Raw genomic sequence first — 144,179 nt, 5'->3', positions numbered from 1 at the left:
AAAAGGAAAAGCATTCCATAAAGCTGTAGAACAACTTAAGAATTTGTCAATATATTGGCTTTTATGCCTTCATCACACTCTCCATTATTTCTGCAGGACACTGCTTACAATAAGATTTAGAAGACATCTACTCCTTTGAAAAAACTGAAAGTAGCAAAAATAGTTTCATTTGGTAAGCTTGCCATTCCTGTCCTGAAGAACATGTTTTCAGTGGAAACTTTTCCTGCTGCACAATGTAAAAGTACAAAATAAATAAAAATCAGTAGTCTTTTGCTTCTCAACAGAGCAATAAATAACTCAATTAATAATCTTTCAACTGTACTAATAAACATGTCACAGAAAAGGTTGATGCTCCTCTCACTTGAGTAGATTAGTAACAGCTATACCATAGTCATTGAACAGAAATATTGTGTGAGAAGATAATCAGAATCATAAATTTAATACTCCTGATTAAAAATCTGTCATTATTTACATTGCCACACACTTGTATTTAGGGCATACAAAAGCGTACATTTTTACAAACAAAATTATCTGGAAAATTAACATAATGATTAATTCCTGAGGAAGATAAATAGCTGATAGGTTGTTAAATTTATTACATATTTTAGTAGATAGATTTTTGCTAAATTAAGGGACAAGGTAAAATTTCTTGAATAACAGTATAAATAAGAAAAAAAAATTTAGCCATAACAATACTAAAAAGCATCTAATTACATATTGGCAGCAACATCATATACTTCAGCAACTGATCACAGATTACTGATTTTAATAATCATCAATGATTCTAACCTATTTAATGAATTGCTTAGTAGTAGATCTAACAGAAGTTTAATCCATGTTGCAACTACTTGAAAAATAAACCCAACAGTACTATAATTTGATATGACAGTCAGGACTGCAAGTGTAAGATCATTAACACTTCACAGGTTATACCCTGAAGTAAATCTTACAAGAAGTTCACATAAATAAGGACAGATTTACACAATTATGTAGTTATGAGTATCACTGCATTTCTAACATAAGTGAATTCTTCTCAATTTGCTATTCATTTGACTTTGATATGCATAAAAACCGCAATCCAACAGAAAACAAGTCAACTCATTTTTCCTTTTTTCTTATTTGGTTTCAGGACATTTATATATCAGGTAGAGGTATATGAACCCAGACAGTTTCATCTAAGAGAATTTTTGCTTGTGAAAGAATTCAGAAAAGTTTCATTTGTTCCACTTAGGTTTGCATTTTTGTCTATTGTTTGACTGGAATGCTACAAAAGATTTATAAGGAGTTAAAGAAAAGTTAAATTTGGCAAATACAAGACTCCTCTCTGGAAAAAAAAAAAAAAAAAAAAAAAGTGCTGAGAATAATGATAACAAAAAATTAACATAACCTCTGTGGTGGCAACATCAATATTTTGGAACTCTTTTAAAATAAAACATGCAAAGACAAGGGAGCTCTCTACTTTGTAAGGGAGCTCCTCATTGGTATTTGAATCTGTACAACTCAAAAATTATACTTTAGCACACCACACTGAATAAACACATTAGCCTGTAAAATTTCTCACCTCTATGGAGCCACTGATGACATTGTTTGTTTTTTATCTGATAGGGAGAAAAGCAGGATTGAGAATGTATTATTTCAGGAGATTATAAATAACTCTACATTAAAGATCTATAGCCTTGAAAGACGGGTTTAATTTTTCTTTTTAGGAACCTAGCAGGTATTAATTTTTGTAGATAAAGAATTTTTAGATTGCAATAAACACAATATATCTGTCAGTCAGTCTGTGTTGTCTGGTTCTAAAATACTCCCAGATGACTAACGTTACTGTTGGTATGGAGGTTCTGTGTTCCTCTGACACTTAATGACACTGACCTGGGTAACTCCACCTAGAATGAGAGATGCTGCTAAAATTAACATTTAAATTAAAAAAAAAAAAAAAAAAAAAAAAAAAGGTGACCATTTGTTAACAGCAGCTCTGCTGGTTAGTTACAGTCAAGTTAAATCTTGGATAAGCAGAATGGACTTTGTGCTTGATTTTAAAATGTGACCAGTGGGCATACTTATATAAAAACCTATGTATTTATATATGTGAGAAATTGGTCTTTGCTTATGATAGCAAGAGAAAATGGTCAACACTTTGCAACATCTCTGAGAGAAAGAATTTCTCAGTATTTTGTAAAAAATACAACTAACCTTTTTTCAAAGAGATGCCTTTTAAATAACCGTTCTATCAAACATGGAGATTAAGTCAGTCATTGGGCAAAGGTCCAATGCAGTGAAAATGTCAGAGCAGTTTTTACTGCTGAGTGGCTATTGAGACCCTCCAGTGTAACTTTTGTCCTTCAGTAACCTCAGAGAGCTTCAGAACCACTGAATGTTTGCTTAGTATGCCAGAGAGGTACTTTTAACATTGGATATTACTACTCTGTTTTAGTGACAAGACAAGCAAACCTACCCTCTTCAATCTCAGTAATTAACCATCCTCTCTGATGAACGTACTCATTCACTCTGGAAAATACCTGATGACTCACTATTAAGTCCTAGGTAGATGTGTCTAAATGCAGGAATCTTACATTTTGTGGAAGTTTAGAAAAAGCACAAAATTCTGAAGAGTGTTGAGTTTATGATGAGAATCAAGAAATTTCATTGCTTCAGTAAAATTACTCAGCTTTTTATAATATCAGGTTCTTTAAATTTGTAGTTTTGCTAAATCTTATTACTGGCAGTCAATTGGTGAAAATGTTCCAGTAGTTCTACCCTCATAATCAAGTTTTCCAGTTCCAGAAATTAAATCTTCAAATCTTTGAATCAACTCCATGAACATGTAGAGGAAAAGGTTCAACCCACAACATTTTAAATAATGAATATTGGATAAATCACTGTATTATTTTTTTAAAAGGTTCACAGTGTTATTGACTTAGTCACAAGCACTTTGAGAATTAGTAGATTTCTTCTCATTTTCTTCTAAATACATACATACAAATAGCATTTTACATAAGTGTTTTAATATTTGTGGTTATCACCATTCTGAACTATTTGACCTTACCATTTTTTAACACAGCTCTTTCTTATGAAATATTAGAGAAATTAATTGCTCAGAACTATTACATGTGAAACTGTGAGAGGGTACATCCTTTGCAAAGCGTGTTTGGTTAACATGTCTCTGCTTGAAAACTGAATTCTTTATGACAATCTGAATTAATATCCTTAATTCTAAAGGTAATTTTCCACAAATATTAATTTCATTGATGAATAATTCCCACTATCTTTTCAATATTCTTCTTCAAATCCACCTGAACATCTACAGTAAATTATCTGGACAATATTTCAAGGTCTTAAAAAGCTTTCTACCATCAAAGATTATTTTTTTTTTAAATTAGAATTGGAAGTTATTTATTTTTTATACTCTACTTTTAGACAGCTCACATTTAGTGAAATCTGGTACAATACACGAAACTATTTAAATATTGCTTTCAACTTTTTTGAGCCTTTTGTTTTACCAGACTTCTGTGTTACTTCACTATGCAATTTAGTGAAGGCTAGTAATTATTAGGACATGTGGTAGGCGTTTATCACCAGTAACATCACACAACCCACTCTATGATCAAGATACAATAGGGCAAATGGTACAATTAAAGGCACATTCTTTGGTGCATAACAATAGAAGCCTTGTGACATGGCAAGATTAAGAAAAGACTCAAACATCTTTAAAACTACTCATTACCACCAGTTAAAATGTGAGTGTCTGACCTTTATGGTAATCAGTAGTACTCCACTTGTGCACTATACAGCTAAATAAGCTTTATTTTAGACACACAGAATTCTTCGCAGTGACCTGCAGTTAACTTAGCTGATCTCAGAGCTGATGCTCACAATGAATCAACCCATCAGTGGTCATAATGATAGGCCATCATCTTTATCAACCAGTTTATGATGACAGGCAGAAAACAGTACTGCAGATTTTCCTGCCAAGTGGAGTAGTATTTAAATGTTGACTGCTACATACATCAGATTAACAAGGTTGCAAAGTTACTGAGAATCCCATTCCCTGAGGTGCAGATTCACCCTGTGGTGCTATTATACCACGAGGTATATCAAAGATAATTGCTTAGTTTATTATCCTGTTGTCTTTTATGTCAGGCCCTAATTGTGAATTCAGAAGCCTCTTGATCTCCCAGTTCCTTACGGACCTTTTATTAACCCCATTCGTTTTAATTAGGATTTATTACTATTTTTATTATTAAAGTGAAGAATTTTTAAAAATAGATGTTTTCAAATAACCCACAGTTCCTTCATATGACTTCAGTAAAAGGGAGATTGACAGTATATTCAGTCAGCATTGTAAACACAGGTCTCTCAAGCTCCTTTTCCATCCTCTGACAAAATAAAGCATATCAATATTCAGAATTTTTTACCCAGAGATACTTTAATATTCAGTTAAAGAGCATGTAAACATACAAAGATTTATGCGGTAAAAACTAGATCATTATAGTTCTGTATGATTTTATAGAACCACGCCAACAAGAAAGTGCAAGGTGGCTATGTCACAGCTGCTATCTTCCACACAGGCCTGAAGTATGATGGTCAAGCTTTCAGAGTTCTTGTGCTGCACTTGCAGAGAACAATTTAAGCACATTCCTGCACATTCCACATGAAACCTACAGAACCTAGAAACAGTTAAAAAACTATGGCCTGGCTAGTACAGATAAGTAGTCATTCATAATTCTTCCTAATGTATACAATATTAATCTGTATGTACCTAGAAAATCTGACTACTTCCTATACTTCAAAGTCACTGCCTTTGCTACGAGACCTAGAAAGTGCTTCAGGATTCATTATGACATGTGGAATATATAAGCAATAAGGCATGACAGGGAGTGTGGTTATCATAAGATAATCACACCCCTGGGTCATTACAAAGCATGAGGTGCAGCCGAGCACCTCTCATTCCCCCTGGGGTGTGATTATATCATGATAAGCACACTTCATGCAGTTACCTTATTGCTTTTATAAAAAGTCTTTGTTGGGAAGAAAAACTGTATTTTTTACTTAAAGATGATAAAGTTGGCAGTTTACAATGTTGAGCAGTACTTTCTGCTAAGCTCGGTGGTTTATATGTATTAATCTACTCTTTTAGAATGTGCATCTGCCAAAGCCGATCCGAACTCATCAATCAAAGGGGGTTTCCATAATTCAGCATGTGTTCAAATGATCCATCTCGAAAAGAATGTGTATATGTCCCAAACAATCCCGTAGCCATTGACTGCTCACTGGACACCTATTTTTTTCACAAAAAATTAAAAAATAAAATAATAATAAAAAAAAAGACAACAAACTACGTTGCTTAACTAAAAGTTAAAATGATTTAAACACATACATTTCAAGTAAAATGTAAGCTTCAGTGACTGGAAAAGAATTCAACCTGCAAAACAAGAAAAAGTTTCTAACTTAGTTTTGCCCCTGGTAGATGTTCTCCCACAAATTAAGGGTGACAACTTAATTTAGGGTCCTAGATAAACTACAAAATCCCACTGCTGTCATTCAGATTGTAGCCTAAGGGGTCTAATGTGATCTTTTGGATTTACAAACACCTGCCTTGGATTATGCCATATGTCTTCCTAGTGGCTCCAGGGGTGTATACTCTGTCCAGTATTAGCTCATTTTGTGCTTTAAGAATGCATAACTGCACACAGGATATGAAGGTTTATATCCATTTACAATTTATCAAGTGTGATGGCCATGTTCTGATTTCAGAGGCATTCAATGGTCTGGAAAGGGGCATATGTATGGGCTGAATTTGGCCCTGGGCCATTTATGAATATAGGTAACACTTTTCACCTAACATGAACAAGTCACAGATCCAATTGTTTAATTTAAATAAGTCCTTGTCACCATATCTTCCAGACTTAAGAGGCAGGGTTAGGAACACTGTCAGTATCCTGGATGAAAAGGAAAAATTCCACTAGCCTTCTATCTTCCAATATTTGGTTTGACACAGTGCTCTTGCTACAAAAAAATGCATAAAATTTTGCTTCTTCCAACAACAATTTGAACTCCACCATTTTGTATTTATATTTTAATCATATGTAGGCACAAGGTTTTTATATATTTATTTGATTTTTTCTATCAAATTTGCCAGTTGCTCTTTCAACTGCAGATTTGTTTCTGAATACAGACTATGTTAAAATTATTATATATAATACGTATAAATATTTTATATAAATATATGTATGTAACACATTTTAAAAGTATTTACAAAAATTGAAATTATAAGATATATTTCTGATGCTTTTCCTTAGAAGTCTATAGATTTATGACAAAGTGTCTGGTCTTTCAAATAACAATGCTACTAATTACAAGTTAATTTAATAATTATAACAGAAAGCAATTGAGAAATAACAAGTAAGAATGTAACAAAAGAATATTAAGCTAGTGATTTTTGGCCAATTTTACTTTTTTTTTTCAGATGACACATTTTTATCTAATAAATTTGTTGTTTGAAGTGATTCACAAATAGCTTTGGAAATGGATTCCTTATATAGAAGAGATGGGTTGAAATTGAGAGTTGTGGTTATTCACTTCCTTACAATTAAACTGAAACAGCAGACATTAAAACAGTAAAGGAGAAGTAAACTTCCTTGGGTCTTAAAGTTTTATTTTTAAAATTGCAGCTGGTAATATTACTATCTGATGGTTTCTAAAAGCATTCCTAGTATTTTACAGCTCTAGAGTTACTAACATACAGATATAGACCTCTGCTAATATATCTGTGTTCAGAAAATTAAATTTTGCTCTCAAAATTACTCCAAATTCTAGATGAATCCTTCATTATTTAAATGAGAGCCTGAGTATGCAAGGAATGCCAACCTGAACCAGACTAATTTGGAGCAATACTGTTTAGACTTTTTTCCGGTTTATCTGAAACTATACAAAAGGTGATATGATGCTTGTGTATGTAGTCAACCTTAATTCTGCTACTATCCAATTTGAGCGTTTTACTTATGGCTTATCAAACTTTTAATATAGAACTATTGTGTATGGTACAAAATATCTTGGTTCCAGACCACAGTTAATTATTCATAACAGTATCATGAAGCACTTGTTGATGAACTACAGGGTAGAAAGAATGGAATGGAGGAGGAAAATCGGGAAGTGGGAATTTGGGAAGAAATATGGTTTGTGTTAATGAAGTGCTATGTAAAATAAATGCAGTACAAGTGAAATTTATTTATTAATACACTTCTACATATTCAATTTCTTCAAGTCCTGATCTGAAGTGAGGACTTTCCAAAGAGGAATGAAAATACCATTATCACATAGCCCAAGTGGAGGTACCTGTGAGTAATTCTCTATGGATAGGTGACTACTTGCTTGGAAAAACTGGGCATTAGGATGCATTTGCCCAACCGATTTCCAGTACTTTCTTCATAAAGGCATCAGTGGGTATCAGCATATTTAAAATCTGTTCATTCCCTGGACTGGTAACCATGGCTACAGTAGTCCGGATTTTCTCTCCTCCTCTGCAGTTAGAGCCCAAAACAGCAGGGGTAAGTAGTCTTAGAAGTGGCTGGTAATGGCTAGCCAGGGCAGCCTTACTCCAAGGAGTCTAGGGAAGCCTTGTCAGCTAGAAAGAATTTAGCAGGAACACAGGAAATGTCTTACTAGATAATAGCTTGCTGAACAATTCCCTTCATTTACTGCACCAATTGCTATCTGACACTAGTCAATACTACATGCCTCCTCAGAAAGTAGGGAAAGAAACTCCAGTTTAGTCAGAAAGCAGACCATCTGTCCTCAGGAAAATGGCCTCTCTATTCCTAGTACTTAAAGATCAGTACAAAGTCTGAATCTGAATGTTTCCTATCCTTTCCTAGACCATATTTTTTCTGATTTGGGTTTTGAGTTGGTTTTTATTTTTTTTCTTCTTTCAGGATTAACTGGTATAATTCTGGATACACCTGTTATTCAGATAAATTTCCATTCCCTACTGGACTGCTGTTAAACTTATGATCTCCCTGACATGAAGGGGAAAATCAGTTCCTCAGCTCAATCTGTGTGTGAAGACATATTTCCATTTACTAGATTTGAATTTACTGCCCTTCAGTTTTGAGCATCCTCTGCTTTGCAAGACAAGAACAGACCATTCCCATCTACCTTTGGTGTTTTATCTGATTCTAAATTGTTCTTATTCTCTTCTCTAAAACAAATAACACTAAATTCCCACTGCACATTTTTAAGATGCCCCTCCTGTTTCTCAGTGACTTTTCCCACATAACAATGACCCTACACAGTATTTTGAAGTCATACCCTCATTTCCTATCACGGCACTAGAAAGTTTTCTATTTCTTCTCCAAATGATTATTTGCTTTCCTTTTTAACAAAAATCATACACTGAGGCAACAACTTCTCTCAACTGTCCATAAAGTTTTCAAGGTTTCTTGAATTTATAATGTTTACTGAGTTCTGTCTGCCATGCTGTTTCCTATCACCTACTTTAAATAGATCCTCTTGAAATTTCTCACAAGCTTTACTAATTTTCTGCAGTTTGCTTCCTTGCTTTACACTGCCCCTGAGGCAATCACACCCTGATTCTATAGCAATCTTCTGTTCATTTAGAATATATTTTAAAATGTCATTTATTAATAACTATATTACATAATACAGGACCACTCTAATCCATGAATCCCTTGCTAACCTTTCTTATGGAAAAAAATAATCTCTTCCTATTTCTTTTCCATGTCTTGTAGACATTTTTAGTAAAACAATTCTTGCCTGTCATCCAACAACTACTTAGAGACTTTAACAGCCTACCTCAAGGAAGGATGGTAAAAGCGTTTTAAAATACAGAATTTAAAATATAAAAATTTGTTCTCTTCCTGAAATATCATAAAATAATTCTAACAGATTACTGAAACTTTTGCTTTGTAAAGCTTGCCCTATTAAAACCCTTTTACTATCTTCTAGTGACTTTTTGTAACTCTTTTCTAAATGATGTCAACCAGTTAGGCTCATGAAACTTTTACTGGCCTTTAATTCTCCTTTTAAACACAAATATAACATTTTATGTATTTCAAATTTTAGTCCCATAACTGTTTCCTAATGAGAATAGGAGACAATATATTTGCTAGTCATTTGGCCAGTTCATTTTTAAACTATTCAGATTTTTAAAGGATTCCTCCAAATACATGGCATTCTCACATATTCTGGTACAACTTCAGGTCTACAAGATATTTACAGGTGTTGCACTTTCTATAAGGAGAGATACCTGCTTCCGCATTAGGAATTAAAGTAGTAGGAATAAAATGGCTAGATTTAATAAATACTTATCTAGTAAACAAATACAAGATTCATGAACTAAGAAACTATTAAATAATAAAACTATAAATACATTTATTTTACTAGTTTGAATCAAAACTGTATGGTCATAGCCCACTATTGCTCCCAGGTACAGAGTCTAGAGTCACTGACTCAACAGCAATGTGTCTGAGAGGAAACATTTTTTTTTCTTCTCTTAGGCACAGTGCTGCTGACATATAAAATATATTCAGATTGGAGCAGAATTGTAATTAGGATAAATATTTGATGTCCAAAGTGCTATCACACTAATATAGATGGGGAAGACAGATTTGTACGTAGGTTGTGTATTGTTGTTGGTCTGCTTAAACTTCTGGTATATTTTTAAATATAAAAAAATAAGAAAGATGGACTGATGCAGGTAATATCAAAACAGCTTTCCTTGAGCTGAGTTGTTAAGGGAGCCTTTCAGAAAATGGAAGTAGTAAAGCAAATAGTTACACCTACGGAATGATACAGTATTCCAGTGGATCAGTAATCATGGAATTAGGCTCAGCAGAACCAAGTTCCTACTTTTTTACTGAGATCTGATCTAACTGGAACATCTAGGCTGATTATAGGACATGATGTAAAAAACATAAAGGGCCATGAAAGATCCTGTAATGCTGGGGCTAATTTTATGTATCTTGCTTTAGTTGCAAAAACCAAGCCCTATTTCTCTCTCAATACTGGTTCGGTCTGGCATCCCTTATGCAGTCAAAATTCCCTCTTTAGCTTCACCTAAATGCAAAGCAAAGGTTTAGTAAACAAGGGAAGATTATTTTTTTTTCCTGAATATAGATATATTAGAAAAAACATATATTTGTGCCTTAGCATGTCCATAATTATAAAATCTTAATAATGATTATATAAAACAAAATTACAGAAGTGTCATTAGTGGCAATTTTAAAGGCAAAACCCTGCAAAATAAAAGGGTATAGATTTCTTTTTACAGGGATTTACAGTACTCATCAACTTGTATAGTTCACATTAGCATCCAGTGACATTGCTTTGTCTGTATATATTTCTAGCTGTCAACAGAATGTCCTGAGGCAATCGCATCCTGATTCTATAGCTATCTTCTTTTATAATACACAAGGGTCTAATTTTCCATCAGCAAAGCATGAAATCATGTAAGAATGCCACATAACCAGCATGTGCAAACAAGTAGCACTTTTTCTACACATAAAAATGCTTCATAAAATAACAAATAAATTAAATCTTCTTGTTCAAGTAAAGTACTTGAAAACTGAGACACTTTTTAGAAATTAGAGTAGTCTGTGCAGAAGTGGCCATGCCACACTGTTCCCCTAAACATAGGCACCACCGTGCAGCATTATTTTGTGTGGTAAAATCGTTTCACTCAGTCTGATGGTGGAGCTCTCTGTTTCCTGGATAAATAATACAGTTGCAAACATCAGGGATATTAATTACATTAATATAAATATTAAACAGCTAGCAAGTTAACAAAAGAAGTGTGCTTCAGTTTGATGATGCCAGCTTATTGTTCCAACAGTAGCAGTCTTGCCCTACAGCTGTGCAGTTTCCTATAAAGTGCTTTTAACAGCATTCACTGGAGCAAAATGGGTACAGTGACTGTCACTCGCTACTTCTGATGTATTTCTATGGAATAGCCAAGAAACACTGAAGGTTAAACAATTTTAAAATGTATCAGGATATATGTGCATATACAGTATGCAGACTCCAACTCCCTATCTGGACCTCATGTATTTCTGCAGCACTGTCTGCCATCACCAGTGACCTCCTTAAGCAGCTTGCAATATCCTTGAACCACATTCAAGACATATGTCTTCCTTGCTAGAAGAACCACAGAGACAAAGTTCAGTTTAGCCTCAATGTATTGACTACAATTGCCAAAATCATATTCTTCCTCTTTGCCTCTCATATTTCTCTAACTTCAGGGGATGTTTAACACCCTCCTCTACATAACGTACAGTTTATTTAGCACATGGCTTTCAGATGTTTGGCTGCAAAGTAATCTGTTGTAATTTAAGGCAAACATGTTTTGAATAAAGTAGCTAGTGCTTTTAACCTCTACTGCATCTAGTACAATGTAAACTTTCAAGAAAAATGGATTTTCCAGGATGAAGAGGACCACATACTCCCTACTCATGATAAGAACCGATCTAGAATTTACACGTATAAATTCCAATAAATTTGCCTTTGTCAGCTCCTCATTATAGCAATACCTTTGAGAAATGAGCCTGCACATGACAAGGAGAATCAGACAACATGCAATATTTTTTGCAAAACGCTTTTGTTTACAGAAACATTTCCTAAACATTACAAAGTAAAACAGGCATGATTTTATTTGCCTCTTAAATACGAGGAGATAGGAACAAGGGTAATTGTTGCCAAAGCATAACAGACGTGACTGAAGTGCCTAGTGATGACTCAGAGCAAGAACACACCACTAAGCTTGCAGGGAAAAGTCGGGACCCCCTCCACAGCTGGGGCAGCCCTGCCCACACTGGAACTAATGAGCATGTGAGGCTGCCGTCCCACACAGGTGCAAGGAAATAAATCCTACAGTGCAGGGGTATTGAGAGCTGGCACCACTGCAACCAAGACTAAGCACTCATTAATCAGGGACAGGTTTTCAGCAAGTTTTCACTGTTACTGGTCCGCAGAGGCCAAAGGAAAAAGACCATCTGCAACATCTGAAAATCTGTCCCTCCAATGTTCCTCTCCTCAAAAATGGAATTAAAGGAAATAATTATGTAGTAGACAAATACCCTTCAGGAAAGAGAAGTCACCCCATAGAACTGATAATCTCAGATCTGAGTAAATTCACTTCAACGCTAGATCTTTTCTAGGCTACATACATTATCCTGTAGTCTACAATGAGCAAGGAGTCTGTGCAAGCAGGTGCTGGGTAAATAGTCAAGCAAGTAGCTTACGCCCCATACCTGTGCTCTTACTGTGAACCAAGACACTGAGTTCAGCCGTGCATACCAGTACGGAGGCAGAGGGATACCTCTGTTTTCACAGTCCTTCTGCCTGTATTGTAAAATAGGCACAACAGTATCTCCAATCTCCCTGCGGTACTACCAGAGCTGAAACAGGGAAGGCTGAAAGGTTCAGCCACTGTATCTGTGGTCCACTTACCTGAGATCTAGATAAACACCTGTAAATGTGGTAATGCATGGTGTCTCCTCCAAGCAAGCACAGTCATGCTTTAACTTACATGCCAGGTATATATATCTTGTCAGCAACAACAGCAAATGTAATCTTCCTCTGGCCAGATCAACAAGAAAATCAGAAAAACTTGTGGTAGCAATACGTTGGAGAAAACAAGGCAAAAGCAATATATTTGCCGTCTTGCTTCTACTATTTTTCTGTGGTTTATTGGCCTTGAATGATTTTCTATCACTCTTTGGACTGTGTTGTGAGGCATGCATATTCAGAATATGCTCTTTTTCAGGAGCAAGGTTTTCATCCATCTCTGCCATACCTTCCACAACTAGTAAGTAAATGGTTATCTTAAAGCTACATAATCAAATTTAACATTTCTCATTTAATATCCATTACAGATGAAGACTCAACTGTGTGCAGAGTTTATGCTTTACACAACTGCTTGTGGGGTGGTGGTGTCAAACACCCAGTTGTGCTTTAAGGCACTGGGCCAAATTGACCTGCTTCATACACTTATATAACCCATATGTTACACTAAGATTCTGCATATACTAAACTTTCATGTAAAAACTTTTCCATGAAAAGAAAAATATTGTTTCTTGCTTTCATACTTGTGAATAAAACCTACAATTGCTAACAAACTGTAAATGGTTGCAATGCCTAAGGCAGGAAACAGATGGAAAACAGGGCTCGGGAAGGCAACAACTCTACTCCTCTTATTAAACTGCCTTGATGTTGATATTAAAACCTAATGATGTCTCTTTAAAACTTAACACTATGTATTTTGGTGAACATTCAAATGGATAGGCAAGGAAGAGAGTGGGAATTAAACCCTTTTAAGTCATAATGGGATGCAGAAGAGATACAGGTCGGAAAAAGGGAAAAAAACTAATACTGCAGAAACCCTACTGTTTATGAAATGCATGAGGAGCAAAGAAAGGAATTATACATAAAAACAAAAGTTAAAAGAATGACAGAATTAGGAAATACTCCAGTGAGGAGAAATGATAAATTTACATCTCAAAGTAAGACATTTAAAGTGGCTTAGATAAGCACATTATTTTGAGACATCTAATTTTAATTGTAGCTTGTTTTATGAATAATATCTTAATATCTAAACTCTTTTTTTTAATCGTGTTCATTAAAATCAGATATTTCTGACAAATATTTTCAGTAAATGAGCATCTGAAAGAAGAGGGTGAATAAGCTCATCCCAAAATTTCTACTAAACTGTGAAGATAACTTCAGCTATATTTGTAGAAGGAGTTGCACAGCTTGCTATGAGTGGATTTGTGGAGTGGCACCACTGAGGCTGAGGAATCAACATCAAATTGTATGTGGTTTGGGATTTTTACTCTGGCTGGTTGCAATGGAGTCCCAGAGCCTGGATGCCCACTTACCCATGGAAAACACTGGTTCCAGTGTCACTTGTCTCAAAGAAACAGAGACTGTGATCCCCAAGATACTCCACAAAGTGGATTAAAGCTCAGTAAGAGAGGATTATCAGAAATTTTACTCTTGAACTCAACTACAATACCAAAATAGGTACATCTTGGATTTGGGTGTGTAATAGTGTGCATACCTGTACCAAAAGCTGTGTGGAAAGAGGGGTTGCTGCATGTGCTGTGTGTTTCACTGCTGTGTTGCTTCCAGCTAGCTCTTCCCATCTGGTCTTTCCCGGCTGCAAAATTACTGGAAGAACCCTAAGAAGAGTGCGTAACCACTTGGCTCAGATCTTCTTGGGGTGAAACTGGAGGGCACAACTGCATGCAGATGTTCACTGCCTTGTGCAACTTGTCTGGACATAGCCATGTACCGCCGAAGCACCAAAGGCACATGGTTATTGTATACATGCCCTTTTCTTTCACTTAACATACCAGGTTTTTACCCCTGCTTCAATATCATTCTTCACTCTTTTCCTGCACTGATGTCTGCCAACACACGACTACACCTATGATAGTCTTTATACCTCCACAAGAGCCACTTGGGAGCAGAGAGCTAGGGATATGGAACCTCCTCCACCTCTTCTCATATCTTTCTCTCTGTCTTTTTCCTTGGCTGCTGGATGCACTGTTCTGGCAGCAAGTCAGTACAGTGAGCAGCAAGGGAGGGAGTCAAGGCTTTCCGCTCAATTAGCACTGAAAGTGGTCCCTGGTACATAGAAGAAGCCATGGTAAAACATTATTAGATCCAAGTCCCCATATGTTTATTACAGACAGATACAATTTAAGAGCACAGGGGTAAAGAACGAGGGACAGGTATAGAAGTGCAATGCAAAATGCTTGACATGTCCATAGTAGTTTCACTGTCAGGGTTAGCTGCCTTTCAGAAGACTTCCTTGGCAGCTTCATGTGCAAAGGCATGTGATCTGCTCACCCCAAGACAGCACACATACTACAATTTGAGCAGTAGGACTAGAAAGGGTACAACTAGATTCCCAAAAGACCTGAAAGATTATACTCTTGGTTCTTCACCTTAGTACAACATGCTCCCATCCCTACCTCTCCAGAAGCCCCACTGCACACAGTTGTGGTTTTGCAGCAGGAGAATTAACCTCTTCTCCTCTACATTTACTCAGACTTTGTTTACTCAAACCATTCACACATTAAATTCTCAAGGGCAAAATATGCAGGCAGATGCAATTTCAAGAATAACTTCATTTCATAATTAGAGCTGGCCAGAAAACAGATTTCATGTGCCAGGAAAATTATGACATTTGAGACATTTAAAAAAAAGAAACACCAGAACTGAGGCAAACAGAAGAGCTTTCAACTTTCTCTCTAAGTATCATAAAAAATAATACATTGTAATATTTTGAAATAATTTGAAACATCTTATTTAAACTTTTATTTATTTTTACAGAAAACCAAATTAAATTTCAAAACAAATTTGCTTGAAAGCAAAGAATTCATTAGTTTAAAAAGAGGAAAAACAAGAGCCCCACCATTTCAAAATGTTTTCTTTTCCCTCTTCATCAGCCTCCCTTCTCATAACATAATAATCTAAAAATTGTTATGACACTGTGATAGCATTTGTCTGTCTGTCTATATATGTCTGTCTGTTTATCTATCCATCTGTGGTTTTATTTGGCTTACAAGCTTTCTCATCATTTACTCTCCTAATAAAAGTAAGTGCGAACTAGTGGTATATCACACCACTAGTTTTAGGATGAACTAAAAAGGTTTAGCTCAACTCCAAGGGTTATCAAGTCCCTTTAATATAAAAATAGTTGACTACAATTCACAACCTCAAACTGTTCAGGATTTTATATCACAAAGGAGCACAACATATTTATAAACCAACAGTGATGGGTTTCACTTGCTCTGAGTAGTAATGCAATTAAGAGTGCTAATAATGCCCAAGGAGAGTCTTTTCCTTGAAACCATCTCGTCTTCAAGCTTCCTCAATTATTCTTTTGTATAGTTGATTATTATCATAATTTCTGAGACAGAGTCTGACAGTTTATCGATATCGCTGCCTTTTCAAGAAACATATCAAGAAATAGCACCACGCCACCTTCAAACATATTAAATGCAATGCTAAGCTGACAAGACACCATCAATATAGGCAGATGTTCATTTCTCACCAGGTCTATGCCATTCAAACCATTCATCCATACTCAGAGCTGCACCAGTTTTACACCAGAACATTTTAAAGAGACATTATGCACTTTTCCTCTGAATGGGCTAAAACCTCATTGCACTATTTTTTATTATATGCAAATGAGCTGCATCTGATTAGGTCCTGAGGCAGCTTCACCTAGGTGTTCACAGGAATAGCAATGGGAGATGGGGAAGGATATTTCATAACTGAAGTATATTTTCCCTTGGGGGACACCACCATTTGATTTTGACATTTATTTGTCCTGTGCTGTAAAGGACAAAACTACAATTACACTTTTTTTTTTTCTACTGTGCAGTGGGCACAGTGTCAGAAAAAATTAAATCAAAGGTAGTGTGTTCTCACAAAAAAATAACAGGGTTTAAAACCAAATGTAAAGAACATATTCAGAGTTAAGTCACACTACATTAGAACAGCTTATATGACTGAAAATGCATATCATAAATGTATATTATAAAATAGCAGCAAGCATAAAAAGTAATATATAGCCCTGCACCTGCTTTTTTCTTAGTTTAATACTATTAGCACTACTTTAAATATTTTACTTTTATTAATATCTTTCATTAACAGCTTTCCAAACAAGATGCATCAAAAATAAATTAGCTCATTTTTATTTTGTGTGACAATCTTTTTCATATTTCGAGAAAGCTGATGTAAATTAACTGAAGGTAAGATTAAATGAATGGAACACATTATGACTCTTGCATTTCAGCCATATATAATTCTACTTTTGGTATGTATATTATCATGCAACAAATTGGTTTTCATTCTTGAATTCCACTGGCACAATTCACACAACATGTAAAGAACCATGCTTGGAAATTACCAATATGACAAACAATTTATAAGCTACTATTGTATCTTTCAGTTCAAGAGTTCCCAAACCTAGTGCACATAATTTTCATAAAGGGACCCAATGTTTCAAAAAAAATTCTAGAATAAAAGTGTTACTGAGTTATAAACTGGAATTTCAGCCTCAAATTAGTAATATAAATTTATTTACAAACCTTATCCAAATCTTAGTCCAAACTAGAATGATCGAACATGTCATCATGTTCTTTACTCCCACTGAAATCAAATGCCCTTGAACATGAACAGTTCTTAATGTTAAGAGGTAAAATAACAGGTAGTATCTTATAATCTTATTAAACTGCATTAGTTGGAACAAATAACAACAAACCGGAAAAGAAAATGATGTACCACTTGGTAAAAATGTGAAAGGTAGCACATTAAGCAAAAGTTTCACCAATTTTTAACGCAATTTAAAACTGTATTTGCAGTACAGGTAGGGTGAATTACAGTACCATGATGTCTGCAGAAAGCAGACGTGGTCACTTTGATGTCAATACAAATTGAATCTGATATGAAAATAGGATGAGATGAAATCAAATATAATACATGAAAAATGGAAAGCATTTTTTAATTTCATTTGTTGTTGAATCTTACACCCATTGCTGATTTAAACAGTAGTGGTGGATCTGTAGACGGGAGTGATGACCTAGCTACTAGAATATTTGATTCCTTCCTGCACTGGGCTTAGTTCAATGAAGAACTGCAGTACATAATTTTAAACACATGAATAGACCTGCTAAAGAAATAATACTATTTGTCTGCTTGAATTACACACTTGCATTGCAAGCGCATAGTTTAACCAGGTCACCAAAAAGAAAATTACTCATTAGTATGCAATAATCTGCCTAAGATCTGGAATATGTGTGTTTTATGAATTGCATGTAAAAGAGGCATTACACTCAAGTCATTCAAAGCGGATACTCCTTATTTCTAGAAAGGATAGTGTCATGATAACACTCACAGAAGTTCTCCATGCCTGCCTGTGTCTTTAGGCCAAAAAAGAGGCCACCTCTCAAGAAGTGAAGGCCAGGTGATCTTTATATCCATTTACTGCTTAGCTTCTGACACTGGCTCTGCTGAGACTGTTCAGAGGAACACTAACAGGGTCTATGAAAACATGTTTTTTGCAAAAGTTTAAACAGCGAAGTTCCTTATAATTGGGTTGGATGCACGTTGCATTGGTTTGGTAATAAATAACCAATTTTGGGGGCAAAAGGGCATCAAGCCCAATTCAAAACTTTTTTGATGAACACTGACTAGTTGATAAACAAGACTAGTTGCACTGAGGGAATCCAGCCTCCTCAGCCAGAAGACAGAGACTGGGAGAACGACCCCCCTGCATTCCAGGAGGAGATAGTCAGTGACCTACTGCATCACAGAGACACACACAAGTCTATGGGACCAGATGGGATACACCCGAGGGTGCTGAAGGAGCTGGCTGGGGTGCTCGCCAAGCCACTTTCCATCATTTACCAGCAGTCCTGGCTGACCGGGGAGATCCCGACAGATTGGAAATCAGACAATGTGACACCCATATATAAGAAGGGCTGGAAGGATGATCTGGGAAATTACAGGCCTGTCAGCTTGACCTTGGTGCCCGGGAAGCTGATGGAGCAGCTCATCCTGAGTACCATCACACAACACCTGCAGGACAACCAGATGCTCAGGCCCAGTCAGCATGGGTTTATGAAAGGCAGGTCCTGCCTGACAAACCTGATCTCATTCTATGACAGGGCGACCTGCTTATTGGATGAGGGAAAGGCTGTGGATGTTGTCTACCTTGACTTTAGTAAGACCTTAGAAACCATTTCCCACAGCATTCTCCTGGCAAAAACGGCTGCTCGAGGCTTAGATGGGCACATGCTTCGCTGGATGAAAAAACTGTCTGGATGGCCGGGCCCAAAGAGTTGTGGTGAACGGAGTTAAATCCAGTTGGCAGCCGGTCACGAGTGGTGTCCCCCAGGGCTCGGTTTTGGGGCCACTCCTGTTTAACATCTTTATTGATGATCTAGACGAGGGGATCGAGTGCACCCTCAGTCAGTTTGCAGATGACACCCAGTTGGGTGGGAGTGTTGATCTGCTCGAGGGTAGGGAGGCTCTGCAGAGAGACCTGGACAGGCTGGAGCCATGGGCTGAGGCCAGCTGGGGGAGTTTCCATAAGGCCAAATGCCGGGGGCTGCCCTTGGGCCACAACAACCCCCAGCAGCGCTACAGGCTTGGGGAGGAGTGGCTGGAGAGCTGCCAGTCAGAGAGGGACCTGGGGGTGCTGATTGACAGCTGGCTGAACAGGAGCCAGCAGTGTGCCCAGGTGGCCAAGAAGGCCAATGGCATCCTGGCCTGTGTCAGCAATAGCGTGGCCAGCAGGGACAGGGAAGGGATCTGACCCCTGTACTCGGCACTGGTGAGGCCGCCCCTCGATTCCTGTGTTCAGTTTTGGGCCCCTCACTACAAAAAGGACATTGAATGACTCGAGCGTGTCCAGAGAAGGGCAACGAAGCTGGTGCAGGGTCTGGAGCACAGGTCGTACGGGGAGCGGCTGAGGGAACTGGGGGTGTTTAGTCTGGAGAAGAGGAGGCTGAGGGGAGACCTCATCGCCCTCTACAGCTACCTGAAAGGAGGGTGCAGAGAGCTGGGGATGGGTCTCTTTAACCAAGTAACAAGTGATAGGACAAGAGGGAATGGCCTCAAGTTGCGCCAGGGAAGGTTTAGACTGGATTTTAGGAAGCATTTCTTTACAGAATGGGTTGTTAGGTGTTGGAATGGGCTGCCCAGGGAGCTGGTGGAGTCCCCATTCCTGGAGGTGTTGAGTCTGGTTGACACAGCACTGAGGGATATGGTAGTGCTGAGAACAATCAGTGTTAGGTTTATGGTTGGACAAGGTGATCTTCAAGGTCTTTTCCAACCTAGATGATTCTGTGATTCTGTAACATTGGGCTTAATTTTGTTCTCAGCAGTGCAATGGTGTGGAAAGTTTGCTTACCAGGGATATAGTTTTCAGTATGGTCATGCCATCACATTATGTGATAGCTTGAAGTGCAATCACCTTCAGTTCTGGAACTGGGGAGGGGGAGTATTGCTTGTTGTATACATTTATTTCTTTAAAATTTTGATACTGAATGTAAGTAGAGAATTACTATAATCTACAGTTTTCCCATAACAGTTCATTCTTTCTACTGAAGGTTTCAAAATTTCACCATATCTCTGCAAAAACTTAAAGCTACATATTTTTATTATTTTATATAGCAAATTTTTAAAAAAAACCCACATATTTGCTCTTTAAAATGCAGTGGTTTATAATAATATATTATAACATTTAGGATTTTAACACCAGTGCTTTAGTGTAATAAAACTTTTAGTGTTTCCCTGGCATGTCTTGTTCAGGCTTAAGTTCCTCATTTACATATCTGATGTCCCCCAAGAGACAGACAAGCTTGGAGTTAATTATCCATGTAGCTGTAAGAACTCCTGTTTCTTTGGTAAGAACTCTCTAAAAGAAAACTAACAGTTATTAAATATTACTCTGAGTTTCAAAAAGTAATCGAATTGCATTTAAAGAGGCACTAAAGAGATACTTAAATTTAATATTCTTTGCAGACTAAATAATATATAAACCATGTACAACTCTTACACAATCCACAAATAAAACAATTGTTAAAAACTAACAAGAAGCCCAGCCTTCAATAATTTCAAGCACTACAAATACTCAGAAGTAAAAAGGCTCTTGAGCAGACCCTGCACTACTCCCTAACATGTAGTCACTTTACACTAAGTCAGAATTGTCTCTGTTGAAAGCCATGACACATTCCCAACTGCTTCTAGTGGAGCAGGATTACATTACTAATAGCTCATAAAAATGTGGAGAGAATCATACACTTTACAGAAAATAACAAGTGACAGAATACATACTTCTGAAAAGAAGTGCAACTGTTGTAAAGACACCAACACGTCTCTTGTATCTCACCAAACTATAATTACAGGAAGGAGCAACAGAGAAATACTGTATAGTGTATGTTGTCACTTGTGACAAAAAGCATCTTTAAAAAACAGTTTGATGTCTCATGGAAAAGAGGAACAGAATAACTGGCAAGCATAAAATGGACTTTAATTCTAACTGTTCTACACAGCTTCCACTCACATAGCATCCAAATGCTTTCAGTAGGGTGTTAGACAATGTACCTAATATATGTCATCTGTGGCTCATTCTCTGTCATCCTCAGCTGCAGCTGGCAACTTACAAGTACAGATATCAGGTGAAATAATTAATCTGAGTATTTTACAATAAATGAACATGTGCATCTATTTCCCAGAGTCTCATGATGACTTGCATGAGAGGCAAATTCATTGACTGTCTCCAAATTATTACATGCATCCTATAATTAAGTTACAATGGCTGAATAGAATGTGGATGCTCTTCTCTACACAGAAGACAACAATCTCATTCCACAAAGACCTTGGAGGTCATTCAAGAAACAATTAGATGTCCTGCTATCTATACTAAAAAGAGAGAAGGCTGAGGGCAGAATAGCCCTTCTTCTGTTTCCTGTAGCTTCAGTGCTCGTGCATTCAAATGAAGCCAAACAATATTAACCCACAGAGCAACACACACAGAACACATATGTCTTGTAAAAAACTGTTATTATTCCTATCTGGCAAAATGGGATGGAAAGCATTATGTCTGTCATTTTACAGAGTGGCATTTGTTAACAAGTTTCTCTTATTTTAGTTTCTCAGCATCACTGTGTACAAGGTGAAAAGCACTAAATAAAACCATCATCATTATTCTGCTATGTAAAGACAGAGGAGAATACATACGAATGCCAGCTGTGTTCACATTCACCTCTGGGATAAAAAGCATTAATGTGAGAACAGAAGGGGGTAAGACCTAACTTTTGCATGCCAACCAACAGTCTTCTATCATATGTAGAAAGCATATTTGATATTTTCTGGCACTTTATATTTGATCAGATGTTTGATTTACTGTGATAAAGACAGTATTGAAACTCAGTAATGCTCATAGACTTTGGGAATGCAAAATCTTGCAATCCTTAGGCAGACACTACCATTGACTTCACAGAAGACAACAGAAGAAGAATTCAAATAGGCAATGTCTACTGTCACTCTGAGATGATCCCTTCTGGCTGAAATACAGAACAATGATGACAGACAACTGCAAAGGGAATCATTTGCAGGACTCCTCAGTCAAAAGGAGGGTCACTGGGATGTAGACCTTTAAGGATGTTTGCAGGACGGTAAGGAACTGGTTCTAAACTGGGGAAAGCTTAACCTGTGAATCTTGCTTTCTATCACTTCTGTAGTATTGAAGTACAATGCAAAAACTTACAAACAGCACCTTCTAAGATACAAGCAGTTCACAACTCACTACCCTGTAATATTTCACCCTTTATTTCCTTCCTTTCCACTTTTTCCCCTTGGCCTTCCTATTTCTAGCAGAGCCAAGAAACAATTATGTGATGAGTGGGGCAAGTATCAGTAATGAGGTAGGCTTTGCAGTTTGATCTGAACAGTTGCCTAGGTGAAGTTCAAAGAACAATGCAGACCACTAGAAGATTTGTCACTAGAAGATTTGCCACTAGATTTGTCTCAGAAATAATGGCTTGTTTAAAGTACAACTTTAGACCAGAGATAGACAAAATACTAAGAGGAAGGAGTAGTCCTGGACTACAGAAGTAAGATACTTTGAAAAAGCCATTAACTCCTACCACACAAATAAACTAAATTAATAAAGAAAGCATGCTTCCAGAGTGTATTTTATTTTCCAGACCTAAGCATTTCTTCTCTCTTCACATTGAAGTCCACCTATGTGCTTAAGAAGAGTCAAACTTAGCAGGACCTGAGAACTGAATGAAGTAGAGAAATATAGAGAAATTCAACAATATAGAGATATGTTAACAAATGCTTTCAAACAAAAATAGAAAAGGAAATGCAATGACTATCCCTGAAAAGAAGATAAGAGCTTTTTTTTTTTTAATTTGGGAGCCAGAAGAGGACCAAGAGTGATTACTGCCAGCACTCCCATTATCTAGAATACAGATCCAGGTGACTAGCAAGAGACAAACTACTTTAAATAGTAGATGTGAAATAATCTCTCTTTCAAAGATGATGAAACTCTGCCTACTTGCTATGAAGATTGAAGCTGGATTTTCCCTAATCAGAACAAGGTGTAACTGCCTTTGGATTCTTGACATTGTTTTCAGCCCATGCAGTAGTTATTTCATGTTAAGAAACTGAAGCTAAACAGAGCTCTCTATGACACCATCCTATTTATGACAGTCTTTATCCTGCAGTGAAATGAGTTCAGAAAAAAGTCAGAGCACATTCTTGGATCTGCAACTAACTAGCTGGCATGAAAGCTCTGATTAATAATCACTAGGTTCCATATCTGTTCCCTTGCATCATTCACAAGGCCATATCCCATCTCATCATCCACAGCAAAACAAGATTAGTATCTGAATTCATACCATAGAACTATAATTTGTGTTTGCCATCCACTGAGTTTGCCTGATACTGAGTACTCAAGTTCATTGTTTTGTGTTTAAGGAGAACTGAAACGCCTCACACACATTTAAATTTACACAACTGTTGATAGAACAAAATTTCACACACTTCATTATAGTATGTGAGATTATTTGGGCACCATACTCAAAAGGCGAAGAATATATCCTGTCTCCTCCCTGTGGCACAGAGAGAGGTGATCAATCAAAAAGGTGCTCGGAGTCAGACAAAATGGCCGTATGGTGCTTCAGTGTTCAAATTATGTATGTTCTTTAAAAAAATTGGATGCTGGATAATGATTTGCCACACGGCTATACTACAGGTAAGTTCAAAAGCACTCATTGTCAGTATGCTGATTGATGTAAAGCTTTCAGTCTCTGGGGGGAAGAGTATAGCACTTCCTACTGCTTGATCCATAAAGCAGCATTTACTGCAGCCCACCTTCCTGGTCTGTGCTGCATAATACATTGCCAGATTATGGGAGTTAGGGAATTAAAAGGAAAATAAAAGAATGGATGAAAAAGCCGTGACCCCCTCCTCCACAGGTGAAATATTTGAGTCCCTGCCTCGGGGTATTGGAAGTAGACACTAATTGCCATCCAGATATCCACTACTCACTTTCACCTAAGTATTTCCCACTTCTGGCTGATCAACCAACCTAAAATTTAATTGAAAAAGTTTTCATTTAACGTTTACATCCTGTGATGACTAGCTGGGACTGGAAGCATTCACTATCAGAGCTACAGTATAAAAAGGGAGAATAGCACCATGTGAAGTAGCCCGAGTAAAAGGCAAGAAATGAGAAGAGGAAAGAAAACAGCTCTTAAGGATACACACTTCAAGTTTCTTTTACTAAGAACCAACAACTTGTACTTCAAGTGATACTTCATGTGCCAGGTACTGTGCCAGCTGTTTGATTCTGTATTTGCTACTTAGTGATCACTATCTGGATTTTTGTAGGCATTTTCTCATGGCTGTTGAACAGAAACCTGCAACACTATCCCCAGACAGGAAGGGGAAAGTATTATTGATCTATTTCTGCTTTGATGTGCTGCTTTCTGGGAGTGAAAAACAATCTGTTACAATCAGATGCTGCACAGCCTGAATTATATCAAGGTTCCATCAATATATAGAATATGTGGGAGCAAATAAACAGTAGCCACAAAAGAAAGACTTGACCAGATTATTAACCAACTCTGGGTGTTGAAAAAGGAAATTCATGTGGGATCCAGACAGGTCTCATACTTAAAGACCTTTTGGGGACAAAAATACAAGAAAGGAAGTGTTTGATATTGGAGACCATGCAGAGAAGGCAAAGAAGAGGATTTGCGCTTTATGAAGCATTAAAGTGACTTCTGTAATGATAGTCTATTTGGAACAGAAATGCCCCATTTTTAAAAAAGGAATTAAAGCATCTGAGACTCAGAACTTGCAAACCTTGTTCACAGCCTTACAGATATTTTCTGTTAGAGTTGTACCTAAAAGGGGTAGATGGAGTACAGAACACCAAAATCCAAAATTCTTGCTCAAAATTGTTTACAATAGGAGAGAAGGAACATAAGCACAGGCAGTCATCCGAAAGACAGACTCAAAATGGAACAAGATCCGAAAGACAAAAGAGTAAATGGATTGACAGTGTTGAGCAGATAACACTCTCCCTACCTCCTTAGAGCTTGACACCATCTGACTATCAGCCTCCAGGCAGGGCAGACAGGCAAAGGTGAATATTGGTTACAAACAGGGACAAATGCCAAAATGAGATTGGCCCAAGGCAGGAACAAGTGACAGAATAAATTTTTTTCAGAAACAAAGTCCTTGCAATGATTAAAAGTTTAACAACAAAATTTAAACACAGATTTTTTTTCAGATTTAAAATATGTTTGGACCTGATTAAGCTATGTTTTGCATTTTGTTCTCTTCCTCAAACTTAGAAATATCTGCAAATCAAAACAGTGCCAATCTGTGCAAAGATGTAAATGTCCACATGGAGATTTCTGGTAGGTATCTCAATCTAAATTCAGAGATGGTAGTGCTTTGCCAAGCTGAAAGTATTCCATAACAGTGGTCAAATGTGGCATGAAGGTTGAATTCATCAGTAGAACAGGTAAAATGGCCAAATACATGTTAATGACAATAGCTGAATAGAAGCAGAATTGCATAGGCCTAAGGAAAATGTGAAAATACTGGACGACGGAGTCAAAGGGAATTTAAGAGTATATTATAGCATATCAAGTACATGTACTAGAATGACAAAGTAATATAAGGAAGATCCTTTCATTTTGTTTAATGCATCTGATGCATCTTTTCAGAGTGCAAAGGTAGAAAACTGAATAACTGAAACAAAACACTAAAGGCAATTTCAGTACCCTAAATACTGACAATGCATTAGAATATCTAGGACATACACACAAGGCACAGATATGACGCAGGACCCACAGAAGACTTACACCCTTGTGAAGTCAAGCGGAATACCTTAGAATGTATCAAATGGCACCTGACACCTACAATGAGGAACTTGAAATATTCCCAGAGTCAGAAAAAAATCCTCTCTCCAAAAGTACACACAAGATTACTTTAATATTTTTATCCCACTTATTTAAGTCTATTGAAATACCTTTAGGTGGAGTTCTTAAAGAAAAAGACAAGTTTCACAGAGAAGTGAGGGTCACTGGACTGATGCCTTTGGACATGGGCTATTTCTCTTGCAAATGTAAATTATCATGACCTAATGAGTTAGATGCAGAACAGGATACTGCATAATAAAGGCAGAGGACTCTGAAGCAGGGTCTTAACTTTAATTATTTTGAGAGGTTTATGAGATTATTCTGTTCTTGGGGTTTCAATTTCTCTTTGGAAAAGTAAATAAAATTAACTCAATTTCCAGCTGTGGGCAGATTGTGGGCAGATAGATAATTACCCTGCCGTACCCGTGGGTAGTCAACTTCCCCCACTGCTCAGTAGCATTTGAATTGTTTGCCTTATCTCTCACTGGTTTTGACTTCGTTGAGAAGAACGGAGATGACATTTATCTCTTAACACAAACATATATTAGTAAGCCATTTGTAAAGATGCAGGTTAAGTGGGGGCCATAAGGCATACATATGGCCAGACATATAGCAATCTTAGTAACAACAAAGACCAGAAGGGAATTGTTACCTTTGGAGAGAATGTGATTGAATGTTAAAGGATAAATTCAGGTATGTGTGACTATTCTCTCAATGCTAAAAGAAAGCAGGAAAATAATGACCTGTAATTCCAACTGGGAGCAAAGAATCAGACCTTCTACAGACAATAGGGGTGTTTCACCCCAGACTCCTCTTTTGATTTCCACATGAAGCCATACTGAATAAATTCCTGGCACAGTTCTGTCAAATTTCCTATCACTGTAGACAGTTATTAAATATCTAAGTTTGACAAGAGAAGTGACAAATGAGTATTACATAAAAAGCAAGTATTTTGGTAATCTCCTGAAACAGCTGCTATGTAATCAATAGGAGCTGGACTGATCCAGATGGCAATGACTTAAGGGTAAGACTATACCACTTACCTTAAGTCCTACAAAAAGCAGGACCTGACCCCAATCAGGAGATCCAGAAAGAGTTATGCTGGCACCAACAATGTCTACAATCAGCAGACAGAATGAAGCTACTTTGAAGAAGGATCAGAAAAACCCAAGATTGGCTAGAGTTGGCCAGGAACAGGTCCCTCACAAAAGCTCAGGTATGGCTCTGCCTTCAGACTCCAGCCCCAGAGCTGTCTCCTAAGGCCTAATGCATAACTAAGCATGGGCTTTTTGTAAAATATCCTAGTGACACAAGCACTCAGAGAATAGATACCTAAGTTTCAGCTTCTCCTCATCTTAAAGAGATTGGATTCAAAAAAATGCATACCAAACAAGAGTGCTTTACCATCAAACTAGAGCTAACTGCAAGGGTAAAAGAGACTAGCGAGAAGATGCTGTCTAACCTTTCTTTTCAGGCTGGGCCACTGTACAGTCAAAAGGGCAAAAATCTTGAAGTCAAAAGGCAATACAGAATTGAGACTCTTTGAGATCTATGATAGATGGAGATAGGTATAGTCAACCTGTGGGTAGATAAATGGAGTCCACTTCCTAGACATTTGTAGCAGTTTTTTAAAATTTATGGAACATAGTGCATACAGATAGAAACACCTTGAAAACCTCTTTTTACCCAGTTAATGACCATTCTTGTAGCTTTCAATATTCTGCAAAATAGAAGATGACAGAAGTGTATTTGATCAGAAAATTATCCAACCTGACTTTTTAAATATTATTTAAGTCATATGAGATGATAGAAACCAACATCTGGCATGTTAATGCCAAGAGTTTTGGACAAATTCTTCTGAAAAATTAACTTGATTGTATTACAAATTCATAGTATTCTGTACCTAAAAGTTTTTAAATTATATAAAATTACATAAGATTGCAGCATGTTATCAGGACATTATTTTCTTCTTATTATTTTCATTTTATAAACAATGGGTAGGCAACAAAAATGTCTTTACTCTCAACTCTAGAAAAGCGTATGGAGGTAGTCAAGAAGAATGAACAGAATAAGAAAATGCCATGATGTCCCTGGGCTGGTTTTGACAGAAATATTGCCAGCACGAATAGTGGCACTGCAAGTGAAATGTGGAGGATTTTGCACAGATTCATAGTCAGTACAGCAGTAATAATCCTTGACATGCATTATTTTTGAGCCACTGCTGCCCCTATGCAACGTGTTAAGACAACGAACTTCCAAACCCAGTCAGAAGATGTCACAAACATTACCACTCCAGTCCATAGCACACAGTAGTGAGTCAGGGCAGGCCTCTGGGAGACTAAACAACGGGTGGAATACAGCACCAGTGCAAGAGAAGCCCTCAGAGTTTAAACTCTCCCACTTCTGTCACTGTAACTTGGTCTGACTCAGAGCCATTTAGCAGGTTCTTGTCTTTAAAAAACAAACAAACAAACAAACAAAAAAACCCCACCCACTTTTTCAAATGATATTTTTTTGTATTTTTTTAACCACAAAATGTACTTCACCAAGCTTCTTTTTTCAGTATCTTACAATATTGTACACCATCTCAGTTGAAAAGAAAGTGAAATTGTTATATACATGTGACGTAGATGGACCACAAAATTTCTCTGCATGTGTTCTCTGCTACTAGTTTGCATGGGTAATAAGGGTAATAGAATTTCCACAGCTTTTTCACCTTTCATACCCATTCCAGATTCTTTAAGGGTCTCAGAGGAGCTGGTTTTAAGCATGCTATTTAATGGCCCATAGAAAATACAAATCCACTAATCTGATTTTAAAAATGACCACTCACTTTGGTACATCAAGTTATTCGAAAAGTATTTTTTTACCAGAATATATATGATACTACTGCAAATTATCTCAGAGAACCTGAAAACACAAATTCAGAATGTCTATTGTATACAACCCGCATAGATGGAGCCAGATATAGCTCCCTGCTCCCTATTTAAAGTTGCTATTAACATAAACAAAAGGTAAATATTTTCAAATTACTACGTATCCCTTTTACTCTTAGAGGTTGACAGTCTGCAAGTATCTGATTCATTTCCAGAGAGATCTTCTCTTCACTAGCACACAACTACAACATCAAGTACAGGCACTGCAATATGTTTAATGACTGAGGATGTCAAGGGGTGAGATTAAGTCTGCAGTGAATCTGAATTTACAGACTGAGTTTGTCTCTAACACACACTCAGGTTCAAATATATATTTATTGTAAAAATGGTTCCAGAGTACATATACACTGAAAACATTTAGGATGCATTGGTTTTGTTTTAGCTGTATTCTGAAGACTTTGATAGCGCTCTTCAGCAGACGGGAGCTTGGAGACCATGAGTCACCATTCTGATTATAGTTGCAGAGTGGAGTGCCATAATTGCAGGCTAGGAAATGCTGGACTGAGTAATGTCCAGAATATATTTTACCACTGGGCATTAGTGGGCATTTATTACACAATATTACTTATCTCTAGCACAGTATTTCCTGTATTTATAGTAAGAAATACTACAAACATGGAAACATGGTAGTAAAACAAAATGACACACAAACCTCCCTTTACATGGACTTTTCTGTTTGCATATGCAAGGATGTCCTAACAAATTAAATCTTTTATGCTTCATTAAACAACACCACCAAATCTTCAAGCAAATGTTCTTCTGTGGGCTAAATTCTGCAATAGTTAAAGGCTCAGTAGGTTTATGAACTGTTGTTTCATTTGAGGGTGAAAAGATAATGACCATATGCCCCCTTCTTCTGCCAGTCTCACCATAACTCAAAGCAAAAACAAACCAGTTATATACATTCAAAAAAACCTTGCCCTCACAGGTCCAAAACTTCCAAGCCAACTCTTCTGACCTGCTGCCTTTAATGATAGATACAGATCAGGGCCAAAATGTGGACTTAAGTGCAGGCGTTTATAGTTTAGGGCAATGCCATTCCTTGCTTCTCAGAGAGTGATTTAGCCAGAAAGGGTTTTATTCAATACAAATCTGATAAAAGAGAGAATGACAGGAGTGAGACATGGCTCCTCCTCCTTCCACAAAGGATGCTTCCTTGCTAGCGGAATCCTTCTCTCCTTCTCCCTCCCTGAGTTTGACAATTGCAGAGTGCCAAGACGTGGAAATCATCCTTCCACTGGTGACATCTGTCTCCCCAAAGAGCTCCGGAGGCAGTTATTGTGATAGCTTTGGAGTCTGTCATATGATTAGGTGAATATCGAACAGTCTGGGACTTCATTTTCTTAATGCTAGTTCCTGTGACTCACATTTGATTGGCTGGAATTAATGTGATCTATCATTTTATTTTAATTTTTTTGTGCTAAGAAAGGGAAGAAAAAGGCTTAAATAAATTTATGCAGAGGGCTTGCAATTTAGGAATGCCTCCTCTTCCATTTATTGTATGCATTGTCAGCATTGTCCATTTATGCATCTATGGAAATATTGAATTTTCATTGTTAAAAGGCTGATGCTTATGAACATGTACAAAAGCTTTATGTACCACTTCTTTGCGAACAGGGACTTCAGAATACTCTCATTACTGAACAATAAAGGAAAAAAAGATTTTTTTAAATAACAGCTCTTCTAAGAAATTACATTTAAAAGGAGTACTGATTAATATCAGAAACAAGTCATAAGAGTTAAAGAAGTTTTAAGTATTATCCGTTTCAGCATGGCTATCAATAGGAAGCTGACAATAGTATTATTACTATTTACATATTGGTAACATGCTGGTATGAATTTGCATAACGTATTGTGGTTCTATGCTCTAGGGAGTTGCATTGTAACATATTGGTGCTTAATGAACTCTGAAAAAATTGATTTTCCACAGAGTAAATTAAGGAATGCATTATAGCTGTTAAAGCAATCTTAAGGGAAATCTGAGGCTTCCACTGCAGCACCATGCTTAGTAAGTAATAAATTACATGTTATACTTATTTGCCTTAATTCATGCTAATTTTGTCCAATTAATGTATCACAGTAATTCAGAAGCCTGTCACAGGAGAGCTAATTATTTATTGGATTTTTGTGTTCAGCTCCCTAGGAGTCTACTAGCAAACAAACTTGCGACTGTCTTTCTGTTAGGTCCACAATGACATTTTTATGTCTTACTGTGGAAAGAAAAAGAATGTTATTATTTCCTGGTTTCAGTTATAAAGATGGATCATTATTCATGTAAGTTAGTTTTTTGTTTACAAACTGATGTCATGTTGTGACAGACTGCCATACTGTTAGGATGAGTTCCAATGTTTTTCCTCTTCCTGTAAATGCCTGAAAAAGGCATAATTCATATTAAAGACCATGGCAGTACTTTTCACAACCTGAAAGCTTCCTCCAAGTGTGTGTGAAGTTCAAGAAAAAAAGCCTTCTTTCTTTTCACTGAAACCTATGTTTTTCAAAATCCATTGGCTTGAAAAATCAAGCACAACTCCCATATCAGTTGATACTTTTTCACAAAAATTTATTTTTAACTGTGGCAGAATATTAATTCACATCAAAAAATGAATTATTTATGAGATTAATTTGTGCAATTCATACCTATAAATAATGTGGCAGTTGCTAAATAATTTGCACAAAGTGATAAGATGCAGACATCACAGTTAAACAATAAGAGAACTCACCAGCTGTGAAATACCCACTATCTGCTAGCATTTTGTCATGCACAAGCATTTACAGAAAATTATTTGTTGGGGGTGGAAAGTATTAGATCTTATACTTGCCTTCTTCTCATGGGTAGCGGGAGAATACTTGTCGGTTTATTACTGTCTTCGACCCTATGTGTAAAGAAGTGATATTTCTTTAAATGTATAGTGCAAAGTGATGTTACCAGCAGGCTACATAAACTCGTGTGATGTAGCCTGCCATAATATGATGCACATGACCGACTGTGTCACAAATTTAAAGAAATTTATTTTAGAAGAACTGATGAGAAAAAAAATATTACCCCTACTCCTTTTCAGTCAGTTGCCATTGATCTGTGTTTGCCTATAGCCAAATGAATACCTGGTAGTTCAGTAAAAGTCTCTGAGTAATATACCATCTTACACTTACTGTAGCTATTATTATCACTTAAAAGCATCTGTCAAGTACTTCATAGTTTTCTACCATCATTTTTCAATCTCTTCATTCCTAGCAAGCACACAAAAGCTTGACAAAGAATTAATTATCCAGTCCTTGTTTCTTGGAAAACAGTTGTTTAATTGCTTATGACATTTAGAATTTGAAATTGTTTTCTTCATTTTCTTCCTTGATTTCTCCACTCCGGAAAATATAAAGCCTACACTTAATGTTAATCATGTCTTAAATCCCATCAAAGTCAACAGAGATAATGATTGAGTTTTCCCCTTAAGTAGGAGCTCTCTTTTCAGACTGCATTATGTGGACATTCTGGACAAGGGGACAGAATATTGGCATCCCTTTCAAGGATGGGAGCATGTATGGCCGACCATATCATGTAAACATGATCGCTGTTTTATTAATGATTCGGAAAAAGGGGTGAACTATGCAAAAGAGTAACAATCTATGTAGAAAAGCCCAGCATCAGGAAGAAAAGACCTTATGACAATATCAAAAAATTCTTCCTGGCAGCAAATGCAACAGTTTTGAAAGTCTACTTGCCTGAAAATACTCATACTTTTTCCACCTCTCAATCCTTTTTTCCTATGAGTAGCCTGCATCATTGCCTATATGGAGAAGTTTAAATAGCCTCTTCTGGTCAGCCAAAATCTGCACAACCTAACAGTGAAAATCATCTAATACACTAATCATATGGAACTGGTGAGAGACAGTTTGCATTGTAAAAATGTCACACTACTGATATACTGAATAGGAAAAAGTCTAGGAACGCCTCATTGGAATGAATGTTTTAAAGTGCTCATGTTTACTTTCTTGTTAAACTAATATCTTTGCTTCTGCTAAATGTGGCAGAAACTTATAAGCTATCTTTTGTGTTACTTTAGCCTAATATAGAAACTTTAGATAAAACAGTGCCAAAACACCCTGGAGAGGGAAGGCTGGTGATAAGGAACTCTGGAATGAAGGATATTCATTATAGATTCCATTTGTAACAGAACTTTGACAGTGTTTACTCCTTCCTTCTCCAAGCCACCCTCCTGTAGAGCCCAGCTGCACAAGGAAGGCAGGGAGGAAGGCTACCGTACTTTCCCTCTGCTTCTTCCTGGTTGTGCCATCTAACAAATGCCTCACTTTAAAATCTTTCCGTGAAGGCAGATGCTTTTCTGCTAGTTATTTCATCAGGTTCTCTTCCGGTCATTCAGAATATCACAAAAGAAATCAAATTTCAAACACCCTCTTGTACCACAGAAATGTATGGAAATCTTGAACCACACAGCAACAAATGGCTGTTGATGAACATCAACAGCCCGAGAGTTTGTCTGCAGTCTCTTGTTACACTAAACACCTGTAGATGACAATTTCTGGATCTGTAACTTTCCCAATGCCAATGTATTTTGTCATTCCTCCTGACACCTGACATGTTCTGACACACCATTTCTTTCCAACACAAAGACAACTCCTTTCTTCACACCTGGACTGTCTTTGTCTCACTTCTTTCCCTTCCCATGAGCTCCTGCCAACTCTCTGGCAAAGGTCCGTCAGCAAAGGGTTTTACATCTCCCTTTTCAGACTGACAAGATTTTAGTGGTCTTGCATCACTCAACAAATGAAGAAAGGCTTTTTATGAAAGCAGAAATACGTATTTAAAATCACATTCACAATCCAGATTATATGTGTAATCAGTGCCTCTCCAGTATTTTCTGACATACAAAATCTGTCCTGTTATGCCAATAGAACATATAAGCCTTTGTCAGCCCCTAAAAGATATCTAAAAAAGTGACAGTGGACCAGGGTGTAATTTGGGGGAAGATCCCCACTGGAAGTAGCATCTTCCTTCTTCTCTCAAAGGAAACAGAGAAAGATTTTACAGATTATAGAGATTCTCAAACCAATCCTAGTCTCAGTGGTTTCAGAAAACAGTGCTGTTCAAAACAGCTGCATCCTTCTTAGCCACAGATGGATGCAGAGCCAGCACAAATGTCTTTCTGGCAGTTCATGTTATTATGGACAAAATCAGTGCAGGTATTACTAGAGAGAGAGACAGACGTGGATACACTCATAAAACTGCAAGCTTATACAAACAGCATTCATTTACTCACAGAGTTCAGAAACAGATTATTTAAAGAAAAGGAGGACAATGGTAGCAAGACTTTTAAATGATAACTAATTGCAGCACCTTGGCCTCAATTACAACACTAAATTAAAGTAGAAATCATATAAAGGAAAAAGTGACCCAACTCAGCATTAATTATAGAATAACCAAACCACACAGGTTGGAGGGGAGCTCCACAAGTCATCTAGTTTGACCTTCTGCTCAGAGCAGGTCCATTGGATCAGGCTGCCCTTGTGGTGAATGATTAGCTCACTGGGGTGCAATGGAAATTAGAGATAGCTAGACAAGGAATGAAGCTAGTAGTTTGTTACAGAGTGAATTGTAGTGATAGGGAAGGAAAGGGAAGGGAAACTCAGAAGTGGCTACAAAAATGAGGCAGACTACACACCTTGCATCTTACTCCCATGCTGCCTCACAACATAGGTAACTGAATGAGTTGTGTTAACGGACACCCACTGTCACTTTTCTGCTGGCCAGTGGTAAATGACATCTAAGAATCATCACAGTCCCACTTCCAGGACACATTCATGACCAGATTCCTCATCATGAGCTCATAAATTCCTGTCATGTGTATGTGACTCTTACATTCCTGTTACATGTCTTCTAAACACTATCAAAATGAATTATAACTATTTTTCTGTAATCCAGAGATTGAAAATTGTTTATTTGTTTCTTTTGATATTATCAGCTGGTTAGAAAGAGTTCTGCTTGCTTATCAGTATCTCATACTATTGTGGATTTCCTTTTTTTTTTTCCATCTAGGGATTCTGGTATTCATTTACACACTTTTGCAACAGAGGAGAGAACACAACCATTGTATGCTTCTATACTGCTTGCTGCTACACCTGCAGTTGCTGACTTCCCACAAAACTGCTTCTTGCAAATGATGGTTGCATATGTAAATACAGGACCTGAAGTAATCAACTTCAGAACTACAGTTCAATAAAATCACTTACGAATAGCCCCATTACACAAGTGATGCCACCTGATGTGCAATTGACCCCATGGTCTATTAGAGGATTGCACCTCTCCTGCTGTTCATACAAAACTCCTTCTTGTCAGCATACTACTGCAGCTCACTGTTCTATTTTGTAAGTGTTTTATATTGTTCTGCTGGAATTAACAGAGGGACCGCTTTGAGATCTTCAGGTGAAATGTATTATAGAAATGCAAATAAACTACTAGCTTATCATTTGATGCAGAGGCTGCTGTATAGCTCAACCTAGCCATTACATTTACTTTCCATGCCTATCAGTATGCACTCAGAGATTGATAGATGATGGTTTTATAATTCTTAAATACTTTTTTGATATCATAAACCTATAGAGCCTTCAGACATTTTGTTCAGGAGATTCAGAATACTTTGCTACTTGAAATAAAAAGCACTTCAATTGGCAGGGTTTTAAATCCAAACATTTAAGGCATTGATTTTACTTAGTTTTTCTAAAGTAACTCCTTTAGGAAATTGAGTGCTACATTGCTAATTTTAACTTTATTCATTTTAAAGTGCTCCAGGATACTAGCACAAAGGGCACTGTAAAAATTGCATTGTGCTGCATTAGGTTTGAATAGGATGAGTTATAGAACTGTTTGAGACTTTGAATTTCCAGAATTTAGTTATTACAATGCTTATAATACTAAAGGTTTCTTATGCATGTATTTTATGTTTGGGGTTTTTTTCTTAATAATCATAATTTCTAAGAAATATCTACTATACACAATCTGTCACTAAAGCTTTAGATATTTTATATTGTAATACAGCTGTACAAAAAGATTTTACAGAAGTTATTCACACCTACATAAATATAATTTAAAATGTAAATTTTCATTACGTAAATTACAGTGGAAATTCATTTTTCATGCAATGAATCTTTAAAATATTTCCATGCTGATTAACCTGCAGTGGGATTTTTCTTTTGCAATACAATAAACATGCTCACCTTGTATAAATCTGAGTACAACATGCAAAAATCCATCTGAATATTACATAGTGAGAGTAAGTGGTTGTGTATTCAGAATGGCAAATGCCAAATGAAATAATTTTTGTGTATTTTGAATTTTAGAACATTTTTGCTATGAGATTTGGAGGTTTGTAGCCTACTACAGCACAATTAAATATACAATAAAAATACAACAAAGATTGTGCTAATTTTTCTTTGATGTTTATAGAAATTTATTCAGGACTATATAATTGATTTCAGTAAAAACTGGTTCATAATACTTTAACTTTTAAAACATCAATATAGTTTCATAGGTGTATTTTTCCTAAAAGTATTCCATTCCTTCAAAAAAATAGATGGTATACTGTGAAAAGGTGAAAGATATTGCAAACATTCTGATTTTTCTTCTGTTTTCCAGAGATTTGTCTCAATCTCATGCATAATCTAGCATTCACTGCAAGTGATAAATATCTAACACAAGCAGGCATAGAATTACTTTAAAAGCAATAAGTAAAAAATTGAAAAATGCTATGAGTTGAGAGGGAAAAAATAATCGAAAGTATTCAAAAAGGTAAACATTGGCTTTGGAAGAATAAATGGAACATTCCTTAATTGCTTTTTCAAGACCAGTGGAAAATATTCCTTACAAAAACAGTGGGTTTTTTCCCCCTGCTTCCTAACAAGGGATAATTTGTGAAGGAATAACTTAATGAAGAAAAAACCAAGGTGGATGAACTTAAGCAACATTTTAATAGATATACCACCAAACTTCAGCAAGTCACTGGGGAGACAGATCGATGGAATGTGTGTTATTACTAACATCAAAAAGAATAAATCTGTCACAGAAAAAAACCCCAAACTATTTAAAAATTTAAAGCATTATCTATAGCATTTTTATTCAAAGGCTTTTTTGAACAATTGTGTTTGCTTGCACAATTCTTTGACAATAGAAAGTTCCTGCAAATCCTACCCTCATGATCAAAGTACTACAGGGGCTTTTTGGATTCCCTATGTAACTAGATTTGATATGTACTTCAGTTCTGTTTAGAATATATATGCATTAGTGATTATAAGTCATCTTAGCTTTAAAGGAAGATAGCAATAGTGCAGTCACCCCAAAGTGAAAAAAATTAAAGCAAAGTCAAGCAATACGATACACATTTTTACTTTTATGTTCTCTATATTAAAATACATGTTTAGCACAATAAAATATGCACTACATAGCATTTATCTTATTTTATCCACCTGAACCATATCCAAAAGAAATTGAAACCCATGGTTATCTTCTCATTGTTCTTTGTATTTCTTAGAGCGTGTCTTTTGTATATTGCCAGTGTATCCTTCATTCTTATACTATAGATCTGCCTTTTTCCTTCTTTGCTGAGACCAGTGAAATTTGTGGTTTTATCATCACCCACTTGTTCAGTGCCAAAGTACAGTAGGCACTTCACTGATGAATAGAAAGTGCAGTGTTTGTGCTAAAGAGACCCATTGACTTGAGTAGCACAGGGCCTCCAAAGACCTTCAGTCAGCAATGCCTTTATGGCAAAACATGGCCTGGTATGACAGGAAGAAGGTAGGCACAAGCAGCCAGTAGCAGGGAGGCATCACCCAAAGTCATAAATGTGTATGTAGCATCCACATGCCTCTGTTCGTCTGAGGTGGTAAGACAGAGAGACCAGACCTTCTGAAAGAAATAATACCTACAAATTTTTTACAGTTCTGTGATAACCAGGGTGGGTAGTTAAGATCTGTTCCACATTTCTTGTAAGCTCTTGACTACTTCTTTTATTTCAAAAATAGAAATTTACGTACAAGTGAGAAATTATTCTCATCCCTGGGGAGAACAACTTTCATTAAAATATTCTGGTTTTCCAATGAAAAGTCAGAACTTTGTCTAGCAAGCAGAAAATAAAGTTATTTAAACAATGCCTTTCTTTTTCCATCAAGAGTCTTGAATAAGTATATTAGGTTTTATTTATGAATTGCTTTTCTTGAACAAAACTTTTGTACAAAACAATCAGTGTTTAAAATAAAACCATTTATGTTGGCTGAATTTAGCATTAATGTATGAATTAGGCTTGAAATTTCATTCATCACAGTTACTTAAATCTGGATTACAACACATACCATTTTTCCCCTTGGGATTGGGATACAAGGTAGAATATTGTAACAAATTCATTGAAATATATTTGTGGTCAGAATTAAGTAAGAAAACTTCTCCCATGGAAAATTTCAAATAGGAAACCAAATGTAAAAAATTTAAATATTTTTATTTGGAAATCCTGCCATACTGTCTGAGAAGAGCTGTGCTCCGAGTCTCCTTTGCTGGGTGGGGTGTGGGTGGGTTGCATGATCAAGATATTGTACATATACAATAGTAGCCTTTCTTAGCTAATCTGACTAAAGAAAATCCTCAGAAGATGTAATGTAGCTGGTCGGTCCAGGCACCCATTTATTAGTGCAGAGGCAGGGAAGATGACCTACCATTCTTCTAATCGCCACACTAAGCACCAGACTGGCAGCATTCCAGTTTTCTGGCACGTGGTTTTTACCCTGTTTTTTAATACAAAACCCGTATCTCTTCCATGAAGAGATGGTTTTAAGTCAAAAACTCAGCTGACCGCTGAAAACAAAACCAAAGTGTGAAATTTAACTTCTCAAACTCCACTGACCAAAGACTCTCTTTATAGTTATAGTTATAGAGCCACAATTCCTCTAAAACAGGTCAGATAAATTACACCCAAAGGGACCTATTTCTCTTCATGGACTCCCAAAAAAGTTGGGGTAATTCATTCTGATATAGATCTCCAATACTAGGTGAGATCAGTCCCAACTCTGGTCTTCAGTCACACACTGTTCTAGTGGAAGGAGAGAAAAGAAAGGAAAGAAAGACTTCCCTTGGGTTAGGAAGTTACATTTTCTTTTTGTCCACACCTTGATGCTATTTCATAGGGTAATTGTTGGATCTCTTTCAGACTTCCACACCATTTTCTGAAGGCTGATGAAACAGAAATTTTCAGTCCCATTTCTTTGCACTTGCATGCAATTCCCACCCACAAAATTTCAGCAATCAAAGCTACACTCATGTTTTGTAAAAGAAAACAACGCAACAGTCTTGTTCTGATTAGGGGGTTTAGTTCAATTTCCATATTCAGCTCAGTGAAGTAAATAATAAAATTATATATATATATGTACCTTTTCATATATTCCTGCAATTCTAATTAATTTAACCAAAATCATATGTGAGTTTCAAGAAATGTCAGCCTGTGGTCTGTATTCACATCTCAGGTACAACAACTCAAAATTACATTAACTCCTTTGAAGTCAATGGATTCAGCCCAGTGTAAATGACAACAAAGTCTACTCTTTGACCCTAAAATTCTCCTAGTAGAAGGACTCCATCTGTAATCGTACTTTAGGGCACATTACAGCATAGGCATACAAATTTGCTGCAGAAACCCACTTTTGAACTTTGCATTCTTTTCTTTAAACTGATATATCAGTGAAAGTATTTAGGGATATTTTGCCATCAAAATATGAAAAAATATATGAATGAATCCAACTTCATGAGCATAAGTCAGCAAGGATATTTTAAATCCTTTCAACACCACTAATCAGCTATTCTTACATCTATACAATTAAAATATTAGAAAAGAGCTACAATGATATGGAGAGATCACTCAGTTTATCTTTTACCTCAAAGGAGGTGTCAGCACTTAGGAGACTAACTAGGATACACAGTCATAGAATTATAGAATGGTTTGGGTTGGAAGGGACCTTAAAGATCACTTAGTTCTAACCCCCCTGCCGTGGGCAGGGACACCTTCCACTAGACCAGGTTGCTCAAAGCCCCGTCCAACCTGGCCTTGAACACTGCCAGGGAGGGGGCAGCCACAGCTTCTCTGGGCAACCTGTTCCCGTGTGTCATCACCCTTCATAGTAAAGAATTTTTTCATAATATCTAATCTAAATCTACCCTCTTTCAATTTAAAACCATTGCCCCTTGCCCTATCACTACACTCCCTGATACAAAGTCCCTCCCCATCTTTCCTGTAGTTCTCCTTTAGGTGCTGAAAGGCCGCTATAAGGTCTCCCCAGAGCCTTCTCTTCTCTAGGCTGAACAACCCTGACTCTCTCAGCCTGTCCTCATAAGGTGCTCCAGCCCTCTGATCATCTTCATGGCTTTCTCTGGACCCACTCAAGCAGGTCTCTGTCCTTCTTGTGTTGGGGTTCCCAGAGCTGAACACAGTACTCCAGGTGGGGTCTCATGAGAGCGGAATAGGGGGGAAGAATCACCTCTCCTGACCTGCTGGTCACATTTCTTTTGATGCAGCCCAGGATACTACAGCTTTCTTTTTTGCCTACCATAACATAAAGGTATTCATAAAGTCCCATTTTCAGCATTTTCAGGAGTCCAGTTCAGGAGCCTAGATATATAAAGGCAAATGAAATATCAGTCACCTAAATGTTTGTATGTTCAAGTTCCAATTTGCAAGTATTATATCTGTACATAAGCCCAGACCTAACATTCACTGAAATTATTGTGGATTACTTTACCATTAACTTCCATGGACTCAGAAGTAAGCCCCTATCCAGGACCCTATATGTGGAATAATTACATGCACACCTACAGTGTTTCATACAAATTTGACCACATAAAGCTCATTTATTTAAAAGTTAGATCCATAAATGAACACAAATCAGCATAAATGCTAGAAGAAAATTTCTCCAGCTAAATTAAAGCATCATTCTTAAAATCAGAATACATTAATTAATATCATCACTAGTGAATATAAGGGTGTTTTCCCCTTGCCTCAAATAATTTTGTTGCATATAACTTCATACACCTGAATAACCAGAAGTTTTGTCATGCAGCTCTAATAACTGCTCTCAGCAAGGCTAAAAGGACAACTCACATGAAAAATTTAGATGTCTACAGAGAATCTTTAAAACACTAAAGCTTTGTTTTACTACTTGTTTCTTGAACAACAACCTTTTACCATTCTGAGTATTTGTTGTACAATGGAGATGTTAATAGTTACCCTCAGACTGTACCTTATCTTTTACTGTAAACCTCTTAGGCAGCGCATTCACATTTCATGTCCTTTCACAGTGCAGTTCACTTAGAGACAAAAGCAAGAGGAATTTGTTTCAGTTGAGCTATTCCTTTTTAAGACACTTTCCAGCTCACTTGCAGAAGAAGCGAAAAGGGAAATCAAGGATTGAGATTAGCATTTTTTTACCCAAGATATGAAAGACCAGTACAGTCATGAGGATTTTTAAAATGTATTTGTCATTGATTAAAGTGTCATTAAAGTATTTGCTAATTGATGGGCTGTCAACTATGGGACAATTCTATGCCTCTAATCCTCTAATAGGACAGTACAAATGTCTAATCCTCTAATGGCACAGTCTTCCAAGATGTCATCTTCAGATCTTAAATTTGTCCTGTTGGGAACTGCTTCCAAGTTTTACACGTTTCCAACCACTGCTATTGAATTTGGTTTGCTACAGGAACAATACAAGACTAATTATATTAGTTGTATACTAGTCTCAGGCTAGGTACTCTAGACACTGTGCTGAACTTTCATTTGTTTACATGCTGCTCAAATCTAATGTTACTATAGATGCATATGACTAGGTAATGTTTTGTCCAAAAATTTTAAAATATGCTACTAAGAATATCAATGGCAAAAAATTTTCTAAGCTTTTGTACTTTCATACGTGTGTTGCTTATACACAATAAAGAATGAAGTCTCACCCAATCAGAATTTAACCAACTTAAAAGTGTACATGAAAATTTACTATTACTTCATGTTACACAGAACATAATGACTAGACTATATAGTACCTAAAGACCTTAAAGATGATTACCACCTTCAAATACAAAATATTTTAAGTAGAGGTGAACCCAGTCACTGATTCAAGGCTGAGGGAATTTTTTTCATCAAGAACTTGTGATGAACCTTTTGGCTACTGCTTTCCACTGCAGAAATGCTGGAAAGCATATAATAATTATTCTATGCATCTTTCTACTCTATTTGCAGTAATAGAAAACTCATCACAGAGGGACTTCTCGGGGTCCTGGAGCCCAAAGATTCAACTATTTTTCTTGTCTCTAAATGGAGAAGTGAAGGTTCTCTCCTACGTAGGTCTTAGCACTAGGTAAGCACAGAGTAGAAAAAACACCCTATCAACTCCCATTATGGTGCTACAGAGGTTTTCACATTATATTCTCCAAAGATCTGTGAAGACCTGTCTTCAGGCCCTCTTGGTAGCAAGGGCTTGTTCCCTTGCTAAAAACTGTGCCGAGGTCACAAGTTACAGAAGGACTTTAACATTTCCTGGGTTAAAACAGACTACATAAATGGACAAAATTTTCAAAATCATTATGCAACAACAGGAGCAGAGTTAGAAGATTACGTAAAGGTGAAGAACACAACCCTATTGTGCCTCTATCATGTTTTGTCAGGAGAGAGTGTAGTGACCATTCGTTTTGCCCACTGTGTTGTTACTAAACCTTCATTTCAGGAGTGAACTATTACAGACTAGTTTTGGATGCATTTTACTGTGAATATGTAGATTTTTTTAAAAATTGTACATAATATATAGCAATAGTATTTGAAAAAATAATGTATTCTTCAAAAAATACTTTAAATAGTTAATACAGCATGTTACCAGAATTAAGGTTTGGGACCAGATCATACAAGATAGATTTCAGCAGTGGAAAATATAATCTTTTGGCATTTTTCATATATCTTCCAAACTAAGAAATTGTTTTTTCTCCGGCAGAGGTCTGCACTGAGCACTACTGTCAACATTCCAACCAAGAAAAAAAATACTACCAAAACTGGTTCAGATCGTCTAAGACCTACACACGGGACAAGGCCACCTATGGGGGTCTTTACCTTAATACTGGCATTGGGCCTAAGCCTTGATTTAAGTTCCCAGGCAACAGATCTATTAAAGCTATATTACTAAGGTTCACACTGCCCCTGAAAGCTTTATTAAATGATTACTTCACAGCATGGAGGGAAATCTATTGAAAATTAATATTCAGCCTCAGCTAGTCATGGCTCATAGCTGAGATGTGCTCTTTGTGTCAAAAAAGTATAATTTTCCAAATAAGAAAGTGCAAGTAAAATTCCTCTCATTAACTTTACCTGTCTAATCTGACTTGTACAGCTATAGTCAATGGTGAGAAAAGGCCATTTCTAGAATTGATTGAATCTTTCTTCTGTCTTAGACCAATCTCGGGTAGGATGCATTCCTCTCTGGAAGTGCCTCTGCTTCTGCAGACCATAGAAGAGCCCGGCTGCCTCACCAGCATGGCTGAAGTTAAAACAACACGAACCCCAGCTCATGTGAAAGGAGTAAGATTTGATGTATCCATCCAACCCATGGGATTCTGACAGACTCAAAGAAGCATCTTGAATATACACAGGATTTAGTGTATTAAGTAATCCTTTTTGTGGAAAACAATTTGAGACAAATCATACTAAGTAAAATTATGCTCACACATACTTCTTCAAAAGAATTGTTCAGAAACAGTTAATTAGCTAAACTTCTACAGTGTTGCCACAGTCAAAATATACACATTTTCTTTTATAAAAACACAATTACATATTTTATGAAGGTGATTTTTTAATGAACAGTTAAGACCTCTAAATAATTTAAAGATACAATTTAATTTTAACAAATTTTTCATTTTGTCATTATTGCATTGCTAAGAAATGTAATAATTCAGATCATACAGTCCTAAAGTTATGAACAATTAAGTAAATGGGCAAGTTATCTTGCTGATTTCAATTAATTTGAAAAGTAAAGGATATGAAGAGCCCAGGCAGGCAGCTCCTATCCCTGTGAGCACCAGGTGGCAGTCCGGCGTTGACTGACAGGTCTTCATTTTCTCCTGCACTCCCCAAACCAAATAGAAAGGATTTCTCAAGGAAATTTAACAGGTTTGGAGAGGTGTGGCCATGTTTATTGAACTATTAATTCTGTTAGATTTGCAAAGGTTAAATTCAATAAACATCTATTATTTTAATAAGTAGTCACCAACAAACAACTCAAGGACTAATCAAATTACTTGCAAAAAAGCAGGAAGCCTGTGTTTATCATCTTGACTAGAGTACTGAAGAAGTTTACTAATATTCCATCATGTACATTCATTTAGTTGCAGTAGATATACCAGGAATTTTACTCTATGTTCCTTGCACACTTTTTCTAAATTCTTCTCCACATAATTCTAACATTTGTGAAATCAAAATACATTTATAGAAATTGCATATAATTTATCTTACAAAGAAACAAATTGTTTTTTCCAGAGCACTCTCATGTGGCTATACTCACTCTAGTGATGTTTAGAAATTATAGACTGAGGAAAATTTTACTTACAATTAGTATGTTTTTTTTTCTCTTTCAAATTTTATGATGTTGGGACAGCATGGAAGAGATTTATAGCCTTAGATAAGTCTACAAGGGAAAACCTGTGATGCAAAACTACTCCTGCTCTAATGTATAAATGCTGGTGGAGAACCCAAAGGTAGGGGCAGTGGCCTCTAATGAAGGAGCAGGAACAAAATCCAGAAGGAATTTTGGCTATAATCATTACTCAAAGGGAAGTGGGGACAGTCTTTAAAGGTCATGCCTGTTCTTAAAATCATTTACAAAACAGTGTATCATCAAAAGTAGAAGAATTAATACTAACTGGTTTTCAGTTGTTACTGGGGTGGGATGAAGATCACGCATATTAGCTGAGAGGCTAAGTAACTCCAATGCTTTCAGTTTCTACATCCATAGTCTCAAAATCAGTGGAGCACAATGGTGGTGTAAAGATTTATTTTGTCACACTCTGGTTTGAAAAATGCACCTTAATAAAGATACAGCACAAACTTTTACCTTAGTTATCAGTAAATTGTTTAAAGCAGAAGTCTTCAACCAGTCCCTCATACATAACTTCCTTCACAAATTTTATAGTAATCACTCCATTAGACGGTATTTTAAAAACCAAAATATACATACATAAACTACTGACACTTTAATTTTTAGAAGTGTTTGGGACAGTCATACTACTAGTGTTCTGCAAAAACATGATAAAGTCATAGTTCTAGAATCACTAGCTGTGTCCTACGAGAACACAGACTTTGTAGGTTTTGCCTTCCCTATATTGAGATAAATACAGAAAGATCTTTACCACAGATGTGAAACGGCTCTCTAGACACATTTAAGTGTCACATTTCACCTGTCTGTTTTCAGGGATTTACAGTTTTCACTAATTATCATCTTAAAAGTATAAACATCTGAGCACCAAGTATCATGAAAAAAAATCTTTATTTGGTATCAGTGTATTCACACTTTATTTTATAAAGTTCAAATTAATTAAAAAAGGGAAATACCTGCACAAAGAGAAGAAATTAAAGCCAGATATTTGAGAAAAAATCACTAGCGCTGCCCAAAAGAATAGGAATTTGACAAACTGTACACTAGCTAACATCCATAAGCCACAGGTAAAATACAGTAGTCCTGCACTTCTCAAAAGTCTTTTTTTTCTCCCCTACCCTGAAGTGTTACCATGTCTGCGTAATAATAGCAAGGTTTTATTCTACAGAGCCAGTCCTTCTAAGCATTCTGAGCAGGATCTGCTGACTTCAGTAAGGAGAAAAAAAAGTTTTAATGCTTTTTATTGCAGCTAGACCTGCAAAACCAGCACAACCGAGAAAGACGGATTCTGTTCCTGCTTGTTCATCTTCAATAGAATTCTTTAAAATGCCAGTAAAAAAATGCCTACTTGTCATAGGTCATTAAATGTAGAAGTTCCCAGGCATGAACTGTGCTAAAGAAACAGGATTCTGTGCCTTCACATAGGGTTGCAGGATAGGTGCCTCATAAATGACTTGGAAGCAATACATGTCTTCTCTGATAGAGAGGGGCACGCATCAGCTCACATTCCCAAAGTCACTTAAGTGTAATCACTGGCCTTTTCCAGCCAGAATCCTGGTGGCTCTGAAGCAGTTGAGGCATCACCATAATCAAGTCTTCTACATACAACTCTAGACCAGGTTTTGGTGTCCAGGCTGCCCCACACCATCCCCATACCATCCTGCATCTATATCGTCCACAGTGCTGAACAACAGACTCCCCTTAGTATCACAGAGAAAGAATTGCTGGCAGAATGTTTTTTCCAAAGATATGTTGACAAGGGAACTGGTTTTTGCTGTTGATCTGCCACAGCCTTAACTTCCTAGTCTTCAATATGTAACAAAGCCTGTTTTCCTCTTGGGTCATCTTTAGTGCAAACCTGAGCTTCAGGTAGAAGGATATATATTTATTATGGACTATTTCCTATTATACTTGTCTTTGAATTTTTATCCATGGTACAAATTGAGACAATACCTGTTAATGTTAATATGTCTATGGAGCAAGCAGTGCATGGAAGGGGCACCTATTGAGACTTTTTCATCAACGCAAAATAAATATTTTTTTAAAACCATATATACAACATGTGATTTGCTGTGTCTTTTATAATGTGAACTACTTGCTTGTCATTTTAAAACTGGCTTTAATTGATATTCAGATTTTAAGCATCACTACAAGGATCTATTTTTATTTTATTGCACTGGCTTCTACCTTATTGTTTCATTTTATGTTAGTCTGTTGAGATGTCTTTATATGAGGTATTTTCTTCTTAGCCATATTTTATTGAAATGTCAACTTGTACTAGGGATCTTTCCATGTTTTTTTTAAACTTAGAAACAGCTTGGCCCTTACATGATACTTTAATAATGTTGCCAATCCTCTGATAAGTTGTTCACATCAGATATTTAGCCCCAATACCTAATGCTTGAGAATCTACATTGATTCTCTTCACGTTCCGCCTCTGCATTCCAAGATTTATGAATATTAAGTTGTGCTTGCCCCAAAGCAAAAGTATACTCACTAAGATATTTGCTGAGATCAGGAGTCTCTCTGCCCCATTTTTAAAACAAAGGCATTTATAAGGAAGCACTATAAAATGTACGACACTGAAAAAATAAGAAAAATTCAGTATTTTTAAGAAAGTGAGAAAAAAATCCTCTAGTTCAAAGCATCCTATCTGAGCTACCCTAAATAATGCAAAAGAGTAACAATTTGTGACATTGTACAGAATTATGTCTGCTGAGAAGTGTGAATAAACTCTGACTTCTAAAACTACGACCATTATTTTTAAAAACCGTGGTCACCTCGGGTAAAAAGATATCATTTTCTATAATTTTAACACTTACCAATAGACGGGTAGATACTATATACAGCATCTATGGAGGTCAGTTAGACCCAGCAGCAATGGTTGCATCATTACCCAGCATGCACATAATTACTTTGTGTACCAAGCACAGAAGTCATAGACCTATGCAGAGAGTACACACATACATCTTTCACTGTTGAAACATCTTTCACAAGGACTAACTGAGCTTTATCATTTTAAATGCATACATAAACAACTGTACTTTCAAATTTCCTGAAATGTCATCTTTCTTTTTTTTAATTATTACATTTCTTAAACTCTGTTCCAAATGCTCTCATCTTCCTTTGTGATTTGGTCCTTTTTTATGCATGCATGAAAACAAGCTGAAACTGGTACAAATGAGAAGGAAAAAAAATCACAGAAGAAATGTCAGTGAGGTGGTTTACTGGTTTACCAACAGGTGGAATAAACGTGCTATGGCAAAAACATCCCATTGAGATAAGAGCTAAACTAAACTAATACTAATCACTTATGTAGGCATATGTTAAGATACTCAAAGCTCAGTTGCTAAATTGTGTCTACATAAAATTACTTCTGCCCTTCTGTAATTACATTGCTTTCAGTTTTATATATTAAATAGTTCCCCAGCTCATCTTCAGAAAATAATAAATCAGTTAATTTTAAGAGCAACCACATATGGTTAAGATAATTCAAGAGATACAACTAATTATTTTTTTTTTTTTTTACACAAATCTTTATATTAAACTAAAAATAGAGCTCTACTGTGTTTATTACAGCTAATAATCTTATTGAAACCAACAGTATATGAGGCATTCCCAGCAGGTTCCATATAAGCCACTACTGAAATATCTCATTGCAATTATTTTTCAGCAATTTTCTCCCACTGTTATTCTATATATTACAATACATTGAGCACAAAATAAGATGTTGGTATCTTTCAGTATAGCTTCTATTGGATTATGAATTAAGATGGATATAAATTGGATTGTAAATTAAGAAACACAAAAAGTCAAGGCACCCCTTGGATATAGAAAGCTAACTCTGTGCGGCAGAGACCTCACCTCCCCACCAGCGTCAGGGCTGACACTTGAGACACTTCAGGATAACGTTCTTATTCACCGCACAGGCAGAAATAAGAAATTCCCTGGCTTCAAGAAGCGTTAGAGAAATTTATTCCTCTCTTTACTGGCAATTGCTATGTAGGACATTATATGGATTCCCGGATAGCATTAGTGGTTCTGTTTTCTGCATGCCTCAGGCCACAGGGTTGTGATTACTTTTAATCAGTTTCAAGACTCCCCACCCTCAGCTGTGCTTTGGTTATCTTCAGACTGGATCAGTACATTGTAGCCTACCTACAGTAACACTTGGAAGTTTCCCTGAGGCTTTCAGGCTATGCAGAATGCAGCCAAATCGAAAGTTTAGGTCCCTTTCCTCCCCCTTCCTCTCCCTACAGGAACTTTGTTGGCTGTTCCCTGTTTCCCATCAGTAGTCCCAAGGATTACAGAGCAACCAGAAATTCTGCCCTCTGTTTTTTAAGGCAATACCATAAAACCAAAAAGAAAGGAAAATAAAAATGGAATAGAATAGAAAAAAATAAAATAAAATATAACAAAATAAAAAAGAAAATATTCCTGGACACATGTTTCTTATTTCTGTTATCATTAAATTCCTTCTGAATACCCAAGCAAATACATTTAAATTCACTTTAAATATTTTAATAATTCACAGATACCTGATAAAAAACAAGTCCCAAAATCATCAGTCTTTGTGATCAAGAATAAACTTTACCAGTCTTCAACCCCTAAGACTCAGTTTAATGAGTGCGAGGAGGACAGAATCCTTGGCAGTCACCCATAAACACAGTGAAATAGATTCTGCCACTCACACTTGTTCCTCACTCGTTAGCCACCTTCATTTTGGTGAAACTTAAAACTTAAGTGTTAATTGACCTCTGATGGTATAGCAAGCACACTTTCTGTTTCAAAAGATCTGTAACAATCATTGCAAAAGGATGCCAAATCTTAACACAAGTGCTTAAAGAGAGTGAATAGTGTTGACAACAGTAAAATATTTTTCACTATCATATGCTAATTGTTGGTAGCATAAAAGCCATGACATTATCTACCGATGTGGTAAAATCATGCCAGTGAAGGGGGTGGGGAGCAACTGGGAAGATGTAGTGAGAGTGCCTCGTGCATATGCAATTCTTATTATGCAGAAAAAGAAAGAAGAGAAAGTTGGAGGAAATGTATTTCTAAAAATCCCTGGTGAATAGTATATTAATTAGCAAAAAGGGCTCAGCCAAACACTCAGACAATTTATATAGCACATCAGACAAAATATGCCAGCTATTCAAAAAACCAAGGCAGATAAGATTAGGCGTGTGCAGGTTGTCCTACTGACATGCAGTGTTCTAGACAAGCAAGTGAACATATTACACAAGAACCTACACAAACTACAAAACAATCAAAAAGACTGCTTCAATATCGTAGTGTAAAATTGTAATGGGAAGGCAGACAGGATGATAAAAAGAAGCAGATCTCTTTGAAATGTGAGTCAAGAGAAAAAAAGTGACAGGCTCATAACATTTTCAGATGAGGATTTAAGATTATGGCACCTTCTTCAAGAACAGAGGAAGTGAACACCAAAACATGCAGCTGTTAAAACAACAAGATTAGCATAATTTTTACAAGCTATATAACTCCATAATTAGAGAACTCAGCTAATTCCAGAAAGGAAGATATTCAAGGACAAAGGGATGGAAGGTCTAATTAAATGGAGAGCAATGCTGCTAAGTAAAGTCTAGAATAGTTTTCTGCCTTCAATACAGATACTGCAGTTCATCATAAAATAAGAGGATTGGGCTCCGATAATTTCCCAGCAGCAATTCTAAAAGCAAGAAGCTGCAAAAGCTCTTTCTCTTTTGGTAGTTTTGTGATGAGTAGCCATGAATTCCAGTTTAACTGAGCGTTTTGCAATCGCAAAACCAAGAGCTGCAGTACCACCAGCTTCTAAAAGCTGCCACTTGCAGCACTGGCTGTGGGAAGCCTAATGCAAGATTAATACTCCAGCTGCAGGAAACGATGTGTTTTTATTTAATGTTGACTACAGAACTTTTCTTTACTCATTCTTGAAATACAGGTTGCAGGAAGAACAGTTTTGCCCTTCAACTGGTAAAGGACACAAGTTCCAGTTAACTCCTGCCAGCGAGACTGGCTGACTGACCATGCTGTGATGAAAAGAACAAGGGCAGAAGCTCTGTACAAATACACAAGACACTGTCATGAACAGCCATGAAAAAGACAGGCCGAAACACTTCACAGTGTGATAAAGGGGAAAGGAAAATAAATAAATAAATAAATAAAACCAAGTAAGATAAAGAGACACAGCCAAGTTACACTGGAAAAAGCAAAACCAAAATCACTGTTAAACCATCTGTGGGTAAAACGTGCTTTTCATATGATGGGGAAAGGTATACATGGCTGCCCCACAAGTCTTGTAATTTCTCTGGTTTAAAAACAGCACCAACATTCCTGTTAAAATCACCAGCAAAATGAAAGGAGAATTGGGACAATTTCCCAGGTTTTGATGGATTCTTAGTTTGGCTACCTCTTACAGTACTTCTATAATGTAAATCTCCATCTTGAGACATAACAAATCACCAGTTAGCGGGTTAAAAATGCTTCTAAAAGTATCATCCAATTTGGTCCTACCAAGTTAAGGCAGCCTAATATGTAAACACAACACTCCATAACATAAACAGCAAAGCAAAGTTAAAGGTGTAGCATTAGGATCTATTAATTTCATGGTAAGTTTTTAAGCAGAAAACAAAGTGAATAATCACTTTATGATCAAGCTTACAGAAGCAGACCTGCAGACAGATGTAGAAGTACAAGCTAGTTCTGAACACAATCTTTTGTCTCCCCAAGCACATGATTCAAATACTTCAGGATGAGCACTGGTTAATTTTCAAGATGAAATATTATCTTTGGTAATCTCTTTGAATACCTCTTTCTTGATTTGCTACTGAACACACACAAGCCCAAAGTAGCTACAAGAAATCAAAGCAGCATAAAAAGTAAACAGTTAAAAACACAAGTTCCAAGGAAGACGATGTGAGAGAAGAAAAGCAGCAGTAGATTTTCTCTCAGTGCCAGCTGGTAGGATGCATGCTATAAGTCCCATGAGAAGGCAGGTCACCTGGCCCACATGACCTCCAACATCCACAACTCTGATTTGAGGCAGGGAGCAAAACTCCAAACAACTTTAAACAAGAGGATCAAATTCAGCAATTCATACAGCACCAATAACTGAAAAACAGAATTAAAAAATCATAATCAGATGTTTATTCAAGTATATCTTGTTCCAGGGAGAAGAGCAATTTACTGCTGCTTTGTATTTGTTTTGCATGAAGGGTGGTGATTTGCTGGTGTGTGCAGGGAGGGGGAAAAAAGGAAAGGTGTTCAAGTTTTTAAAATACATGTTTATTAACAAATGCTTGGCTTCGGTCTCATAGTCTTGCTGTTTAGTCATTATGACCTTAATACTATCTTAAGCAAAGCAGTTCCTACAGAAAAATTATGCATTTATAATGGGTAAAACTTATGTGTTGGATTGACAGGTCAAGGTGGAAGGCTTTTCAGAGGCTTGTGGGATCTTCATTTTTTCTCTTTTTGAGTTTTAAAATACAAATGTTCATAATTCTTCTGTGGAATCCTTAGAAATGTTTTTCTGCAGTTTAGCTAGCATTGTGAATGATTCCCTTGCATAGCTCCACAAGCCACCCTTGTATGAAGAACAGAAGAACAAGTTAAGAAAATGATAAGAGAAGTGCCTAGGGAAGACAGCACTGCACTGTATATTACAAAGATCAGAGGGAGCCCAGAAGCAGAACTTGAAAAAAACTCTGTTCGCAACATGCATTGCAGTGCAGAAATTCCCAGAAAACTCAAATACCATCATTGTCATTTCTGAAATCAAGAAAGCTGGGGAAAAAAATTGCAGAAGGGATCTGACAAAAGTGCAAGCTAACAAGTCACTTCCATGGAAAGATTTTATTGAGACATTTGACCTTAAACAACAGATACAGTAGATTTTTAAGTCCAGACAAAAGACTTTCAGTCCTTGAATCCAACCACCTCCATATATGACGAAGAAAATGCATAAATTAAAATATGTAATACTAAAAATGCATATTTTATTTCTCTGTGGAAGGAATTCACTGAAACAATCAACCAAACAAAAAAGCTTTCAGCCTAAGCAAACAAACAGAAATTGTGTTAGGAAGAGTTTGGAGCAGCATATTCATCCCAAAATATTTATGGTGACTGAGTAGTAAGCTTTAGTTGAGAGAAGTAAAGGCTGTGTCCAAAACACAGAATGTAACAGGAAGCAACCCTTAAGTTTATACATACACAACAATACAAATCCCTGTTTCATTTGCTGTCACTTCTCATTGACTGGCAACCTTTGCTAAGAGAAGTGATAGAACATGTTTTCTTGGTGTGTTTACTAGGTCTATGACTGTAAGAGAGAACACCAAGAATAGAAAGCAAGCGACTGGTTTCTTAGAAATAGAAATGAAATTGAGAAAAATGGCATTAGTGCTTTTAATAACTAACTGTAAGAAAACATGGAACAAATAAGAAATCTACTTGACAACAGACAGAAATTAGAAATCTTCAGGATCATTTAGTGGACTAAATGACTTGGAACAATATTCAGAAAAGCTGAAACACAGACATCTGTGCTAGATCTGATCCTACTCTACATACATTACTGATCAATAAGCTGAGATCCAGTACACAGAGACTTATTTAAATTATTTTAGTAATACTTAGGACACTCCTGAGAACCATGCTGTGAGTTGGTGTAAAATTTGCTCATCAGCATAAAAAGGAGGAGGAGGCCTCAGCTAGCACAAGCATTGCTAATGAAATAAAGCCTTTGTGTTCATGCCTGGCATATCATTGTAAGTTGTTCTGTATGTTGTATTGCCTTTTAAATATCAGCTATTGGAATAGGCAGTTCATATGAGAATCTTTTTTTTCCAACTTCTTCTTTTAAGTTACTTTTGCTACTGCTTTTTAAGGAAGCATTTAGCCTCTGTGGTTCCAAAGAAAGGCTTGAAAATGGAAATTTTCTTTTCAGGCATCTGATGACTGGTCTGTCATCCAAACGCTGGATCACACAGTAGATCGGTGATCTCCATGGTTAAAGATATTCTAATATATAGCAGTGCATAAACATTAGTACATATAGATTTGTATTTCTGTATAAAACAAATCTAGACATCACTCTAATTTGTGTTGTTCTGACATTTTGTTTATTTGAACAAGGCAAAATAACCCCAATCCAAACATGAATTATGGTATGGCTAAACTGCAAATTACAAGGTTTACAGAAGGGAAGACGAAGTCTTATGACTACGTCATTCGGGAAGCGCACATCAATATAAAATTTGCGCTTTCCTGGATGGCTAGGCTTGCGCCACTACTACCATCCAGAGAAGTCCAACTTCCACATGCTCACATGTGATATCCCTCTGATGCAGTCTCTTCCACTAATCTTCTAAGCGTTGTATGTGATTCCCTCTGTGTGCAAAAGCTACAGGGCAAACTGCGATCAATGTGTAATTTGACTTGATGCCCTTTGAGTTTCCCAGTACTCTGAAACAGGCAAAATCACTTAGAGCAGCTGATTCAATTTGTCAGGCAGCACTGTGTGTAATGTGTGTATCGGCCCTAATTCAGCTGTAGCAGAACAGGGTGTCATGTCAGTCCGTCAGCACATTGGGCTATTCACAGGAGCAGGGCAGAGTAGGATGTGAGCCATAAGCACTTCAAGCAAGAATATTTAGTTAGAGAGGAACTCACGTGCATGTACAAATATTAACATTCACAGTCACACAGCAATACATTTTATAGAGATAAATTCAGTGATTACAGATACTTAAAGGAAAGTTCACAGGACAGGCACTTTCCCAGATACCTTATCAAAGCTCTCTGAAGGAACAAAAAAATTCTCCCTTTGGCTGTTTTTGAACAGTTTCCAGTTTTTCCAGGATATCACCTCTCTGGAGGTTTTGCTCTCAAACTGCCTGACACCTTATGTCCCAGCACTCTGAGGGACATTTCTGAGAAAGGAAAGGAAGAGGGAGATGCAGGTTCCTCCATTTAACATTTGTTTCAATGGTGACGGTTTTTTATACAAATCAGGAAAGGCAGAAGTTCCCATGCCACAGCAGACTGCTACTCTGCAATCAGATCTTTCTATGCAGTGTTTTAAATCAGTTTAACAACAGGAAATTATAATAGAACAAACAATGCATGTCTGTTGTTTAATATATTGTCAGGAAATAATCATTTACAGTAATTGTATCTACATGTGAGCCATCAGTTCCATTGTTTATGGTTTAAAAGTCCATTAAAGAAGACTACATATTGATACAATCCCCTTAATTCCAGGATTTACCTGAAGGCTATGGAAATATTCATATAGGTAGGCAGACAGCAGGCCTATGCAGATGCACATTTGTAATTCTTTTTCATAAATAATAGTTTTATATAAAATATATAAATGTGATGTTTGAGTTACATCCCAAGATCATATCTTATCTTCTATTTGAAATATGCTAGAACACCTTTAGCCTCTACTGAAAATACAAAATGGTCTAACCTGAGAAAAAAGTGAGATATCCTACATTTATTTAAACATACTGCACTGAAGAATCTTTTACCAAAGATGTAGGAGTACTTTCCTTTCCCGATACACTATTTTTTGAAATGTCAGGATCCTAGAGAATAACCTTTAAGCCTCCAGACAGCATGTGCTTTCCCTGACTGTCTCTTCTGTTGTTTATGAGATCAGAATTGGGCCCAAATATAATAATTCAGACAGAAGGTTTCAAAACAATATTAGCCAAAGCAGCATACAGTGCTTCACAGATAATTAGTAAAAAATGAAGCATCTCAAATACAGCACAGAAGACATCGCAAACAAATTGTGCTTGTCCCATTTAATTTCAACAAAAGGCTTCTGTAAGTCTTTACACTTTTGTGCAAATTACCTGCCCTTTGTGCGCCAGATATCCTCGCTGGGGTGCTGATAGCCTACTCAGGGCACCTACAGTCAACAGGCTCTTGCTTTTCACTACCCTGATTAAGTAAGTAATGTTCACTTCCCAGGAATCCCCCACGGAGCAGCAGAGTTCCTACGTGCCTGGCCATAACACCAGTAATGACTGGATTCTGAGAGAATTTGAAATCCTTCTTCAACACACTTATTTCTGTTTTCCAACCTATATTCAAAGCGATACTTTGGCATTGTTACGTGATTTTTGACAGGGTTACAGTAAATTCATCATGCTAAACTGAAATGTTTCTGGCAGATGTCTACTCTGCAACAATCAAGCTATGTGTACAGTAAAATGTGACAACCACAGTGCTACTTCTAGTTGTAAAAATTACACATATAATACTTTATTAATGCTAACTGGAGCCCAATTATGCAGTATATGATTTATTTTTTCATTAGAAAGTTTTTTATTGAGAAAAGTTGCTTCAGCATGTTAGATGGAATAAAAATCTAAAAAAATTTAGACTTGAGACAGAAGTTATTGGCAAAAAGAAAATAAACAAGTCTATGTGCTAATAAAACACAGTCTCTTTTTCAACCCTTCAGACTTGTTTTTTTAGTCACTATCAAATTATTTTTATAGTCATTTCTAGTTTTCTTCCTGAAGACTACCCTAGAACAACAGATTTAGAAAGCTGTTTGGGAGGAAAAATCCCTAAATCACTAAAGGGGAATACCATAACTTTTCCAAAAACAAACATTACAGAACAGGAGACAAAGAAGTAGGAATTATTTTGAAAGACATTTAAAGTATTCATATTTACAGAAGTCAAACTTAAATAACGCAAAACAACTCATTCCCTGAGTAGCAGAATTAATTTTCATTTGTGTGATTTTAGTCTCTCAGCTTGTTTCCCTTCCATTTAATAAAACGTGAACTTCAGCTGTAGGTTTTTCCACAATTAAACATTTTTAGTAAGTCTTCCTTCTGTGGATTCTCTGACAACTTATGAGAGCTGAGCAAGTTCTGCAAGTGCCCTCTCAGTGGGGTAAGAATAGACCCACTCTCCTTTGTTAGTTTTTTTATATTTAATGACACTCATTTTTCACTTGGTTTAAATGGGACCAACAGGCTTTAAAGTTATTAGTAGGGAATAAGAAAATGGACAAACACACATGCAAGCATGTATATCACAGTGGATTATTATGACCTTTTCTCTCTGGAAACCAGGCCAAGAAAAGGGGAAAATTCATTTCTGTCATTGGAGAAATCCCCATATGTCTCACAATACAGTCTAACAAACTACTTCTGTTTTCCATAGGGGTCAATTTTCATTTTGTCATTTGCATCCCTAAAGAACACTACAGAACCAAGGAAGTAGCCTGAGGGAAATAAATAAATAAATAAACATAATTATATAGTTTATGAGTTAAATATCTCCTAGAGTAGGGGAATGCAAAGCTATTGCTGAATCAGTGTAACACAGCATTGTATTAACCTCTAACTAAGGAGCAGGGAAGTGAAATATGCAGTAAAGTCTCTACACACACCTGAGCTTTCCACCTGCTCTATAATTTCCTCCATCGCAACATGTGGAAGGATAGTGTACAAAAAAACAGCCAGTACCCACTTTTTTTCCCTGACCCAGAGGAATTGGACCTTCTAGCTCTACATTTTTGCTCTTTTAACATTTCAGAGTAGATTTGTAATGGTTATGTGGTGGTTTGACTTTGGCTAAATGCCAGGTACCCACCAAGTCGCTCTATCACTTCCCCCCCTTTCCCCTTGTTTTCTCAACAGGGCAAAGAGGGGAAAGAAAATAAGATAGACCAACCCTTGTGGGTAAAACAAAAGCAGTTTTAATATAAACAAAGTGAAGCAAAAAAAGAAAACAGAAAAATAAGAAATTCTCTACTTCCCATAAAGAGGCGATGTCGGGGCTTCTCAGGACGCAGGGCTCCAATACACGCAGTGGTTGCCTCGGAGGACCAAGGGTGACCAAACCCCCCCACCCCTTCCTCCTTTTCCCCAGCTTTATACTGAGCAGACGTCACATGGTCTGGAATATCCCTTTGGTCAGTTCAGGTCAGCTGTCCTGGCTGTGTCCCCTCCCAAGATCTTGCCCACCCCGTCCCACTGCGGGGGAGAAAATGTCAGAAAGAGCCTTGGTGCTGTGTAAGCACCGCTCAGCAGTAGCCACAACACCAGGGTGCTATCAACACCCTGCCAGCTCCCAACATAAAACACAGCACATGAGGGCTGCTGTAGGGGAAAACCAATTCCAGCTCAGCCAGACCCAGTACAGGTTATGATGAGCCTACTGATATCTTACCACACATAATTCCCAGTGGTCCTTTGTTCAATACACCAGAATGTATTACGTCTTTTAAATTTTCCGTAGATTTCTATATCATAGATGAACTTTCATGCTTTATTTCAGTGTGAGTGGACTATTTATCTTAACACTACTGCTCATCTTCCTTTCACAGCCCATTTTATTAACTTTTTTATATTAAGTAAATTCACTTTTTATCTATGATGTTTGTTTTACAGGTAATTCATCTAATTTAAAGTATTTTCTTAGGGACTTCAATTTAGCTTTGCCCTTGAAATTAACATTTAATGTGTTTTACATTTTTGCAATAGAAATTAATCTTTATTTGAATTATTAGTCCAGAACTATAACCTACATTCACCATATTTGAATGTTGGTATGGGAAACATCTGTAATTGCCACATTATCCCAGACAGCTATCATGAGAGAGGACATATATCTTTGTGTTGTGGAGATCCTGCACTAGCAAAAGAAAGCACCATTTCAAGACCATTTCAATAGATTAGACACATATACTACCTGTCATGCTCCCACCAGTAAGGGTAAGGAAAAAAACCCAACTCACCAAGTAACACCTTAACCCACAGAGATGTTGTAGAACCTGTAACAGGAAGACAAGTCAAGGAGCAAACCACCTTGTAGATCCAGGAGACCTGTCCCTGCTTTATCTGATACACATATCTTACTTTCAGAGCATGGGTCAGAAAACCTCACTTCTTCATTAGATAATCTCTCTGAACACAGAAGATAAACTGCCTAGAATACTGCCACTTTTCCTGTACACCTAGAATATACAGAGATGTTATGCCAATTAAATTTTTATGGAGAAACACTTCCTTCTATTATTTTTAAGGTTTGACACAAGAATTCTATAAACCCCATTCAAATGATTAAAATAATTTATTACTGCCACTAGACAAATCCATGAGGTGCAACTGCACCAGCTCATCTAACCTCTCTGATATGAAAGGAAATAAAATTCCATCCAGTTCGTTTATTGATTTTATATATTTTTTCTCTATATATGCTGTATGTATGCATACACACACACAGCATTTTAAAGGTAAATTTATCTTTCAGAAAAGCATCAAGTTGTGAGCTAAGACTATCAGGAGGTGGGTAATCAAATGCTCGGTTTGCTAGTTTGTTCTACTCATTACTATCTTCACAATTACATTCAGGTAAGAAATTGGACAATTTTTGTTTGGCTTTAGATTTTAGCTCCTTCTGCATCTCTGGTGGAGTAAGAAAAGATTCAGAACTCAGTAATTTGTGCCTGTGAAGATACTGGTACAGTGTGATGAAGTCACATCTCAGTCTTCTGATGGATAAACTGAGTAGAATAAGCTCTGCAATTTAAAGCAATTGTATGTCTCTAAGTCATTTCTGTGGCTCAGCTTTGGACTATTTCTGTTTTTCAAAACAGAAAGGTCAGAAAGCAGTGTTCTGAAACTGGTTTCATAAGTACACACTCTTCCCTCCTTCCACTCACTGCATTACCCATTTAAAAATCGAAAGGTCACCATGAAAGGCCGCAGCATTTCAGCTGAAAACCACTGTTCAGTACCTTCTTCATCATGATCCTCAGGTCTTTTCAAAGTGTTTAAAATTAATCCTTTTTCTGTGAAGTAAATTCTAAATATTTCCTTTCCCTTTCACAGCGTGGAAAAAATTTTCTCAGGAGAAGTCCATCCTACCAGGTCCACATTTCTCTAAATAAACACCTTGTAACAAGGTACATCTTTAATTTACTGTTCCATCAACTATTTGATTCATCTACAAATTCTGCTAGGAATTCTTCCAGGTCATTGATGAAAATGTTGAAGTGGCAGGCAGAGTACCAATTGCTGCAGAACCTAAAATCCCCCTTTTAAAAATTATTTTATTTGACAACTACTGTTTGAGACCTATCAGTTACTCAGTTTCAATCTACATCATCTGCACATATTAAAGTATAAACTTGCAAATCAGGATGTCATATAAATCCTAAGTTAAATGTGTTAAGAACTCCAGTATATTATGGCTATACAATTATTTTTATCAACCAAACTTTTATTCTCATTAGTGAATAATAATCGAGATGCATTTCCCATAAAACTATATTGACATGCATTAGTACTTTTTCCATAATTTAATTTCTCATTATTTCCAGATCAAGCTTCCAATGATTTTCCCTGAGAATAAAATTAGTTTTCCCCAAATTCTAATTACCATTTTTGAACATAAAGAGTAGCAAGGTAGCATCAACTTTTTGGAATTCAGTTTATGTTAAAATCCACTCTTGCCTAAGGTCTTCAAATGATATTGTAAGGCTACCACAAAGTTGCAGGTAAGTTTAATATGCAAAACACCGCTCTTCAGTAGCAGCCGTTCTTTTCACAGATAAATATGGATTGGGCATCAAAGCAGCAATGAGAGCCAAAAGAACTGGACAGGAAGACAGTGAAAACATGAAGAATGCTGGATTAATAAACAGAGTGATGAACAGAAATGGCAAGAAGCTGAAAGCTGAAATGGAGCAAAAATACAAAAGTAACAAAGGGAGATAAGCTGATGTGATGACATGGTAGATTCATTTTCTGTTTGTTTACTAAAATAATACTTGGAGGTCTCAATCCTCGAAATTTTGAAGTGTTCTACAAATCCCATCAAAGTCTTTCAAGTGTTCATGTAGAAGATCATAATGTTGATTCTTTGGACTGTTTTGTTTACAGAAGTTAAGGTGCAACTGAAATACTGTCAACTTTCCTGTCACAGAAATTCATGCATGTTATTGACATGAACATATTTCTTCCCTCAATACACCATCCAACACCTATGTTTCTCATTAGCAGAGAAAGTCCCTTCACAAGTTTTTCCCACAGTCTTGTGATACTTTGGAATGAGAAGCACAGCTCATACACTCTATAATACCTGAAACGAATGTTGTACTGAAGAAGACAGGTTGAAGAAACCAGACTGGATTTCTTTGGATTAGGTAAAAGAAAACTAGGCAGAAGAACACAAGCTATAAAAAAGGATAATATATGAATGAGGTTATGACAAGAAAATGGTGATTGTTCTACACATCCACTGGGAATAGAACATGGATACATCAATATTACTTGCAGAAATGAAAATAAGATTAAACGGGATGTTAGAAAAAATATTTCTATCTGTAGCACTAGTGCCAGCTATCTCCAGAGTGTCCTAACTTCCCTTCATCATAGGTTTTCAAGAAAATGTTTTTAGACACTGTTTCAGCTTTGACTGCTGAACTAGAAGTTCTCTAGAAGCTCCTTCCAACCATGTACTTCTGTGTTTCCACAATATTTGTGTGTGCATTTTGGAATTAATATTTTTCAGTATTAGACTTACTTATACACAGGTTTCTACAAAGTAAATTTCCAGCAAAAGTTGGAAGTTAGTATTACTCAGAAACACAGTATATTTTTGTCCTTTCCAATGTGTGAGATAAAAGTTCAGTATGATATAGCCTTTTTTCATTTACGTGTACATATACTACAAAAATACCACAGTTCTGATTTCAGATGCTATAAAAGGATGTGAAACATGTAAAAATATTATTTTAACACCAAAAAATACATTTTCACCACAGGTTTTTATAACAAGACTTGCCTATGCAATACATGGAACAATTTAAAAATCATTTTGATGCATTATGAATCACCTGTAAAAAAATAAATAAGTGAAGACATTCTCAATTTTGGTAAATATTTATAGAGCCAAACAATATGAAGTATATGCAACAATCAAATTTATAGTGAAAATGTGTGCAAGTAGGTTTATTTTGAAAGAAAAATTCCTACTCCCAGTGTCATACCCAATTAAATTCTCCAGGTAATGACCCCATTTGCATAGAGAGCTGAACCCACAAGTGGGAATTTTAATGGGCACACCACCTGAGTACATTAATTGAGAGTGACACTACTTGAACTAGTTTTGTGCTTACCCCACTGAAAATTCTACTCATATTATTTTTAATGTCAAGCTACAAGTCAAATTTCAAGATGATGGATTTGTTCTTTTTTAAGCATTGAATTTGAATAAAAGAAAGCTTTAATTCTGTTATGCATTGCATAGCTTTAACTAATCTGTAGTTCTGATTCTTAGCATTGCTTCATTTTTTCAGTGATTGGAATTTAATTTTATTCATTAATTTGTGAATAATTAGATAGAAAATAATGCCTTCAGCAGCTAAATTGCTTTTGGATTGCTGTTTAATGTACTTGTACCAGAATATGTTACAGTAAAGCTGGCATAATAGTTTACCAAAATGTAATTGTGTAAATACGTCTAATTATTCCTTTTGAAGAAACAAGGCTGAATATAAAATTTCAGTCATGGATACCTTAATTTTCTTAAACTTAACCCCATGAAAACTTACTAGTTGCAAAGCAGATTACTGATGCAGAGACAACAGTTGTGAACACTAGTGAAATCCTTGCACCATTTTTCCCTTTATCCTTCACATTCTACTTGTAATGACCTTGACGTTACTGTGGATTCTAAACTATTGCTGTTAGTCTACATTAAATATGTAATCAAGGTGTCTCCTCCTCCCATGAAGAAACAAACAAATGGAGTTGCATTTCCTAGGGAGGAAAGCAAACCCATGTTGTTGAATAAATTTCTTTTTTCCAGCTTGTTCTTATTGGTCTTCAGTAACTGAAAGGAGTACTGAATCTAAAAACTAGCAGATATATATGCCACTGTGAAATGTATGAAACTAATTTTGAAGACTGCCACTATGCAAGACTCTGCAGAGTCCATCTTGACAGAACTTTTGATTCTTTATATCAATGAGCAAGACAGAATCAATACATTTTGAACTGCATATATGCAAATATAAACCACTGTTGAGCTACAGTTACTTGGATATATTCCAAAGTTCCAAAGATATCACTTCCACTAGTCTGTTCAACTAGGAGTTTTATATAGCAGTGAACACAGAAAAGATGAAGAAATAACTTACAATATAACATACGTCTTGGTATTGTCCTAGACCTCCATAATAAAAACCCTTTCTGTTGTCTTTGAACAATAAAGATTAAAAAAAATCAACAAAAACAAACAAATCACCTTGTGATAAAGCTAAAGAAACAAAGGTATCACTGTGGAAAAAGATTGTAATGTGAAACACAGGCAAGTTGAAGTACAGTGTATTCACAGTGTGGTCACTTCGTGCAGCTTGGAGATGAGACAAATTGCAGAAGCCTACACCACTGATTGAAGAGGAATTGTATAGTGCTTGGGCACCAATTACATACCCTACTGAGATGATATAAAGAGCCTCAATTATAGTGGAGTATTTTGTCAGTTAAAATAGCATATGCATATCAGAATAAAAATTAGTAAAATAAGGTATAAAAGGTAGCATACAATCTTTCATCTAACATCCCATTTTTATGAATATTAAATGGTAATGTACTAACAATTGCTATAATATACATACATAAAGGAGGCAAGCAGGATTGTATGTAGTGTTTTACTAAATTAAGTGAGGTGAACTGATATACTAAAAAAATACAGAGATTAAGATCACCTACTCCAACTTAACATCTGCCTGTTTTGCTAATGGTAATTTAGAGAAATTTCTCTCTTTCCAACTATAGTGGAAATAGCCCATCATATCAAAGACTTCTAAAGAAAAGAAAGGCCTCTTATGTCACTAGCACCACATAAATGGTAAATAGCATAAGCAAGTGCTTATAAGGAGGTTCAATTTTGTACAAGCAATCAACTTCACATTTGAGTATACTGAGCACAGTGAACAAGTGCATCATGGAAGTGGGCGCAGGGTATTATTGTTATTGAACTTCTTTCAATATCCTGATGCTAAAATCAAGTTAAAGTCCCCCTGCTCTCTTTAGAAGTGGTAAGAACTGACAGGAGGGTTAGAAGGTTGGAAAAAAAGTAAGACTAATGCCTGTAGGATTCTAGAGCTACTACTGTCACCAATCAACACTACCTGAAGTCTTCCAACACATGGTGTACACACTCACATATAGACACAGAGAGAGAGACAGAGAGAAGATACCAGAGAGATATTTCTCTAATCTTTAATTTATTTTTGGGGCCGAGAGTAAGATTTCAGATATATGATTCATTCTATCATATATCTGTTGCCTTTCAGAAACTTACAAGACTGCTGACAAAAGCTTTACAGTGGAAATACATCAATACAATTGGCATTGCTCTCCGAGAATATACATCAAATATTGTGATCATTGAGACAATTTTTTAAAAACCTGTGAATAGCTCAGAAAATTTTCTCATTTAGATTATAAAAATAATTATTCAGTAATCTCAAGAAGCAGTTCTTAACATGAGTACTATGGCTGAAATAGAGTCAATATTCAATCCTAAAGTTCCCAAATGTTCCTGGTACTTCTTCACAGAAGCCATTTGTTTCTAGAAACAACTATCTAGAATACTAGCTAAATACCTATAATAAGTCTCAAATGGTGCTATTTGTATATGCATTTATTAGTTCTCTTACACAATTCTTTTGGCCTCAACAGTCTCAATGGCAAGACTTCATGGTAGACATTCAAGCACAGTTTCTGTCAGTTTTAACATCTTACCTCTGCAACATCCAGAAGAGACATATCGGGAGTTTTTAAGTCCCTCTAAGGGCCTATGTATACACAGACATGGTAGAACATTCAATAAATTTAAAATGGACATAGAAAAATTAGTGCAAAATACTGTAGACATGCAGTTTCTGCAGTTTTAAAGTAGCATGAGCATGTTCACACTAAACTTAAGCCAACGTGAAAAAAAAATCTTTGCTTAAATCACAGTTGAAATAGTCTATCTGTGTTTAAACTAACTGATCTTAAAAACATAACTTACTTTAAAATAGCGGTGCTGTGTGTACGCCCTTGTTTCACAGACCACATAGGCCATTAGTCCTTAGTATGTCTACTGCAATACTACAAATCAACTACTTGTTCACCTTGTTTTTAGTAAACTGAAGACTGTTGCTGCATATGTATTAAAATAATTTTTATTTTGACCAAATTTAATGATTACTAGAATTTCATGCCATTAACATAATTTTACTAAGGAATGAATTTGTCCTCTTAATGACAAACTTCTCTATTGCTAGAGATTCATTCTAACACAGCTTCTAGTGCCTGGGTTGGTTTAGCTCCACCTGTAAAACAATTCACATGTACTGGCTCAACCCCTGTGCAAATCACCCCAAGGTCAAGGCCTTCAGGAAATGTTGTACCAGAAAAATATGATAAATCAGACATGAAATTATCATTCAGAAAAGTAACAGGGCAAAAGTATAAAAAGAAGATATCCCAAAGTTTCAAAATAAAGATCTTTTATTTCAAAATAGTGTTTGAGAATAGCACATCCAGTTGATATAAAATACAAATAGCAAGTTACCATTTTTTCAAATGGGCCAGTTTGCAGAACTACATACCGAAACACTGTACAAATTCACAAGAACTATTATAAAATAGACAGTTGAGTTCTGATGTTTTAATTTTATTTAAACTATATTTTCACATTTGACTCCTTCTAATTCTGCTTGTTTTAATTACACAAGGTGCTTACAAGATTGCCTATAGAGTGAAAATTACAAAACAGACTTTAAGAATATAAATATAGAAAGGAATTCCTTAAACTACATACTAATAGTCTCTGCTACAAAGATATATTTTACGAAAGTGCTAATATCTCTATGACAAACAGTAGCAGATTACATTTAAATGTCAAACAAATCACACGATTTTTTAATTTTTTTCAGTCGTAATACATTGATACTTCTAATCACTATGAGGGTTAATAAACACTATTTTCACTTCCTAGTATTTCACAAATTAAATGGGAAAAGAAATAATATATCTGCATATATGTGTGTGCATGTGTATGAGAGAGGGTCTGTACACATACACATATATGCATGAACAAAGTTCTTGTAATTATTATTTGGATTTTAACAGTACTGGAAGTAAATGCTTAATAGTAAATACATTTCCCAGGTTTTCACAATTTCAGTAAATCAAAAAAACCTCTGAGTTCCTATAAGTAGAAATAAGGGTCTGTGCAGAGCAAACTGTATAGATAAACTTTTATACAGACAAAGGGCTCCCTAGATTGGTATTTTCTTTTTCGTAAAACTATATCATCCTGTGGTAAAAGTAATTTTTACTAACATTCAGTGTTCCCACAAAGCTTGATATGAAAATATGCAGTTTTCTGAGCACAAAACTGGAACTTCTCCAGCAGAGCATGGACATTGGGGTAGGACAAGAGACCAGAAGTCCTCTTCCCTGTCCCCAAAAACACAATCAGACAAGAAACAGCCATAATTCACCTCTCCGTGACCAAAAGAACATGAGGAAGAATAGTTCATGGTGCTGCTTAGCCCCAGAGAGCATGTCCCCAACACCATGGTGTCAACCATAGACCTGCAATGGGTGAAGCACTATCTAGACTTTTTCCAAGGTGCATCAAGTCCCAGTGCTCACTGTGATGCCCCCAATTTCCCCAGAGGCATTATGCCTTACAAAGGCAAAATGCCTCCAGGCACTGCCACTCAACCAAGGCACCTCTTCCCCCTTCCCATTGTGGTTCAGACTTTTAGGAGTCATAATTGAGCCCCATGGGCCTGATTCTGAGCTCAGGGAATTTATCAATTTAACTATATGATTCCTTATTAGCCTGCCTATTACCATAATATCTTTGTGCTCTCTAGCTGGAGCTAAACCAATGGAAAATTCTGACATTAATGGAAATGCACTTAAATGCATTTAGTTTATGCAACACAGATCTGAATCTGGCCCAATACATGGAAAAAAAACCCAAAACATGGTAAGAATCAATTCTTGTAGTAACTATCAAAAAACAGATAAGAAACCCTCTGAGTAAATCTGCATTGCATCAGAATAGACCACAATATTGCAGATGTTAAGGCAAAACGTCTAGTATAGTTGAGGATTTGGCTATGTTACCTTCAGTGATAACTTGCAGTAGTAGGCACTACTAGTCAGTGTTCACAGGGAGAAGCTTTAGTTAATATCAGACCATTTGTTGACAGCTTCACAATCCTGTGATCTTTAGCTTGTCACATTTGCATAAACTGAATTCACTACAGCGGTAAGAGACATTTATGGTCAATTCACTCAACAGAAATATACAATTGGCTATCGATGACTCCTGTAACAAGGCTTAAATTTACAATATCCAACAATCTACAAATGGGAAATCTGGAAAGTAGGTAGGAAAGTTTGTTAGATCAAAATGTGTAGGTGGTTTACACAGAAAAGTTAATGAGCTACAGACATAGCGTAGAGAAACTAGCAGATGGTAAAGAAAATGGGTACCATTATTCCTTAAATCTGGGAATTCCATAGACCTCTTTATGTGCTGGACCAAATTAATTTCACAATTACAATGACAGAGAGAGATATTTCTCAGAAAACCTTAATGGTATAATAGGAATAAAGTTGTCCACTGGATCCTAACTGTATTTTTCAAACATTTTAAATCCCAATCCCTTTATTTTTAAAGGAAAGCATAAATTTTTTAAATGTTCTTTCTTTACACAGTTATTTAAAAATAATGCTTAAAATGTATCTGAGACAAAACTTTTTTGCATTTGCTTTTTGCATTCAATGACAGAATTCCCTGAACAAGTGAGTTTTAATTTGGTCTTTATATCCTGTTTAAATTCTGCTATCCTCTGTGGAAGTTTTTCACACTACGAAGAAATAAATATTATGTAAGTTATGTGACAGTGGCTCTAAATCCACGAATACTGACAGGGCCACTTAATGTACAGGTTTAGCTTCTTCTGATAATTTCGCTTTTATAGACAAATTTTGAAGATTTGTATGTCTCTTAGTCTAAGGATATATTTAATGTCTACACATATTTCCAAAGTCTCTTTCTAAAAAGAAGCATTTCAAGTAATATTAGTATTGCAATAAAATATAAGTTTTCTACTCTGTCTTGATTGATAACAACAAAATCTTGGTACTGTAGTCCATGGCAAAACTTAAACTGACTTTAGTTTGCCAAATCTTCCCATAGAATCAATACTGACAATGGAAAATACCAGGAATCTCTCTCAAACCAATGAGATATTCAAAACAAAAGAACTATTGCCAATGTGACCACTGTAGCAAAACCAACAGTAGATTCCCAATGTTGATTTTTGAATGAAGTTTACAATAGAGCAAAGTTGCTTTCAAGCCAAAGAAAATGAAATAAAGAGATTTTGCTTTTCAGAATGCCTGTAAAGGCATGTTATGCATGGCAGCATTGAAATGTTTAAAATTAAAGTAGGTAAAGGCAAATACTTAAGGCTTTGTCCTGTAGTCTCTTCTCTGACCAAAACCTGTTACTCAGTTGAAATGGCAATTTTGCCCTCATATAGCCTGTGGTATCTGGCCTATAATTCGGTTTCAATAAAGTCTTCCATTTGCAAAGTCAAAAGGAAGCTGGAATGTAGCTTAAAATTCACATACAAAACTACACAATTTGTGTTAGAATACAGATCTGAGCATTGCTTTTTTAAAAAAAAAATTATATAGAGAGAATTAACAGTGCAATACCAGTTGGTTGTATGAAAATCCTACCTTGTCTTTCTTCAAATGTATTTAAAGAAAAGCTCTCCAGTTTTATTAAAAAGGGATAAATATTTCATGATGGGAAGCAGATCCCACAGCATTCCATGCAGATCTCCAAGCAATCTGAAGATTCACAACATGCGTCCATTATGCCACAGTCCATATCACACGGGCAGTTACAATCATCCCCCATCTCATCCCCACAGCAACAGCAGCAGGCCTCCGATGTGCAGATGCCACAGGATGCTTGTCCCAAAACAATGTTACAGAGGGTGAGAAATTCACAGAACAAGCAAGCCAGGATACAGTGAACACAGCAATCTTCATACATACCAGTTCAGTAGCACGTCATGTATGAACAAACAAAACAAACAAAAAAAGAAGAAAGAAGAAATAATTAATATGTTATTCTAAATATATCACATTGTTAAATAAGTAGCTGAAAGACAATGATTCAGAATAGACATCATCTAACACCATAAAGAACATGTTTCCCATTTTCACGGTCATTTTTGCAGCCTAACTTGTCTCCAGTTCAGTACTGGTTTTTGTGCAAGTTTCCTTTCCCAACTTCACTTCATGCACATGCCAAGTACTAAACATCTGCTTGGATCCATTTCTCCAGTAATTTATTATGTAAAATATCCGTATCTATTATCTTCAATTGTAACTTATTCCAGCAGGTCCACAAAGTCAATTAAAAAAATAATTTAAAATCAGCTTATGAAAGAAACTATATAAAACTATTTCCAGTCTCTCCCAGTGCATCTTGCACTTCTGAATCTGTTTTGTTGACTTGCCAATTATGAAGACAAATAAGGGAGTTGCCACATTTTTGCTTTCTTTATAGTTTTAGGCACACCTTAAAACAAGCATAACAGCAAGTTATATCTGTATTTTCGACGATATGTAAAACATTCAGTCAAAACACAGATTTTTCTATTGCTTTTTCTACACAAATCTCTTGGCAAACCTTTTAGTCTACTACTTAAATCTTCAACAGAGTTCATACCTACACCTGAACATCAATATTCATCTCCCATAAGTACTACTAAATTACATGAGATAACTGAGGTGTCCCACAGACTGCCTGCAAAAATATGGCACCCAAAGAGTAAATATATGGAATAACTTCAAACAGTTATTCCACAGCCACAGACATTTGAAGATTGGGAAAATGTTCTGGGGAAAATATCCTGCACCATCTCATCCTTTCCCTGTCCCTACAGTTTATCACAGGTATCTGCTATAAGAGGCTGGTAGGAAAAAAAAGACATTGAGCTATATGGGCAACTGGTTTGACCATCTACAGACATTATGTTCTTACAGTTCACAGGGTGGAAACGGTTATCACAGGGGAAAGCTCACCATTAATTGCAACAGTAATACATTGCTAAGCCTCCTAAACATATTTGTAAATTTAAAAGATGATGCAGCAATTATGACAAGTATCTTGTTTGACTCAAAGTACCTAACATTGCAGAAACTTTTCAGGATAGTGTAGCATTGACTTTACATGAGCAAGTGCAAACACTTACAGCAATGTAGCGACAGAGGTTCAGACCTGCAAATCTGTCCCAAGAAGCAAAGCAACTACCTGAGCTTTGAGCCCACTCTAAACATCACAGTGCTGGGGATTGACTTCTCCTACTTATTACACTACTTAAATCCAAACTTAGCTTGGTAATACCTGTACTGCACTGTGGTCATAATATGCATAATGAACACTTAAGCCCAAAAGAAAAAATGGAAATATCAGGAAAAACAAGAAGGGAAAAAAAAACACGTCAGAAACTCCCTACTACTGTGCAGGAAGGCAAACTGGGAGGGAATCACAGGTAAGACTGAGCTGTTTTTAAAGGAAGTTGTTGCTTGTATTAAAAGGCTGCTTTTCCCAAAGAAATACTGTCGCTAAATAAATGACCTTCATAGAAAACCCAGAAGATATGTGAAATAAAGCTGGGAGTATCAGTTCACTGAAGAGGACCAAAGCCAGACCAATAGCGATTAATTAGCTGGTTGTCATGGAGATGGTGTTAAAATTGTTCAGGTACAATCTCCTTTCAGATTTTCTTTTAATATGGAAGAAAAAGATAAAGAAGCCAAGAGTTCTAAGAAGCCTTCATATTTGAGGAACCAAAGTTTTTATTATTTTGCATCTTTAAAACACAGCTGCAAGAACCTAATACCACAATAAATTTTGTTTTACAAATTTTTTTTAAACAAAACACTGCAACAAAACTTTATGTGTATCAATATTGAAAATAAGATGCTCAAATAAATCTTTCCTGCATCATGCAGGGATATGTAAAATTGCAGGGAGAGAAATAATAATTCACAGAAATTATACTATACATATTTGTTGATGGGCAAGAGACAGGGCTCATAGGTTAAACAAAAGGGATGGCACTCAGAAAGCACTTTCTAGAGCCAGAAAAACCTTTTTCCCCCTAATCTAAAAATATACTGAATCAATGCTTACAAGAAGAGGCTGTGTTGATTTAACAAAAGGTGTTTCAAAGGTAAAAACTATCTAAAATGGTCCAAGTCATAGAAAGAAATTTTGGCCATTAGTGCTATGATGGAAACCCTGTCTTTCTTTCCATCTCTTTTTCATTAACTGAAATGCTAAAAGGATTTATTTACCTACTGTTTATTTTATCTCCTTCTCTCAGGATGGCAAAACTCACCATTCAGAAAATCTTTATATAACAATTTTACTTAACCTACACAAACACTTAACATAGAGATACCTTTTACTGCTCCCTTCATTCTTGCAATGACTCATTTGTACAATGAACATAAACTTTGATCCACATTTCAAGGACGAACCCGAAATAATAATGCTTTTATATTCTTCCTGTTACTGACTTTTAATAGCTATCCAGGCAGCAATTATTTAACACCTGACAAAGCATGCTGTTACCTAGTCCCACCTAACTTGCTCTAATGTATTGCTCTAACTTGCTCTAAAGGTCTGTGATACATTTGGATAAAATGGGTGAAAGAATAATTTCTTCCATGTATGACTCCTACTTCTTAACTTCTTAGTTTCTTATCTACAGTTGTAATTATAAGGAAAAGGAAAAGATACAGTCACAGTGGTTTTTTTGTAATAATAACAAATCTACATGCTACACAAAACTCACACTCCCTTCTCTAGTACCCACATTCCTACAGCAACCTGTCAGTTCCATAGAAAAAAAATATACAGTTAAAACCCACTTTCTTTGGTTGCTGTTGCAGGGTGTAATGATCAGTGGAATCCAGCTGTGAAGAAGATACTATATAAAGCTCACTCCAAAAGAGATGACCTCAGGTTTTTCATTACCATGTTGGAGACCACTAAAATGTATTTCATTGCTTCCACAAGACTCTGTAAAAATTCTTTCCTGCTTCCAAGACCAAAAAGGCTATTTTAAATTACCGATTATTTTAAATTTCAGAATTATTTTAACATGTTAAGAATAAAGACTAAACTTCCACACTTTGACCCTACCATATCAAAATCCTAATGGATTTGGCAGATGAGTGAGTAGTGGAATGCACTAATCCTGCTGGAACTAAACTTAATTTATTATTTGGGAAGAATTTTGGGAAAAAAGTAAACGTGATAATCTTAAGGTCTGACAACATGTTTTCTGGAAACTCTGAATAAATTTTAGTCTTTTCCGATAAAGAGATTATATAATAGTATCAGTTATGACACTGTATTACAGTAAAGAGATGCTAAATTAAAATGATCCATTTCTTTACATTCTTTATTTTTGTTTGAGAATTAGATGTTTTCTCATTCTTCTTTTCCCATTAGATATACTAATTCAATTAAGAATTAGGGGTGTGCCTTTATCAAGGACCAAAGTCCATCTGCCTTGATGCTCATGATGCAGTACTGTTGATAAATAGTTAACTCCCAAGTTTCTTGGGATTTAAGTTTTCATTAAATACTTTCACAAAGAAAGATTAAATTAGTCTATGTCTCATTACATAAGCCCACCATTAATGAAGATAAGCTTTTTCTTAAGACTTCTACACTACACCACAACAGTCTCAAACTTCCATTGCTTTTCAATTCTTCTATTACACTTTTCTCTAATTAAATGAGAAATGCTGCATTTACAAATGCAGCAGTAGACAAAAGTGAGGATGTTGGATATCAAACACTGTACAGAAGTAGACTTTATACCCAAAAAAAACCCAAAACAGTACATCTGCCTTAGTTCCTTTATGAAATGCATTTGATTTAACCAAAGCACAGTACTATGTTTGCTGACTATGACCCAAGCTCCCAAAAGCTATGCTGAATGGCATAAATTATGACAGGCTTGATCTGTAGGCAGTTACAGTGTATTTTATCAGACCAATTCACAGTTGTGGAAAAAAAGATGAGATTTCAGACAGCCAACCTTCTCTTCAATGATCCTTTCATTTTGCCTCGGGTGAAAGTTAGACCTGAATTTTAAAGGGTCATCCCATGCAGCATTTTTAAATACTGACATAAGTCAAGGTGTTTCCTTAGTCCTTTGGCACATCCCCAAAAGTTACAGATTTGTTAGGGAACTTCATCAAAACTGTTAAACAATGCCAAGGCAAATAGAAACCCAACCAACTCATCCAAGGTTTTGCTGCTTATATCATACACGCACATACAGCTACTCTGTGCTGATTTAACTATAAGTGTATACAGTATATGTATATATCTACTTTAACTGGGTTATAAATGTTACCACAGACAATATCCAGACAGAAATAGTCTAAAATCCCTTAAAACTGTTTACACACTGTTATTCAAAGCTCAGAAGGCCCCACTCTATACCTTATCCCACTTGTAACAGCTATGCTCATTTAAGGGAAAGAGACAGCATCAACAATAAAACAACTTTAATTTTTGTTCATGTCTTTAAACACTTGCATGTGCATACCACTTTTTATTTCTAAAACCTTTGCATACAGGTATTACCCTGATATCCAACTCCTTTTAAATATTGAAATATGTATTTCTTTTATTTCAACTTCTCTTTTTATCACTTATTCTTTATTTTTATGAAAAGGTGCAGCTCTACTTAAGAAACAGACTTTTAAGGGAACTATCAACCATCAAAGCTGTGGAAAATGTAGAAACACACACACAGGCTGATCTGTGATGCTTTTGTAATATTTGACACTAACACGTCACAAACTGACCCAATAAGCTTTCATACCAAACAGGCAGGTCACATATGATAAAAGGTTTTCATGTCTGCAATGGTAAATAAGCTCACTTACAGGATGGTGACCTTGGTCAGCTTCTTACTAACTATATTCACCGAGTTCAGACACAAAACAAATCTCCAGGCACTCTGCTGTCTCACAGCAAGAATCAGAAAGGGCAAAACCTCAATCAAAGTGGCAGCTGAGGTCCTCTGTGGGGGTTTATTCGGGCCCCTGCAGAGCCCTGAACAGAAGCCCCAGCAGGCGCTACAGGCGTCCCGCAGTCTGGTGGCACAGGGCCGGCAGCGATGGGGAGCAACTCGCAGCACCAGCAGCAGAGACAGCCCACGGCCAGAGCATCACAGCCAGCCGGCGAGAAACCACCCCAGCACAAGTTTCTTAAAAGTGTGCATTGCACCAAAGGTGAGGCATAAACTGACTGAGCAGTGGCACGCGCACCATCACACCACCCCTCCTGCGATGTTCATCTGCAGCCCCTGCTGCACCCAGGAAAACGCTCACGGAAAAATAAGAAACGCAGAATGAACAAACTAACATGTCACATGGAGCATAGGTATCTCTACATAACAGAGCTACATGTATTTAGACAGGGGAAAATCGTTACAAAGCATAGTATATGTAATACTTCAGCATTTTAAAATAGAAAGCGATCATCTCTGTTGAACAAGGAAATTAAAATGTTGCCTGAACAGGCAAATTACACTGCTTATATTCTAAACTCTCGATACACATATAACCTCAGGAGTAAAATGATCCAGTTCAAACATATAGATATACTAAGAAATGTGCCAATTTCCAATATCTAAGGCTTCCTTAGAATATAAAGCTTTCATTGACACTGCTCATCACTGCAAATACTGAGACTAGTTAGGTGATAGCTAGACCAGAGCTTAGAAAATGGATATTTTTTTCATTACAGGCCCTGTTTTCCACTCCTGTTCCATAACATGTAAATCACCTCCCAAGACTTCTATGCATACAAAAATATAACATATGCTTAAAACACTCAACTCTTAAAAATGCCTTCTTAAAAATTCAGACGTTTGACCATATGAGAATGTTATTTGCCCACTGCCTGATTGACAGATGCATTCTGATACGACCTTGTCTAACAAAAAAACCTCTGGTTTAGCACTCTGTGCTCAGACACAAATCCACTTTGAATCAATTTCTAAAAGATAACAATGGAAATTTTGTCCCACGTAGAGAAATATGCAGGATACTAACTAAGTAGCTGCCTAAATGCTACTTAATGTTATGGGATAGAATGCAGAAGTGTATGTACATTTAAAAAAAAGAGAGAGACACATGGCTGGCAGATATTTCTGCAATGTTAGGCTATTCATGGTATAATGCACACTCACACCAAATTTCAGTAAATAATACCAATCCAATGACAGAAAAGTATATAAAAGAAAATTTACTGCTGCTCTTGGGGCACTCAAGAGGAAAAAAATAATAATTTAAAAATTCTGTACAAAATCATATGCCCAAAAGGAAAGTGAAGTTGACTTGAAAACTATTTTTTCAGTTTACACAAAATTGTCTAAACCAAAGGAAGATGCTCCTACTTCAAACAGAGGCCTGCTACCCTGCTAAGAGAACTACTCATTACCTTCCATGTATATGCACCTAGTGGTTCTTAAGACCCTGGCTTAACACAAAGGCTATTTGGTAGACTTGCTTTGTCTTCAGTTAAGCCATCAATATCACTTGGGATACTCTAATAAATTAATGTAGTCAGCAGCATGAGTTAAATAGTGCTCACCAACCCCATGCTTATTTCAACATCTAGAACAGATGAAGTTGCATTATACTAAAAAGAAGGGGGAAAAAAGTCTCATTCAAATGCACCCTGAAATGTTAGATTTTAAACACTGGGTTTTAAAAAACCCTACACCTTGGGTGACATTGTTCACCACACCTCTAAGCTCAGTAGCACAAGATACACAGTCCAGAAGGTTGAGGAAGGTTACTTCAGGCCTTGCTCTGGGAAAAGCACAAGTGGTAACTTAAATCTGGCAGCAAGTCTACCTTGCCTGTCCTTCCCCAGAGCTTCACACCCATGATGCAGGCCTTCTTTAACAACTTCACTCCTGCATCTAGCCTTACTACATCTACACTTCCTAAAACCTAGCTTCGAAAAGAATCCTTGGAAAGAAGATGCCTTCTAGTGTCTCTCTGGTTTAGAGAGCCTGGGAAGGAATAAAGTGAAGTCTCACGGTACTTATAAGGAGGGCAGGCTCATGATCTGCTCACCCTAGTTTAACAAGCTACCATTTCCAGATGGATACAGCAAATGTGTATGCTCTCAGACTTTTGAATACATAAAGTACCACCCTAAACTCAAATTATCACAAGCTAATGGAGTTGTGGGAACTACCCTGACAAATGCAGGTGAGGTCACAAGAACTTGACCAGAAACAAGAGCTCCATTTTGAAACTGTATTTAAAACCTATTATTTCCTCTCTCCATCATAAACTTTTTATAAACAATTGCTTTGATTTTAAAAAAATGTATAACATCCAAGCATCATAAGGTTTTGGTAGGAAAACTTGGTTTGTTTTTTACAAAGTAATTAGTGCCTACTTCATTTTGTCCCCTCCACCCTCTTATCTCTTCCATTCCTCCCACTGCCCAGTTTCTTGTTCCCTTTCCTCTACCAATTCTGCATATGTCATTATTACTTACTGTCCACTACTCTGATACACATATGTATGTAACTCAGTTACCCATTTTTCTTCATTTCCTAACATCTAGATTTAGTGTTCAGCTGACTCATTGCTACCTCATTTAGATCACCTCTCCTCTTTAAGTTTCTTTGGAAAGGCACCACGGCTTCCAAACACAGCAACTAGACTGCCTTCTTCTTACTCATTTACAATTGCTTTTTCAGGTTTCCAGGGTGTTTCTCTGCACTACACATAACAGGTGCAAGAGAGTGACAATTCTCTTTGCTAGTGGTTTACCAACCAGAGTTTTAGAAGAACTGTGACACCTCTGACATCAATAATTTAAAATATTATTAAAATTTCTTTGAATTAAAACAAAATCTTTTAATCCCAATATGCACTGAAACCTATCCAGTCCTCCTGAAAAATCTTTAGAACTGAAACAGTGTTTTAAAACTGCTTTTTAAGAGAGACACTCCTACTATTTCATAATTCCTTTGGGTTTTTTTGTAGTGTAAGTCACGGAGCTGAGTAAGATTTCTTCGGGGACAATATGGATTAATAATAGATGCAGAGGAAGAGCAGAGCTGGTGAGTGCAGTCACACCCTCCTAAGCCTCACTGGATGTGAAAGAGTTTCTAAACAGAATATTCTGGAATGCTGACGTGTCTCCATACACTACAAGCTCATTTAAAAAGGCAGTTTTTAAAGCTTTTATACTACTGCTACCAAAATGTCTGTTACTTTTTAAGTACTTCCAATAAAACTTCAATTCCAAAAACTCACAAGATGTGACCTACAGCACAAATGGAGTTTACAGCTGGAACAATCAATAAAAGAGTTGTTAACTAGGGGGGGGGGGGGGGAATTTTGGTAGGGGGGGGGGGTGGAATTTTGGTGGGGTGGGGGACTGGGGGGGTTTATAGCTTGCATTAGGGCTGTCCAGTACTTTGGATACTAACAGGAGCAGTACTAACCTTCATGGGAAGATGTGCTATTCTGAGTAAAATAATAATGGACTTCATTTAGCTTTCTGGTATATATACTAAAGTCTGTAGTATATGAAGCAGTATGCTTCATTTGCTAACCTTTTAAATAAGCATGAACCCAAATATTCTCTGGTGCAGAATGGGTGGCAAGCCTGGAAGTTTCTTCATTCTATCCCGCCTCCAGCACTACCAGGTTTTCTGTTCTGTCAATAGAGAAGATGTTCTAAAGCAAAATAACTATCAGACCAGTACTTATTTGGCGTTACAAATAGGTGTGGTGCTCCAGAAATGTTCACATCTTTTCTTTTAAGAAGAAACAAGAATGCAGCTTTTGGGAGGAAATAAGAAAAAGTGAAAAATATTTTCTCTTTTCTATAGTCTGAATGTAGCTTGATGAGAAGCATTTTCACTTTTCTTCCTTCTGAGGACATAATCTATTTCTTTTCTCTGGCCACTTTGCTTCACTTAAAACCAGTTTATTCTCCTGACTGGCAATAGAGCTGAGCACTCATAGTGGAAGACAAGGCAGATAAAGTAAAAATACATGGCATATATTTTCAGGTTTAAAGAAAAAAAAAAGAGAGCTATAAATTAGATTAAAAACTCCAAGGTTGTCCATAAGGAATAGCAAAATTAAAATGAACTGGAATATCTGAAAGCATATGAGTTTACCTGTATTTCTTTCTACTACAATTATCTGGATGATATAATAAATTGTAGCTGAGTTAATTCAGCTGATTGATTATGCAATACTCACAGTACAAAAATTAATATAATTTATCTCTTTCTTCATAAAGGTGCATAAGAAACTGCATACAAGTTAGATTATTACTGTATAGATGTGCACAAACACAAAGGCATACCTTCAAGTAAAGTTAAACCCAGCAGCTTTTCAGCAGTAACCAATGGCTTATGAGGTTAATATAGTACAAGTTAAAGCAAAGCCAAGTAGTCAAGCAACGTTGTAAATAATTTCCAACAATTTCTTATCTTTTCCATCTTCCTGTCAACCTTTTCAATAGTTTCTACAGAAATGCCACTGAATCAGATGATACAACTGCTCACAAAAATGCCTCTTTGCCCACAAAAATATGATTCATAATACAAAGAAGCTGTAGAAGTTAGGTTCAAATTAATTTCTGTATACCATTTTGAAAGAGTGTCTATGCAATCCTCACTCATAAGGCTTCCTAATGTATTCTTCTGGCTTTATATAGTTAGATGTATTCATCAAGTATATATATTGCTGGTTTAAATGCAGTTAAACTCCTTTGAACAATAACCTGGCTAGTTACATCAAGTTTTTAAAGTGTAGCCTTCCAGAAGTAGTCATAAGGAGGTAACATTTCTTAAATTAATAAACACAATTAATTTTAAGTTATGGATAAATCATTTTTTTCCTTAAATCATAGAATCAAATGGTTTGGGTTGGAAGGGACCTTAAAAATCATTTAGTTCCACCCTCCCTGCCATGGGCAGGGACACCCTCCACTGGATCAGGTTGCTTAAAGCCCCGTCCAACCTGGCCGTGAACACTTCCAGGGAGGGGGCAGCCACAATCCCTCCGGGCAACCTGTTCCAGTGTCTCACCACCCTCACAGTGAAGAACTTCCTCATATCTATTCTAAATCTCACCTCTTTCAGATTAAAGCCATTACCCCTCTATCACTACATTCCCTGATAAAAAGTCCCTCCCCATCTTTCCCATAAGTTCCCTTTAAGCACTGGAAGGCCCCTATAAGATCTCCCCAGAGCTTGCCCCCTCCCCTCCCCTCCCCTCCTCTCCTCTAGGATGAGCAACCCCAACTCTCTCAGCCTGTCCTCATACGGGAGCTGCTCCAGTCCCCTGATCATCTTTGTGGCCCTCCTCTGGACCCGCTCCAACAGGTCCATGTCCTTGCATTGGGGGTGCCAGAGCTGTAATAGAGATATAGTGATCTCTTCTTTGTGTTATTTTAGATATTTCAACTGACCATTGCCAGTGTGTCTGATTCTGCATCTTATAAAAACACTAAGGGATGACAGAACAACTTAAGTATATATTGATAATTCCTGCAAGGTAACAACTTGATTAGAGTATTATGTATAGCCAATAGTTCCCCTATGCAGCCCCATGGAGTAAATTACTGAAATGCTGAAGAAACTGTCAGAAGACTTGTATACGTGTGCATGAAGCTGAGCAGACACAAATATAAAATGTGTCTGCCAGAGAACTGTAAAGCAAAATAAATTTCAAATATATAAAATTATTTTTAAAAACAAATATTCCCTTGTAGCTACACCACAATAACCTAGATATACTTCAATCATTCCACAATAAAACTTGTGCTTCACCCAGACTGGTTAACAGAAAACAGAGCAGAAGACATCAGCAGTGTGGGTAAAGCTATTCAGAGCATTTATCCAAATTCCCGTATTCAAAATGAGAACATTACAAGGTTAGATGTGTAACATTTAATATATATAATGAATAATATATATGACTCAAGAAATGAGATGTGATAGTAAGGATCACCCCGTATTTCTGAACTTTGAAAGTACGTAAGTTAGACAGTGTGACAACACAATTATCCATACTCTAATCAGATATGCCTTTAAAAATATAAACATTTCTGATTATATATAAATCTGAAGGTATCTTATTAATTTTCTCCTCAATCATTCGGTAATTTGACATAATCATTGCCACGGTTATTAAACAAAAAAACCCACTGACTGTATTTACTACAATATAATTTTAGAAGAAAAAAAGGAATGTTTGCATTAACAATTGTAAAAGCGCATGAACAAGGCAGGCACCGTCTCTTTAGAACCCTGTCTTTTTTTTTTTAAGAGGTTGAATTTCTTAAATTCAGATGCCTGAGCTTTGCACCAGTCATATGAAGAGATCTAGGTCTCTCGATTTAGTTTTTTGATACTGCACAAAGGAACAATATATAAGAAAATTATCAGGCTGGAGTGTGAACTGGATTTCACATAACAGGAAGAGATAAGGAGAATATAGGAAGTATGACGTTGTGTTTCTGGAAAGAAATGTCAGAGGACTAAAAGTGCAACAGAAAAATAACAATAGGTTCTTGAAGATAAATATGAAAATAAACCACAGCAAGGAGGACCAGCCCATGGCACAGTCTGAGTGAAACTGTTCTTGATATTACTATACAGATTCACTGAGTATGTTTGACTGAAGTAGTTGAAGTCAAGAGAAATCACTCCACTGACATCAGTAGGCTTCATTCAGGCCACTACGTGCGGTCCTTCTGATCCCTCTTCCTTTCATCTAGGCTGAGAATCCTCCCCATTTCACTGAACAGTACTGTTTCACATTTCTCTAAGAATCTGTGTCTGTATCCACCCCTCGGAGTTTTTTTCAACCAGTCACATCCCCACCTGCCTCAAACCAATAAAAATTATAGAGCCTCTGCACCCTTGTAACAGGCAGGAGCAAAGCCCATCGAGTATACTAGTGCTAATGGGAAGACAGCGGATTGAGGAGAGGCTTGGGAACCCTAGGACCATTAGCGTAATTGCAAGCAGTAAAAACACACACATAGGTAAAACATAAGGTAAATTATTTACTTTTGCTTATTTAAGCTGTGCATAGGGAGTATGAAGCTTTTTCATGCAAATTATTTACAGCCCAAATGTAGCACGAGGCACGTTAAACATTGAAGCACTGTGCCAAATTTTATTATCTAGTGTTCAGACCTCATTTCTGGTCAGAATATCTGCTATCAGAATATTTTCAATGGAGCCTGCCATTACTGGATTTAAGTATTTATTATGCTTTAACATGGTTTTCTGGTTTATACGTGACAATGTTGACAGGAGTTTCTATGAGTTCAGAATGCTAACTAGAGAGACTAAAACATTATCAGACTGTTGGTCAAATGTTTGAAAGCAAGAAATCTCCAGTTTCTTCAATTTCGTTCAAATACTTAATATTTTGCTTTGGGGAAGTAACTTGTGTTTTATCGCAATGATTTCTATTTGCTTCGGGAGCATGAGTCATGCCCTTCAATTATTTTCAGTTGATTGTGTAATTATTAGTGAGAATGGGGTTTGGCTAGTCTTTATTCAGTTTGGGGGTTTTTAATAAGAATTTCTGCTTACCTTCAGGTGAAGTACCTGGCTTTTGAGAAAATGCAGAGCTTATTTTACTCTTCTTGCTGCTGTTGCTGTTGACAGAAAAGGTGGACTGAATTTTTCTGTGCATTTTTTCTGAAACAGGAGCCGAAAGTTTTCTGTTGTCTGCAGGCACGTGTTTGATCCCATTGTGAATTCCACTTCCATTCCTCAGACCTGCATGGCCATTTTGGATTTTGCCACTTTCTTCCTCACCCCTTTCCAGTGATGAAGTATTTGGCTGAGGCAAACGTTGAGGTTGTGCTTAAAATGAAAGAAAGGGTTAATTTAAATTGTAAATTGATAACTGAAAACTTTAAGCCAGACTAGAAATGCAACTTTCATTGTTCTTACTGATCAAAGAATAGCTTGAAAAGTTAACATTCCCTCATCAAAACAAGACAGCAAAAAATATTTCCAGATCAAAAAAAATTATTAGGCATTCAGAAAGTGCCTTATGACTGCATGAGGCCTAGATTCCCCATTCGGCACTGCACAGAAGGTTTGCAAGGCTCTGAAAGAATAAGGCAAGCAATTTGAAGAAGGAGAAGATCAAGAATGGGAGAAAAAGTAGCAAAACGGAGATAAACTTAGGGAGCCAAATGAATGGGAGAAATGTAGCAGAATGAGAGAAAAAGGTATGGGAGGGAAGATACAGACTGAAGTAACAGATGTGAAGCTGCAGGTTGGCCAACCTGCCAGTCTTTAGAAAATAACCTGAGTGACATGTTAGGGGCCCCCCAACACTCAGCCACCACACACCAGTATATTAGAGAAGAATAGGAGTATCCAGGTAACTAACAACACTTTGAGCTTTAATTCATAAAGATCATGGATTGCTGGGAAGAACAAAATCAACCAAATCTGTTTTTGTGGAGGAGGTGACCCAGCAATTAGATGGAACATGTATTCAAATACTGTACAGCTGTGGCAAGTCAGAGCCCCCCCCCCCCCCCCCCGCTACATATTCCTCAATTCAGAATCACCATCTTTAAAATGGCTGTAATGGGCCAGTTAGGGCTTTAATGGAAACAAACTGAAATTGTCACAAGAACAAAAATGCAAAACTATCGAGGCAGGAATCTTCAGTGGCCTGGTTAAGACTCCAAGAGTACATGATATAAACCCATTCTAATGAGAGGGTGCAAAAACCTTGACCATTCTTTGCTGAGCTACTGTATCATAAAGGAGCATATTTTTAATAACATGGAAAATACACTGTCTATGTATTTAAAGTCTGAATCTACAAAAAAAAAAAAGATAAGATGCAAGATTTTTTTATGTAAAGCTCTGTAATGAAAAAAGTTATTTCCAATTAAAGATTCTTATTTAAAAAAAAAAAATAAATGCAGACTTCATTCAAAAACTAATTAAACTACACACATAGTAACACAACAAGATTTCATAATCAAAAAGCATCAGCCCAATCACCTCTCCTAATCAAAACACTACTGTATCATGCTTGGACATAAAGAGGTTTTCAGACAGTTCAATCTTCAACTATTTATAAATCTAATGTCAAGTAAAAAGCCTAGATTCTACTGAACATTCAACTGAAGAGTGATCAGACATTGCCAGCAGTAAAGAAAAACAATGCTGCAGTTCATTCTCTTTTCAGATGATTCACATCCATTTTCAGATGATTTCACGGTATAGCTTCGTGCCTGAGATAACAGTATGTATAGATAATTATAGTTAGCTTCCCATAAAAGAAACATCTCCGCTGATCACTTCAGGTACAAGGGACCAAACTTTTGGACAAATAGGTTTTTTTTCATAGTAGGTAGTATGCGGCTATGTTTTGGATTTGTGCTGAAAACAGTGTTGATAACACAGGGATGTTTTCGGTACTGCTGAGCAGTGCTTACAGAGTCAAGGCCTTTTCTGCCTCTCACCCCACCCCACCAGTGAGTAGGAGGAGTTGGGAGGGGACACAGCCAGGACAGCTGACCCCAACTGACCAAAGGGATATTTCATACCATATGACACCACGCTCACCATGTAAAGCTGAGGGAAGAAGGAAGGGGGATGTTCGGAGCAATGGTATTTGTCTTCCCAAGTAACTGTTATGTGTGCTGGAGCCCTGCTTTCCTGGAGATGTCTGAACACCTGCCTGCCGATGGGAAGTGGTGAATAAATGCCTTGTTTTTCTCTGCTTGTATACACAGCTTTTGCTTTCCCTATTAAACTGTCTTTATCTCAACCCACAAATTTTCTCACTTTTACCCTTCCAATTCTTTCCCCCATCCCACTGAGGGGAGGAGTGAGCAAGCAGCTGGGTGGTGCTTAGTTGACAGCTGGGGTTAACCCATGCCACTTGTCCAGATTAAAGTTCAGACAAATCTTAAACTTTAAGTCCTGGTCACATTCAAAGGCAAAAAAGGAATATTTTTCATAACAGTTTAAATATGAACCGGTTTGTTTTTTCTTGCCATCTGAATTTTTTATTCACAGCAACTAAGATTTTAAGAAGATCTTAAGAAGACCTAGACTGCCTGCATCTGTCTATGTCAGAGTGACCCTGATTAAACCTGCTTGGCAAAAGTGCTAATTTTGCATCGCAGGAAAGAAAGGGAGGGTTGGGGGAAACATTTATGCTTTAGCCTCCCCAGAGATGTTGCAGGGAAGACAAAGATAATTTCCTTCCATCACCAGCGATAACTGCTCTCGAACCTCCAAGTGAACAGAACATTAGAACAATGATACCTTACACCTGGAGAACTAACCATTGCCCAAAAAATTTTTCACTGGCAATATTGAAACTGCTTCTCCTTTCAATGTATTAGTGTTTGCAAAACCTATGAACAGAAGCATAAACATGGCACTTTCAAATTCTTCTTTCATTTTTTTCTTTTTCTTTCAACTCTCTGTGGCATATATCCTGTTAACGTTTCCAGACTTTCGTAAAGGCCCCAAACCAAAATTTTCGGGAGCTTACTCTTACCTGAATAGGATTCATTAGAAGTATACTACCAGGAACCTTTGTGTAGATTATCCTTCCATGTATGTGTAAAACTAATTTTGTTAAAAATCAAAAGGTATTTCTTCCATTTTAAAAACAGTTAGTGTAGACCTAACCACAGTCAAAAATAAAATCTTTGGCAATATCAGGAATCAAAATTTTACTCTCTAGAATTCAGTTTCTTTGCCATAGCTCCCCATAGCTTTATTTTCATTATCCCACTCAAACATAAATTGTACTATTAATGAACAGTGTTTTTCACATTCCATGTCGTGGTATTTCCTCACACTGCGCTGCCTATGATTCCCAAGTGTGGACTGGTAGAGTTGTACCAGTAACCTAGAATTACTGGAGGAGGGGTTAACCTTCCTCAACAGATAAAAGCACTAGACTATACTAAAAATTCTGTATGTCTGGACGTGCAAGTTTCTAAAACTGACAGTTATGACCTTTTCCAAGCCAGCTAAATTGGTGGTGGCAGCTTACAATTGTTTGTATATTTTTGGTGCTTTGCTACAACACAGTAACTTGACAAATTTTCTGAAATTCAGTCTTCAAAATTAGGTGTGTTTCTGTCAAAATGTGGGTGAATGGGAAGTCATGAAGAATCTAAACACACATATGTTTTTGCTTTTATTATTATTTTTACCATGGGTTTTGGGAGTTTTGTTTTGTTTTTATTTTTTTATTAAATAATCCTGTTCCCAAAGTAGTCTTACTTCAGCCTTTTAGCATTAACATACAACTTTTTAGCTGACTGGCTTTACAGTATTCACATGTGATACGCAGGTCAAATCAAAATGGAATAAAACCCCAAATGGATTAGTTATCTCAATTTAAATTTATTTTAACTTTATTGATAATTTTGCACTAGGGAGACCTGAATCTTATGGTTAAAACACACTTGAAACCAATTAGGAACCATATGACCGCATTCTAGCAGAAAGAACAAAAGCAATTGACAATTCCAAGACTAAGCCACAACCACTCAGTTTAAAACAGAAATATTTTTACCTTATTTTTTAAAGGTTGTGTATATCTTAAAAAAAAAGGTGTAATATGGGGAACGACACAATGCTTCTTAAAACACAGTGATACCCAGGGACTCTCACTCTCTCTTTAATGATCCACTGCTCTCATTCAGCTGTCTTTCTTTTTTCAAATCTTTACATATGTGACAGCTCTCAAAAGTAGACCATAGACCATCTGGCATTTTCAGAGGTGTAACTTGTGCAAATTCAGCTCTACTGGGAACACAATGCTATCTTCTGCCTGCGTTATAAAAGATACAATAGAATGTAGAACTTATGAGTTGTTTTGAATTATTCATTTTTTGCCTGTATATTCAAGAAATTTTACAAACTCTGCATTTTGTACTACATAATCACATGCGTTAAAGGTACAAAGAAACTTTTTGACACCTCTTTTCTACAGAAAGATGGCATTTTGTTTGATATGTGAACATTCAGCGCCTGTTATATCATTCTAAACAGGCCGTGTGCTGCTACAAAAGATCCCATTTTACACTCTATGTATGAGCAAAAATTTTATTCTTGATATTCAGTAACTAATGCAATACACATCAAAATTTCACATATGAGCTGGATGAACATTCAGCATCTTCAAATCAGGATGGCACTGGTCACTTACTATATGTTAAAGATTTAAAAAAAAAATCATTCCTCATACAACATAGAAATATTGTCATTTCAAACATCCACAATGAATAGTTTCAAATGTCCTAAGAAATACTGTGCATTTTAGGTTAATATGTTTTTAATCTTTAGCAAAACTAGTAGATTTAAGTCAATATTTTATACAGTGCTAACACTAGTGGATTTTCAATAAGAATGATAAATATTGGATTAATGATTCAACAGACTGAATCTTTTTTGATAGAAAAGTAGCAGATAATGTAGCTAGTAATAACTATACATGAATCTGCTGCCTGTGGAAAAGCAATAAAAAGGCAATATATTGCTATAGCATATAATCTATTAGCGTGTTTCACTGCTTCCTTGTCATTGGTTTCCTTGCAAAGTGAGCCTTAATGCAGTAACTTCTGCTGTTATTTAACTGACTTTACATAATAATTTAATTGTGAGGTTACTATCTAGTGAATAAATATTCAAGTACTAAACATTCACTATGGATTTGATGGTTTTGAAGTAACTATGCACATTCTCATTCAGACTGTAAAATCCTTAGCACGGTTTAAATGAATATGCATGTATAGATGCACACTGACAATACATTGTTTACAGCTTGCAAAATAACAACTATTCCAAGAGAAAAATCCTGATGCATGCATTTAACAGAAAAATATATGTCAACACAGGGAAACTCAACCAAAAGAGGACAGTCTAAGCTATCATTAGGGATTTTAGACAAAACACAAAACCAAACATAGAATACAGACTCCTCGGAGTCAAAGTGAATCAAAAGAAAACATCAGGAGGGAGAGAAGAATTGAAACAGCTAATTAGTAGCCTAATCACATCAAAAGCAATTCCAAGGCAGCTGATACAGATGCCCGTGGAGTTTGCTAGGCTGGCCAATGCCACTGATGGAAAAAATACTTTCTAGTTTACAGCCTGGGTCATCTGACTGCATACCCAGAGATGTAAGAACGTTGTTTATCTTCATTCATGACACAATAGTTTATGACATCAGATCAGGCCATAGAAGCAATATTTTTGCAGGTGGACTAGGGAGGAATAAAATGGGTAACTCTGTGTAAAAAAATGTAACCTTTGGTATTTTCACATATTGAGAAAATACAAAGTACCCTCAACACTTCTCTGTCCCCAAAACAGCTGCAACCACAGTAAGATGAGCTCTTTTTAGGAAATACAGAGGTCCTGCTTGGGTCCATTAATGTGGAAAGCCAAGATCTACATGCTAATTTGAGCTGAGGAAATTGTTTGATCTCTGCTCCCACTCCCTCTGTATGGATCACACAGATGAGACCATATGTAAGGGAGGTAAGAATCAGGCCTCTGTTTTTTATCAATTCTTCTTCATAACATAGACCTGAGCTTGAGGGGAAAAGTAAAGCAGATGACAGATAGTCATAGATTGCACAGTAAAACCAGGGGCTGCCTGGATTCTAGAGTAAAATTAAGGTGATTCCAAATTGCTTCTGGAAAAGACATAAATTCCTGAGATATAAAAGGCAACATTTCCAACTGACTAGCAAAAAATCTTACCTTTTCAAAAATATTACAAATTGTATGCATGCATATGCTCAATAAGCACAAAATTTCAGTGAAGCTGGGAGAACTCAAATATTTCAATCTCTCTCCCTCCCCACTTTTCTAACTAAAATCCTGACTAGCCTCTACATGATCTTCAAACTACATCAATAGTTTTCTCTGCCTAGCTATCCAGAATATTAACATTCAGATTACAAGATGTACCTCTGAGTCAACCTGTGAAGTGGCTTTTGTCAGCAATTATTTTTGAATATTTTCTAGGACATAAATAGCATATACTGCAGCTTCCATATCACAGAAAGCATACATTAACTAAATAACAAGGTACCATCAAGGTACAATCTATCTTTTAAAATCAGTTTTTTACACTGAATTTTTTATACCATGCTGACTTTACAAGGAAAACAAAGTACCAACTAACAGCATCAACCACCTTTTTAGAATTGCTACTTGTAAGACATGAGGACATCTTCAAAATGAATACAATATATTATTATGAAACAGGATGCCCTTTGTAATGAAAATACTGTAGTAAAATTGCTGGTATGACTTTTACAGGACCCACACTGAGAACACTTTGTTAAAATACATGTGAGAACACATCCAGGGAACACCAGGTATAACAGAAATGGGACTGGCAGGGGACAAAGGGAAAAGACGTTTTATCCCATCAGCTCTTAGTCAAGGAAGGTCTGACGAGAATGGCAAACGCATGTGTGCATGTGTGTTTATGGGCTGAGAAGGCGAAACAAGTGCACGAGAAGGTGCCAAGAGTACTCTTGAATCTGTGCAAAGACGCCTGCAGTGCTTCCAAAGGAAGGCACTGCAGGACCTTACACAGTGTTTGAAGGGTTGCAGGAATTGTAAAAAGATGTCTTTGACATAGCCAGAATGAAGCAGTTACCACAGGGAAGCATGAATAGGGCTGGTAGCCAGAGGTTTACAAAGTTGATGGGCATGCTCACTGAAAATGTGGAGTGAAATTCTTTATTTACAAATCCTCTTTCCTGATGTGTTTTTGCAAAATGAAGAAATGCTTGCTGATTTTTTTTTAATGATTGCAACAGCAAATTTTTAATCATTGATGAACTGAGTAAATCCTTAACATTTTTAATTACCTATCTTTTAACAATTTTCTCAAAATCCAAATATCCTTTTGTCTTCTAATTACCGTTAGATTATCGGTAATTTCTCCTTCTTTATCATACACAAATCTTGCCATTTTTTTGTGAGACTGCAAATATTGGCATCTATGGTAAACTTTACATATGATTTGGAAATTCTTGCTAGATCACAATATAGTTAGAAATAAAGATGATTCACATAATGCAATGATTGTTAAGCCACATGAAGTGGAATAAAGTTCTTACTGTAGCATACAGTTTTTCACTTCTTGAGAACAAACAGCAGTAGCTCACCATGAAAAATCCAAGAAAAGAGCCAAACACAAAACAGTACATTACAGGTAACAGGAGTCCAGACACTTGTGGAATAAATTTCTATATAAAGCTGTGTTCAAAAGTAGGAAATTTTACTGCAAGCTTTCCACATGCAACATTTATCTATTCATTTTCCTCTTTATACATTCTGCTAGAGGACTGGACAACAATTGCAGTCTAGTTGCTCTTACGTTTCATAGCATTACAACTAATTTACAGCAGTGGTACAACGACTTAGAGACATGTGCAAAGGCAGGTTAACTCATGGGCACCGCTCCACAGGCATACTTATGGGTTGTTTTGGGTTGGGTTTTTTTTTACATTCATTAATTACTGCTGAAGCTAGGTTTTTTCTATTTAAGGTGAAATGTCTAGTTATTTCATCCTATGTTTTCTACATAGGTAAGTTATTAAGAGGCACCTTAACCTACTTGATTTTTTTTTTGTTAAATCTTGCTTTATAATGCACAGTGGCTTATAAATTGGATTTGAGAACAAAATAATAAACACATTAAGAATCAGAGAATTAGGCTTTTTGTTAATTTCTAAAGTGCTAAAAGTGGTCTATTTCTTCAACACAAATAATCAGTGATTTAATAAATGTGAAGACAGTCTGCCAAACCATAAAGGATACAAAGGGTATAAACCAATACAACCCCATCTCACTAAGGAACAGAAAGCTTTGCTTCTGGAGCTCTAATTTTAAAAGGAAGGTTAATTAACCACTAGACGCAAAAAAAAAAAAAAAAAAAAAAAAAGTAATCCAAGCTGTTGGCATGACAATTACAGCAGTTATGTAATTAATACTTATTACAACAGAACGTTATACCACTGCATAAAGACACACTGGTGTCCCATGGAATTTAAGCCATTAAATCAAATATTTGGAGCAGTTTTGATGCCCCTCACCATTGTGTTACTTGTTCCCAAATCAAATAATAAACATCAAAGAGAAGCTACAAACAACAGGATATCACTTGCTGGGTATTGCTGTGTAAGCAGCACAGCAGGATGTACCAACCAGGAGAGATAACCTCAATGTCATTAACAGCCGTAACCTGGGCAAGTGCACAAACAGGTCCTCTTGGCTTCAGTATCTCCTGCTGCCTTCCGCAAAATCCCAGTGACCACTGACAAACTGGACACTGCTTCACTGCAGGAAAGAATGTGGGATGGTGAGGCAAACAGCTGCTCAGCTCAGCCCGTTCACCATTTGCCTCTGAGTGAGAAAATACTCAAAGGTCAGGTTTATTCTCCGCTGGTCATATATACTGAGTTTTCAGACGAGTCTGAGTGTTCAGTTAAACTCATAAATATACATAAAAACTAGCTGTTCTTGGTTTTGAAAAGAACATGAAGGCAAATGTCTGGAATGAGCAATTCCCTTAATGTTCACTGCTGCCTTCATTTCTTAGACCTCCACTCACATTAAGTGACAGACCCAATGCTACTATTAACAAAACTAATCAGATGCAGAAATAAAAACTAGGAGCAAAATCAGAATGAAAGCAACTATGAGAGGGTAATGTAAAAAGATTGCAGGAAAACAAAATATCAGTACAAAACCAGTAACATATACATTGATAACTGAGTTTCTGAGCCCTTTGCTGCACTTATTTTCTCTCTGCTATTCTTTCTTGCAACCTAGAGCTGATGCTAAGTTTGGCATCAGCTAATATCAAGAACCAGAAATCCAAAGGAAGAAAGAGAGAAAGCACAGCTGCAAGGAAAATGGAACAGGAGAAACAAATGGGCAGTAACTATGAGGAACAGGCTAAAACTGGGGATTTTACATTATTAAAACAACAGTAGGGCAAAAACATCAAAAGAAAAAAGTGCAGATAGCAACCACACAGAAGAAGACAGCACTGGAGGGGAAGGAGACAGAAAGGCAAAAAATACATAGTGAGCTGAGCCACTTCAGTCTGTGAGGGCAGAGAATAGGGAAGAAGAAACAAAAAAATTCACAAGTAAAATCCCACTAGAGCCGAAGTATTTGCTGCAAATTTTACAAGTAAGAAAAGAATTAAATGACAAAGCACTAGTTGATAAGCAATGAAATAAAAGGAAGATAAGCACATCATACTTATACAGTGATCTAGCATTGAAGCAATAGTTCCCCTTCTACTCAAGGTCAGAGAGGCTTCTGGAGCCCACGCCAAAAATCAGCCACATTCAGCAATAGCAGCATGATGGAAAATGGAAATTCTGTGTCAGAAAGTAGGGCGAGGGCTTGAGGTCTACAACAATAACTCTTCATGACCCAGGTTGTCACTAATACAGACTGGATAGTTAATAGCGTGATTGTCAGCAGGATTAAAAAGATGTGGAAAGGTAGCAGAGAGTGCAGCAAGTGTCCATCTATTTCCTGATCCTGAAAAAGCAAAACATGAGGAGAGAGAGAGAAGCAACCATGTATCCGCACAGACATTAAACACACTGAGATGGGTTAGTCTCTGCTATGGATGTCCTTCAGCTATGGGAATTCCCTTATGGCCAGCAGGGTCTAGGAGATGGGCAAAGGTCCCTGGTCACCAATCCACCTGGCTGCTATGCCCATGGGCTGGAGAAGCAGGGCTTCCCCATCCCAAAGCACCCCAGGGACCCCAGGTCACCAAAGGATTTTGAGTCACACACAGAAAGTCCAGACAGAGCTACCATAACCAAAGGTGGGTGGCTCTTGGGCTGCTTTATGCCACTAATGCACTAGCTCAGCATCAGGATGACCCAGAAATGAGAGCTCTTTTTCCTTTTTTGAACTGTTTTCATGTGCCTTGAAGAGATATGGCACAATCCCACCCAAAATATTTTTGTGCCACTTTACCAATCAGATTCTTAAGAATAAACCTTGAAAAATCCTCCTATCAGAGTCCTTGACAAACCCAAATTCTTCTTTTTCCTTCCCTAGATTCAAAACCACAAGCAATCATGGACTAAAGGCTGCATCTATGTATCAGAACTCACTGCCCTTTCCCTTCCCCAACCCACAGGCAGTTTAACTTTGTTTTACACTAAAATGGTCATTTCCTATGCTGAAGGGAAAGGCAATGTTATATTTCAGAACGTAAAAATTTATCAACTAAGAGATTTGTGTGTTCAATTCAAAGATGAATGTTCTTAACACACAATACTAAGCACAAAGGAAAATGTTTTTTACTTCTTATTTACTGTATTCTACCAAAATGACCTAGGAAGTCCTCCTTCTGACTCAGCTGGACAAACCCCGCTTGGCCAAGCTTTCATACACAACCTCCATTATATGAATTCAAAAAAATAATATGCTAAACGAGTTTTTGCCAGCTGTTCATGCACACATCCCTTACAGCACTGCATAAGTCAGATTGCTGACTGTGCCTGGTGAAGATCAAACTTTCTCTAAAAATGATCCACTTAGTTTCCTGAAAGGAAGCAAAGCATAAACTGCTCAAACAATTCACAAGAAATCTCTGATCTCTGAACCACACAGTTACAAATCTGTCCTGCTAGAAACATACAGTGTCACATCAGTGACCAACAGCTACAAGCACAAAAATTCAGAGAGACAACTGCATTAACACAAAGGAGAAAGCACCAGATTATCTGAAGAAACAGGTAAATTGTTTTAATGAGATGAAATTACTTGTAAAACTTTTTTCTTTCATCCCACAACTGAGCTAAAATACTTATTCCTCACTCTGCTCATGAAACAAGATATAAATCTGTATTAAATTATTGTGCCCAAATTATTTCAATATAGTAGAGGCCAGTAGCACCTGCAAGTCCTTATACTGCAGAACTGACTGAATAGCAGCAGAATAATGTTTTTTATCTCTAACATACAGAAAGGGAGTATTCTTATTTCAACATGTTTAAAGGCATTCAACATTACATATTGAATCATTTTCATTCTCTATTAAAAATACCAAAAATATTTCTTTCAACTTATAAAACTAGGTAATTTGGCCCACTGAAATTTATTTAGTTCACCTTTTGCTTAAAAATGCTTTTAAGTAGCATATAAATTTGGACGAGGCCCACGCTTTGAATCAGTGCTTCTTGCAACTTTCCACTGAAAACCTTTTGTTTTGTCTTATTTAGAAGATATCCCTTTATTTGCAGAGAAAATTAAAATTCTTCTAATCTAATTTACATTTTTTTAAATGGAGTGCAGATACAGCAGTGAAATCTGTGCTATGTCAACTTTATTCACAATACTGATGTGTCCATTTTTACATTTAAAAACATTTTTTTACAAGAAAGATGTATTTCAGAGCTACCCATACTTGAAGGCAAGCTTGTTCCAGCTCTGCCAAGGAATGGGCAAATGGCTTATGCTGTCTCAGGGGCAAAAATTTGCCCTGAAGGTCAAATCTGACTCATAGGCCACATATTTTATAGGCTTGCCTAAGAGTTTGCTCTACTTGACTTGTCTCAAAAGCAAACTTCATAACATTTTATGCAAACATTATACAACCTTAAATCTGAGCTGTAAATCAATAAAACTCACTTAAGCTTGAGGAACCTCTGCAACAGGAAATAGTCTCTTAGTTGAAATTCTGCTGTAATTAATATTAGCATTGATAAATCTTACAATTTTCTCCAATGACGTGTCATAATATTTATAGCTTTGGATTAGAGTAAAAACATGATAACCAAGATACTGCATAGAATTTGAGGGAAGCAGGTTTAAAAGCTAAGCCTTTAATTTTCATGGGTCTAGACTCAGAATTTGAAAGCTCTTGTGTTAGAATGCCATGGATTTGCATTTCATGATCACAAATTTCAAGAACAGTCTCCATACAAAACCACATTTCTGACATGCCAAAATACTACAGCTAATTTAAAAATATTTATGGCTTTGGTGGCAAATAATTCATCATTCTCTTAAATCAAGCCTCAATATTTCTGGAGGTCTACCTCATCAGTATAATGAGTGAAAAAACAGGTATTAGAAATAGCCTGAGTGACCACAGCTGTTTGACATTTGAATGTTTTTCAAAGGGATCCCTTGGGTTTGGATGATGAAGATTTTTTTTTTAAGGGAAAACAAAAAAACACCACCACAACAACATGAAAATAGGTCACAGACTCCTGTTTTTCCTTGTCCTTTACAATAATACCTTCAGGGAAAGGTACTTGTGGGTACTTTTGCACTGTGGATATTACCAGAACGCAGAACAAGTAAGTAGTATTCAGACCTTTCTTTCCTCTGGATAGCTATTTAAAGAAGAAAAATGTTTAACCGTTTACTTAGCTAAGCCTTCTGTTGTGACCATGAGCCCCTCTTCATCTTTCACTTTTTTATCAGTAAATAAAAAATTTAAAAGATTAAAAACAATTTTAGCTCTCTAAATTTTGAAGAATTCATTTAACTATTTTGAGGTACACACAGTACACAGTACTACTTTTCAGGTGTATAAACTGACTCCAAGCATTCCACACATGAAAGCAAATATAAAATACAATTTAAAAAGAGAAAAACTATTGAGAGTTTTTACTATGGTTTAAGTTCAAGACATTTTTGCCAGAAAACAGGTTCCTAAAAGTACAACTTGAATGACGATACTTTCATGCACTTTGTAATTTGGTGTCTTCTTTGCTAAAAATGGCTAACTGAATACCGTTAGTACTGAAAATAGCAGACTGAAACCACACTGACTCATTGGTTTGGTAGTATAATATTTCATGTAGAACACAGAGTTTTATTACTCTTCCTCTTTAAGGAACCACTACAAATATATTGTGCTTTTTCCCCTATATGAGGAGCTAATCAAGAAAAGAATATAAATATTCTTTCCCATCGAGGCATAACAGCACATTAATTCTGAGACAGTACCAATACAACAAAGGAAAATATTCTGAAATTAAGATACAATTTACTTCAGGCTCAAACACAGCAAGCACAGTAATCTTCACGTTACTTGAAGAATTTCACCTTTGTCTGTTACTGATGATTACTGCCATCCAACCTTCCTCAGCCTCAGACCATAAATTCAGACGATATTCTGAGAGTCAGAAGTAAGGTAAAACAGGAAATGAAAGGCTCCAGGTAATTCTGGCTACTAGTGATATGCAGAATACATACATCTATCTTATGGTCATCTGGTGCAGTTTAGAGTTCTCACTGAAGTTTTTGAAGTTTGACTACTGTTCTGTAAATGGAGCAACAACAGCAAGAAGTTTATTTCTCCACATGGAGTCACCACAGCATATACAAATCCCTCGCCTACTGCAGTCTATCATTAACTGCATTGCTTCAAAACATTCAGCCTAAAGTCAAAGGGAAGAGGCTACACATCTGCATCCCACAGCAGCTCTGTCTACAAGTAAGGGTCTTGAGCAACCCTCAGGTCCTTCCACAGGTGACTTCTGTAAACACCCAAGACCCAGTCTTAAACTCTGAAGACTGTAACTGTAAGGATACAACTATCCGTGAAAATGCCTCTCTGCCCAGGAGAGGGTGAAATGAAAATTAAATGAAAATTGCTATGTTTGTGCAACAATGAGGTGTGAAGTTCCCTGTATGTAAAATTCTCTTGGCTGAGAGGTTTGATCCCAGAAATTCCTAGGGGAAATCAAAATGGTGAGAAGATGGATTTTCAGCAAGAAAAGGCCTAACTTTCTGCTGAAGTCTTCCAGGTAGAGACTGGAAAGAGTGCACCATATTTATCCATTAAAAAAAGGAGAGAGGAAATCTAAACAACTTCAGAATCATCAGGACTTGGGTAAATAGTAGCGAACATGAGTTCCAGTTGCATATGTGTGCACCATCTGCAAACTCTGATTAGTTTATTTGGAATAATGAAAATTTTTGGTCTCGTGGTATCCTGATAGCACTGGCTTTCAAGTTCTCAGTTGTATTTCTCAGCCTACTGCAAGAACACCATTATTCAGTCTTCTTCTCAGCTTCAACTGGTGAGTCATCAGAAGGAATAAATCCATGGGTCCTTCACAGGACCTAATACCTCCGATGAACAACACACTGGCCTGCCTGTAAGCCAACTAAATTCCAAAACTTTGTTAAACAGCTTAAGTTTCACTACCACCTTTATGAGATGCTTTATCTTGACTGGCATGAATACTCCAAATATGTTGTACAACATACTTAGTTAGCTTTCTTCCAGTGTCTATAAATCAAAATAATATTTCACTGTTTAGTGGCTGAAAACTTGCTGCAGTGTAACCCTGGTAAGCAGCTATGTAGAAAATAAACTCTTTCCCAGACAAAACCAGTACAAAACTATTATAAAAGATCACATTTTACCTCCTGTGTTATGCTAAGGGAACTAGGTGATGCACAGTATTTTTAAAGAATATTTTTTAAAATGCATGTGTTGTCAGCCATCTAACAGCTAGTTGAGAAGAAGTTAAAAACCCATCAGGCTCCTCAACAGGCATGATACAAGGTTTTTTGAGGACTTTTGGAACAGAATTAGTAAGAGATCTGCCAGATCGGGGGAGGAACAGAAGTAACAGGCTAGTTCTCTGTTGGGGACAGGATTAGAAAATCTCCCTGGGAGAGTAGTTCTCAGGGAGGACCTTCATACCTCTATTACTTCTACTGGCCAGATTCCTCAAAGATTTGTCATCTTTAAAGAAGGATCTAAATGTCAAATATTGCATTCCTGTATTTAAGTACTGAACTGATTAAAGTTTTGTTCATTCACAGGCTCACACTTTTTTATACCTGTGTATATTTGGAACATTGTACATAAATCTCTTCTTTAACTAAAAGAATATACCTTTCAGACTCAGCAATATATTTTGAACAATTTCCATTAATCTATTCTGCATGATTTCTGTACTCACACACTCAGTTATGCTTCAAGAAGACTGTATCTATCATAATTTCTCGCTTTGAAAAGAACTATTTACATTATCTCAGGCACTTTGAATTATTTTTTAGACAGAATAAACAGAATCATCTGAAGTCACAGTAACTGTAAGGTGACTGTACACCCTAAATTAGCCAAGAAAAGATATTTGGATTAATATCAAACAAAAAGAACAGTTCTAACAGCAGATTATCTTCTTATTGTTGGGAAAAAAGTCCCAAACCCAAACTGCATAATTTAAATTACAGAAATTACTCAGACAGAAGAAAAAGGGAATCTCTGTATGTTAAAATTAAATAATCATGTAAAGTAAAAATGTCAACATAAAAGTATAGAAAACAAAAAGATAAAAAGATCCAAGTTTATATCTCAATAAAACAAAATGCAATAAAGAATGTAGTAAATAAAATAGTGGGCCCAAGAACATGTAAAATTGTTTAATCCTCACAGAGCTGAATGAAGCATCCCTTTCTCTGAAGAACCACTCTTATCAGGAGGGTGTTTCATGGAGGGGAAAGAGGCAATTGAAGCTAGGAAATGATGGATAGCAATGACCTTTCTATCTGTAAAACATGGGCATATTTTAGGTATTTAATCTTGAGAATTGGATTATTATTAATCAATTATTCATGACAATTTGAATCTATGGTAGATGTTTTTTGTTTTCTTAAATATCACATAGCTAAGGTCCTGCTTGAGAACTGGAAAGGAGATTAAATCCTCACAAGCAAATAGTGTTCAAGACTGGCATTTTCTTTCCCCCTAAACATTCCTTCCTCCACGTAACAGCACACATTGATGATAACCTAGTACCTTCTGTAAAAATTCTGCCTAAATATTCTGAAATCCACCTTTATAGCCTTTTTTTAAGGGCGGGAGGGGAACCCCAACCTTTCCCAAAGAACAAAGCAAGGCATTGTGGTAATATGGAGCAGCAAAAACTCCCATGGCTTCATTCCTGTAGCTACGGGTTACTGTGTTGCACGCTTTAACATCCACTCTTCCTGACTTGCCAAAGGTGAGCAGTAACAGAAGCAGAACATCTCCATTACAGGCCACCAGATCATACAATGAAAATAAGCAGAAGGTGTTTGCAGATATTTAAAATGTACTGCCGAAGAGAAGGAAAAGCAGATGGAGCTATTCTAAGGCTAAGCTCTTTTGAAAAGCAGAACCTTTACAGCCTGAAATAGAATACAAAATATGTGTGCATCTGTGAAGGGAAAGGAATAGGTCTTAACATTGCCTTGAAGAATACCTGAGCTTAAAAAATATTAAGGTTATTCCAATTTGGGGGAACCGCTATGGCAAAGAGATTCTCCCTTACTCAGGTCCTAAAATTGTAGTATAGCAATGGCCACCTTGTGAACAATAAAGCCAATGTAACACACCTAAAATCATCAAATATTAGGCAGTTCTTCCTGTTCTCATATATTTTGTTAAAAAACGTACACCTTATTTCTAGTCTAAATTAACTTCCAGACATTACACCTAGTTGTCCCTTTGTCTGCTACAGTGGAAGAATTGTCTTATGAATGCTTCTTACGGACTAGGCAAGCCCCTCTTTACCCCCCTTGTTAACAATAAACAGATTGAATTCCAGGAGTTTTTCCACAATAAGGCATGTTTTCAACTACTCCAGTCATTCCTGAGATATTTGCGGTTCTCCCCTGACCCTTCTCCAACTGAACACAGTATTGCAGTAACAGTTATGCAAGCTTATTAACAAAAAGGTAATATAATCATTTTCTTCTTATTTAGCTCTTCCCTGTTTATATGTCAGTATACAGTAACCTTTTGACTCTCAAGCTCTCTTCAAAAATGATTAATTCCTTGGTGAAAGCTTCCCGTAAGATTACCCATTTACCCGGGATTTTATGAACGTTTTCATTCATGAGCAGAAGGGATGGTCCAAAGGAGGTGGGGGAAATCTCATAATCTAGAGTTTAAAGAAGGGCTTGAGAAAAGAACTGCAAGGGCAGGGCAAGGTGAAGTGAAAACGTCTTACTGTGGAAAATGGGGGCAGCATTTTAGTTTACTGATGTTGCTTGGTAAACTGAGTTCACAAGTGCAAATGAGAAATCATACATAATGAAGTCATTACAGTCTCTAACACTAGACTGCGTTGTTTGTGTGCCAATAAAACTGACTGATTAATCTACTTCCATATAACAGCAGGATAAAACATCTGCAAACAAGGAAAATGTTGGAAATTAAACACTGGAAACATTTATAACTGAAAACTAAGGTTAATACAAACGGAGTATGTATCAGCTGTGGGAGTGGAAAACAATCTGTATGGGAAAAAAAGAAACTGAATCATTAGGATAGTGGAGAATGGTTGTTAATACCTGAGAAAACTGAGGTATGTCATGTCTAAAACGTTTTAAAGAAACAGTTGAAAAATACACTGTAATGATCAAAACACTTATTTCTAACCTCAAGTTTCTTTCAATATGCAATATTCTGCAAACTTTAGTCTAGTGGGGTAACAGATTTGGTTGAAACACAGCCATTCTGAGTTACAATACTTATTATTTAAGACTAAATACTTAAGTAATGTTTGCAATAAACAAGCTTCTCTTTGCTCTACTTGTTCTATTTTTCAAACTTTAGTTACTCTGTAGATCAAGTTGTAAAACTTCTGCAACCTGTAAGAAGTACTTGTAATTGAGCCAAACTGTTTCTCAATCTTTTTTAGAACAGACTTCCCTACACATAGCCCCAGCCCAAAAAAAGAGAAAAAGCTGCTTGAATGTCATAATTTTTGTTTCTTCCATCTAAAAGACTTTAACATCAAAGCTTAAACAAAAATCATTAATTTGAAACAAAGAGAAGACTGCATCATAGCAGCTACTCAAAGGTGTCTCATAATAAAGCCACTACGACACAAAACTCAGTTATTAACCCTAGGAATTTTAGAAACTTCCAGCTTTTACCTAAACTTGCTTTTCACTAAGTCAAAGGTAAAACTACTAGTGATTCCAGGAGAAACACAGTTATGCACACTGGAGCAGTACTTTATACCTCAGAACTTTATCCTGTCTTTGATCTTTTCCCTGTTATGTTTTTAATTCAGCAACAGAAAACCATCCGATCACAGAGACATATAACTGCATATAACTGTCAAGTCACATTACCAGGGACTTGTAGAATCTGCTGCTATTTCTACTATACATTGAAAAATTTACCTTCTTCTCTCCCACTTCCTCAATGTAGCCACTACAGTATGTCCTTGCAGTGAATGGATTAAAGGAAGCACAGCACCACCCTACTGTCCTTGGTCCTTTCCTCCATAGTTTAGGCACACTGCTAACTGCTACCAAATAAATCTGCTTTCCCATGGGTCTGGAAATAAGGAAACCTCTAGGAAGAGGGAATGAGGAGGCCACTCCAAAAGCAGCAGATGCCAGACACACCTTCCCGTGTCCTCAACACAAGCACAAAGCAATTGCTTGTCCAGGGACAATTAGGTTTAAAAATAATGATCTTTTTGGAATTAGGTAAATTCTCAAACTGTGAAAGAAAATTCTTCCTCTTTATAGTCCCCTAAGATTCATTTTTAAATTGTCAGCTAAATATCTGACATGCTAAATTCAAATTTTCCTGTAAATGATCTAGATAACTATTCAATATATTAAGTATATAAATATTGACTGGGACTCATTATATAGAAAAAAGTAATAACTAAAGTTTGAAAAGAACTTCAACTGCTAACACAAAGTCCAGGAGAAGCTGATTGTATAGATAAGATTAAAAAAAAAAACAGCAAAACAAAACTAAAAAACCCCAGATAACTCCAGAGAAGATTACCAGATATAGCAAAATCAGGTTCAGAAATAAGACTTTGCCCCACTGTGTATCGTGTACTACATGGGCAGTGTCAAGACAAACTGACCCTGAAGTGTGTGGTCAGGCAACGATCTCAGAGCTGGAGCACCACTCAGCTTTGGTCCACTTGCTTTCTGAATACACCCCATAATTAGAGAACAGTTTCTCATGCTGCCCCTCCCTTGAGTAACTAACGTTCAAGCATTCACAGAATTTTAAACTAGTATTAGCTCTGGCAGTTGACAGAAATATTTTCGCCTCAGGAAGGTGCAATTTGGACAGCATATGATCTTCAATTCAAGATAGAAACATGTGACTAATCTTGCATACCTTTTTATGTTTTAAAGCATTCAAGACATACACGAGGAGTGTGGACTTGTAAAAAATAATTATAAAAAACCCCACAGTTCCATCGCATAGGTCTAAACCCTTGTCTTACAGCATTCTTCTAGTTTTGAAAGGAGTAACTACTTTAGGATTCAAAACTGTTTATAAACTTACACCTGACCAGTACTCAATGCATCTGGAAGCAGCTGCTCTCAGCACAGTTTACTCTGCCACTTAAATGTATAACCTGAGAAATCAAGGGTGATGACACCTAGCACAGTTGCATACTGCAGCTCATGTGCCTACTAAATATACAGGTCCCATATGAGACAAATATAACATTAAGGCTTTAAAATGTAGATGCCACAGAGGTATATATCATACTGCACCACTCAAATCATACCTTTCTTTAAACTCATTACTTATGCACCCTGACAGGAGTCATTCCGGGAAATAAATTCAGTAGACCTGCATTACAGTTGCAACACAATCACATGTGACACACATTTAACTGAGTCAACAGGCAGTATCCCGTTACACTGCAAAAGCAAGCCTAAATGGCAGCAATTTGTTCTGGAAATACTTACTTCTGATGAGGTCACCATCAGTGCGATTTCCCCAGATGGACTGGTCTTGTATCTCTGGCTGTATACTTTGGTTACTGGAAGGCTGGTTTATGTCTTTATCTCCTGCTGCTGTGTTCTCTTGGTCAGTTTTATCTAAGTCAAAAGAATTTTTAACATATTAGTTTCTATGGTATTTTTCCTGTATGTGAGCAAAACTCATATTTGAAAATTAAAAACAAGAGAATAAAATATAACTTGTCTTAGCATCTCATGTATTTTCCTTAGAAATAATTCCTAATAAATTTGATTTTCAATTTGTTCAGATCAAAATAACTCCTCTTTAAGAAAGTCTCTCAGTCATATTGTGTTTAATCATGCAAAATAATACTCAGCAGCTTTTGTAACAAGTTAAGGTTGATTTTACTTGTATTTAGTTACTTTCCACAAAATTTTCAGATAAAAATTTTAATTGTTTCATCACACAAAAAACCATCATTTTTTTCCCACATACATGTGGCTCTGGCATATAAAAGCCACAAAAATTCCACAAAAGTCTATTCTCTATCAGCTACATTTGAACATATAATTGAAGACAAATATTGCTGAAACTTCAAAAATTATTAGTACAGAAATTCAGAAATTTTATTATAACACAATTCCTTAATTTTCATTAAAAAAAAAAAAAGCCTTTTAAAAGCCATTCCTGAATAAAAATCAAATGTTTAGCTTATGCTGAAAGGAAAAATTATTTCTTCTCTCCAAGTATATACAAGATGCAGGGAAATTTCCATGGTAAGTATATTTGAGGGATTCTTAAGCTTATTTCACAAGACAGCAGACCTTGTTGTTTTGATGATTTAGCCAGTTGCATGCAGACCTGCATTTTCTCAAACCAAGGTGACAGCTTTCATTTTCGCTGTCATTAATGTTCTAATAGTCAAATTCACACACAAAAATCTTTCTATTCCTGATTGCTACAGGTTTTTCCTACTGGCATTCAAGGAAACACTTCCAAATCTGGAATTATTTTATTCTTTATTTACAGTGACAGATTATCAGTTTATATCATTTACTCAAGGGATCTCTGAAACACTAAATATTTTCAGTCTTGAGTATTCTTTGAGTATATGTACAACATTTAATATTTACAGTAAATCCAAACAAGCAACTGTTGAGAATCCTGTTAGCTTTATTTGTTTCAAACAAGAATGTGTTTATAAACCACTTATGACATTGTAAGATACCATATCCTCTAGTAAAGCAACGATTCCAGGCCTGAGACACAGAAAAATCACTTATTGCTACTGTGACATATTTAAAGTTGGTTTCTTTATGTAACCAACAGCAGTTTGATTTTAAATCCTAACATTCTGCCTTTGTTAGCCACCTCAAAATAATATATGCCATATTGTACATATAGTAGCACGTGCCTTCAAGCACTGCCGCTCCTCTTCTATTAATTTCCACTTCTGAAATGTCCGACCCAGATACCTCCATGGCACTTCTCCCTCAGCCCTCCCTCCCATCACCATCTCATCAACAACTTGTCAATATTTTCTCAAGCCCATCCTGAGATGACTCATTTCACTGGGACTGTGGTAAAGTTACTGGAAAGTTTGACTGGGAAGATATCCATTGACTTCAATCAATTTTGCTTCTTGCCCTGATGACTTAATCTCACTTAGATACCCATGCTATCTAAAAAAAAAAACCTAGATTTTTTCAACCCCTTTGACAGACATGAGATAGAAATTATTTCTACTTGATATGTATCAGATACAAATCCAGCTGTTTTCAAGTATGATGATTTTGCCTGTGCAGTTAGGTATTAGGTGCAAATGTGTTTCAAAAGTGTTTGAAAAGTGCCCTGAAATAGACTGAATGAGAACAAGTGTCCTGGAGAGAGCTAGTGTAAAAGCACTCTGATTCCCACATAGAGTAAGATTAAATGTGCTATTTCAAGAGATTTTGCCCTTAATTTACTTTACTGCAGTAACAACACCAAGATTATGACAATATGTACCTGGCAGTGGTAGTACAAAACTGCAGTTACTGTACACAATTTTCTTGTACAGGGTAAGACTTTGCAGAGCCCTACTATTTCATGTGGTAAACAATGAGCAGCTCTAAGAAACATTCATGTTAATATTAAGGGGCCCTCAGTGTTCTAGACTACATTTTTATGTAAGAAATCTGAAGGAGTGCATAATACAATCAGTCAGCATTATCCATAGGGATTTAGTTTTCATTGCTCTGCTTATTTTTGGTTCAGTATCTTTGCTTTTTTTTTTTTTTTTTTTTTTTTTTTACTATGTAGGTTGGAAGTGTATTTTTCATACCATAGAATCATAGAATACCAGGTTGGAAGGGACCTCAAGGATTGTCTGGTCCAACCTTTCATGGCAAAAGCAGAGTCTAGACAAGATGGCCCAGCAACCTGTCCAGCGAATCTTAAAAGTATCCAATATTTGGGAGTCCACCAGTTCCCTGGGAAGATTATTCCAGTAGCTGATTTTTCTCATTGTCAAAAATTTTCCACTTGTTACAAGGAGCAACCTGTATCCATTACCCCTTATGTTTTCCATGTGACTGCTTGTAAAAAGGGAGTCTCCATCTTCTTTGTAGCCACCCATTAAATACTGGAACATGGCTTCTTTTCTCAAGGCTGAAAAAACCCAATTCTCATGTTTACTTTTATTATTCTAGCTGGATATGGTAAACTGCCAGTCAGAACAATGTAAACGATATTAACAGTTAACAAGAAAGAAGTTGAGGCACTACCATTGAACAATTTTGATAGGAAGTTTACAACACTTTGCATTAATTGATGATCTGTTCTTTGATCTATTGAATTCACATGAAGACTTCTCCACAAACGTGCGTAACAGAAACCTACAGCATTAAACGTGTATTTGGTATCTTACTTTGCTCTCCAGAACTACTCCCCGGAGCAGCAAATCTCCTGGCAGATGCTACTCTGTGAGGGTGGTGGGCTGACCCTGGGCAGCAGCTAAGGAACACATGGCCACTGCTTCCCTCCCCAGCCCCCAACAGGATGAAAAGAGAGAACAGAAAGAGCAAAAGTGAGGAAACTTGTCAGCTGAGATATAGTTTAATAAGTGAAGGAAGGAAGGAGAAAAAACAAGTGATGAAAAAATCACTCGCTACCTCCCACAAGTATAGCTGCGCTCATCAGTCTCTAAGCAATGGCTACCTCCCCCAACACCTCCTCCCTTGTTTTTATTGCTGAGCATGACATTATATGGTGTGGAATATTCCTCTGGCCAACCTGAGCCAGCTGTCCCCTCCCAACCCCCTGCCTGCCCCCAACCCACTCACTGGGTGTCAGAGTGGGAAAGGAGAAATCCTTGATACTGTGCAAGTGCTGCTTATCAATAGCCAAACACTGGTGTCCTATCAACCTTGTTTTGGTCACAAATCCCAAACACAGCACCACAGGGGCTGCTGTGAAGAAAATTAACTCCCTCCCAGCCAGACTTAGTATAATGGGGCTTTAGAAAAAGTAGATGTTAAACTAAGTTTGTTTAAGATTTTTTCATACATCCCTTCTGATGCATCAGAACACTGCAAATAGACAAACACTGGTGTCCTGATTAATTACTTTTTTCTTGAATGTGCACCATGCCTCAATTTTCAGTACAAACTAGTTTCTTGATTATTCCCTTATAATAAGCAGCTGATAATGGGATCATAACATTTTAATCTTCTTATTCTAGAGATGCAACTACAACATACCAACTACAACCTATCACACATGAAGACTCACTCAGAACACTCTTGTGTCTGTGTTTTGCTGATGCCATTATTTAAGTGCATAAGAATAGTGATGAGTAGTTTATGAAAGATAACATATTTATGAGTCCAGTAAGAATAGACACAAAGACCTTAATCTTCTCTGATGTGCCATGTTTGTGGCAGAGCAGCTTTAATAAAGCTTACAGCTGGCACAAATACTAATAGCTGGATCTGGCCATAGAAAAGTACGGCGTTTTTCTACTGCATCTTCAAATAAATTTATAACACTTCTCTGTTTCAATCAAGCTTAACCTTAAGAATTTTTATGTAACACCTCCTTAATATTTTAGCTTCAGCTTCCTTTAGTACACCTTTCCATTCTCATGTGACTAACCTCCAAAACTGACAGCCGAGGAGACGCTCTTCATAGCAGTTCAAATAATGGAAAGAAAAGACTCATTATGTCCTGATTCTGGCAGTGCCAAGACAGAAATCCAATCTCTCTTGAAAACTACAGTAAGTTACTCTAGAACGTGTCACAAAAGCAATAGCCATCTCACCTACCACCTTTCAAACACCAGACCAATAACCTGTGTGGCTATGTACTTCTCCTAAACTAACAGCAGTCTCTGGGCTGAAGGGCTTCTATCCAAAAGCCCGCAGGAGTGACAGTGACACCTACACAGAGTACCCTGTAATTTATCCTGAATGTAAGCATGGGCACAAACTCTACTTGTGTAGAGATTAATGCAAGTTTAAGGTTTTAATAAGGAAGAGATACAACATGTTGGCAAAGTACAGAATTGAGATGGTTAACAGCCCAAATCATATCTATATTACAGACAACTAGTAAGCCACTTTGAGAAAAATTTTAAAATTTTAATCACATCTCAAAATTAGTGTTTCATGAAATAAGTGAACAAGTTGAACTAATTTTTTGTCATTTGGAATTATTCAAGTATATATAAATCCCTTTTATAATACATACATTCATTTTAACGCAATCTTGATACATTTATTTTTTAAATTACACAGCAATACAGGTATTTCATAGAATCAAAACTTGGTTTCACCATTGAGACTACTGTAACACTGATTGTTAACTCCTGTTTTAGTTTGGAGTACGTGCCTCTGGCTACATACATCATGACAAATACATTTTACAAGATGCCATCAACAGAATAGTGTCAGCGGTCTGGGTCAGCAACAAGGCTACTATTAGAATAGTCCTGTTAAAACCAAAATTTAACAAATAGCCAGAATTGTCAAGAAAGACCTATGTATAGTTAGGCAAAAACACTATACAAGGCAATATCTCCAGATTCCCTCCAATCCTGTCTTCTATGCCTTTACAAAGTTGCCAGGTTATAGATCAAACTAATTTCTGAAAATTTCTTACAATATCCCAGTGAAGTATCCCTCTTTTCAGAGCTATATTAATTCTGTCTTTCTCTATGATAATGTAAACCATATTGAGTGGACACTGAATTAATACACAAAACTGACAGAAAATTTTAAAAAGCTAGGTAATGGGATGTACACTTGCAGGACACACCTCAAAGGGCTCAAGTCTTTGACAAATAACCAACTTCACTTCTCCAAGTGCTTGTCCATTTGTACATTCATACTCCAGCTGCCCCCCCATGCCCCACTCTGCCTCTTGAGCTTGCTCAAAAAATAGGTCTCAGTGTGTTCAAACATGGCATCATACCTTAATACATCAGTAAGTATGCAATATTCAATCTCTGAACACATGAAAAAAATTGAAACAAGTGCCCACATTAAGCGGGTTGCACGTCCTCAGAGTGTGATTGACAGCTAATTTCTATCATTAGATGACACATAAGCCTATATACTGACTCAGACATCTCTTCCAAGCATGTGAACTATAAGAGTGCTTGACTAACAACATGACAAACTGGACTTGAGAAACAGGTTTAGAGTATGTCTATTGAGACAGGGGACACTGTGGATGTAAAATGAGTTAAAAATCCTGTTGCTGCAACAATAGAAGGCTTTGCTGCTACGACACATTCATTTTCTGTTCACCAACAATGTGGTGGGCTGCACCAAATAACAAGTAAAGCAAAAGCCATTGCTGGGTAAGGCTTCTGGAAACCTGAGTGCATCGTTCTCATCAAGGAGAGAGACACAAGCAGAATGGACTGGCGCAGTGGAGTCATTGTGACCTCCAGAAGTGCAGAGTTGGGAACAGTCCAAGAGTTTTATTGTTTAAGGGCAGAGGAATGATGGAAGCACACGGCAAAGTTTACTTACATACCTAAATTTGACCCAGCTGCTGGGATGTAAACATGAATCCTCAGAAGGCCTGAGTTATCGCTGAACAAGCAGACACAGATTAAAACATACATGTGCAAAGCTCAAACCATCCCAAATGGAATTTTGTCCTTCAAAGCAAAGAGGAATTATAAAAATGGAAAAAAAAAAAAAAAACCAAACCAAAAAACAAACACAGAAGTGAAGAACAAAAAAGTTGAAGAATCTTTCCAAAAGGAAAGATAACAAAACAGTTCTCTGTCTCAAGCCTGCAGTGGTGGGGAGGGATTCTTCAATCCCATGTGGCAAACACTGCATTTCTAACGCTTCCTTTGTTCATTAATATCCTCGCTGGCAAGGAACCAGTGAGGATACTATTTCCCACCAAAAATTCCACTGTTCACAACAGTAACACAAAGGAACTACGATAATACCAGGTTTCACAACGCAACCATTAACGGTAACACCCATGAGCTACTTCATGAAAAGCCTAAAACTTTTAGGCATTTCACATTAACAAGCTCAGCTATGCTATTTGTGTAACAGAATGACTATTCCAGGTCAGGATCTGCCTGAAATGATCTCATTTCATTAATGACTGATTGCACAATCTAATTAATATTGATTATCCACAAATTATGGAGTTGGAATCCTCCACTTAGATGGTTGATTTTTTTAAAACTAAAATAACTAATTTGTTTTTATTTCATTTCAGTGGTTTTCATTTAAATGTCTCATTACATCTTTCAATAGCCCTCAGAGATGCCACTGAAAAAATTAGTCCCTTAAAATTAGAGCAAATCAACTGAACTTCTTGGAAAGCTCTTACACAGAATTTTCCAGGTGCAAGATACGGAACAACCATGAATGTACTACAAGTTTGACAGCCCTGGACAGATTTCAGTCATGATAAATTAAAAATTAATAGCAACATGCGAATAGGTACTCTGCACTATTAAAGGCATTAAAAAATTCAAATACGTGAAAACTTCATTTCTCAAATAATCACAGTAATTGTCATGCAGTCAGTTATAAATTTATGTTATTCATCCAACAATGTTTCACATGAGTACAAAACTCATTTCACCGAAGTGCTAGGCAATACTCAGTGGCTATGGCTGTATTAGCAACAGCATGTGCCAATAGAAGTGGACCTGTACAGTGAAAGATGATTTAAGGACACGTTCCATATTATACACGTTCCAGGGACTTTCTACTTTGGCCTAGCTCTCATTCAATTTCAAAGACTGGTGGTTTATTAGTGGCTGGAGGGCATTAGGCACATTCTCATAGTGCATCTTTTAGATTCCTTTGTCCAAAAGGAATACAGTCCAGGTCACTACCCAGGATCACTCCACAACACAAACCAAAGAGGGATTGAATAGGAGATTCACTTCAAAACTGCATTGCTGATCCAAATGAAAACACTAGCATAACACACTCATTGCTGGATACTACTTATTAGTAAAAAATGAGTGTTTAAACCAAAAAGAAATCTAACTTCTGAAGGCCTGGAATCGAATCTGAGAAGAATTATTCTAATATAAAATTAGCCTATGAGATGGAACAAAAGTTTCCAATTTGATGCAAGATCTTTACAGTCAACTTTATGAAATACAAGTCTATCACACCCATGTGGACATGAATCACTTTAATGGAATGGCATACACGTGAAACTGAAAGCAGAACTACATTTTTATGACAAACTAGAGTTAGACACTCATGAAAGCTTTTTAGTCAGTAATATTCAATAAATGCCTCAGTACTGGCAGCAACGAAACAAATTTACACAGATTCACTCAACTTTTGTCAGATTGCAAGCGGGAACACAAATATGGGGGAAATATTTGGTAAATTTGAGCAATCTGAGTACACTGGTTAACCGTTAAAATAAAAATCCATTACTCATAACACTGAGGCACTGCTGGTAAAGTGTAGTAATTATGGTGATAGTAATCGTTGTTGCCTCAAGAATGTCCAAACATTCCCAGCAGTAGGTCTTCTGTAACCCTGTCTCAACTAGCCAGCATATTCCTTTAGTGCTCCTCATCATGAAAACAGTTAAGCACAGAAAACATGAAGAGGTTAAATCACATTCTTGAAAAGGAGCGCATGCTTTTTGTACTTTTCTGAATAGAAGTAGTAGTTGCTGAATATGGTTTCTTCAGACACCAAATCAGAACTGCACCACCATCCAGCAACAGTGATGATTTGCACCAGAGAATGGTCACTTATAGAGCTTGTTCATTAATACTTTTACTAAACTTCTCCATCGTCCTCCCCTACCCCAATAAAAAAAAAAAAAAAAAATTCTAGTAGATTTCCATCATTTACAGAGTTATTAGAAAGTTCATATAGTTGAAGTGGAATTATCAATCTCAATTTCATAAAAGTCTTTTTATTATTATTTTATTTACTTTCTTTCTAAATTGAGAAAGCTAAATATTATGCACTTGTTATTCTAAGTTACATTTAGATATCAACAAGCAAAGGTAAAAGCATTCCAAACATTTTATAGATGATGGTCCTACATTTTCTAAAATGTGTCCTAATTCTCTAAATATAGTTCCATGTTCACTGAATTTCTCTCTTGTATTCCATGGTTTATTCAAATGCAGAGGATTTAATAAAAAAGTCCACCCAGAGTCCAGGCACTACTCACAACATGACCTCTAACCTATGAAACATTTTCCTTAAAGCAGAGTGGTTAATGGTCACTAATTGTCACATGCTTTGTTTAGGGACATTATTTTGCTACCTACCAGTGGAGAAAATACTTGATCACAGCCAAACTGAAGGGGTCTGAGCATAGAGGTGACACTACTCACTGACTACCTTACACAGTACACACGTAGAAGTGATCAGAATTTGATTCCAAGGTGTGTGGAGCTACAGAAGAGAGACTGCATGACTGGGATCTTTAACAAGGGTGCACGAGTAGGGGTACTTTTTTGGAAGGATGTGGCAAAAATTAACTAGATGTTTGCAGAAATTAGGTTAAACCTTCCATCCTATAGTCTGTACCTTAGACCAGACTCCTTTGGCACAGATAATGGTTTAAAGACTGAAACCGAGTATTGACATTGCCACAAAAGAAGACTATGATTTAATTTGTTCTCTCATAGCACACTAATTGTGGAGGGGCAAAGCCCAATAATCTCACTAATATTTATGCATTAATTAAAAAATGAGCTAACAAGGAAGAACAGTGATGGGGGAGACGTTGAAAGAGCATGATGGTTAAATTAACACACAAATATTCTTTTAATTTGTGAAAGCCAGAGCATGCCATATCTGTAGGCCAAATTATGTCTCAACACAGTTTTCACCATGTCCACAACTGATACATACCCTTGCAACCTACCTCAGCTTTACTGCTTTTGTCTGGTTTTTAATTACATTGTGGGATAGCTATTTGTTGATTATTTAAAACAGCTGAAGTTTCTTTTCCATTCTTGGAAAAATACAGTTTGGCTTCAGCATCTGAATGTATATGATAGCAAGCAAAAGGAGCACTCGATATTTCGATAATACCTCAAGGAACTACAGAAAAGACAAGTCTGTTCTCAGGATATAAGGTATCTATACCAGTTAAACAAACATAGAAAGCATATTAAAGTATGCTTTTAACAATCAAAAATTCTTTCTCACGAGGATGCACTTAATACTTTATTATACATATAACATAAGCCACTTTTTTCTGATTAAGGAACCTTTATTCCTAGGTGGACACAGGTTTCAAGTATCTCGCTGTAAATATATGGAGTCATCACATAAATATGATGAGGTGATTCTAAGTAGTAATTATTTCAAATTATTGCAGATTTTCCAAATACCTCTAGCCTATTTCCAGAAATAGTATGAATTTCAAACACAGCTTTTAAATTACCACCAAATTCTAGAGAAGTCACTGTACTTTTGGATGTCCTGGGGGTAGTATAGAAAGAGTAGGGGGTGTTTAAAGTCCCAGACATACTATCTTAGATCTTCAGTTCTGGAATATCTGGACTACCTTACCCTGTAACCACACACTGCAAAGCTGACAACAGAAATGCTGGAATATAGACTGGAAATGTTATGAACTCACCTCTTCCTCTTTCCACCCCCATTTCCCCAACAGACTTAGGCTAGAAAAAAGCAACAAATATTCACAGTTATCCTTAAGTCTAAGTTCATTAGAATAAAAATTATGTATTTGAATGCTGAATTCTGTAAAAAAAACAGCCCTGTCTTTCTGTGAATTCTACATACGCTTTAAAATTGAGCATGTGCCTTGAAAGGTGTGGCCAGTGAGCAAACCTGAATCAATATATTACAATTGTTTGTACCTTACTGATCCCTAAGAAAATAACTTGATAATCCACCTCAGCAGGTATGAGCTGTAATTGTGTCATTCAGATTTTCTGCACATAGCTTGTCTGTGGACAGATCAGTATTTGTTTCCTTACTTTTCATGAAAAGTAGAGCATGTACTGAAAATCTTACAAAATGGAATCACTTAAGACTTTATTTCATAGTGAAAACTCAGTTTAAAGTGGCACTGTTAGAATGAGACCACTTTCCAGGCTAGTTAGTTCACTGACTTACAGCTTCAGTAACTTTGATGTATGGCCTACACACAGAATTTAACCAGTGAACACATGACAGATAAAAACAACACACTGTAAACAAACATGCATCACAGATACTGATGTTTCTGGCAAAAACATGATTGTAACAGTTCAGTTCTGCATGCTTGATCTTCTGTATCTAATCTTTTTTTATTTTTTTTTTCACTGTTTAGAAGTTATGAGTCATTCTCTAGGACAAAAAAAACCCCAACCCAACAATAAGATAAGTATAAGCCAATTTAATATGTCTTCCTGCCAGAACATTTTTAACTTAGCTACGGATACTTTCTGGTTTCTCAAATGAGTCTTCAACTTTGATTTCACATAGCTATTGATTTTCCAAGTTACAAAAACAAGACTGCATCTTTAATCCACAGTTGCACAACTGTTACCAGGCTCCACTCCAGTTAACCAGTTATGAATAAAGTTACAGTTTTTGAACAAGCTTATTTGTCTGTTCTTCAGAGACTTTTTTAAATCCTGTCATAATTCTGGAAAACAAAGCTGTAGCTGTAAACAAACAAACAAAAAAAGTCTCATCTTCACAGACCAGGACTCAGGAGGCAAACATACCTCCCTATTTTGAGGATAACCTGCAATGAACCTTGTCAAACTCCCCTACATGAAGGTGATCAGAATATAAATTTAGTTTGTGCAAATGCAAATAGGGCATAAAGAATTTCTCTTTAAGATAAATGTACTTTTAAACAACCTTCAGCTGATACGAAACAAGTTAATACTCTCAGAAACTGGTTTTAGCTGCAGCATCACAATCTAAGAAAACAAACAGTAAAGTGACCTCCAACCTGAACAACGCTGCTGCTCCTGTATAAACCTTTCTCAATTTACTGCAAGACCTGGAAAAAGATTCTAAACACAAAACTGAGAAACAAGAAAGCTATTTTTAAGGACCAGCATCTGCCTCTGAATGACTGCAGTTTTTCAAGTACTGAGAACCGGTGCTGACATCAGTGGATCTTCCCCCCCCCCCCCCCCCTTTTTTTTTTTTTTCGTATTTCTGGTTAAAACAATAAAGAGATGGAAGTGAAAGTGTTACAGAGTTACACCAAAGAGGGGAGGTCGGGGGGAGGGGAAAGAGAAGAGGGGTTAAGACCCACGAAACAAGTCAGTAAATGTATCGTTCAAATAAAAGGCGCAACAATTACAGAGAAACTTTAAAGCAACTTACCTCGAGGGAGAGAGATCAAAGCGCGGTTTTCAGTCGGAGCTTGCTCTGGCCCTTCAGGCCCCGGAGGAAGAGGTTCTCTCACTTGGGACATCTGCCAGCTCTCTCACCCAGTAACACAGAGCCTGCACCCCCCTCCAACAAAACTAACACGCCACCCTGAAGGAACAAGCAAATGAGCGGGCTCGTTAATGTATTTTATGCAGGAACTCGCGGCTCGGGGGCGAGGGACTGAGGAGGGACAGCCACGAAGCGGCGGCAACTTCGCGGCGCGGCGGCGGGCGCGCCGCCCGCCCCCCGTGGCGAGAACCCGCGGAGCCGGGGGGCGGCGGCCGCGGGGCGGGGGCGGCCGCGGGCCGTGAGCCGGGTGGCCGCGGGGGGCGCCTGGGGGGGGCCCCGGCCGCCGCGGCGGAGTCGGCCGGCAGCGCGGCGCGCCCTACCTCTGCATTTCCTCCCGCTCCGCCGCGGCGCCCGGCCCCCCTCCGCGCCAGCCCGCGGGAACCGCCGCGCCGCTGCCGCCGCCGCTCCGTCTGCCCCGCCGTCCGCCCTGCGCCCGCGGGCCTTCCCCCCGGGGCAGGGGCGCGCACACAGTGGCACTCACAGCCGCTGTGCCCCCGCCGCAGTCACTCCTGCTCCATCACTTCCGGACAGTGAAACATCCCACCCCGGCTGGCGGCGGCCGTGGGTCGGGGCGGCGGTTGTGCAGGTCCTGCCGCCCGCCACAGACCGGCCCGCGGGCTGGGCCGGGCTGGGGCCGGGGCCGGGGCTGGGGTGCTTCGCTGCCCCCCGCCCCCAGCCGGGCCTCCAGCCACCGAAATTCCCCCGCGAGGCCGAAACTCGTCAAGCAGAAACAGGAAAGAAGGGGGAAGGAGAAAAAAGAAAAAAAAAAATTAAAAAAAACCAGCTGAAAGGGAGGCTTTCATGCCTGGACAGGGTTTGCAGCTGTAGCGCTTGGCAGCGGTGCAGGGGCACTTTCAATGGTGCAACCGCTGGCTCAGAAGTTGTCCGCTGCGGTTACCGTGCGCCTTCAACCAGTTGCGCCCCAACAGCGGGGTGCCCAGGCACGTGAATGCCGGAGGCCGCCACGCCGGTCCGCCCGGTCCTTCCACCTCTCGGAAAGATCTGTTCTAACGCATCCTAACCCTCTCGTGTACCTTAACAGGTAACATACTGATATGTGTATAGAAAGGACTTTAAAACGGGCATAGAAAAATGTTCAAAGAAACATGAAAGATAAAACAAGCATTTTTCAAAAGTAAAACCCTAGAGTGCAAACTACTTCCTCCAACATCATCTGCCAAGAAGTGCTACCTGTGCTTTCTCTATATAGGAAATACATTTCTTTCCCATGGTACAGACTGATTTGATCAGTGGCCTCACACACTGTTCTTGCCCACACCATGGAGTACTGCAATTATTGCTCATGTATGTGCTGGTGTCCGTAAACTACATGCTTCACCTTGCATGTAGTATGTCCATGTTTAAACTCTAATTTCCTTTAAACTTACAAGCAGATTTTCTTATTATGGCTTAGTAAATAAACTTTACTGGTATGTGTCGTTACACTTTGAGACACAAAAGTAGGAATACAAAATAGCCAAGTTATAGACTATCTACATACTAATGTAAGAGACTATAACTGATGGAGATTTACTGTGATATGGTCATAAGTGCTAAGGAATGTGCTCAGGTGTTAAAAGTTCACTTTAAAATTTAGCATTTCCCTGCAATGCTTGCAAACCAACCAGGATGGAGTGTAAGTACTTGAGTATGAGCCAGTTCTGTGTGAGACTCCTCACATTTCAGGCCCTCCTCGTAGTTCAGAAGCCACCAATAATTTTGCACCAATGCATAGCTTTATTATGGGTCATTATTGGTGCAAAAGACAACAGTGTGATGAAAGATGCATATACTTTCCTCTGAGAAATACAATAAATTTTAAGTATTTCAGTAACCTAAAATGTTCTTTGGTACAACATAAACTTTCTTTAAACTTTTTCATGGCAAAATGGAAAAAAAAAAATTTATGTGGGGAAGAAGCTCTGTAAAAAAATCCTTTTGGGGCACACAAAATTATTATCATACTGCATAATAACAATATTGGTCTCAATATCTACACTTTCTATCTACAAAAACATTGCATAACTTTCCACAGTTCTTTCTCTCCTTGCTGTCCTGGGGTCAGAGCAACTGAGACATAAGGTAGAATGACTTACCTCAAACTCCCAAGTGAGTCAGTAGCAGAAGAGAAGTTATGACTCATACTCATCATACAAGCTTGTGTTTTCCCCTCTGAAACTGGAAACATAGCAGAGAACAGTGGGAGGAGCAATAATTTAGCTAACCACACCCTGCCTTCAAAATATTTCATTGGATAATAAATGCCTGTGAAGAGCAGATACCATCCAAGGTTGGTGTGTGTTTGGGGTTTTTTAACCTTATCTATGAAACCCACATGGTAAACTCCATGGCGTTCAGTTTATCTTCTTAAAAAAAATGATGGGATGAGTTTACCTTGCCAAGGTTCAACTGTGTGGCAGCCTATATAGAGTTTAAAGCAACTAAGTGAATGGAAGAGGATCTTCAGATGATATTACAACCAAGCAAAATCAGATTTAAAAAAGGTAAGATCATTCAATATTAAAAAAGCACAATTCACTGAAATAGCACATTCAAAATACTGTGCAATACATAATACATTACAAACCACAGACTGTGATGATTGTAAAAAGATGGGTCCAGATGTGGTCATTGTTAATGAGATACCACAGACAGGCAAAGTTCGTTGGCATAAGCCAACCATACAGCACTTCCTGACAGTACAACATAGTTCCAACAGATACACAGCTAATCTAAAAAATTGTTTCATTACTTTTATTTATAAGATCTATCAATCTAAAATGTTATTGAGAATTCTCAGGAAGTGGGCAGTTCAGACAGTAACACCAGCCACCTTTCAAGTAGGCTAGAAACATGAGGTATGCTGTATCTTACCATAGCAACTGAGTTACAGGCTGTTGCACATATGTATTCCAATATACTCTTCCATTGCTAGATCATAAAATTCAGGTATGGTCTTCTAGACAGTTAATGGCAGATTTTGGGATGGATGTGAATAGAAGCTAAAATCACTTGTAGACAGTCAGGTAAAATTTTCCTGAAAGAAGAAAAAAAAAAAAAAAAAAAAAGGAAAAAACCCCAAATTCCAAGGTTTTTTTACCTGATTAAAAATTTCTGTAAAAGATATTCCTATTGAAAGTGCACAATATGCAGCATATAATCATATGTCTTCAGGACAAAATTGGTCATCAGCATTTTCTAGTCTGAGCTCCTACACAAACCGTATGATAGATACTGCCTCCAGACAAAAGAGACATGTCTGAATGAAAGTGTTTTAGAAAGACACAAGTTGTTTATTTAAAGTAAACCCAAAATATCCTGAAATTAACTGCTGCAGCGGTTATTTACTTACGTTATTAAAAACTCATCTATATTTCTAGCTTGAATTTTCCAAGGCAGACTTTTAGTCTTTGAGGGTTTTTTGGATATCAGTTAGTTTCTTGTGGAGGAAGTTTTGGAGAGCAGAGTTGCTTGTCTCAAAAATGGTTGTAGAAAATTCGTGTGTAACTCTTCAAATAAACAATATTATTAAAAATATTACAGCTTACACTGTGGAAAAAAAGTGATGGATAACTATTATTTATGGATCAGTACAGATGTAGGTACACAAATTTTCTCCCCATCCTCACACTTAGCTTTCCCTCCTCAAGGCTACTCTTTAACTGATGCTGACTGCCTTCCATCAGCAGGAACAGAGGAAACTAAACATTTTACATCCTTCTCAACACCCTGGATCACTTAAATGGTTCTGAGAGATGGACAAAAATACATAGTAAATCTTTTTGTGATTGATTGCTTGCACCTTAGTACCTGTGGGTTCAAGTTATCCTTCTGCTCTGTCTAAGAACATGATTTTCAACTTTGTAATATGCTTTTTTTAACATGTGTATTACTCTAAACTTCATAGCTCTTTTCAGTATTAGGATCATGGGAGGATCACTGTCCTAAATATTTTATAGTGTGGTTAACATTGAAATGGGAAGACTGTTATAGTTAAAAGGGCTATATAAAAAGTTATTATATTATATTATATATTATATTATATTAAAAAGAGTTAAAACCAGATTATATTATAAAATAACAGTATTTAAAGTGAAGCTTACTAATTGTTGTTTCTTTGTTTTGCTTTAATTAGAACAAAAGCAGAAATACACGCTGTATATGCATAAAAACACAGTAAAAAGGAATTTGAAGGTCACTACCATGCCTGGTTTGGAGTACTTTTGGTTACTGGTGTTCACGGCCTAGCTTGTATATTACCCTTTTCCAAAACATCCTGTTTAAAGCCATGTAAATTGTCATGTGCCAGAATGGAGCTGGATGCCGCTGTGTTGTAGATGAGAATTTGTACTCTATAAAACATAACCACTGAAGTGTTGTGCGATTGACACTGCTTTAGACACCAACTGGTCTTAACAAGGTAACCAACTCCTTCTAGTCCAAGGAAACCCGCCTCTAAAGAGCATAAACATAGAAAAAAATAATAGCATGCCTAAAATGAAATTAGAGACATGCAAAATTAACTCCTCCCATAACCAGAAATGGAATAAAGAAATGCATTCTCTTTTAGAGAAGCAATTGGTTCGAGTAATGCTGTGCATTGCCCTGGGAGCAAGAAGTCTTTCTACCATATTCTTGTCCAGGTTTTTCTGATACAGGATGGACTCCACAGTGGGGAGAAAACGAACATGAGGCTTAATGACTCCTTGTGCTGGCTCAAACTGGCAACTGAGAATTAAACTCAGTGTAAACATGAATTTAAAATATGAAAATATATTTTTCTCCATTTTATTTTTCTGTTTATAGTAAGTAAAATAGTATAAGAAATATTTTTTTTCTGTAAAATATTTTCTAACACGTTGCAAAGATTTGCATTCAAATTGATAAATTATGAAGTAAAACAAAATAAAATATTCTTAATTATTTCTGATGTAACTCCAATGAAGTCCAAGGAGTTGCATGAAGATGAATTCAGCTCAACAAACTTTATCCCACTTAGTGTAAAATACATCACATGGCATGGTTTATGGTAGTTTCAGCTATTCCTTAGCAAGCTCAAGCAAGTAGCTCACTCAAGCAGGTAATAGATCTCACATGAAAAAGTAACAGATCATATATTGAGGCGTGCAAACTGACGTTTCATCACAACAGAATGTCAACTAGTAATTCATTACATTCCTACAAATAAGTCAAGAAGAAATATTCTGTATTCAATTACAACTAGGTGTGCTGGATTGCAACAGTTAATTTATTTGCATATATTTCCTTCAGTTATTCAGCTTTTCATTTTGCAGTTAATACTGGACTTAATAAAAAACTTATTTAGGACATCAGAAGAAACTTGAAATTCAGCGAAAATGAATGTTTCAAACTGTGTACTGATTTTTTAATGTGTTCAAGATTATTTGGAATTTGTCTTAACATTAAAGGTCACCTCAGCAAAGATAAGCAAAAGACAACAGCATCTTTTGAGCTAACAGGACAGGAAGTTTAAGGGGATATTGATTAAAAACTGAACACAAAATATTATAATATGAACTATATAGAGACAGTAAATTTAGAATAACTTAACGAATTTAGCTGAATCAGTCATAATAATCATAGAGGCTGTATTTATAGCAAGAAAAAAAATTTTAAGCCAAACATTTCTGTTGCTTTTCAGGTTAAGAAGGCTCCTTTTGCTTCTGAAACCTGAGCAGTATCTGGATCTGGCATTATTCTACATTAGTATTTTATGCACATTCCTTACAATTGTGAGTATTCATGAAATTTACATTACCTTTTCTCAGCAGTATCAAACTAATTGCTAGTAGCAAATGGTGTTTGCAAAAATACGGTATCTAGAATTCCACAAAAATAAAACTATTTCCATATGAAAAGAATACCTAGTCAATCCTTCCCAAAAATGTTAAAATGAAAAACACTAAAACAAGCATATTTTACAAATAGAATAAATAATGCAGTGGAACAGAAGCCTGTATGTTATACTGCTGTGTGAGTTCATGGTATCACATCTGGAGATCTGTAAAAATTTAGTTAATTTTGTGCATCTTCAATATAAGTTCATCATACATGGTACAGTTGCTCCTTTTGAGCTGCCAGAGAACACTATGAATGAGTATCAAAAATACTGTGCGTTCTATGCTATGTTGTCATAATATAGAATGCTCTTACTTACATATTGTGTATTATTCCTAATACATATTCAGAGCATATATTGTAACAGCTCCTTTGGAACGACTAACATGTATGCTGTGAATGTGTATTAACAGCGGAATGCATTTGCATATTATGAGTCCATAATACTGAATGCACAATCAAATCTCTGATAAAAAGTCATTGCTATACATACAAGCAGAAGTTATTTTCTCATGCTTCTCAGTCACAGCTGTGCCATCTTGAAGACATTTCTCACCCATATCTTTACAACTCACAAAGAAAAAAAAATACAGTACTGCAACAATTCTGTGAATTCTAGTTTAATTAAAGTAAAATATTTCATAAGGTAATTTTTTACCCTCTTTGTTCTATTCCATAATCAATATTTTCTTTAATTGCCTGAATATATTCTCCTGTTTCTCATTTTGACATCAATATAAATGACTGGACTAAGGTCTTAGCATCAAATGATCATTTGTATATTACATGTAAAATGCGGATCATAGGAGAAACAAACATAAAACCAAACCTCAGTCAGTTCTACCAGTATTTTTAACTATCATGATTTTGTTTGTTTGTATATTTGCCTAAAATAATGGGGGGTTTTGACAGCCAGGAACATACGATTCTCCAGATTGGACAGAACTAAAGTTACAAAATAACATTACAAAATAACATGGAAAAAAGCACCCTTACTTGTCTAAAAGAGGGAATTAAAGAAAAACAGTTTTCTGCCTCAGTTTATTGCTTAGCTAAGTGGGAGTTATGCAGTCTTGGTCCAGGTCTGATATAATTCTGTCTATAATCCTGGGATGGGGATTTTTCCAGGAAGCAATAGAAAAGCTAAGAACAACTTGCCTTTTGCCAGTTCCCTTCTTCAACATATAGACTTGCTGGAATAACTAGAAAGACAAGAGGAAATTACCTATACCATTTCCAGGACTGCATAGTGACCATACTGATTATTGGTTTTAAAATACTTTCAGCTGTATTATTATAATAAGAAGTACTGGAAAGGATTTTATAGTTCTGATACGACCGCAGAGACATTCACTCCAAAAAGAATATAAGCACTCTGGCAATTAAGGATAAGTATAAACTACCAACCATACAAGAACCAAATATTTATACATGACTATAATAATATCTCAGCTAAAATATTAATAAAATCAGAAAACACAAATTAGATTCAAAGGGTCCGCCCATATATCTGGTACTTTTAGATCATATATATGGGGTTGCAGTACTGCCCACTGAATGATGGACACAGCGATATTCTCCATTAATATGTGAAATGTCTGCCACATATCAGAGAGGGAGAGTGTGTGTTTATGTCGACATAAAATCACTGGAATTTTAGTGTTTTCTGCTTAAAAGAAACGGTTACATTTTAGTTTAGTGAGAAAGCCTATAACAGTGAACAAATTCCTTCATTTCTCTTTTCCTTTTCCTGTGGTTTATTTCAAATTTTGTAAAGTATTAATGAAAATGCTGGAAAAGTCATAATGTTAAATTTTATTTAACATTGTTTTACATTTAAGAGCTATAAACAGGCTCCTGTAAAGTTATACTAGCAGTTATTTTGAGGTCTGAGCTGTTTGGGTTTTTTTCTCTTACGATCCTAAATAAAAGTAAGATAGTTTGTACTCAATTATTTTATAATTCTAACATACTAGCTGCTCTCTCAGATATTTTTTAAAGATATAAATGACAGTAGTCTGTAAATTACCTTGATCATCAGTGGTCAACAGAAACAAGTTAAATACTTTTCTGTGGTTTTCCAAATTGAGCTTTACATCTTCTCAATAAATTATTTTGGGTTTCAATTTAATATACTTTATTATGATAAAAGTAAAATTCCGTTAACCATGATCTACAGCCAAGTAAAATTTAAGCAACTGTGACATGGGTGCTTTCACTGTAGATCTCTGGTGTTCCAGTCCTGGATCTCTGTCCAATTCCCTGATTTTTTCCCAGTTTTGTTATGTTAGTAAAATACATTTTTTTTAAAAGTCAGATTTTTTTTTAATGTGATAGTGGTAAACCAATCCTGAGCTTGATCCAGTACTTCCCAGAGTCTAGTTAAACTTTCAAGCACACCTTTATTTGGGCTTGAAACCAGATTTTACCCTGGCTTTTAGGGTAAAAGATATACTTGTAATTAGTTTATCCCATAAATATAATTAAGGAGTTGTCCTGGTTTCAGCTGGGATAAAGATAATTTTTCTTCTTAGTAGATTATGCTGTGTTTTGGACTCAGTATGGGATTTGGTATAAGAATGTTGATAATATATTGATGTTTTTATTTGTTGCTAGGAAATCAAGGACTTTTCAACTTCCCATGTCTTGCTAGCATGCAGGTGCACAAGAAGCTGGGAGGGAGCATAGCTAGGGCAACAGACCCAAACTGGCCAATGGAATATTCAATATCATACAACGTCATGCTCTGTATAAAGATAAGGGTTGGCTGGAAAACTAGTGGGGATCTCTTCCAGGATTGTGGTTTCAGGATTTTCCCTATTCTAAGATTGCTCGCTGGGAACAGGCTGGGCATTGGTCAGCAGGTGGTGAACAATTGCATTGTGAATCATGCATTTGTATATTCTATTATTATAATTATTGTAATTATTAGCATTGTTATTGTCATTATTATTTTAATTTGATTTTATTTCATTTTATTAATTGAATCAAGGGAGTAGCAACAATGCTACTGCCATTTTTTCTCATGTATTTGTCACTTGCAGTGGAGACAGGAGGCATCCCAGCCCTATCCATTTTTTCCCATCTCAGGATCCGTCTGTTCTAAGGCTGGAATGGGAGCACTCCTCCTATGTTCACCCCACACTCAGCCCAAAATAATAAATACTTCTCACCAGAATTGTATCTCGCATCTTCGTATTACCATTTGTGGGTAATTCTGAAAAAGAACCATATAAAATTTAGAAAAGAGTTATTGAAGTGCTCTCTCAAAACACCATAGCATCGCCAAGGTCTTATTTTCTTGAGGAAAAAAATGCAATTTACATCTGGAAATTTATGTGAAGGAGCACTCAAGGCCTATATTCAATAAGTGTCTCCTTCTGCCTGCCATTGTAATGCGATCAGATATGCTAAGAATTAAAAAAAACCCCAAAACTTAAATAGTTTGTGAGAACATGAAAATTATGCAAGTCATGCTGTAAAATCTTCATGCCATATGTGAAGAATTAGTACAAAGAACCTAAATTTTCAGAAACATGTAAGTTATTAGCCATTTAATATTCCTTTTATAAAACTGGAAAAGGCAAAACATGAGGGTGAGCAGAAACACAAAGGTATGTTATTTTTTCCTCTTTAATACCAAAAAAGAACTCTCTCTTATGACATCCACAGCTTCTAATATCTTGTCACATTTACATTCTTCTGCTTTATGAGATTTGTTATGGAATGAGAAATGGTGAATAGCACCAACAAGCTCCCATGACAAAGGAAGCAGTATAATACTTTTTAAAATAAAGCAGAAAATATTTGATCTCATTTTCTCAAAATAAATGAGCAAACTTGGGAACAATGGGGTGACTTTGGCCTCACACTGATGCAAACAAAATCAGAATCTCGATCCATGGATACACTTCTGTAAAATATTGCATTAATTTGCTCTTCAGTTTGCAGGGAAATACACAATTTGGGAATTTGATAAAATAAAGGGATGGGTTTAGATTTCTGTACATACACATTAATGTTTGTCAGTATCTGTCTAGACATCTGTAGTTAACTGCACTCACAATGTGCATGCGTAAAGGATATGCTACAGTAGACCATGAGATTATACATTTATCCTCATTTGTGAAGGTGGATGCCTAGAACTCATGAATGGAAAAAGATATGTTATAAAGTATTTAATCCTTATCAATATTTATTAAAGAAGACAAAGTAATAGTAAGGCAAACCTACAGTACTTTAGAAAAATATCAGCAAACTAGATTTCTTATCTTGCGATAGTTAATGAAGTTTTATGATTTATTTTAACCCTGAAGTGGGTTTTAAAAAACCCTAATTATATTAATGTACTAAAAGAAATACAATTGTCACTTAGTTTCATTAAGCATGACAGGTGACAGTTCCAAAGATAAATGCTGAAACTTGTGAAAATTGCAAGTTCAGGTTGAAGTGACAATAATATGGTAGCAATGGGATGGAATTGTGCTGCTCACTGCATTAATCAATACTACAATTTATTTTTTAATGTATGAAGAATGTTTAATTTCGTTAATTTATTACTAGGTTCTTTCTACTTAAGTCTCCCTTTCAGCCTTTGGATTTTGATTTCATTTTAAAACATTCTGGCTATTTATAAATCCACAGTCAATCTTATAAAATATCACTGTTGGGAAATAATCAGTTTTCTGCATGCCATGTGCAATTTGGGAGATTGATAATATAACTAAATCAATTAAAGGGAACGTGGATTTATTAAGACTGAAAAAGTTGCACTATTGTCACCTATGCTATACTCTGTGGAAAATCAGATTTAAATTTGTTCAGTTTATGATATCTCACTTATCTTTGCAAACCACAGGCTACACCTGCAATCCCCTAGCAAAACCTACCTTTTTTATTTCCAGTTGTGAATACGTGCACTATTGTACCAAGTCAGTGTTATGTTTAGATTAGCAGAGCCTGTATCATAGTGTCACAGATCTGAAGCTCTTGAACTGGGACTGAGAGGATCCTAGCATAAAATATTTTCATTACAACTTTATGATTCAAAACACAAACACACACTCCATGCTGCCATGCACAGATGGGGTTTGCTTATGTTATACTTTCTGATAGCCCACATAGTTGAATTTTAGTACTTTGGGATAAGTGAGCAGTTAAAAACTTTAATTTCTAACACAGTTAATGAGCAGTTGTAAGGTGTGTTTATAGTAGACATTTATGGACAGCTATGTAAGCAAGAATGCTTACAGCACCTAGAATAAGCAAATATTTGGGCTATTTAAGTATGGATAACTAGCATATAGATGGTAATTGATACATAAATTTAAACTTCAGAAATTACAATAATGAAACCATTTAAGAAATCTTCTTCACAGTACTATGAAATCAATACATGAAGGGCTGCTGGAGCAAACTTTTAGCTCTGGTTTGGAATACAAAACCCTTTCCAAGTAAAAATACAGGCAGTACTGAAATATCAGACAGTACTGAGAACTACCCCTGTCAACAGGTCTAAGCTTGTATTTGACAGCATTAGGGACAAGAAATAGTGTAAGCATCTTCATCTTGAATGTAAATAAATATATTGTCAAGTATAAATGAGCATGAACCTGTTGGTAGCTTTTTCTGCTAATAACATGTATTTCTGCTGTCTGCACATTGTATAAACTTTAAGTTATGGACTTGCAACTTATATTGCTCTTTACATCTCCTATACGTCTGGCTCATTATTCTCATGACCTACCAAAATTCACATATAAATGGGTAATGTCTCTTAAACTTATTAATCCAGTTTGATTAAGAGACAATGTTCATAGTGGAGGAGTATATGAGGCAATTTATGGCTTTTGAGGGTGATTAAATGCTGAAGTGGAGCCGAGGCAGTTGATAATCACAAGAGCTATTTATTGCTGGAATATTCCAGCCACATGAACTTTTTCCCATCAGACAGTAAGAGAAACACATTTAACAAACAATATTAAAAAGACAGATTTTTTTAGGTAAAGGTTTGAACTTCTGTATGTAGCTGCAGTTGAAAGCCCCCACTCATGTCCCATGAAGGGCAGGTATAGGTAAAGTGTATATAGAATTCAGAAGGAATATGTTCCTCTCCCTAAGAGCAGAGCTAAGGACAAATAATTGTGGAGGGAGTTACCTGTGTAGAAACTGAGGGCTGGGACTAAAGTGTGAACATAAGTGATTTGAGTAAGGATTTATGACTCATTTTCATATTGCTACTGTAAATGAGTAACAATTATCATCTGCCAAACTGGCCTGTTAGCACATGTTGGAAACAAGTCCACAGTGGCTTCAATTCTCTGGTCTCATAGGAACAGTCCTGTTTCATTTATACCTCCAAAAATATAAATGAAGTAAGGAAAGATGCCTTAGCAAGAGGCCACTACAGAATTAGGAGGAGGTTGTGGTGGAAAAACCCTCATAAGAGCTTGGAGAGGAAGTTGGATTTGAGGATTTGGGGGATTTTTTTTTTTTTCTTTTTTTTTTAGTTAATTTTGTGAGTCACAAGTAAAAGGCCATTGCAGGGATACTACTTCATATTTATTTAGACAGTGAATACCAAGAGACTCAAATCATTCACAGATCCCATACAATAGTCCGCTATACAAAAAATAGCCATGTTTGGTTATTTTAGTTTTTTACAAAGAAGATATCACTGTTACTCCTGTAAAAAATTAGGTAGCATCTTCTGCAGCTGAACTACTAAACACAAGAACGTTAGGCTGAAATCTGATGACTTCCAGAACTGGGGAAAGCGATCTGTACATGCCTGATGACATTTCTGATCATCATTCTTCTTTGTCCTATTCCTCTGAACTCATATGCATCAGTCTAAAGCTGTATAAAATTCAACTGTCTTGTCATTTAGTGGAAGTTAAGAAGGAGGGTGGAAGGAAGATGCTTAAGAGTTGGGCAGTCAGGTTTGGAGAGTCTGTCCAAGCAGTCTGCACAGAAATCAAGTAACTTTGCTTCCACTAGCAAGCTGCACTTCCTTAACTGTTAGTCAGAAAAGAAGTACAATGTGTTTGTCCTTCTCACTGACAGTTATGGAAAAAATGAAGGCCTCATTTGCCCCAACAGTTTTCTGTCTTCATCTTTCAGACACTGTCACTTCATATCCACTAGCAATGATTCACAGAGATAAAAGGGAGGAAATCTGAGTTGGTGAACATACCTAATAGTCTTTTAACAGCATCCCAGCAAGGGCAGGAGAAGGACTATTACTACACAGTAAAACACATGAGTACTTCTTTCACAGTTGCTAGATGTCTAATTTCAATGTCTCGTTTCTTCCGCCTTGGTAATTTCAGAAGGGAGAGAGGAAAGAGGTGGGAAGACCAAGGAATGCAGCATTGCATATAGGCACTGATTTTCGCTCCTTTTGCTCATAGATGCTCTGTAACTCCCGTTACACACAGGGTCTCATGTGGTGAGAGGGCAGAACCGAAGAGCTGCCATGTTGAGTCACTACAGAAACTCTTCTAGAGCTGTCCGTCATAGAGAGCAGGCAACACCAGGTGTTTCAAGGAAAATTGCAAGAAGTCATTAATGAAAGTGTGGAATAATTTCTTCACATCTACACATGATGAGATCTTACACTAATTTGCAAGAACTGCTTTTTCTTTACCTCAGACATCAGACTTTGTCCATACAAGAGACCATCCCTTTGCATAAATGGTTTATACAGTTTAATAATTACATTCTGTTCTTAATGAAGAAATGTATAAAATTTCACTCTAATGTTATGAGGGATTCCATTTTTTTCTCTCAAAATCACTCAAGCCTCAAACTGAATACTGTCTCAGTGCATCTAAATTTTGAGTCCCAGCTGCGTTTCTTTAAATACAGATTCTTCTGCATCTACCATTGCCTTTTTTTTTTTTTAAATGCAGGAAACCTCAACTCTCTTCTAAAATCTACCACAAACTTTCACTGTATCTAAAAGTAAAACACTTAGTCTTTGCATGCCTTCTTTTATTACCTATGAAATAAGAATGGCAATGTTTGCTTCCCAGAAAGGTTATATTCGCCTGAGATCCTGGAATGGCAGGTCCTAATAAATTCCAAGCAGTAAATATTTGTTTAAAGTCTCAAGACAAGAATTTGGAAAATCAGAAAATACACCTGTCAATCATCTTCCACAGGGCCACATTAGGAGGCTCCATTAGGAGGTACTATTACCAGATTCTTTGTCTTGCCCAACTATCAGCATTCAAGTTTGGCCTATCTCACCTGTGGGATTATTGACAGCAGTGGCTTTACCTGCTTTTGCTTTCCTCAGGCAGTCAGAAAGGATGTGATGACAAAATAAGAGCTACCACCGAGATAGCAGGGTAGTTATCTCTGAAAGCACACTGGGCCATGGTTTCAGAACAATCCCACAACACTATTTAGAAGTTGACTGGCTTCTTGTTAAGGACATAACAAATCAGTTTGTTCATTCTTGGGATGATAATGCCATTTCACTGAAGTACAACGGAGTTCCTTTTACATTTTCTGTGTGCAGAAAAAAAAAACCATAACAATACTGTTGAGCCTTCTGAAATGAATACCTCTTGAAGCAATAAATCTGTTGAAGGAAAAAATGGTTTCTGGGCACCAGGGCTATGTTTTTAAGGATTTGAACTTTCTTAATGCCTAAAACCTGGAAAAAAAGTCCAGAAAGGACACCCAATTAGAAGGATATTGACTCATCCTGACAAAGGGGGGGGGGGGGAAAGGGGGCGGGGGGGGAGAAAGGGAGGAAGGAGGGAAGAGATCAAGGCTCACAACAAAGATCTATTCATTTATAACAGCTTGGCTGTGGAACCGTTCCAGCATGCTTAAAAATACTTAATCCATTAGTTGGGAACTATTTTGTAAATGACAACTTGCTGCCCACATCTGACCACAACCAGCTCCCTTTTCACATTGAACTTAGAGAGGTTCACATTGTCAAAAGCATCTTGCCACCTCTTCTGGGCATTGTTGGGGGGGTGAGACAGAGTAAAGCAGAGGTGCCCTGTGCAAAACAAAAATTCCTGACCTCCAACATATAGAGAGGGGAAGTACAATGCAGTTCAGTTCCTCCTAGGCTATTTTAAGAAAAGAGGCCAAACGAATACAACATTTAACTAGAGTTATTCTCACATGAAAAACAGGAGGAGCATTTTAAGTTAATCAAGTTATTAAAAATAGGATCATTTAATGCTTCAGTATATAAGCTCGACAACAGTTCTTTGCAATTTTATATGAGGCTGCTTTATGTTACGCTCTGATCACACACCTGAATAAAATCATCAAACATATATCATCAATGTTCCTATGTGTTAGCCAACAGATAAACATTTTTAATTACAAATTCTATATACTTGTTGAACAGCAGGATTTTAAAATCAAATTATTCTCTCCTAGGAACACTTCCTCCTCAGTTATAAAGTGACATAGCTGGTACTATTAATATTTTATGCTAGGAACTGTGGATACAACTTCATATAAAAGCTTTTCTTTATCTGAAATGTGACTGTTTCTGTAAAGTTGGCATTTATACCTTTTCCCAGTATTTTGTTGCATATGCTTTCAGAGCTTATTTTGAGGAAAATGAATGTCTGGTTTAATGTGTGTTTATTTCTCTTGACACATAAGTTGCATCCTTATGTTAGTTTGCATTGAGACTCTGGAGAAGATTCTGGGAGAATATTGTGCAGTTGATCTTCTCATCAAAGTATCAGCTTTTCTAAACGTGTCAGTCAGCTACAGCAAAAAGTACTCTATATTACAATATATGCTATCTGATTCACCTTCTTACAGGGATCATCTTTGTAACCTTTTCTCATGTGGATATTCTTAATAACAACAGCCCTATGTAAATGCAGAAAGACTACATCTGTATCTACAGTATCTGTTTAAAGTAAAAATGCAGTGAACAAATGCTTAAGTTCTTAAAACAAAGTATTCAATAATTTATATTTGGGGTTTAGATTTTAGATATAGAGCAACAAGGTTTGTAAGAATTCCTTGCTTTCTTTTTTAGTTGATTACTTTAGTTGATTCTTGCTTTTCTTTTTAGTTGATTACTTTCAAGCTACGATGGGGAAGCAGTCATGAAAGTTGGCATTGTAAATAAATATTCATATGTGTCCAGTTGCTCATGAACATTGTGTTATACAGAACTCAATAAGCATACAATAGCTGTCTTTTTAGCTTCCTGAGACATGAGAGCTCTTAACCTAGGTTTGCAGGTACCTTGAAATATTTATGAATAATACAATACAGATTCTAAAATATATCTCCTTTTATGAATACTGGCACAATGTAACCCAGCTCTGCAGAAGGTCTAAGAAAAATGACAGAGCAAGATCAAACATTTGTTTACATCTCGCCTCCAACAAAATAAAATTTTACTTTGGCTGACCTTTCAAAGTAAATTTAACAATTATGTAACAAAGTAAACCCCAAGCCAAATAGACAAAGAGAGACTACAAGTCGCATAATCACAAGAAACAAAATCTGGTTATGGTTTTATCATGAGAAGTGCTATCTATGTTTTATGTGCAACGCTGGACTTGTAAATGTTTCTAATTTAATGGGGAAATGCATCCAGATTTTAATAGCTCATTTCATTTTCTAGGCTACATCAAAGAGCAAGATGACCTCAACGCAATAGCAGGAATGAAAAGAATTCCTGAATTCTGAGCCCAGCCGCAGGCTAATTTCACAAGTCTTCCTGTCACTGCCTGGCTCCTGTCTTCTGACAAGTTGGGTGGTTGGGTTTTTTTTACTTAAGAGCAACATCTACCTACTGTGTAGGAACACTCTGAAGATTAATTCATTTGCATGCCATGTGAAATATGAAATGTGCTGGGAAACAGTTCTGAGCCGTGGAAGTGCAAAGGGCAGTTACAGTGCTGCTAGCACGCTGTCCAGGAGAAATTGCCTGGTTGTCATTGTTGACTTTAAGCTCCTTGCTCTGTCACTCCTCAGAGAACACATCAGGACAGAAAGGGGAAGGGGTCTCAGTGACTGGCTCCTCGTTCCAGTCCACAGTGGGAAATGCTCTGTGGCCCTCAGCCTAAGCTGGTGCTGACTGCTTCCATGTCCTTACAGCAGGTCAGGTATTGAGCCTTGCATAAATTTCTCTCTCATTCATGCCAGGGCTTCTCTGCCAAAAGTGCTTTTATCTGAGCTTGGAGCTTAATATATATCCAGAGTTGCTAATCAGACAAATTTACCCTCAAGCAAATCAGAGGATGATCAGCTTGGCTACATAGGTTAGCCCATACATCCCATTCCACTTGATTATTGAATTCTAATTTCTGGGGCTACTGGACTCCTTAAAACAAAGGAAGGCTTAGAAATCCCTGGCTCCTCAAATATGATAAGTCTTAAGCAGATCTTAGCACAACAAAAGCTAATTACTAATGGCAATATAATATTTTTACAATGAACATCTGAAAACCAAAATGTCACTATTCTTTTTGTCTACAGTAGTCCTGTGCTCTATCCATAGCATGAAAATTGAGGTACATTTGCATGTCTTAATAACTTAAATAAACTTGTCCCTAAAGAAAACTATACCAAATACAACATGACGCAGAAATAAGAAAACAAATGTTTGCTTAATGAAATATAAAAAAAAGACCGCTCGTCTCTGTACTAGATAAGACCAAGTTCAAAGTAGCTCATTATCTCGTCTCTGACATTAGCGTGCAGCAAATGCCTATGCAAGAACAATTATATTTCCTGAGTCTACTCTTCCAGGCCACACATGTTTGCAGTTCAGAAGTAGCTGAACTAGATACTTCTTATTATTCAATAGGTTTTTTGAGTAGTTCATGGATTTATCTTCCAATTCTTTTTCAAGCCTCTATCAACTTTTAACACCACAAATATCCTGTAGTAACTTAATTACATGGAGAGGAGTTTTTTGTTGTTTTGAACCTGCCATATTCTAATTTCATCTGATAGTTACTTTTTCACTCTAGAAGAAACATTGCACAACAGTCCTTGTTTGATTCCTCTATAACCTTGACAATTTTATAAACTGCTGTTAGATCCCTCTTAATTTCTCTTTTTTTCCTAGCCTGAAGAGTCTTAAGATGTTTAATTAAAAATCATATTGAAACTGGTTTGTACTTTTGATCATCCCTGTTGCCTTGTCTGTATCTTTTTGACTTGGAGAGGGAGGGCAGAAAAGTGAACCAGAAGTATATACCGTGTTCAGGATAAGGGCACACTGTGGAGTTACAGAGAGGCATAATGATATTTTCTGTTTTGAGCTGACATTTCATAGAACTGTTTCTCTACATTTATCCACTATTTATAACTTCAACATCTCATTCCTGAGTGACAGGCTGTGTATGTTAAGTTAGGATTTATATATAATTAACACTGAGGTTATTTTTCCCTGCAGACATCACTTAATATTTATTTACATTTCATTTCACTTGCTTTTTTATTACCAAGTATTATGTTCTACAGCTCTTCTTGGTTGGTCCTCATCCCTTTTGTTCTGAATAACTTTGTAATACCATCAAACTTTATCATCTCACTTTTCACGCGCCTTTCTACCTCATTTTCTACTATGTTGAAGAGCACAGCAGATCTAGCAGACACTTTTGTAGGTTTCTGCTAATACCCTCCCTCAGCTGAGAAAACTGACTATACAAACTACATTTTGAGCAATTACTCATCCATTCAAAGACCTTCCCTCTCATTCACTGGAATCCTGTTTTACAGGAACATTGTCAAAAGGACAAGGAACATTTTAAAAAGCCTTTTGGAGTTGCAAGATGACTTTGGCAGCTGGATTACTCTTGCCTGTGTGAGTGCTGACTCCTCCCTCCAGTGAACTCTACTCAAGGTTTTAGATGTGACTTTGCTCTGCAGAAGCCGCACTGCTTCCCCTCACACAATATATATTTATTCCCATGTCTACTAATTCTGCTCTTCTGTTCATATTTACCCAGTTCAAATAGGAATAAGAAGTTTCCTTGATCCTCCTTGGAATTTTTTTTTTTAAATTAACATCATATATGCACCTTCTATGCCATAGGTGTTAAACCAGTTCAAAGCAAAAGGTTACATGCTGTAGTAAATAATCTGGCATCCTCATACCTAAATTATTCTAAAGTTCTTGATTTCATACATGGTAAGTTATCTTTTAATCTTAAATTTGTAACTTCTTTCCATGAATTCTTTTGTTGAAACAGATGCTCTGATATCAGAATCTGTTTTTCAAGGCCTTCAGATATGGGACCCAAGTTTCTCCACAGTTAACACAGATGAAGAAAAAATGCTTATAGTTTCATCGTTATCTTCCCTAGAACTTTTTTGCATACTTTGATTATCTAATGTCTCTACAAACTCTTGTTAATTTATATTAAAGCTGTCCTCTCCAGTTTCTTCTTTAAGAACTTTCTTCATTCAGCTGTAGTTTTCTTTTTCAAAATTAATGGGATTTTTGGCTTTGTTTTTCTGGCAATGTTTTTGAAATTAAGTACATTATGGCCACTCTGTCATTCTAAGCTTCCTGTGCTGATTGCAAACCAAGATTAAAAAATTAAAACCTGCTATAGCTCTGCTTGCAATAACATTTACATTAACACCTCTTATTTTAGCATAGAGGAAATGAACTCTTGATGTATCTAGAAAAGGGCATGCTCATAGTAAAGAAATGGTGGTAGATCATGGTACAAGACTATTAGGATAGCATCTTGGATTTTAAAATTATTCTTGATCATCCCAAAGATAGAGAATGAAAGTAGCCAAAAAACCAGCATGACCCAGTGAAACTGACCTTCACATCAGCTCCAGGATTGAAGACTGTTGTCAGCACCAGTTTGCAGTTCTCCAGCCCAGGCAGAACAGATGATTGCTCTCACAGCAAGCACTGGAATACTGCCTTACATAACAACACATTCACCTCTTTCCCAGAGTTTCACTTCTTTTTTGACACCTTTCTCTGGTATGTATTGTATTGTCACAGTATACTCAGGCAGTCAGGTCACTGTGGTGAAGAGCAGTGACAGGCAGACCCCCTGTATGGAGCTGCTTTCCGAGGTGATGGGCTGTACATGGTGCAGAAAACAGGGCTATTAAAAAGAAAGGACAGCATGTTAGGGCCACAACCATTGTACTGGGCCTTCCATGAGTACTTGATGGCAGCCAACCTGCAGTCCAGATGTCAAGATGATCCTCCAGCCTAGAACATTCTGTATGTCACCTCTGACCTTCACAGATGGGATTGTGACTAACTCCCATAGATTGCACTATTTGAAGAAGCCCAAAATATTAAATCAAATACAAAAGGAGACACTGAATAGAAAGAGAAAACTGAGATAAAACTGGCAGAATGACATTAAATAGGATAGAGATGGCAACCGATTTTTGTACAGAATGGTTAAAAAAAAGTAAGGGATGATAATGGTCAGTATCTGACAGAGTGATAACTTTTATTTGCCTAGTAGATAAGACAGAATTTGAATACAGAAGTTTGGATAATGTGCTAGTATTCAATATTCACTGCCACAAAGTGACTGTATTTAGGAGGACTGCCACAGAGCAGTTCAGAATTTAGTCATGGAGCATGTTTAACGTTTGGCTTAAATTTGAAGGATCACGTCAGACCTGCAACAGTAGGCTCTCCATGATTTAGTCTCGTGGCTGTTACCTGCAGCATTTGTAGTCTCAATCAGATGTTAAGGCTTCTCCTGTAAGATTATAAAATAATTGCAAATAGCTCAGATTAGGAGGTGTGAATGTCACTTAAAGCTCATTTCTGTTTCATATGCAATCCAGCATTCTCTGTAGGCAGCAGATGAGGGTCTACAGAAAAACAGAAGCCTAGAAATAAACAATAATAACAAGCACTAATCAGAGTGTAATAATCTTTTGAGTTGCACTTATGTTAAAAGGTAATCACTGATATTCACACGGCACTGAATAAGTAGCATTTCATATGGACTTCATAGTTACAGAAAGAAAATAAATTGATTTCCTAAAGGGCATCGGGAACAAAATATGAAGAAAACAGCTTTCAAGTTTTAGCACTGGCTTTCAGGAGAGCTGTGTTTTCTCAGTTATGGCTTAAGACTCTGTGCAAGCTTAACCAAATTTTGCAGTTCTGCATTAACACTACTCAAACACATTTTTCCTTTGTGATACTGGAGCAGATGTGTGTCCACTAGGTCAACAGCATAGAGACAAACATATCTGGACATACTTGAAAACAGGTGCCCAGGTAACTTAGCTGGTGAAAACTTACATTAAAAAGAGTATAAGCACCACCCTGATTAGATGGCAGATGAGGGAATGGTCTTGTGACAACAGGTCTTGATAGACACCACCAATGTAAGGAGTTGCCACCCCTGTGTCCCCTGTCCCAGTGGCAGCTGGGACAAGCAGGGTCTGCCATACAGAGGGGACACCTTCTATTGCCACAGCCTCCATATGTGTGAATGTGAGCTGAGAGGTCTTTCAGCATAGAGATGCAGTTAGACACCTAGATCTGTGGTCTGACCATGTAGTCCTCCTACGTCTCACCTTTTGTATTTTTAAAAGACAGTAATATTACCTACTACACCAGTGTGCACAAACATTCACTTCCAGTGTATATGAGGTACTTGAAGAAAGGGAGTTGTTGAGTAAGAATTACTTTCTTATTTTTATATCAAATGTAAGAAAGATGGCATTCATCTAAGCACTATTAAATTTTTTTCACAAAATTGAGATGCCTGAATAAAATCAATAGCAGAAAACTCAACACTGATTCCAAATATAGATGAACAGTATTTTCCACAACATAACCAGTACAGAAAGCAAATAAGATTCAGACCTGTGATTTATTTTATGCCATTTTATATTCATATACACTAAAACCAATATATATATATATTATACACATGTGTGGGCATAATGCATGTGTCCTAGCCAATTGAAAGCTTTTTATCTACTTGAAAAACAAAGTGTATCTGCAATACGATACTGAATGCATACATTTTATACAGATTTATTTATTTGTTTGATTAAGATTTTAAAAATATATATGTTTTGGGATCTAAAATACAACAATTATGAATATCTGAAAGGAAAAAAAATGACCAGTACATTATTTATATATTTATCATATTCCATCACATAATCTTTGCATTCATAAATATGGTAATCAGGAACTGTGGACTTTAAAATCAGTGATATAGTAGCATTTGAAAAGTGGTATAGGAGTTTTTCATTATAATAACCTTAGTGATATGAGATTCTTTATATACACAAATATGATCTTTAAAATGGCCTCTATCAGCTTAAGCAATGGACAATATCATGAAACTTGTTAAAGCCAAGGTGAACTGTGGCACCATATCCAAATGCAGAAAAAGACAATCACATTTTTCGACATTTCTACAGCTGATGGCATTGAAATGTCAGCAAAGCTCAAAGCAAAAGTACACAATAAATTTGATATTACACCACATGTTTGATTAAGCCCAAGGGTGAAATTGTAACCTGCAATTTTATTCTGAGTCAGTAGATTTCTGACACATTTTGATTTTTAACAAAGGGAAACTCAGTCTTAAGGCTTCACAGAATTCAGCAGGACTGTCATTGTTTTATTCACTCCTAGAAATTGGTCTTTACAAGCCCCATGGATACAAGCACGTTAATAAATTTTATTATTGTAAAAACTGTTCCCAAGGAATTTTTTCAAATAGCAAGGTTATGACTATACTCAAAACACAGACTATTAGTTAATGGCAAGTGTGTAGTGAAAGAGCAACAGTATTTGCTCATGAAAATTATACTATTTTCTACTTCAGATTGTTAATACATTAAAAATAGTTTTATACACGTATGTGAGAGACATGACAACGTACCTGAAGTTGTTCACATTTAAAATACAAGAGTGTTATTTATGAAAACCTCAAGGAATTTCTGACTATACTGGGTTATTTTTAAAACTCCACTTATACTCATTATAAAGTATAGGATAATTCTAGTAATAGTTAAAAAACCAACTCTGCCTCACAATGAAGACACAAGGAAACTGCATCAGTTATTGTGACAGGTCCAGGAAAAGAAATGCTTGACTACAGATGAAAGAAATACAAATGGTGAAATCCACTCTGGTTTATGACCACAGAACATGGTAATTAACTGACACATATTCAACTACTTTTTAAGAAATAGCCTATTCAAAAGCCACGTGTTGTTTTTGTTGTTTCCTAATTTTTATCACACTGCTGGATGGCTCAGAAGTGATGCTGTCAAGGCGGCAGTCAAGGACCGAAGTAATTGGAACTGCTGGGTGAAAAGACAAGCTCCGTACAGGAATTTCCTGCCACTCCGGTGACTGTGACAGAAAAGCTCTGAAAATGCCGGTAGAGATTTAGAATGATGAATAGCTGCTATGGTTAGCGAGAAATCTTGGAAGTTCTGTTTTGTTTTATTTGCTGAAATATTACCAAAGAAGTCTTGAAGCCTGTGACTTGTAAAATGTGACTCCAGAATGACCTCTGACAGTTGGGGTTGCTGTGGATGTTATGCTTCTATTTATCTGTGAGTATTGTCAGGTCCTTTGTCTCATTTCTCAAAATAAAAGCGCAACCTTTGTCCCACTGTTTGTCATTATTTATACACTACAAGGTCAATTCCTTTATTTTGAGACCTCCTAATTTTCCTGACATTATTTGTTGGGGCTGTCTTTTCTGCCATTCTTGATAATTATCCCTGTATTCCATTCTCCAGTCTTCAGAGATAAACTAACAAGGCTGTGTCCACGTAATGAACTTCAAAGTAAATTGTTGCAATGTTGAACCTAATTACCCTGGTGCTTGGTGGAATCTGTAACCCTGCGACAGGCACACAGGCTCCTGCTGCCTTGAAGCTCTCAAAGAAATAGGCTTGTGAGAATAATGTCCACCGAAGGCAGGGAAATGACACAAAGTAGGAAATGCAAATAAGGATATATATCAGCACTCCCAGGCAGGGAGCCACCCATCTCCTGGCTGGACATTGATTGACTTTCCCCAGCTGAGGTTCTCAGATTTGAAGTCTCTTCAGGTTTTAGGCTCTTAAACAGGTTAATCCCCATGATCACAGCAGAGATCCAGGAACAGGAAGTTAGAGAGTGTAAGTAATGCACTAGACCTAACTAGAGCATTCACCTGCAGGAGACATACAGTCAAATCCCATTCCTGAGGATTTAAACTCCCGTCTCCCAGGTCTTCGGAAACCATTCCCCATGGTGCAGCTGTTAGAGAGACTGGGAACAAAACCAACCTCTTGTAGGTCTCTTTCATGCAAGGAATTATATGGCAAGTATGATTCAAGGATATCAGCATGATTAGATATAAGATTAATTTGTGAAATCTTCAGGTATTTATTTAACCATTGGCCTGTTTGACACCACCAGAACTGTGGTTATGATATCCAGAAATGTATGTCAAGTATTATAGACAGCACCTTGGACACATACAACAGCGGTAGAGCAATGGCTTTGAAGACTTACCTGAAATTAGGCACCTGCAAGTTATTTGAAGTGAATGGGCCTTGACATGATTTCACCTAACTGGATCTAATTGCAGAAACAGGGCCTAAAGACATCTGGAGAGCATCTTACAGAAGCATTAAAGCTTAATACTGGTGAAAAATCCATTGGTACTGAAAGAGTGTCTGCTAGACACTCTGGGATATAAAACCAATACCCAGAAGAAGTGCTAAAACAATTTTATTTTGTATATGATTTTTCAAGATAGCTACAAAACATTGCAAGAAGCAGACAAAGTGAAAGCAATAATCTTCAAAGCCTAACACCACATCCTTTTCCTTCCTGGCATAAATACAAAAATGCAAGCTAAAAGAAGATAACTTACTGAATGAAACTGCTTTCAGAGGCTGGATCTAAACTGCTTTCCTCTCTTCTGCTAAAGTCTCTTTAAAAAACAGAAATAAATTAATCTAAGGGAATGGGGGAGGAGGACTGCAGCAAACCTAGTAAAAAAAGAAGGAAACATATTACATGGAAAATGTAAACTTATTGTTATAGTTAAACATAAAGTTCTTTCACAACTTCTTTCTGGGAAGTACTGTAGTTGAACACTTCCAAAAGGAAAAGTTCACTTCAAAGCTACAAATGCAAATATATGCAGTTAATAAAGTTAACTGTCAAATATGTAGGCTCTCACTTCCTGACTCAATTGCAAAATACAGAATCCCACAAAAGTATACACTTTTCACAAAGCTGTAGTGAAATTAATTTGCAGGCCTCTAACGTTTTAATTTATCTTATTTCTTTTGTGCTACTCACATAGTGTTCTTTTGCCTATACAACTTCTCTTTTCCAATCCTACTTTTAGGTATTGGACTGTATTCCTACTCTAACAATGAACTTTTAAAAGGCTACAGTAAGTCTCAAAAATTATCTATCCCATGTATCATAAAAAATAAATCTATAAAATTATTATCCATTTTTATGTAATTATTATTATTACTTTGGTTTAATTTACCTAATTATAATGGGTGCTGTGCCATACAGCCAAACAAAAAACCCTCAGACTGTTACCCCCATTAATGCCACAAGTTATTCAGCTGAAGTAAGAAAAAATAGTAACAAGTATCAATGCAATCAACACCCACCACCACTAAAAAAATTCTAAAAAAAAAAAGTTAACTAAAAAAATCCCTTATTAATTTAGGATGCAATAGCTATTGAGAAGATAGGAATTGAAGAGTCAGTGTAGCACTACATCCAGGATACTTTCATTATGTCAGTGCTCTACTACTTGTCAAAACACAAGATAAACAGATGAGAACAGAAAACATATAAATACAAGCCTGATGCTACTCTTCAAGCTACCAGTCATGGTCCCAACTTTACCATTGCTTTCTTTAAGGGCCATGTCCGGACTCTCACCGATGTGCCCGAACTGACTCTGTTTTCTCCTGAATGTGCTGAAATCATACAGAGCAATCCCTTGCCAACCTTGAAAGAGTTACTGATAATAGGAACACAGGTCTCACTTTGAGCTAGGTTGATATTTTCATTTAACCTATACATATGTGTATATTGTGAGCTGTCCCTTTGTCTTTGCCCAGAGCAATAGATTACCTAGGATTAAAACAATGCCATGGTCAGCGTAGTCTTTCTTTCTGTTCTCAGCCTGATGGAGCTGATTTTTGAAGACAAAGCATCACAAAATATCTTAGTACTCTTATAATGGTAGTTACTTCTTGGCCAGTGAAAGAACAATAGACATTTTTCCATTACATTCATATAATGTCTGTAAGTTATTAAAAATGCTCTAAGGCATGCAAGTCCCAGGAGAAGTGCCAGTTGAAGGGAATATCATTTATATTGTGCCTATTTACGTTCAAAGAACATTAAAGTTGAATAGTCAGTATTTCAGACAAGATTCACATATTAGGGAATGCCAGATGAAAGGCTATCTACCCAAATTTCATATATGTCTGTATGTCCTTGGCCCTTCAACCATAAGTTATTTTCCACTTCTGGACCTTAAGTGGAACCTTTAGACCACCAACAAATAATCACTTGTCTTTAAACGGGTATAAACACTCCTTGCCTGTTGCAAGGCAAGCTATGGAATAAGAGTGAAATGCAGGTCAGTTCTCATCCATCGTCCAGGAAGAGGTCGATCTGCTGTCTATAGCCTCCATTGGCTAATAAAGCCAACCACACTGATTTGGCACATTCACTCTGAAGTGCATTATGCCTACACTTAAGTCTGGCTCTTTAGTATCAGAAGTCAGTATTTTACTCTTTCTGCTAGATCTCAATTATATTGATTCTAGCAGTCTCAGATCCATGAAGCTTTACCAAGGCAAAAAGTTTATTTCGGGGTTCTCTGATCCACTCTTTGTGATTTTACCTAGAGCATGATCAAATGTGACAGGGATGTTATTGGTGTGATCAGCATATGAAACCTGTCTGTTGATGCCAGATACTCAGATGTGCTTACTCCTGCCATTTCCCGTCCTCTTTGACCATCAGGACTTTGGACCATCCAAAAATCTTATCCTAGTTTTCAAAGAAAGCTAGAGCCCTAGATGTTTTTTAATTGCTTTTCATTTCTCAAAAAAAAAAAAAAAAAAAAAATAAAATCTGATTTTATTCACTATCACAGAGAAGGGAAAAATTCACACCCAGGTATTTCACCCTTTGTGAATTGGTGTAGTCTGAGGGACACAAATTTCAGCAGAGAATGCACATGCACTTTCCAAATAGAGGTTACTAAATAATTTTATTAGATTTTTCTCCAAATCATCCTCATGCTGAGAATAGACTCAAAGCCAAAAGGGGACTCTTTAGAGAGACACTGCTGTCATTAATTTAGTGGTTTCAATTAATGTATATCATCAAGTATCATTATTGCTTAATAGCTTGATACTGTGGTCCTGCAATCAGCCATCTCAGAGTCCTGACAAGCCAGTGACCATAGCTACACCTGTGTAATTTCTGAAAGCAGTCAGTCTTAGCAGATGCCATAGATCTTTATGTGGCTGTATAGATCACACAGCTGGAAACTGAGAAAAGCCTTTAAAATGTCCTACTGTACATTTTCTCCAGTTAAAGTGAAGGAAAATGAAATATTCATACGATATGAAGCTTCCTAGGCTGGAAATAGGGTTTCTCTTGCCAAAGGAAGCAAGTACCTTCTATAGAATATTTTGCTTGCCAGAAATATGGAATAAGCATTACCTGACTTCTTAAAATCACCCTTTTATTTGATTTCTTACCAGAGTGAAGTGAAATGTGAACTGTAGCTTTAAGGCCTCTCCCAGACTTAATAAGCTCCAGGTGTACTTGAAGCAGTTAATTGCTTCTGAAAGGAGCTAAGAGAATATTGTTCCAAGAGCCTGTTATTTCTGAAAAGACACTCAGATCAGGGTTTGCTGCCTCAGTGAGTTCCTATGGTGAAAGTTATTCATGTGTAGGAACTATATGGCTTGAAAGAAAGAGCTTTTATGGAGAACCTCTTTGTGGAAGGATGAATGAACTGAAGATTCTCTACAGAAGGCTATTTGAATTACATGCATCTTAAACAGTGTATATTGAACTGAACCCCTCTGAATTTATGGAAATGGGCCCAAAGTGTGAAGTTGGGCTCGTGATCCAGGTTTCCTCCTAATAGAGGGGGCTAAATTCGTTTTTTACATAAGGCTCCTCTCCAATTCTATTAACAATGAACTCTAGATGGCTCTTTTGGCAACTGAACTGAAATCTCTTGGTGTAACTAACTTTCTTTTGAGAAAAATAAAACCTTCCCCTATAGTAATTCTGCAGTTCTATCATGTTCTGACACAGTTTCTGTTTTTCCAACACTGTACAATTAAAAATGCATTTGTATTATTTATGGTAATTAATAATAAGGAGTTATACATGAAGAAAAAAAATCTTCAAGATCAATTCCAGCCTTTCTAGCTTCCACATTATCACAACCTGATAACTGGCAATGTATTGCAGCCAAGAGATGCCATAGTTGCTTGGCTATGTTCTTGCAATTTGATGTGTTTTTGCAATTGGTTCTTGCAATTTTACATGACTAATGTGTTTAAAGTGTGGAGGATTTAATATAAAAAAAATAACTTTGTCAAGTGCTTATCTCCAGGAACACAGATTTTTAGTAAATCACATTGAATTATGAAACATATATCTTGTAGCTCTTCTTTACAAATCAACCTCGTGACTGAGACATTATACTACACTTTCAAAGGTGCAAGTCTTAGTTCATCTCTTTCATTTTTCCATTGTGACCCTGTATAAGTCATTACATTTTTCAGTCTAATCATGTTCTTGGAAGAAACTTACCTATAGGGATTGAAATTTTCCAAAAATTCAGTCTATATGGGAAATTTTAGAACAGATGTTTCAGGCTTGGCAAAATTACAAGTAAAGAAAACAGGCTCTTATTTTGGGAAGCATGTCGCAATTTTAATGACTGATGAGCTCTCTCTATTTGAGTGTAAACAGGTTGTACATGAATAACTTTTTAAAAATAACTGACTTTGCCTCATTTTATACATCACACACACTTATCCTTATTCTACTGTCTTTATTTTTCTTCACTCAGTTCTTTATTTATAATTTCAAGATCTCTAACACTTTCAGAAGACATGAAAATGTCATCTTCAAATCTGGCATGATTCAAGTACTATAATATTTGTGTCATTTTCTTCTCATTTAAACTTTCTAAAGACCTTTTCCAGGCATGAGGTGAAAAATTTCAATGAGACACTATCTCCATATCTAGCTACACTTCAACTCAATTTCTTCACACTTCCTGTCATGCTAAACTTAAACATTTCTGTCCTAATAATATAGCTGTGTTTCTGGGTTATTATATATATGGCCCTTCTACATCTTTCCTTTCCACAACTTTCAACACTACTTGAATTTCCATCAAGTCAGAAATCTGTTCATAATTCCAGGAAGGTATACACAATCTCTTGTTTTTTCTGGCACTCTTTCTCAGGGATTATTCATTGTTTGCAGGCAATTGGTGGCTGAGACATTATTTCTAAATCCAGGCTACTCTTGAGCATTATTAGTGTTATTAAATATTTTTTAATGTACATAAATTGTTGGCTATAAACCCCAACCATCTGGCATTGCTGTGTCCTGGTTGTTGGTAAGACGGTAAAAGAATATATTCAACCCATTTTGCCCCTAGAACAACAGTAATAATCCAACAGAAACCCAATGTATTTTTTTTGCCAGAGAAAGAGCATTTCAATGCTGCTGTATATTATTTTAAAATCATTATTATTGTTACGCAGTATAAATATAGCTGCATCTTGGAAGGTCTCAGTATCAAGATTTCAGACACACTCTGTAGTGTACTAAGGCACACCCTACTCAAAGGATATTATAGTTAAGTATCTGGAATACCTTGTATTTCCAGGAAATTCCTAAAAAGCCTCATTCTTTGTTTATTTATTTTTACAACTAGTAAAGTCCAAATACTTTCAAGATGCAGGGAGAGTGTGCTTGACAAGGAGGAGTGCATAGATGGAGGGGACACACTGGGACATCACAGCAAAAGAGCCATGACACTACACATAAGAGCACTAAATGTGGGGAGAAGGCCTACAACCCACTTACTCCCTCCCACCTTAATAAACTCACTTTAAATATGTTAACTTGAGGGCCTCACCTAACTTAGACATATCTCTCTCTGTTTTGTTTTGATCTTGAAAGAAAAATTCTTTAGGTGATTCCTCCAAAACAGGTATAAGGAAGTCGATATATGATACTATAAAAATATTATATTAAAAAAATGAGAAAAAAACCCATCAAATTATCCTACCAGTTTTCTATTTTACATGAAAGTGTGGTTCCACATCATAATTTGCCTTCCTTAGAACCTAAATAAGATTACTTTCCTGTGTTTCCTGCAAACTGATCTGGACTATTTTAGACCAAAGCAACAAGCCAGTTTGAAGAACTACTTTGGAGAACACCACGTACCAGATCCCCTGCTCATATGAAACTTAACTTTAAACATCCTTCCAGTTGCAGTTTTGGCACTGCATCTCACAGAGAGATAAAATCCTCACAGATAATTTGTTTTCAAACTATTCAATGTTGCATAACCCAAAACTTTAAGTTCTACCCAAAACCAAACAGGAACCAGAAACCAAATACTCTTCTGCTTTACTTAAGGATTTGATTTAAAGTGTATCTCCCCATAGAGACTCTGAAACACTCCATAGTTGAGCTGATGAAAGTGTGGATTTCAGTAACATCTGAAACAAAACAAGACACATTGCCATTTCAGGAACTCAACAATGTGGACAACCATC

The 144,179-nt window shown here is 36.6% G+C and overlaps 1 protein-coding gene across 3 annotated transcripts; it reads right to left on the bottom strand.

Moving 5' to 3' along the window:
- Positions 1–65,127: 65,127 nt before the first annotated feature.
- On the bottom strand, positions 65,128–115,670 carry MDFIC (MyoD family inhibitor domain containing). 3 transcript variants are annotated; one of them, XM_074903127.1, is made up of 5 exons: positions 115,598–115,670; positions 113,385–113,540; positions 101,574–101,705; positions 81,387–81,662; positions 65,128–68,721 (listed from the first exon to the last, which is right to left on the bottom strand). In XM_074903127.1, the coding sequence occupies exons 2-5, from the start codon at positions 113,473–113,475 to the stop codon at positions 68,474–68,476; spliced, it is 747 nt and encodes a 248-aa protein (XP_074759228.1). In that variant the 5' UTR covers positions 113,476–113,540; positions 115,598–115,670; the 3' UTR covers positions 65,128–68,473. The 3 variants fall into 3 exon arrangements, with proteins under 3 accessions (XP_074759228.1, XP_074759226.1, XP_074759227.1); XM_074903125.1 differs by lacking the exon at positions 115,598–115,670 and adding an exon at positions 113,983–114,341; XM_074903126.1 differs by lacking the exon at positions 115,598–115,670 and adding an exon at positions 113,822–113,915.
- Between the last annotated feature and the right edge of the window lie 28,509 nt (positions 115,671–144,179).

Source organism: Athene noctua, chromosome 3 (assembly GCF_965140245.1).
Source record: "Athene noctua chromosome 3, bAthNoc1.hap1.1, whole genome shotgun sequence".
Lineage (NCBI taxonomy): Eukaryota > Metazoa > Chordata > Aves > Strigiformes > Strigidae > Athene > Athene noctua.
Note: the sequence above shows the minus strand (reverse complement) of the source record. Positions and strands in the feature narration are given on the sequence as shown.

Bases quoted from the DNA above. Each gene is read 5' to 3' on its own strand.
- MDFIC (XM_074903127.1), bottom strand. From the start codon at position 113,475: ATGTCCCAAGTGAGAGAACCTCTTCCTCCGGGGCCTGAAGGGCCAGAG. The intron at 81,663-101,573 runs GTAAGTATTTCC...TTTCATTTTAAG, and splicing joins TGATGGTGACCTCATCAGAA to CACAACCTCAACGTTTGCCT. The intron at 68,722-81,386 runs GTAAGCAGAAAT...GTATGTATGAAG, and splicing joins GCCAGGTACTTCACCTGAAG to ATTGCTGTGTTCACTGTATC.